A 118,582-nucleotide genomic window follows, 5' to 3' on the forward strand; every position below is an offset into this window, starting at 1 on the left:
GTGAACTGGGAGACACAGCCCTATCGACAGGGGGCAGCCACTTCTCTGTTCAAACGTCACTGAATGCAAGAATGTAGGCTGTTTCCAGCTCTGCTGATGTATCGAAAGCTGGAAATCTGTTTGTTCGTTTGTTTGTTAATGAACTCGCTCAATTTTATTTTATTTATTTATTTTTTGGGGGAGGAAGATCAGCCCTGAGCTAACATCCGAGCTAATCCTCCTCTTTTTTGCTGAGGAAGACCAGCTCTGAGCTAACATCTATTGCCAATCCTCCTCCTTTTTTTTTCCCCAAAGCCCCAGTAGATAGTTGTATGTCATAGCTGCACATCCTTCTAGTTGCTGTATGTGGGACGCCGCCTCAGCATGGCCAGAGAAGCGGTGTGTTGTTGCGCAACCGGGATCCGAACCCTGGGCGGCCAGCAGCGGAGCGCGCGCACTTAACCCCTAAGCCTGGGGCCGGCCCTCTCAATTTTAAAGAAAATATCAACTCGAATTTTAAAAAGAAACTCTACTGTCCAGTTGAAACACATTTTCCAATTGTAGCCACCAGTCTGTCACCTCTCCTTAGGAACTAAGAGAGGTCAGGTTAGAAAGATGTTCTGACATCTTTCTAGAAGGAGGCGGGGCAAGCGCCTTGAATGCTATGCTTGAGTTTTGCCTTGAGCTTATAGACAGGTTTAGTTTTATAGATTAAAAGGGTTCTTTGAACAGAGGGGTGGCTTAATGCAAGGACTTGGGGACTAGTGGAGCGGCACGGCAGGCATAAGAAATAACGGGAGAGGCCGTGAGGACTGCAGATTACTGCAGTAACACAGGTTTCTGACGATGAGGTTGCAAGATGGCGGCAGTGAGACTGGAAAGATAGGTTGGACCAAAAAAGAAAGACTAAAAAGATGGTAATGAGATGATGTGGGAAGGGGAGGGTGGAAGAAAAGATAACGGAGGTTCCCACTGGACTGAGAATGAAGCACCTCTGGTGCGGGAGAGAGAAAGGCCCGCCAGGCTGCTTTAGGCCTGCAGAGTTAGAGAAGTTAGCTTGAGGATCTAGTCATCGCCCCCACGGGGAAGAGGTAACGAGCCTAGGGGCCCAACCCGCGAGCGCAGTCCTGCTTCCCCTCCTCGCCGGCTGAGCGTCAGACAAGCCCGTTTATAAAACAGACTTTATAAGCAAAATGGAGACCATGCCGCCGAATTCTCAGGGCCGTTGGGAGGACTGAGGACGAGGCGGACGGGCCGGCTCTCGGAGGGGGAGGAATGAGCGAGGGCTCCCCCCCCGACCCGGGCTTTGGAAGGCTCGAGGTCTCAGCGAGGGGCGGCAGGGGGCCTCGGCCGGGAACCAGGCTGCCGGCCCCCTCGAGCCTCCCCGACCAGCCTGTGGGGTGAGGACCAGAACGCACCGGGCAGCCAAGTTCAGAGACAGCCCTCGCGGCACCCCGGGGGTGCCCCTGGGCGGCGCGGCCGGCCCTCCCCTCCTCAGCTCTCAGTCCACCCTTTCTGGAACTCTGGGGGCAGGGATGCTTCTCGGGGATCCTTCCCTCCTCCCGCCCCGGCACAGCCCTCTCCGCCAAGAAGCCGGGGCGCAGGGCCGGCCGAGCGCCCCGAGACTGGAGCGAGCCGGTCGGATTCCCGGAGTCCCGACCCGAGCCGGAAGTGCCTCTTCCTCCCGCCCACGACGGGGCCTCTCTAGGAGCCCGGGGTGCTGGCGTCTCAGTGGGAATAACCCCTTCGGCTCCAGGAGGCTAAATGTATACCTGGAGGGATTCGTTCCCTTTCTCCCTGAGAAGGGTTCAGTTGTCTGGCGCTTACCCTGGGGAACGTTTTAATGATTCTGGTGCCTAGATCAAGAGTGCAGAGCCCAACTGCCTGGGTTTATATCCCAGCTGGGCTAAGATGCTGAGCGACCTCGGGCAGGTTATTTAACCTCTCTGAGCCTCTGCTTTCTTATCTGTAAAAGACTCTATGTAACCTCAAAAGTTTGCTGTAAGGATTCAGTGAACTAACATGTAAAGCACTCAGAAGAGTGCTTGATGCAAAATAAGTGCTCAATAAGTGCTAGTTATCACGATTATTGTTTTTACTGCCACCTGTTAAAAAAGGATCTGTTGGTGGGGGGTCAGTTTTCTTTTCATCAGAATAAGAAACAGATAGAAATGACAGAGCTGCTGTTTATTGAGGGCCTTCTTTGTGCTAGGTTCCTTACATACCTAAGCTCTACGGCCTTAGGGCAATTCTGTGAAGGGAGTATTATTATTATTCCAATTTTATTATTCCCTTTTTATGGATGAAGAAACTGGGGTTAATAACTGAGTGTATGTTGGAGTCTGATGTGAACTCAAGGCCCTCTGATTCCAGGACGTGTGCCTTTTCCTCTCCTCCACACTGCATCTCTGATTTTGGAAACTTTTTCTGGGAATTCCAAACTAAAGCATCAAAACCCATGGCGCTGTCCCAGACGTGGATGTCTAGTCAGTCCAGAGCTGAGGAGGCTGCACAAAATCACCTAATCCCCACAACAGGAGAAAAATCAATAATGAACCATGCTGCCACAGAGTGGACACCATCCTTGCTTAAAGAAAAGGATCTCATGACCTTAAAAAGAAGCAAGTTGCAGACATCCGAAGAGAGAAAGGCACTGAGTATATGGTTTTTGCGTGTGTGTGAAGATCAGCCCAGAGCTAACATCCAATGCCAACCCTCCTCTTATTTATTTATTTATTTATTTATTTATTTATTTATTTATTTATTTATTTATGCTGAGGAAGACTGGCCCTGAGCTAACATCCGTGCCCATCTTCCTCTACTTTATTTGGGATGCGGCCATAGCATGGCTTGACAAGCGGTGCGTCGGTGCGCGCTTGGGGTCCAAACCCGCGAACCCCGGGCCGCCGAAGCGGAGCGCGCGCACTTAACGGCTTGCACCACCAGGCGGACCCTGAGTATATGTTTTATGGATAAAATAAAACCATGTTTTTGTGTGTAAAAACGACTACCATCCAGCTTGACCTTTCACACAACCTGTGGAGACCTCAGGGGCCAGTGCAACGGGCCATTTCTTCCTGCTTCCACTCCTCCCAGTCCCTCTGGGCAGTTTCCACTTGGCTCCAGCGTTTTGTACTAAAGGTCCTGATAGTTTGTGGAGGCCTGGAGAACGTGGTCAGGCTGTTGTTTCTTCCTTTCATTCATTCCCTAAGGAATTAGCAACTAGACGGAGCAGCCCAGAAGAGTGCGGGCGTGGAAGCCGTGAGTGAAAGGGGTGGGGGCGATGGGAGATGAGGAACCCGAGTTGGTGGGCCCAGACTTTCTCACCTCAGGCCCTTGGCCACGCTGCTCCTGCCTGGTTTAAACTGTGAGAGGGCAGGACGTTGTTTATCTTGTCATTTCTGTACCCTAACACCAAGAAAGTGTGGGGCTCTCCCAGCATCACTCCACAAGTTAGTGGTTTAGTGAAGACTGTTCAGTCAGAAGAGGGCACTGAGCGTCTCCCGGAATGTCCCCAGGGGCACGAAGAGAAGTGAGGCCGCCCTGGTTCCAAGACCATACACATTTTCTCCAGCAAGGAAAATCATGTCCGTCCAATAGAGGGTAGATGTTTTCTAATAAGATTTCTTTTACATTTTTTCTTTTTGACTTCTTTTTGTATTTTGGGAAAAAATGCAAATAGTATAAAAAGATAAAAATGAAAAGCGAGCTGCTCTCCTGCCTCTGCCGCATCCCCTATCATCATCTCCTGAGGCGAGCCCTGTCACCACTTTCTTGTGTATCTTTCTCAAGATAGTCTACGCATACGCAAGTATCTCCTTTTAGAAAAACACAAAAATGCTAGCACACTGTAGATATTTGCTTTTTTCTCATAACAACATATTTTGGAGAATGTTTCATGTCACTTTGTACATATCTGCTTCATTTATTTTCACGGCTGCTGAATATTCCATTATGTGGATATGCCATAATGTATTTAATCAACTCCCCTACTAGTGGAGATGTAGGTTATTGTCAGTCTTTTGCTAGAGAAACATTTCCATACATAGCACTGTGCATACACCTTTGTATGCATGTGCCACCGTGCCTGGAGGAGCTAGAAATGGACTCGTTGGGTCAAAGAGTGTGGGCATGTTGAATTTTGATCAGTGTAGCCAAATTTTCCTTCCTCCAAAGAGGCAGTGCAGATACATACTCTTACTAATAACGTTTGAGTGCCTGTTTCTCCACAAAGTATATAACCAAACTATTTATGTTTGATAACCTCTTAGGTTAAATATAGTATTTCATGGTTGTTTTTATTTGCATTATGAGATTCGTTTTATAACAAACGCTGGTAAGAGGAAATTGAAACCTTAACATTGGAGGTGTGAAATTCTAAGAAAACATCGTGCCGCTTTGAATTAATCCCCCTTTTCTGATCTGATTTGGACAAGTAAAATGAGAAAATGTGCCAATGAGCGCTCCAAGCCACCTGACTCCTTGGAGAAGAGATACAAAAGACTGGAGATGGACAAATGATGTCCCAATTTTCAAAAAAGGGGAAAGATATTAATAATACAAACCAAAGGCCAGGAAACTTGATGTTTAACTCAATGAGAATTCTAAATTAGATCATCAAAAGGATGATTTGTGAGTAAGACGGCATGGTGGAGAGAGGACGAAGGGCCTCGAGCCCTACAGGACTACATTAAATCACAGTTCTTACTTGCAGGGTGACCTTGGGCGAGGTACTTCATGTTATCTCTGAACTTCTACTTTTTCAGCATAAAACAGGGGCCACAATAAACACCTGCCAGAGTTATGGCAAAAACTAAAATAACTCGTAAAATCCTTGGCACAAAAGAGGTTAGTTAAAATGGAAGGAAGAAGGTCAAATCCAAGCCCTTGGGGGTTAGAGGCGCTAGACCTCTGAGAAACAGCGCAGAAGGCTGGACAGCTGACCTGGAGGTAGAACCGCGGAGCGCCAGCACAGCTCGATTGCGCCTATACACCGCAGGCTTACTCCAAACCTAGTGGTCAGATCTCAAGGGGGAAGAACCAGGCAAACAACAAAACCTCCAAATACTGTCCCCCTTACAGAGTGAAACAGAACCATATTCTTACCAGTTGGGTATTTCTGGGGCCGCCATGTTTCATTCTTTGTTAATGGTCTGTGGAGCTGGCAAGGAGGAGCCGTAGTGATGTGTCTATCTACCAACCCCATAGAGCAGAAAGATACATGTGGTAGCTAATCCCCTTATTGGGACTGTTGATGGCTGGGATGTGTGATTTGTGATAGTGGCTTTAAAAGCATGACTGGCTGAATTTATGGCAGCCGTGCTCCAGGTCATACCCCACTGGGGCTTTGCCCATCGGTCTCTGTGTTGGGCCGGATCCAGAATTAGGGGATGGGGTTGAAGAAGTGGCCCTCTGCATCACAAAATGTCATCTTGATGAGGACTCACAGGAGAACCGTCTCCCAAGCCTCATATGAATTATGTAACCAATATTAGCTTTGGCCTCTAGAAAGCTCAGCAAATCTGTAAGGTACTTTTAGCAATTGTATAAACAGAGCTTTATACCATATGTTTTGTGTACCAACCCTGGATTCATGGTATCATTTTCCCCTTGCCATTTTATGTTTTATCTTGTTAATGATACTCTACTACTACGGCTACTATCAGTGATAATGGCCAGCATTTCGCAGCCATGAGTCTTACTAGATGCCAGGCACCTGTTGTATAGTATGTGGTTCTATAAATGCCTCAAGTCCTTTTTGAAACCAAGCGATGTATAAATAAAGAAGCAAACAAACACAACTGCCAGATTCCCTCGTCTCCCTCTGGTACCTACTTAAAGGTGTCTTTTTCACATCTGAGGCCTCTGTGTTAGAGAAAGTCTGTACATCTTTGACCTCAGAGTTGTTATGAACCTGTATTTGGAAATAAACAAACCTATAAAGCAAAACAAGAACCTCTTAGGGGCCGGCCCGGTGGAGCAGTGGTTAAGTGCGTGCGCTCTGCTGCAGTGGCCAAGTTTTCGCAGGTTCGGATCCCGGGCACACACCGATGCACCGCTTGTCAAGCCATGCTGTGGTGGCGTCCCATATAAAGTAGAGGAAGATGGGCACGGATGTTAACCCAGGGCCAATTTTCCTCAGCAAATGGGAGGAGGAAAGAACCTCTTAGCAGTCAGAAGCCATTAGTCAATGATAATAACCTTACAGAACTCCACCTCTAAGACCCCAATAAGGAAAGTAGTGGTCACTGAGAGCCTACAAAGAACTGCAGCACCAGATGACTCTTGTGTGATTTATATGTGAAAACAAGAATAGGGAGTGACAGTGACCGAATGATGGCTCACACGGGGCCCTGGTCTAAGAGCTGTCATGTATTAACACAATTAATCCTCACATCCACCCTAAGAAGTAGGAACTATTTTCCACAGTTATAAGGTTACTAGGTTCATAGACCAAGGAAATTATCTAGATCTAGTTTATACGTATTTCAGCAAGGCGTGTAATAAAATCTCTCCTCGCATCCTTTAGACAAGATGGACAAATATAGGCTGAATATCCGGCATTTAGAGTCACAACTAATTACAAGATTACACACAGCCAAAGCCAGAGATATGCTCAAAGATTTGACCCAATATTTCTATTTCTAGGACTGTAATTTAAGAAAACAGTCAAAATTTGGGAGACATATATTCTCAGAGATGTTCATTCAAGTTTTATTTATAAGAGCAAAAAATAGAGAGTGTGAATATTCAACAACAGGGAAATGACTCAGCAAAATATGATATATGTGGAAGGAAATATATATACAGCCATTGAAATTTTGGCTGTGAAGACAATGAAGCAACAAAAATTTACAACTCGGAAAAAAAAAGCTGAGAAGAAATACAGGAAGGAAACACAACAAAATGCAAAAATGGTTGAACTAGGAGCACATGAAAAATGGGTGATTTAATTTTTTAGTATTTTCTTTAATATGGTTATATTACCTTTCTAGTGCAAAAAACAAGTGTATTTAAGCTAAAGATGAAAGATGATGCTAATTAATGGGAGAAACAGGGGAGGAAGGGAAGAAAATTAATGGTTGGCGTGTGCACACACCTCACTTAATCTTCACACTCTCTGAGTAGATGTTTTCCCCATTTTACAGATGAGGAAATGGAGATTTAGAGAAGGTCCAGTAGTTAGAACAAGGTCTCACAGCTGGAATGTGGTGGAAACAAGAATTGTGACAAAGTCTGATTGGTTTCTAAGTTCATACACTTTTGCTACCAGGTTTCCCCAAATACAGAAGAGGGTTGCCAATCGATGGTGCCTTTGGGCAATTTACAGAAAGGTGCCCCTCAGGGCAGATAAATTGCAGATCCCTCGTCTGGGCAGAAGTGGCCCCTGCACCACAGCCTTTGGCTTTTGGATTAAGACTGGGTTGAAATGCAACCATATCTGTCCCCATAGCCAGCACCTTTGTGCAGGACAGAAACGGCACCAGTACCCACACAGCAGGCCCACGTGGCGCCCTGGTGATCTTGGGCCGTCTCTCCAGTGCATCGCGATAGCACTGCAAGATAGGTGGTCCTTCTCGTTTTCCTCAGGCCATTTGATTCCACCCAGGAGAGTCTGAGCTTGGTGCTAGGCCTTTAACACCTCTCTGTTCTCTCTGTGTCTCTGTCACTCTCTTTCTCACACATACACACAAAACAAGCCCCTTAGACCTAGAGCCTTCACCTTAAAAATATATAGTGGCATTTATTTATTTATTTGGTGAGGAAGATCAGCCCTGAGCTAACATCCGTCGCCAATCCTCCTCTTTTTTCCGAGGAAGATTGGCCCTGAGCTAACATCCATGCCCATCTTCCTCTACTTTATATGGGTCACCGCCACAGCAAGGGTTGACAAGCAGTGTGTTGGTGCGCGCCCGGGGTCCAAACCAGTGAACCCCAGGCTGCTGCAGCGGAGCGCGCACACTTAACTGTTACACCACCAGGCCGGCCCCGATACAGTGGCATTTATTAGCATAATATTGATTGTATTTTTTTATTGTGGTAAAAGTCACATATTCATAATTTCAACAATTTTAAAGTATACAATTCAATGACATCTAGTACATTTACGATGTTGTGCAAATATCACCACTATCTAGTTCCAAAACATTCTCATCACCCCAAAGGAAATCTTGCATCCATTAAGCACTCATTCCCCATTCCTCCTTCCCTCTGGCCCCTGGCAACCATTAATCTGCTTTCTGACTATGGATTCGCCTATTCTGGATACGTCATATAAACGGAATTATAAAATACGCAGCCTTTTGTGTCTAGTTTCTTTCACTTAGCGTAGTTTCAAGGTTCATCCATGTTTTAGCATGTATCAGTACTGTATTCCTTTTTGTGGCTTAATAATATTCCATTGTATGGATACACTCCACATTTTGTTTATCCATTTATAAGTTGATAGACATTTGGGTTGTTTCCACTTTTTGGCTATTATGAACAGTGCTGCTACGAACACTTGTGTACAAGTTTTTGTGTGGACATACGTTTTCATTTCTCTTGGGTATATACCTGGAATTGCTGGGTCATAGGGTAATTCTGTTTAATTTTTTGAGGAACTGCTAAATTGTTTTCCACAGTGGCTACATCATTTTACATTCCCACCAGCAAGGGACAAGGGTTCCAGTTACTCCACCAACATTGGTTATTTTCAGGTTTTAAAAAATTATTATTACTGGGAGCCGGCCCCGTCGTGTAGCGGTTAAATGCGTGCACTCCACTGCTGGTGGCCCCGATTCGGATCCCTGGCGAGCACCGATGTACCGCTTGTCAAGCCATGCTGTGGTGGTGGCCCATATAAAGTGGAGGAAGATGGGCACAGATGTTAGCTCAGGGCTGATCTTCCTCATAAAAAAAAAAGGGGGGGGGCCGGCCCCATGGCTTAGCGGTTAAGTGCGCGCGCTCGGCCGCTGGTGGCCTGGGTTCGGATCCCGGGTGCGCACCGTCGCACCACTTCTCCGGCCATGCTGAGGCCGCGACCCACATACAGCAACTAGAAGGATGTGCAGCTATGACATACAACTATCTACTGGGGCTTAGGGGGAAAAATAAATTAATTAATTTAAAAAATTATTATTACTATAACCATCCTAGTGGGTGTGAAGTGGTATCTCATTGTGGTTTTGATTTGCATTTCCCTAATGACTAATAACGCTGAGCATCTTTTCATGTGCTTGTTGGCTATTTGTATATCTTCTTTGGAGAAATGTCCATTCAAGTTCTTTGCCCATTTTTCGATTGGATTTTATGTCTTCCTTGTTGAATTGTAACAGTTCTTTATATACTCTGGATACAAGTCTCTTATCAGATACATGGTTTGTTAATGTTTCCTCCCATTCTGTGGGTTGTCTTCACTTCCTTGATAGTTTCCTTTCATTTACAAAATTTTAAAATTTTGATGAAGTCCAATTTACCTTTTTTTTTTTGGTGAGGGACATTGGCTCTGAGGTAACATCTGTTGCCAGTCTTCCTCTTTTTGCTTGAGGAATACTTGCTCTGAGCTAACATCTGTGCCAATCTTTCCTCTATTTTGTATGTGGGTCGCCGCCACAGCATGGCTTGATGAGTGGTGTAGGTCGGCACCTGGGAACTGAACCTGCAGACCTTGGCTGCCAAAGCAGAGTGCGCTGAACTTGACCACTATGCCACCGGGCCGGCCCCACCTATTTTTTTCTTTTGTTGCTTGTACTTTTAGTATCATATCTAAGAAACCATTGCCAAATCCAAGGCGTTGAAGATTTACTCCTATATTTTCTTCTAAAAGTTTTACAGTTTTATGTCTTAAATTTAGGTCTTTGAACAATTTTCAGTTAATTTTGCATTGTATTTATTTTTATACTTATAATTTATAACAAGAAATTTTCTATTTATCATACTGACATTGAGTTTCCTTCTTAGATATGTTTCTTTCAGTTAAGAAAAATGAGTCAAATTGAAGAAAAATATCAAATAAATAACAGTCCAGAGGGCACCCAGATGTGGCAAAGATGGTGAGTAAAACAGGAATCCCTGCAGTCAGCCCAGGACACAGGTGAGGGCAGTGACCCAGGAGACGTTGTAGTCAGGGAAAAAAGAGGTAGGATTTAGCTGAATTTTGAAGGGGGGAAGCCCCAGACCTGGAGTCAGAAAATCCAAGACCCCCAGATCCCAAGTTCTCACAGTTGTTCTGTGACATGGAATATGTTACCTGACCTGTCTGAACTCCTGTTTCCTCATGAGTAACAAGAGAGCAATAATACCTGCCTCTCAGAGGTATCAAGAGAAACAAACTCCTTAATGTGAATGAAAGTATAAGCTGTAAAACATTAATCGATGGGAGTTAATATCAGGGCCTAGACTTAAGCTAGTTGGCATTTGGTGAGGACCCTGAAGACAGACAAGACTTGCCTAAATGGAGAGACGGGGAAGCGTTCTAGAGCAGGCAGAGGGAGCCATGGCTTGGTGAAAGGCCCAGAAGCAGGGCAGTCCTTACTGTGTCGTGGAAGGGTTGGGGTGGAGCACGTGATGCTGTGTGAGAGGGGGGATTACCTAGGAGAGCACTGTGCAGGGAGGCAGAAAGGCTGGTTTCAGATGGGCCAGGCCCTCTGGGAGTTTGGACTTCACTGCTCGACAGGCACAGGTCTAGGTTCCTTGCTAACAGTGGAATCAGGCTTCAAGGGGTTTGAGAGCTTACTGATTTTTTAGGTATTTTAATATGTGTGACAATACAATACTCTCCTCCATCTGTCTCCAACCTCCTTTCTCATTCTTAGGCATTTGTTCCCCGGGGTAATGGGGACCTCTCCAGAAGGTTTGTCTATGTGTCATATATGGGAAGGAAATAGGTTGAATTTGACTTAGTGTGACTTGGATCAGTACCAACCTGAAAAAAGAAAATCAACATGTTGTTTTAATCCCACAATCTCCATTCCCAACATTATACTCTAAATATTTACTATTTAAAAGTGCTATTTTGGGGCCAGCCTGATGGTGCATGGGTTAAGTTCACACGTTCCACTTTGGCGGCCTGGGGTTTGCAGTTCAGATCCTGGGCATGGACCTGCTCACCACTCATCAAGCCATACCAAGGCGGCGTCCCACATAGAAGAACTAGAAGGACCTACAACTAGGATATACAGCTATGTACTGAGGCTTTGGGGAGAAAAAAGAAAAAGTGGAAGATTGGCAACAGATGTCAGCTCAGGGCCAATCTTACTCAAAAAAAAAAAAAGTGCTCTTTTTTTAATTGGAAATCATCAAACAGAACAAAAGGTTACAAAGTTAAGTCTCCCCCTTACCCCAGATCCTCAGTCCTCCTCCCTAGAAGCAACTGTTGTCTCTAGGCACTTATGTATCTTCCTCAAAACACTCAAGATATACACAAAAGTTATTCATAGAGTCAGACTCCTGTGGTTGGAGAACATCTGGTCTGATCTTGTCATTTTGCAGATGAGGAAACTGAGGCCCAGAAAGGTTAGTCACTAGAGTTATTTCAGATCACACCTTAATGCAAATATTTGGTTACAAAACAGTATACATATATTTTATTTATTTTTATTTAATATATATATTTACTTAATATATAAATTTATTTTATTTACCCAATTATATATGGTTTTCTATAGCTTAATCAAAGTTATTTTGACTTTTTAAGAACATAAAAGTTCTGTAATTTCCAAAAATTAAAAAAACTCTCTATTGATAATGAGGGCCATGGCAGTGTTCTGAGGGTGGGCATAGCGGGACTTGCACCAGATGGGTGGGCAGAAGTGGCAGAGGCCAGAGGCAGGCCAAGCTGTTAGAAAGTCCTGCGGTGATTCAGAAACGAGAACCAGGAGGCTACAGCAGCCTGGCGCAGCGGGCAGACTCAGCAGAAGCGCTGGCGGCCTGAGGACCTACTGCTTAAGGGGGTGCAGAGGAGGGCATCCCCCACGCCTTGGGGAGCAGGATGACTAGGTATCATGTAGGGAAATGGAGCTGGTGACTCTGGGGTGACTGCGAAAGGGAAAGATCTATTAGGCAAATAGAGAGACCAAGGCTTCAAGGACTGGGCAGGGCTGTGCAGCTAACATCTATGGATTCTGGAACTGATCACATAGAGCAGATTTTTCAGGAAGAGCACGTAAAGGAAGGATTTGGTTCTGAGCCTTAGGGAATGTTGTGGTTAGGAGGCACCAGGAGGGTAGGACTTTATGTGAGAAGCCTTAGGGAGCCACTGCAGGTTCTTGAGCAGAGGAGTGACTGATCCTGGAATCCCAGACTCTGAGAGGCAGAAGGGACCTCCCAGGTCCTTGGCCCCAGCTTTTGTCCCACATTTGAGGACCACATTCCTGAAAACAGCCCCCAATATACCCTGCAAGCATGCACATCTCCAGGGAAGAAGGCCCCATCCTTTCCTGGTGGCACTATCTGGCAGCCTCCCCTGCCTGTGGTTAAACAACTGTCCTGGTGAGAAGGCACCTTGGGTGGTGACATGAACGGGCTCCTCCAGCTCCAACGTCTTCACCTTTGCATCCTGCCCTGAGAGCATCCTTATCACAGAGCAGAGGGTTGGAGCATCTGGTCATGGCCCCAAGTCCTCCCAGGTTACATACTCCCAATGCGTCTCAGGACATGGTTTCCAGACTCCTGGCTCTTTTGCCTACCAGGCCAAGGGCTGTGCACTCTGACAAGGAAGAATGAGGCAGACCTGGCTAGAGTTGGTCAGTTCTGAATTCTTGCATCATCTCATTCAACACTCCCATCCCTTGGGAACCAAGGCTCATCCCTTTCCCAAAGAAGAGGAAGCCAAGTCTCCAAGAGGCAAAGTGAGTTGCCCAAGACCACACCGGCAGGGATGGAGCAGGGTTTGGACCAGGGTCCACCTCCAGGATTTCACTGCTCTCGCAGCAACCTGGGCTTTGGGGCACAAGGGCCTGTATGAAGGGCCCATGTGGGAGGCTGGTGAGCTGTGACCAAGAAAAGCATGGTGGTGGGTTGTCCATGAAAGGCACAGGGGGTCACCCTCATCCTTCCAGGAGTTCCCCTGCCAGGAGGGTCTCCTTTATGGCCACTGTGCCAGCTGACTGTAGGCAGCATGACAGCACACTGTCACCTACAGTCAGAGTACCCTTTGCTTCCTAACTGTTCCTGGAGAATGGCTTAGCCCCAACAGGAGTGCTTCACCCTTCCCAACTCCTCTCCTAGCTCCTGGAGCAAGACAAGGAACAGAAAGGTGGAGCTGAGGGGCTTACCCTGTGGTCCCAGACACACATGAGCCAATCTGAATGTCATGGTTAGGAGCCATGGTGGCTCTGAAGTTGGTGTGTCTGAGTTTGAATCAAGCTCGGTCACTACTAAGCTGTGTACAAATGACTTACTCTATCCTCGGGATAATAATAATATGAGTATTGTGAGTTGTCCTGAAGGTTCAAGGAGTTTCTATATACAGACCTTTGGAACAGTGCCTGGCACATGGTAAATACTCAATGTCTGTAACTATGTCAGAAGACATCATTCTCAGAGTTATTACTCTGACCCTGGGGGACATAGACCAAGGGGTGCAGAATCAGTACCTACAGTTCAACAGGTGTCGGAACATCAACCATGAAAGATCATTGATATACTGAAACCACCTCTCAGCCTCACAGTTGGGGACAAAATAGGAGTGATAGGGACTGTGACAAACTGGAGAGCCAGTGCCCCTCTCCAGAAGGAAGCTACTGCTCAACCAGTTGTTGCCTTGTGAAAATTTGGATCATGTTGCCACATCTGTGGATTTTCCAAAGAAGGTGGAAATTTGGATTTTTATGTGAAATGTACTGATTTTTAAATGTGGCAATTAATTCAGTATAAAATAACCCAATGGGGCCAGTCAGGTGGCGTAGTGGTTAAGTTCACACGCTCTGCTTCGGCGGCCTGGGGTTGCCGGGTTTGGATCCTGGGCACGGACCTACTCACCACTCATCCAGCCATGCTGTGGAGACGTCCCATGTACAAAGTAGAGAAAGACAGGCACAGATGTTAGCTCAGGGACAATCTTCCTCAAGCAAAAAGAGGAGGATTGGCAACAGATGTTAGCTCAGGGCCAATCTTCCTCACCAAACAAACAAAACCCCAAACTAAAAAACTGAATAGGCCAAATCAGACTCTTCTGTGACCCTCCAGGGCACAACTTTCCTGTAGACTGACAGCCCAGGGCAAGGTAAGGTTTTTGCAGCCCCTGGAGGGCAGGAGAGAATAGTGAGGGCTGACTCTGCCCCCAAGTCTCTCTAATCCTGAGTCAGCCTTCTTCTCACCTGACTCTCAGAGTGAGGGCAGGAGAGTGGGTGTCTGTGAACCAATGGGATTATGCCCAGTGGTGGAGGCTCTACCCAATTTTGAGCCATCTTTCCAGCCTGGGGACTGATCTGGAGACAGATGGAAGAGGCGGGAGGATGACTTCATTCCACGCATGAAGCAAATTAAGCACTGCTACATGCCAGTCACTATTCTGGGTGTTGGGGGACAGCAGAGAGTACCAGACGCCAAGCCCCTGCCCTGGCAGAGCTCACGTTAATGCAAGTGTGCGGAAGGGGCAGGTAGAGACAGGTGGTAAACACGCAAATATTCAGTCAGTGGTGATACCTGCTGTGAGAAACAGAGCAGGGTAAGGGGGACTAGGAGAGGGAAAGGCTCTGAGAGAGAGTGAGGTATCAAAGATAATAGAAGCCAGGGATAAGATGGAGATGTGCCCGGCTGGGAAGGTGGGTGAAGGAGGCGGTGTTGACAAGTGAGCAGAGGCAGGCCCAGCCAGGCCCTCTTCTCCTGGTGGCCACACTCTCTGAACCCCAGATGTAGGCCCAGAGGCACTGCATCCTTTTTAGCAATTTCTGACATATGGTTAGTACCTCCCCTTGCTCCCTCTCATCTCTGGACAGATAGCCCTTTTCATATTCTCCTGTAATTCCTTTGTGTTTATAACACACACAATGAAACTTCTTCAGGGTAGAAAGTCTGATTCTTGTTCAACTCTGAGGTCTCCCCACCTCTATGTTCCCCACAGTGCCCACGAATAATGGGCTTCAATATAAAAATGTGTTAAACTGAAATAATGACATGGCCTTCAGCACCTTACCTTACTTCTCACACCTTAGTTTGCTCTCCTGTAAAATGGGGGTAATATACAGTCCCACCTCAACAAATTGTGAGGAGGAAATGAGATAGAGGCTATAAAAATAGGAGGTCCAGATAACCCGGGCCTTGGGAGTGTTCCCAGGTTTTTACAAGTTTCTCTTGCTAGGAGCTGAGTACCCCTGAGCTACTGGGAAAGGTTCTTGCCCTCCTAGGTCAGCCAACCCCCACTGATTTCCCTCCTGCTGCCATGGGGCCTCCATTTTCTCCTCTGAGGTGAGCTAATGGGGGAAGAGGGGCTGGGGCACAGCTTCCCAGTGAGGCTGGAGCCAGGAGCATAGGCTGCCACAAATCCATTCTGGCTTTGCTTGAACGCTCAGCCCAAACTCTTGTTGCCCTGACTATTTCATTTAAGCCATTTTTGGTCTGTAGGATGTTCCCTCTCCCAGTCCGCTCTGCCAGTCCCTGCTCCCACCCCACAACCCATGCATTCGAGCCCCATCCCTGGGTGTGAGTCCCAACAAAGGCAGGCCCCGGGGGACCAGCAGCCACCAAATCCAAGAAAGGGCTTTCTGAGAGCGGCTGGCGGAGCCCCTGTGAGATGGAGAGGGTCCAGAAATCCAGAGACCCTCACTGGCATCTGGGGTCCCCCGAGAACCTGCTCCCACTGGAAGAAGAGAGAGGGGTGTCGTCTCAGCCACCTCCCTGCTCCCCCGTCCTCTTTTTTCCCCAGGCTGCGGGAGGCAAAGGGTTAAATCCCATAGAGCTGATGCTCTGACTCCAGGCTAGAGGGGCCCGGGAAGCTGGGGTCACTTCCTGCTCCGTCCCAGTCACCCTGAACTGGTCCCCGGGTCCTCAGCCTGGGATCACCCCTTGAGAAGGACCCCAGAGTCCTCGGCATCTAGCCCGCCCCCCAAGGCAGGGCATTCAAGGGGTTAAGTCCCCTGGGGCTGGATTCTGCCTTCCGGCCTTTCCCAGACCCTAGAGCCGTGAGTTGGGGACGCCTGGGTTCCTGGGGGGTGGCCCGGAGGGCCCGGGACGGCCGCCGGGGAACAATGGGGCGCGGGAGGCGGGGCCGGGCCCGGGCCTGAGCCCCCTTCCCCGCCCCGGGGCCGCAGGGGTAGGGATGGGGGCCGGGCAGGGGCCGCCGAGTGCCGCGAGGATTCTGGGAAGAGCGCGAGGGTCTGGCTGTGGGGGAGGGGAGGGCGTGAGCATTCTGGGAAGAGGGAATTCGGCCGGACGGGCCGGGGGCCGGGGCGCCGCGGGAGCCGGGAACGCTGGGTGCCCTGGGGGCGCGGGAGGGCGAGGAAGCCGGGCTCGGGATTGGGAGCCGGAAAGAGGGTCGCGGGGACCAGCTGGAGCAGAAATCCAGGGTTTAGGCTGGTGCAGGCATGGGGGGGGCCAGGGTGGCTGCATTCCCGCTGCTGTCTCCATGTCAGGGTCACCCTGGGCCGCTCTCCACACCTCTCTGTGAGGCAGCCGCCTCCTTCCCTCCCTCCGTCTGCAGTGGGGCTGGCCGAGGTCCGGTGCTCTCAGGCCTGGGCCTGGGTTGGCTGCAAGCACTTCTCGCCTCCCTGGCTCTCCCCGCTTTCATCTCCCTGTCCGCCTTGTCATTAACTCTTTTCCTTCTACTCTGGCCCGCTCAGTTGGAATTTCTCAGATAATGAAGGTACTAAGCTCTTACCTGTGCTCAGCAAACACAGGAGCCCTCTTCAAAATAGTCAGGAAGCCCCCAGCTTGGCAGAGGTCCCTGGTTCCACCTCCCCAAAGACACTTACAGATGGGGGAGGGGGGATTCTCATAGCCTAAGGAGCTGCAGAGATGAAGAAATTAATTTACTTCCTAAAATCTAACTCCTGTGTCTCCTACTGCGATTTGGCAGAGTTCAGCTAGCTTCAGCTTCACTTTGGTTACCTCCCAGCAGCCTCCTCATAAGTCTTTGCCATAGCTCCTTGCACTACTGCCACCATGCACACTGCCACCATGCACCGTGCCCATCCCACATGGCCACCCAAAACCCAGGCCCTCCCCAGGGACTCTCTTAAGGGCCTAAACATTGTGGGAAGTTCTCCTAGCATTTAGCCCCTGTGGTCCTGTTCCCTTATCCTGCAATCATATCACCCTTTTTGGAGTGACAGCTGGCTATGTTTTACCAGGAGGCCACTCTGAACTCCTGTTCCTTTGCTGCTGTCTCCTTGCAAACTGATTTTTAAAAGCATTGGACCAAACAGGTTTTCCAGGAGCAAGGGGCATCTCATTTATTCATCTTTCATTCATTTAACAAAATTTATTGTGCACCTGTTATGTGTTAGGCATGGGCTATAGCAGCAAAAGAGAACCAAGGGAATAGAAGAAGGGGGACCAGGATGGGAGTGAAAAGGAAGGCTTCCATGGGGAGTTTTGAATTCATAGACGCAGATTGTCAGACCCAGTCACTGGATCCAACCCCTCCTTTTACAGCCAAGGAAACCTCTCAGTCCCAGGAATTTCTCCATCCCATTCTCATGGCCAGCAGGCTCTGTCTGAGCTTACCTCACCACCGTCTCCTGCCCGCAGCCCACGTTTATGAGTTTCACATGACTCCCAAGGTCTTCTCCCTCTCTCAGAGGCCGAGAGAAGCCAGACAGAACCTTGCACTTCTGCTCTAGCTCTGCCACTTCCAGCCTATGACCTTGGAGAAATCTCCCTGGGCGTTGATTTCCTAATCTGTAAAATGGACAACTTAATTTCTGGGTCTCCTCAAAGGATTGTGGGGAGGACTGGGTGAGATAATGACACCACAGCTGGCACTGTGTCAGCTGCTGGGTGGTCCCCACACACTTGTCCCTTCTCTCTTTTCCATTTCCCTCTCAGGGTAGTTCCTGCAGAAGCCCCTGATGGCTTTAAACTGTGCCCCCCCCCCCGCCCCCCTCCCCCCCGCCACCTCTGACTTGACCTTCTTTCTATGCTTGGATAACAGGAAAGCTAAAGAGCCCCAGTCCTTTTGAAGGGCCCCTGTCCCCTCAGGGAAATCAGCGTGGTTTCTTTTTTTTAACTCTTTAAGTGTTCCAGGTAGGCTCAGTTCTCTGTGGGGCTCATAAGGAAAGTTTATTGGCCCCAATTAGCAGCCCCATTAAGGAGGAAAATTAGAGTCTTAATGAGCTTCCTCTGATTAGCAAAATAACAGGTTTCCCAGCCTCTGGGCATCAGAGGGGTAGGAAGAAAGCCTCCTTCTCCTGTGGGTGTCAGATACCTTTCCAGCCCCCAGTCTGGGTTCAAAGGGTTATGACTGATGAGCTTTTAATTACACTCTTAAATGTATCTACTTGCTTAGTTGTAATCTTAAGATCTGGAGCAGGTATCAGGCCTGCAGGGGTGGGTAGGGGGACCAAGTGAGAACTGATGCCCAGAAAAATGGGGAGGTAGGAAACTGAAGTTCACATAAGGAGGAATAAGGGCTGGGGGACGGGCAGGTGGGGGAGTGGGGCTCCAGGAGTAAAGAAATGTGGGAGATCAGCTCCCATTGTGTGCTCATCTCTCTCCTCCCCCAGGGTCCCTGGATCACCAGGCAGTCCTGAGCTCTGGGATGGAGCCTGAAGCAGCATTGTGGGGCCCAGATCTGCAGGGTCCTGAACAGAGCCCCAACGATGCTGACAGAGGTGAGGGGCACAAGAAGGGACTGCAGTCCTGACAAGACAGTGGCCCCAGTTCAGGGAGGGGCCCAGACTCTGGGGGAAACCCAGGGGAGGGAAGAGAGGCCCGACCCTCTGTTCTGAAAGGAGATGGGGGCTGGAGACTCCCTTTCTCTCTATAGGTGCCGAGAGTGGGAACGAAGAGGAGAGCCCTCAGCAGGAAAGTTCTGGGGAGGAGATCATCTTGGGAGATCCAGCTCAGAGTCCAGAATTCAAGGACCCACCAGAGATGCCCCTTGAGAGACCCTCCCAGGATCCCTCAGTCCCCCAGGACCCCCCAACCCCACTGGGTCACCCCAACCCCTTGGACCACCAGACCCCTCTGGACACCCCCACCCCCGAGGTAGTGCCAGCCCCGTCTGACTGGACCAAGGCCTGTGAGGCCAGTTGGCAGTGGGGGACTCTGACCACGTGGAACAGCCCTCCGGTGGTCCCGGCCAATGAGCCTAGCCTGCGGGAGCTGGTGCAAGGCCGCCCATCCGGGGCTGAGAAGCCCTATATCTGCAACGAGTGCGGCAAGAGCTTCAGCCAGTGGTCCAAGCTGCTGCGGCACCAGCGCATCCACACAGGCGAGCGGCCCAACACCTGCTCCGAGTGCGGCAAGAGCTTCACGCAGAGCTCGCACCTGGTGCAGCACCAGCGCACGCACACCGGCGAGAAGCCCTACAAGTGCCCCGACTGCGGGAAGTGCTTCAGCTGGAGCTCCAACCTGGTGCAGCACCAGCGCACGCACACGGGCGAGAAGCCCTACAAGTGCACGGAGTGCGAGAAGGCCTTCACCCAGAGCACCAACCTCATCAAGCACCAGCGCTCCCACACGGGCGAGAAGCCCTACAAGTGCGGCGAGTGCCGGCGGGCTTTCTACCGCAGCTCGGACCTCATCCAGCACCAGGCCACCCACACAGGCGAGAAGCCCTACAAGTGCCCCGAGTGCGGCAAGCGCTTCGGCCAGAACCACAACCTCCTCAAGCACCAGAAGATCCACGCCGGTGAGAAGCCCTACCGCTGCACCGAGTGTGGCAAGAGCTTCATCCAGAGCTCCGAGCTGACCCAGCACCAGCGCACGCACACGGGTGAGAAGCCCTACGAGTGCCTCGAGTGCGGCAAGAGCTTTGGCCACAGCTCCACCCTCATCAAGCACCAGCGGACTCACCTGCGCGAGGACCCCTTCAAGTGTCCGGTGTGCGGCAAGACCTTCACGCTGAGCGCCACGCTGCTGCGGCACCAGCGCACGCACACGGGAGAGCGGCCCTACAAGTGCCCGGAGTGCGGCAAGAGCTTCAGCGTCAGCTCCAACCTCATCAACCACCAGCGCATCCACCGCGGCGAGCGGCCCTACATCTGTGCGGACTGCGGCAAGAGCTTCATCATGAGCTCCACTCTCATCCGCCATCAGCGCATCCACACCGGCGAGAAGCCCTACAAGTGCTCCGACTGTGGCAAGAGCTTCATCCGCAGCTCCCACCTCATCCAGCACCGACGCACCCACACAGGCGAGAAGCCCTACAAGTGCCCCGAGTGTGGCAAGAGCTTCAGCCAGAGCTCGAACCTCATCACCCATGTGCGCACCCACATGGATGAGAACCTCTTCGTGTGCTCCGACTGCGGGAAGGCCTTCCTGGAGGCGCACGAGCTGGAGCAGCATCGGGTGATCCACGAAAGGGGGAAGACTCCAGCTCGAAGAGCTCAGGGCGACAGCCTGCTGGGGCTTGGGGACCCCGCCCTGCTGACCCCACCCCCAGGAGCCAAACCACACAAGTGTCTCGTCTGCGGAAAAGGATTCAATGATGAGGGCATTTTCATGCAGCATCAGAGGATCCATATTGGAGAAAACCCCTATAAAAATTCAGATGGCCTCATCGCACACCCAGCCCCTAAACCTCCTCAGTTGCGACCCCCCAGGCTCCCTTTTGGAGGGAATTCCTATCCAGGTGCTGCAGAGGGCAGAGCTGACCCCCCAGGCCAGCCTTTTAAAATGCCTGAGGGGCAGGAGAGCTTCAGCCAAAGGCTGGGGCTGCTCTCCTCCAAGTCCTACATTTGTTCCCACTGTGGAGAAAGCTTTCTGGATCGTGCTGTGCTCCTTCAACATCAGCTCACACACGGCAACGAAAAGCCCTTTCTCTTTCCTGATTATAGGATTGGCCTAGGGGAAGGGGCAGGGCCCAGTCCCTTCCTAAGTGGAAAGCCCTTTAAATGCCCTGAATGCAAAAAAAGCTTTGGCCTCAGCTCTGAGCTGCTGCTGCACCAGAAAGTCCATGCAGGTGGGAAACCCCAGAAGAGTCCAGAGCTGGGGAAGAGCTCTTCTGTCCTCCTGGAGCATCTCAGGAGCCCCCTGGGGGCCAGACCCTACAGCTGCTCAGATTGTGGGGCCTCCTTCCTGGATCGCCTGGCCCTCATCCGGCACCAGGAGACCCACACCCAAGAAAAGTCCCCCAGACCCAAGGACCCCCTTCCAGAGCCAGCCACCCTGTCCACAAGCCAGGAAGGTGAGGGAGAGGCCCCCACTCCCACAGGGAGCAGCAGCCATGGGGATGGGGAAAATCCCAAAACCCTCTTGGAGGAAAAGCCCTATTTATGCCCCGAGTGTGGAGACAGCTTCACAGAAGTCGCAGCCCTCCTCCTCCATAGGAGCTGCCACCCAGGGGTCTCCCTGTGAAATGGGTCTGGAGACCAGGGGCCTCTCTCTCTTGAGAGGAACACTGGATCGCCCCAAAAATTATGTGGGGAAAGGAGGAAAACCCTATCAGATTGTAGAGAAGCAGAGGATAAAGAACCCTGGGTAAAAATAGTGCTTTTACATCAGTGATGAGAAACCCTATAAAATTGTTGGTGGGAACCACTTATAAGGCAGTAGAGAAAAACTCTTGGGTTAGAAACCCTATAAATATGTAGGAAAAAAAAAGCCCTTTAAGTCTGTAGCAGAAAAACCCTATAAATTATAGTGGATAAAAGCCCTGTTAATTGTAGAAAGAGGTCCCAATATGTGTCTAGACACCCCTATAAAACTGTATTGAAATCCTTATGACACTCTAGGGTCGGGGAAGTGCAGGGAATACAATAATGGCATTGACTTGGGAGGCGTGACCCTCAGAAGGTATAGAAGAACCTCCCGTGAACTTGTTCCACATGTTCTCCCACTGGAGTACGGGAGGGAACCTTTCTCCCAGAAGCCTTGGACAATTACACTGAGGAAAATGCTCAGCTGGGGAATAGTGTGGGGTTTGGGTGGAACTGGAAGAGGAGGAAAACAAGCGATGAGGAGCCCACAGACCCACGGAGGAGAAACAACCCAGGAACTAGGGAGAGAAAGCTCCTTGCACTGGGGCTTCCTCGGGGTATGGGCCCAATCGTAGATGAATTGCATGTGTTAGAGGCCCATGGAATTCCTTATCGGAAAGAACCCAAAAATGGGGAAGAAGAAAAATGATGTCAGGCCTTTTTAAAGGCTAAAGTTTAGGGTGCATAAAAACTTTCAGTGTAAGAGTACTGGGAAACCACCACAAAAATTAGGGGGACGAGGGGGGGGATTTCTGTTAGAGTGCTTTGAGGGAAGCAAACCAAGGTGGAGAAACTGTTCATAAAGAACCTAGCACCTCCAGGCTGCCCTGTTTCCGGGAGCTTGTTAAACTGCAAGTGCAAGCAGATCCCAGCTCAGGCCTTCAGGGTTCTCCCCCGCCAGGCAGGACGACCCTACCCCAGCCCAGCTGGGGGCTTCTATGCTGACAGGCCTCCCAGGGATGGAGGGTCCCTCCTGCCACATTCTCAGGTCTCACTGTCAGGAGGGTTCTCCTGACCTCAAACTGCCACCAGTCTTGCTGCAGTGGCTGCCAATTTCCTTGAATTCTGTCCTCGGTTGGAGAGGGAGAACCGCTGCTAGTGACCTCCAAAGAGTAAAGCCCTTCAGAGACTCAAGGGCTGTGTGTGGTTAAATCCTCCCTAGACTTCTCTTCTCCAAGTCAATGAAAGCCATGTGTGGGTTCTCTGTGGCAATGAGGAACAGCAAGTTGACAGACTAGAGAGCTTTGATTAGCCAGCAACCTGCTTTTAGACCTCACTTTCATCTGAGCTGTTAGCAAGGCTGCTGGCAGGATGAGCCAGCCTGCACATAGTGGGTGGTGTCCAAACACCCCAGACTGGACCGTATACTGAAGAGTAAATTGAGGCCTAACCACCTTCCTCACTCTGTCTTACCTGGAGCCCTCTGAGGTGGTGATGACCCAGCCTGATCGTGGTCTTGGAAAGGGACAGATTCCACCCACTTGGCTCCTCTCCTCCTTTGCCAGAAACCTTCAGAGGGAAACGGAAGGATGAGAAACTCACTCCCTGGCCAGGCTCATATGTCCTCACACACCACACAGTTACACACTTCCATTAACCCAGCCAAACCTACAAACATGACCAGGTGTGTGTGGCAGGGGAAAGAGACTGTTGCTCTCTAAAATGGTTGAAGAGAGAAAATGGAAACATCTGTAACAAGAATCCCACCCCTTAACCCTGAAGACTCTTAAAGAAGGAGAGGACTCCATCCAGTGCTGGGTCTGAAGGAAATGCCCACTGACCCCACACTGGCCCCAGTAATGCACTGTGGTCCTGGAGTGAGAGAACTGAGATGCTAGATGAGGTGGCTCTTCAGGAATCGCATCCCTGGAGATGGTGACTCAGATTCCTATAAAGCTATGGAAGAGACCTCTAATTCCATTACCTAAAAGTTCAGAAGGTGCAAGTTCTTCAGCCTTCATCTACCCTGCCCCTAAAGGGATGACCCTCAAATTCAAAGCATCAAAAATCTAGAATATTATAGGAGAAACCCAGGCCTGCTAGGGAGAAGGAAAAGGCAGGCCTCATATGATTGTGGGGGGATGCTGTTAACATCTGCATAAAGCCCCACCCTACCCAAGTGCCAGGTCGGAAAGCACTGAGAGGGGAGAAGGAGCCTGCCTGCTGATTCTCTACTGACAGAAGCGTCAACAAAGGGGGTGTCCCTATGAGACTGAGGAAGAAGAGACAATCCTCCAAGTCAAAGCAGATTTTTCCCCTCTAAGATGGTAGCAGAAAGAAACTTCAGTTGTAGAGACAAACCCCTTGTAAAGCTAGAAGCAGATCCCCTCAGAAACAGGTCTGAGGAATCTGTCTCTAGAAAAGAGTCCTAGGGAGCAGCCTCTGGGGCTCGGCGGCCATTCCAGGGGGAGGTGGTCACTGTGGTCAAAGGCCGACTGTAGGCCTATTGAGGACTAGGGTGTAGCGTACGTAGTAGGATGCTCGCATGTTGTAGGGATGGGTGAGGGCCAGGGGTCTCAGCTCTGGTACTGAATGGATCGATGTGGACACGATTAATTGGGGTCTGGGGTTTCATAGCAGGAAAGGAGCAGAGTTGGAGACTGGGGTGTGACCCATTCTCTGTGCCCACCTCCCCAGACTCCTTTAACCAAGTGCTTCCCTCCCAGAGTGGGCTACTTGGGAAGAACTAAGCAGGAAGCTGGCTGGGGGGAGGTGGCAGTGTCGAGTCCCTCTGACCAGCTCAGGCAAAGGCCCTTGCCCTTGTGGCACTTGCCCACCAAAACTGAGTCTAGAAGGTATGGTGTAGCCAAACTCTCGTCCAACTCCGTGCAGGCCTGACTTTTCAGAATTCCCAACAGACAGGGTCACAGAGTCATGGTGAAAGCAGAGGAAAGAGTAGAAACTGATCTGAGCTTACGGTGAAACTTGAAACTGCAGTGAATATGGAGGTCAGATGGGAACTCGAAAGAACTGGGCATGAATCCTGAATGGTGGGGAAACTTGAAACCATCACAACCAAGAGGTGGGGTTCCATGACACCCGCCCCTGAGGTGAGCAGCCCCCAGACTCCTTTGCCCCCGATTAGGGAAGCCCCACTCACCTGACTTGTCCCCCCTGGAGTGAGGAGAGGCCCCACTTTTGAGTGTTGTGTGTCAATAACAGTGTTGTGTCACTGGTGGTCATGTTGATTAGTTGAAGAGAATAAAGGGAATAAGATTTCCCCGGTGTCTTCTGTCTTCTCTTTCAAGCCTAGAGCAAGCTGAAAGAGCTTGTCCTCTCCCAAAGCCAGGGTCCAAAAAAGCTGAGCCCAGCCCCAGGCTGCCCTGGCACCCTTCCCCCAGAGGCCCTAGAATCTCCATCCAGTGCTTGCTGGTGGGAGCCTGAAGGTTCATGGAGTTTTAAAATCCAAACCCTGGGGAGAAAGGGGGAAAATGTGCTAGGATGGTGGCAGAGCCAAGTAGCTTTTGTTGGTGCCTGACTTCAGCACCAGCATGATGTGCTGACTGCTGGGTGGCTGGCTGCCTGGTGACTGTGGCACTGGCTGGCTCAGGCCCAGCTGTGCAGCCCCAGGGAGGCCTCTCTGGCCACAACACCTGCACCCTCCCCAGGCTGCCACAGGGAAAGCTCCTAAGATCTAGTTCCAGAAGCTGGCGGCCACCTCCCCTGGTTCACCTGGGTCCTGGGCATGGCGCAGCCCTTCGTCTGGACTGGAGCCTCCTAGACCCTTGAGGAGAGGTGGATGGAGACCTGGCTTGTCATCACACTGTCAGGATGTATCCCATAAACCCTCACTGGGTGGAGAGGCTGAGGCTCAGAGAAGGGCAGCCACTTGCCCAAAATCCACAGCAAGGCAGTGAGGGAAACCAGAATGGCCAGGAGCAGGCTCTGCACCCAACCAAGCCTCTCCTCTCCCGTTGCTGGGCCTGCCTGGGCCTGGCCAGGGCTCCACACTGTCTGGGCCAGACGGGGCTGCTCTGATGAATCCTCAGACAGGCTTGCCTCACTGCTATCTCTTGGGCCTAGGCCTGGCCACGGTCCCTGAGTGGCTGCCTGAGGTCAACACTTGCTCTAACCTGTCACCTGCCTCTGCCCCAGTCTGCTGGGGGCCTCCTGCCCCAGCCAGGAAGCTGTCTCCCCACCTTCCCTGTGTCTCTGACCCAGACCCCCAGGGGGGCTGTCTCTCCTTCCCCTTCTCCATCTGGAAAGCAAGGGGTGGGGCAGTGAGGAGGGACTTGCCTTTCACATAAAGGTGAATAATGAAAGCTATTCTATATTCCCTGTGTTCCCAGCTCTGGGAATACTGAGGTACATCAGAACTGGTCCTAGCACATGGGGAGTCCTCAGTAAAGCGAGGAGACCACAGGGAAAGAACAGACACTGGAGCCAGTGATTGGTTTAGAGACTTTGCAGAAGGAGCTGTGGACCCAGACAGGGTGGCTGCCACAACAGAGGGTCAGAAAACTGGCTGGAGGAAGTGACCTGAGATGAGGGTTGCAGGAACAGGAAACAGTATGTGTAGGGGCCAGGTGGGAGGGGATAGAGGGTGCTTAACAGTTAGGTGTGGGCTTAGAGCATAGAGGGGTGGGGATTGAGGGAAGGTAGAGAGCAGAGGCCAGAGTGTGGAGCATCTTGTTTGAGGAACTTGGGGATAGGGCACCACTGGGGGATTTTTAAGGAGAGTGACATGATCATACTCCCTCCCCCACAAATGGTGGTGACTTTCCAGGTTTGGAACTCAGGAAAGAGAACTGGGCTGGACAAGGAGTTGAGTCTTAGCAGCTTAGCTGTAGCCACAGCCATGGATAAACAACACTCAGGGAGAGTGGCAGAGTAGAAAGGAGAGGTGTGGAGGTGTGGAGGAAGACAGTGAGTATGAGGAAGACCCAGGAGAGGGCAGCACCACAGGGCCCAAGGGAAGTTTTAGTGAGTGGTCAATGTCAAATGCTCTACTGGACCCTGTGGCAAATCACAGACAGCAGCCCTAGTTCTGGCTAAAACAGGCAATTTCACCACTGAGGCCAACATCTGCTCACCCCCAAGAGGCCAGCCAAGGTCAGGGTGGGTCCGGGAGGAGCTTTGGTTTGCCTATCCCAGAGGCCCAGGGTATCACAGCCACTGAGACCACTGGGCTACTGGGGGTTGTAAGGAGTCAAAGCCCTGGGGGGAGGGGCCTGACCAGGCCCTAAGGCAGATCCTCCCAGCACTGGACATGCTCATTGCAAACCAATGTTTATGCAGAGTTGACTCTGTGCTTCCTGCGGCATCAGTGCTTGCTCCTCCCACTGAAATTCTGGGATCTTTATCTCACTCTCTTGGGCCTGAGCTTGACAAAGTGGTTTGATGCCTACTTTATTAGGTACGAGGACACACAAGGATTTTTTAGCCCCTCTGGATATGGAGACTAGCCTAGGGGACATATTTGAGGAGGTGATGTGTAGTTACCTGCATCTACTTAAGGAGCCCACGTGGAGGTGACTCCTGGGAAAGAGGATAGTACTCACAGAAGGTTGGCTGACCGCGACCCCCCCAGCCGGAAAGCTCCTCTCAGAGCCCGGCCGCATCTCTATGATGCAATATGCTGCGTTTTTCCCCACCCTGGCCACCGCTGCCCCCGGACCGCGCACACTTCCTCGGCGGCCCGATGCCATCCCCGGCCACGGCCCGTGCCTCGGCGAGCGTGCCCACAGCCGCCAGCCTTGCGCCGGAAGTCACTGTTGCCCGCGTCTCCGTCTCCAGTCCGACCTGGTCCAGCCGCTGCGGCCCCGCCGAAACTCTGGGCGCCAGGTGGAGCCCGAGGGCGGACAAGGCCGCGAGCCCCCGCGAAGGCGCCACCGCTGACAAGCCCGCTGCCGCTGCCGTGGCCATGGCACCAACTCCAGTCAGCACCGGCCCCAGTGCAAGTCCCAGTACAGCCTCAATGAAGGCTCCTTCGGAGGACCCGACGGCGCGCTGAACCTGCAGGCGCCACCTGACACACGGCGCACAGCTCCCGAGAACACGGCCAACGGCCGGCGCAAGTTGCAATGAAGAAAGTCACCGGCTGAGGTGTCCCAATCTGTCCGCCCAAGGGAAGGGGCGGGTGAAGCCGTTGGGGAGGGACGACCCTCAGATGGGGTCCAGGCCCGGCTTTGGCCAGCACAACCGGGGGACCGCCTCCCCACTCCAAGGACCTTGTCGCCAGGCGCCAATATGGGACTACATTTCCCCAAATGCAGCTCTGAGGCCTCCCAGGAGCCCAGCGGCCAATAAGTGCGGGGGGCGTGGCGAGCCCGGGGGGGAGGGGCCTGCCGGCTGCGGCTGTCGGGGAGCGTCAGCCCTTTTCGGTGGGAGCAGGAGGAGCCAGCTGGCGGCAGAGGACTGACCACGACGCCTTTCTCCCTGCAGACACACTCCTCGCGCGGGCTCAGTCCAGGATCCCAGATGGCAGTTGGGTCTAAGCGTAACCAGGGGTTGGGTTGGGCAGGAGCGGGGTCTCTCATCTGCGCAGGCCCTCCAGGTTCACTCGCCAGCCAGGGCAGCAACAGGACAGCTGTAGCAGTTAAAATCCGGGACCACGTGTAGGGCAGGAACCCTGGCTACTCGGACCATACATAGGCTGAGGAGTTGGACGTTTATTCATAACAGCCTATACAAGTCATCTCTAGAGCAGGGGCTGTGGGTCAGAATGGACCCTTGGACCTGTCAGCAGCTCCACCTTCCAGGCCCCTGTGTGCTGTCTTCACAGCCCATGGAGTTTGCTTGGGCAGGCAGCGCAGGAAGCATCGTGGGTACAGGCTCAGTCACAGGGTGTTAGATGAAGCTCTACCTGGAATGATCGGAAGTTGGCCCAGCGGCTAGTCTGTTCCTTCCCTCCTGGGAAGTTCCACCTCCACTGCACTTAAGGCCACCACAATGAAAGCAGGGTGAGGGCTGGGGAGCCAGTGGAGCCTTGAGAAGCATGAGGTGGGGGTAAGTGGGCTTGGGAAAGAAGTAGAGATTGGGAGGGGCCTGATTAGAATAGAAACTGATGATCTTGGTTCAGCACTCCCAAGATGAAGGCAAAGTGACTGCAGCAACCAGAGAGCTTCTCAGAGGAAGAGGATGGTGCCACACACCACTCCCCCCCAGCAAGGGGGTACCTCCTTCAGGCCTCAGCACAAGAGCCAGACTAAAGAGCCCAGGGAACTCCACAGGAGGGAAGCCCTTCCCAGGCCTGGGAGGCAAGGGGGTAAAGAAAGTCTCCCTGGGCCCCAGGGGCCAGTCCCAGAGCAAGGGGCTGGGGACCTGGCCCACCCCTGATCCTCACTTGTGGGTGTGTAAGCAGGTAGTGAGCCTCCTCTTGCATGGAAGGTCACAGCCTGGGGAATTTCCCCCTTAGGGCTGGGATGAGCCCATGGAGACAGTTGGAGAAGGGTTGGGGCCAGCTTCCAGGAAGCTCAGCTGAGTGCTCTGGGCCCCTGAGGCCTCTCACAACAGACCTTTCCTGCAGGGCGGGTGCCCCCTAGGCTACAGCTCTGACCTTGGGGAAAAGGTGGAACTGAGCTTAGCTGATCCCACTCCCACTAGCATGCACTGGGGCCCCCAAGCCAACTAGGTGGGAAGGGGCTAGGCCCACAGGGACTGGAATGGAGGGTGGGGGCCACTGGATGTGGGGTGGGGACCAGGGGCACAGCCCCCAGGGTCCATGGGTGTTCCAAAGTCCCCTGAGTTACAGGTTCAGCTGATGTAGACACGGTGGAAGTCGTGGGCACCAAAGGCTGCGTTGCACTTGGGGCACTTCCTCTGGCGGGCCTCATAGCGGCCCCGCACGCACTCGAAGCAGAAAACGTGGAAGCACTTGGTAAGGACTGCATCCTTCTTGCGGGTGTTACAGCAGGGGCAGGTCAACCGCGCCTGGGCCGGGCAAAGGCATCAGCTCGGGAACAATCATGATGGTGCCCAGACCACAAGCTGACAGCAGGAGGTGGTCCAGGCTAAGTGCACCACACAGCAGACTGCATCTAACTCTCACCATAACCCTGGCAGGTGGGGATGAACACTCTCCAGATGAGGAAACTGAGGCTCAGAATCTAAGGTCTCAAAACTAGAAAGCAGCAGAGTCTGGACTCTAACCTGGGCAGTGTTGGCCAGTGGTCACATGTCCCCTCTCAAGGCCAATGACCCACAGGCTCAGCCTGCGCTCCTCCACCTTGGAGCTTCATCTCTTGCCTCTCTGGCCTTCTTGGCCAAACCCCAATCCTGGCTTAAGCCAACTGTCTACCTTCTCTCCACCTGTACCTGCTAAGTCACAGCTGGGCATGGCAGTGCCACTAGAAATCTGCTGTCTCCACCCTCAACTGGGCCGACCCCTGGTGCTGCCCAAAGACCCTGCTGTGGGTCCCTGGATTCACTCCTCTCTACGGAGGTTTTACAAATCTCCTCACCTATCCTGAAACCTCCCGTCTGCCACCAGGTCTAACCTCCAACTCCAGATAGGAATTCCCTCAACTCAGCATTCCCCAACATTCCTCCTCTGCCCTGCTTGAAATCTCAGCCCAGCTGGCCACCTCAGGAATGCCCCCACCGGCATCAACTGTTCCCTAGCTCTCAGAACTCGACCCATCAGCATCTGACAGGCTCCAAAATCTCTCTCTTCTCAAGAAACCCTTCCCTTCTCCGTCATGGCTGCTTCTGCTGCTTCAAGGCCAAACTGCTTCAAAAGGTTTCTATTCATGGACACACCCTCCTCCTTCCCTCTCCTCACTCCAGTGCAGGTGTCTGACCTCCACCTCCACCCCTGCCCAAGAACCATTCCCACCCAGACTGCCAAATCCAAGGGGCATCTCTCATCGCTTGCTTCCTTTGCCTTCTTGGCAGCTCTGACTCAGCTCATTCCCCCATCAACTCCCTCTATATCACTCTCCTTCCTCCCAAATCACAGGCTTCTCATTCCATCATTTAAGCTTTGAGATTCCTAAGGGAGAAAAATGACTCCTGTCCCTCCTCAAGCCACAGACCCACCCTAGGGGACCACAGCTATATATGGCTTCCACCTCTGCCGACAATCCTCCAAACCCCTGTTCTGCAGACCAACCCTTTTGCTTTGAGGGCCTTCCCAGACAGCCCCCCAAGAGGTCCTACAGGCACCTTGTTCTCAACATCCTTGAACACTGTCCACTGAAACCTGCTCCTCTGCAGTCCTCCTAATCCTGCAAAGTGCTACTTGTCATCCACCCAGTTTCTCAAATCAGGAGCTCAGGGGTTCTCCTCAGTATCTCCCTCTCCTTCACTCCATGCATTCAATCCATCCGTGAGGCCAAGCACTTCTGCCTCCTATCTATCTCTTGAACTCATCAACTTGTCTTTGATACCTTAGGCTAGCTCAATATCAGTTTTTGCCTCAATGACTATAATAGTATAACACATTTCCCTCCCTCTAGTCTTTCCCTCCTCCAGCCCAAATCCAACAGCAAATCAGACCATGTCATTCTCTGGTTTAAAATGCTTTGATGTCTCCACGCTGCCTACAGGATAAGCCAAGCATCTCAAACTGGTTTACCACACCCTTCAAGATAGACACTGCCCAACGCCCCTAGGCTTGCCACTTAGCACAAAACCCACGTTCTGTCCTCCAACTATGATGTCCAGCTCTCTGTCCTCCAGCACACCTCTCTCAGCTAGAGACCTCCACCTCTGCCTTTCCCCTTGCCGGAACCCTCTCGTCTCCATTCCTCATGGCCAACCCTGACTCATTCTTCAGGTTTCCCTCGAATGACATTGTTTCCAGGAAGCCTGCTGACTCCCAGGGTTGGTTTAAGAGCCTCCCCTGAATTCTCACAGCCCTTCTGGCCTCTGCCATCACATTGTCATCACTCAGATGGGAAAATTACTTGGCTGCCTCTTCCAACATACTGTCAGTTTCAAGAGATCTGAGACCAGGTCTAGTTCCTAGCCTTCCCATACCTAGCCAGGCACTCTGCCTGACATGCAGTATGTGTATAATACTCAGTCAATTGTCTGATTCTCCACCATGGATTCTGCCCACTTTTTGCTATTCTAACTTATTTCTGGGGCCCCCAAACTACCCACTACAGCTCTCATCAACCCCCCATCTAAGATTCCTAGGTTGATGGAGCACAACTCAGCCCCAGAGCCCCACCTTGTACTCCTTGATCTCCTCCTGGAGGATTTCGTCGGCATCTGCGTAAACCTCCACCTTCCTCTGCTTCTCCAGTTTGCGACGCAGCCGTGAGATGTCCTCCTGGGGCAGGAGAGGGGCTAGGCTAAGTGCAAGGGTCCTCAACCTGAACCACCCACCCCTAGGCCACATCAGTGACCCTGGACCACCCTGCCCACCCTCCCACCCCCACCCCTCTCTGACACACCTGAGCCCTCTTGAGGTTGAAGCTCTCTTTCTCACGAGCAGCCCGGCTCTCTGCCAGGCAAGGCTGGATCTCTCGCAGCCGCGTCTGCACATGCTCCAGCTGCACCTTCAGGTCTTCGGCCAGCTGGGCGGCTTCCACAGCCTGAGGTGGGTGGGACAGGGAGGAGGGGCATGATTCACCTGAGCCTCAGGAGTCAGGTATGTGGAGACATGGTCTACAGATGGTTCCAGTGATTCCTGCTCTTGAGATCAAGTCCAATATCTTCACTGGAGCTGATCCTGCCTCTTGCCCTCTCAACCCTCACCATCTCCTACTCTCCCTTGTTCCCAACACTTTCAGTTCCTCACCTGCATAGGCTCTCTCCTGTCTGAGCCTTCACAGCGCTCTTCTCTCTGCTCCCATCAACTCCCCAAAACATATATACATTTTCCCTACAACTCCCTCAGGCCTCAGCTCAAATGTCACCTCCTGAGGGAGGTTCTCCTATTTTTCTTGCACAGGACCTTGGTTTCCTTCGTAAGACTTACTGTGATCTGTAATAACGTTATTCTATCTGTCGGATTACTGGATTGCTATCTGCTCCTCAAGACTGGAAGTTCCTACTTCTAGTAGAACCCTCCTTTTCCCATGTTCCACCCAGCCCTCAGCCCAGGGCCTGGTACCTATCAAGAGGATGAATAATATTAGTTAAATGAATGAATGAACTGGATAAGAAAAAAACTCAGTAGCAGAAAGAAGATAAAAATCCAAATCAATGTTAATCTTAAGCCTTTACCACGAGCTAAACATTTCTTAGGTTAAATACACCTACATAACAGGGGCCACCATCCCCATTTTATAGCTAACCAATGCAGTGGTCCTGGAGCCAAGGAGACCCAGGCCCAAATCCCAGTTCCACTCTTTCTTAGGCAAGTCAACTGACCTCCTTGAGCCTCATTTTACTCACTTACGAAAGGAAGATAATAATAAAAACCATAGTAAGATTACTGTGAGACCAAAATGAGATAAGAAAAGGAAGTCCTCAGTACAGAGTCTGGAATATAGTATGTGTGTGAGACATGAGCTGGGCTCTGAGAGGAGGCGGAACCGGCTTCAGCTGTGAGCCGGCATCCTAGGTTGCTTTACCTCAGGCCTAGCCTCACCTTCCTCTTGTTGAGCTCTAAGGCCTGGCTGCGCAGCGTCAGCTCCTTCTCCACACCGCCGAGGCTGCCCTGCAAGGCCCGCTCTTTTTCCTCCAGCTTCTGCACAGTCAGCAGCTGGGCATCCACCTGAGGAGTGGGGTGGGGTACTCAGTGCTGGGGAGCCCTTGCTTCGCCAGCCCCACCCTACAGGCCCAGGGCGGCCATACCTGGGACTTCAGGCCAAGAACCTGCTCGCCCAGCTCATCCTTCTCCTCCCGCAGTAGCTTGTGAATCTGGTTGGCCTTGATCCGCTCTGACATCAGCTTAAAGTTGGCATCATCCTTTTCCCGCAACTGCTGTAGCAGCCGCCCATTCTGCTCCTGCATGTCCTCAAAAGCCTGACCTGTCACATCCATCTCTGACAGCAGAGCCTCCTCCTCCTGCAGCAGAGACAAGATGGAAAGTGGTAGATGGCCAGGATGCCCGTGGGGAAACCACAGGAAAACATGGCTGAGTAAAGAATGACAGAGTGGACCTGGACTATTTGCTAAAATCACCCAAGGGGGTAGGGTGTTAACAGAATCTCAACATGCAAGGGGACCACGAGGAGGTTGCACCTGCTTGGTGGCACCCAACTTGCGCTGCAGGTGTTCTATCTGCTCCTCTGCCTGCCGAATGCGCCGCAGGGCATCCTCATCCGCAATCTTCTTGCTCTCCCTTCGATCCCTCTCCTCCAATTCCCGGATTCGGCTCCGTAGTTCATCAACCTACAGCCAGCAGAGGGAGGGAGCCCTCGTCACTTCTTCCCGCTGACCTAGGGTTCTGGTCTGGTCAAAACCCCCTGGGGCAGCCTCTCTGCATGCCCCACAGGCCCTACCTGCCCTCACCTCAGCCTTGGCCTTGCGTTCGGCTGCCATGAGCTGCACCTTATCCCGCTGCTCCTTGGGCGCTGACTTGTACATGTCCAGCAGCAGCTTCATCTCCTTCTGGCTTTCCTGGGCCTTCCTGGGGGAGGCACAGGAGGAAGGCTTGGTGAGTAGGGCTGGAGGCCACTTGGCAGAGGTGGGAAGGAGACAGGAATAGCGCCTCACTTGAGCTCTGCTCGGAGACCTTTGAGGAGTTCTGACTCCTTCCTCTTGGCCTCCTCCACCTTGGCCTTCTCCCGATCAGCCCTTGAGAGAGCTGAGGCTACAGATGGGGGTCCCAGGCCAGGCCCTTCCCGCTCCCGAAGCTCCCGCTTGGGCCTGGCTTCAGGTTCTCGGCCCCGGGAGGAGGGGCCTTGGGACCCAAGGATTAGGGCCTGGGCATCTTCCTCAGAGGGGACCAGCTCCTCCTTCTTTGCTGAGGAGGTAGTAGTGATGGCGCCAGGCACTGAAGCCATCTCTTTTCTGCCATCGGGGGCACTGACAGGGCCTGACCCACTCTCTTCTTTCCCTGGGGCTGCAGCACTGAGGCCAGAGTCGTCTGAGTGGCCCAGGTTGGGGATGGAGTGTGTAGAGCCACTGGCCTGTGCCCGGAGCTGCAAAGACGGAGAGAGAACAGGGCTGAGATGAGACAGTGCTCAATGGGGTCTAGCCAAGGCTTTTCCCAGGCAGCTCCCCCCTCACCTTGCCAATCTCAGCCTGCACTTCCCGCAGCTTCCGCTTGTATCGCTGGGCATCCCCCTTTAGCTGGTGGTTGTGGTTCTGGAGGCTGCTGATCAGGTGGCGCATCTCACGGTTGATGGGCCCTGGGGGTGGGTCAGGAACTAACGTTGAACTGGCCCCTGAGTTAGGGGCCCAACTCCTCAGTGGGGGAGGAGATGGAGCTAGAGCCATCACGCCCATTATGAAGGAGAGGAAAACCAAGGCCTTATATACAGTGTGATCTCATCAAAGCAAATAAAGGAAGGAATTGAACTGAAAGAAGTTCATCCAAAAGTAACATGACACTGCCCATGTGTGTTATCTCTGCTAATGTCCAAATTTCCTTCAAAGGAACACATAACTAACATTCACAAAAGTAAGTTAGTCCACTTCTTTTAGGTTTTTAAATAATTGTCACCTTCTCATACATTTCCCTGGCTTCCTCACCCAAAATTGCAACACCCTTTCTCCTAATACTTCTTATCTTCCCTCCCTGCTTTATTTTTCTTGGTGTATTTGTCACTATCTAACACACATGTTCTATTTTTTTCTTCTTTGTTGTCTGTCTCCCCCTACCACAACACTACTCTACAACAACAGGGATTCTTTGAGTTTTGTTCAGTGGTATAATTCTAAATCCTAGAACAGAGCCTGGCTGATACGTGGTGTTCGATAAATCTCTGTATTACAAAAGAATATCTCAAGGAGACACCGGTAGGGTCTGAGAACTAGAAATGGGGCCAATAGCTCAAGCTCTGGCTGAGCCTGCTCCATCAGCCACCTCAGCTGGCTGTGATCCTCACTGTGCCTTTGAGCCAAGTGCTGTGGTCCCTGTTTTCCACAGGGAGATGAGGCTCTGTGAAAGGAAGGGACTTAACCTCTTGCATCTGGATAAGCAGCAGCCCCACACCAGGGCCCAGCAATCCCAGATAAGGCCCCACCTCCACCCTGTCCTCACCACATACCCGCCTGCTCGTTGGCCGCCAGGTTCTGTTCAAACTCGATGCGCAGCATCTCGTATTCCTTGCGTACCTGGGCCAGCGTGTCCTCCAGCTGGATAACCTCTGTGCGCAGCTTCTTTTGCAGCCCGAGTTCATCACTCTGTGGGTTGAGGTGTTAAGAAACCACACAACCCCTCAGCCTCCTGGCAAGCCTTCCACTTCAGGCCTCAGTGGCTTAGGAAGAATTTATTTCCAAGAGACCCCTGGCAGGCACACAGGGCCTCTAACACCCTTGCCCCAGAAATGCCTTGACCCTAAGGGTCTGGCCCTTACACCTGGCACCACTCCATTCCAGGGCCATACCTCCATGTGCTCAATGTGTCTCAGGTGGGAGTTCTTGGTGGCCAGCAGCAGCCCCCGGGCCTCGTCCAGCTGGGTCTTCACTTGCAGAGACTCATTGTAGAGCAGTGAGAATTGGGCCTGCAGCATTCGGTACTCCCCTGTCTCCCGTACCACCTCCTCAGGAAGGCTCCGCAGGGCCACCTAGGGGCAGGGATGCCCAAAAGTGATCAGCAAGAGGATTCAGGGCTCAGACCCTATCTTGCAGGCTCAGGCTCTCCCAGCCCCAAACACAGCCCACCTTGAGGCGTTCATTGGTCCGCACAGCCCCCTGAAGTTCAGCCTGTAGCTTCTCCAGCTCTGCCATGCGGCTGTTGGCCAATTCCTGGTTTTCCTCCAACTCTGCATTCAGCATCTCAAACTGTGAAGTGAGAATGGCTGTGGGAGGCAGGACCAGGCCAGGAGGCATGCTTCCCTCACATCCCCACCATATGCCCCACCCAAGCTCCCCTATATAGAGCGATGATGGGTTCTGAAGCCCCAGGGACAAGCCAGACCCAAGCACTCTCCTAGGAGCTCCCAGGGAAGTGGGAGAAAATTCAATATCGTGTGGTCAGTGCTGGGAATCAAGGCCTGTAACTGACAGGGAGCCAGGGAAGCCTTCCTGGAAGCCCTGAAGAGCAAGCTGAAGTAAAGGGAAACAGGGCACAGTGGCCCCCCCCACAGCACCAAGAAAATGTGCAATGATCAACAGGTGAGAGGGCAAAGGCACGACACGAGATGAGAGTGATTAAACGTACCTTTTCAGCAGGGCCCTTCCTCAGCCACCCAACTGAGAATGCCAAACAACACCAATATACTTCCATTTCTCTCTTTTCTAAGCTTTCTCTTTGTAGTACTTATAACCAACTGATATACTATTTTACTTACTTCTCGTCAGTTCCCCCAACTAGAACCTAAGCTCCATGAAAGCTTTGATTTTTGTCTATATTGTTCTCTAATGTGCCTGCTTCTTGGCACAGTGCCTAGCACTTAGTGTTCAGCAATTACTTACTGAGTAACACGAACAAATAAAGAGCAGCGTGAGAGACAGGGAAGGGCCTGAAACCATAGTTGGATATCTGTCCTTAATTCTGAGGGAAATTTCACAGGTGGGGTAGGGAAAAGGTTATGGGTGGGACTGGGAAGAAAGAAGCCTGCTCACCTTCTGCATGCTGAGTGTGATCTGGCCGCCCTGGAAGCCAGAGGAGCTCCCAGACACATAGTAGCCAGAGTTGAGCTGTGGAGAGAAGAGAGTCAGACAGGCAGGAGCAGAGGGGAAAAGAGAGAATGCTAAGTACCCAGCCCTGGCTCCAGCTGACCTAGCACCTGCGCCCCACCTGCTCCAAAGCCTCTGCCAGGTGCTTATTGAGCTTTTGCTCACGCTTGCGCAGCTTCTCAATGTCCCACTGCAGGTCCTCTACCGTTGTCTCCATCTCCAACACCTTAGTCTCTGCTGATGTTACTTTATCCTGGAGCTCAGAGTACTGCGGACAATGAAGGAAACAGATGCTTAAATGAGGGGACTTGGCTCCTTGAGATCCCATCTAACCCAAATCCTGCCCTGGTTCTAATCCCATGCCCAAAAGCCCAACTCCCACCTCCAACGAGATGCGATGGTGCTTCTCCTGTAGCTGGGTGGCCAAGTCCTGTAGCCGCCGGTTCTCACGGCCCAGCTCCCGTGTGCGTGCCCGAGCCGCCTCACTGGGGGGCTCACTGTCCCCTGAGAAGTCAGGGCTCGGTTAAGAGCCAAGTCCAGGGCAATGGGGCAAAGTACTAACTCATTCTGGAGTCTGCTATGTGCCCAGTGTGATCCACCAGCTGTCTTGCCAATTTCTCATGACAAAGCCAGGAGTCTTTATCCCCACTGTACAAAGGAGGAAACCAGCTCAGAGAGGAGAGCCATTTGCCCAGATTGCCCAGGCTAGAGTGACAAAACTAAGGCTGGGAGAAGATATCTGACTGCAAAGCCTGGGCACTTGCTGCTATGCCTTGTGGATCAGCAACTGCCACCAAGATCTGTGTACAGTGCTCCAAAGAGGTCTCCAGCCAGAAGGGGGTGGCCCCACCAGCATCAGCTCCTCCCACCCATATCTCTAGAGCTCAACTCCAGGATTCACAGCTGGAGCCCCCATCTACAACCTAACTCTTCCGCTGAGAACATGGCTGATCTAATCCTTGGGGAATTCTGGCTGCCTTTGGGCTAGAGGCATTGAGGAGGGGATACTGTGAAGATGCAAATTGCGATGGACATCTCTAGGGTGAGGGCACAAAGAACTAACCTCGGCTGTATACTCGTTGACACAGTTCCTCCACTCGGCGCTGTAAGCGGTCTGAGGCCTCTACAACACGGGACACGGCTGCTTTGGAGAACTCCATACGGCCCTGCAGCTGCAGCTCCACCTCCTCACTACTGCTGGCACCCAGCGCCACCACAAAAGCCAAGGCTGGCTCGCTGAGTGGGGGCCGCAGCTGCATTGGCAGGGTCTCTGGGAAGGAAGGACACACTCTCATGAGGATAAAGGCAGCAGTTACCACCACTCTGCACCAAGTTCCAGACCAAGCCCTTCAACACTCTATGGCTCACTGAATCAACACAACCAATGCCTGTAGTACACCGTTATCCCCATCTTGAAAGTGAAACAACTGAGGTTCAGGGAGGTAAAGTAATCTCCTCAAGCCCACAGAGCTCCCAAATCACTTCCTCAGGGAAGTCTTCTCTGCCTCTCCAATCTAAATGAGAACCACACACGTGTACACACACCCTAATTCCCATTCAAGGAGCCCTATACTTTTAACATATGGTTCAAAATCACTTCCTCCCTGGTGGCAAAAACAGTATTTCTTTTTGCTTATTTCTGTCTCCTCCATCTAGAACGGGGCCAGGGAATTCAGGAGCCTAATATCAAAGTCCCCTCCTCTCCAGGACCTTTCCCAGAATTTAATTAAGCTCCCCAGATCCTACGGCTCTGGCCCTACCCGACGTCCCTGGCTCTGTAAGAGGGGTCTCATCACGTGTTGGCCCTTCCTGGGTCCCAGGCGCCTCTGTCCCTGAAGACAGCTCCCCCTGGCTCTCATGGTGTCTGAGAAGAGCTTCCACAGTTTCATCCAGCTGAAGGGAGAAAGCACCAAAAATGTTATGAATCCCTCAGGTGCTTCCCCAGCATGATACTCCTTTCCCAGCAGAGGAGTCTGAGGATTGGCAGCTGGATTAAGGCCAGGTCGTGGCAAGCAGAGGGGCATCCACCTGGGCCCAGTAGCGGTTGACAATGAGGAGTGTGGCATCATCTGTGGCCTGCCGCTTCTCCAGCTTCTCAATTCGTTCTCGGAGTTCATCTTCACAAGCCTGTCGCTGTTCCAACCGCTCTGCTAGTTTCTTGTTCTTGAACTGCAGCACCTTCAGGTCCATCTCCTCCTACCAAGGAAACAAAGAAGCCAAGGACAGGATCAAGCAGGGCCCAAGAAACCAACCAGAGAGAGACAGAGGAAAACAAATGGAATGGATGGGAAAGGGAGACTGCTCCCCAGACTGCTAGCAGGATTTAAAGAGGCTCAGGTACCCACAGAGAAAGCGTCTTGGTTGTGAGGCGGGTCATGTTCTCCTGCCTCTTTCTAACTCTGAAGTCTCTGACAAGTCACACGCGCACTGGGCACCTGTTTTCCTATCTGTAAAGGGAAGGCAGACGTCATGTCCTCGGTTTCCCTCAACAGAGTGTTCTGTAAAGGGGCTCTTGCTAAGCTTGGGGGACTGGGAGTAAGGTTCCGGAAGATTTGGGAGAAGAACAGAGATTGGAGTCTGGCAAGTTGTGAGGGCTGGGGCAGGAGCCCACGAACCGTGGAAGAGATGCCCCCAAGACGAATGGGCTCTATAAGTGTGGTTGTGGTCTTCTCCTCACGGCTGAGCTTCTTCTCTGGGGGCCCCGAGCCCCCGTCGCCGGCGGCGCGTTTGTTGCCGGGCCCAGACATGGCCGCGGCGGCGAGGAGCGGCGCAGCGTCTCCCGAGGGACGTCAGGCAGGCGGAGGCGGCACGTCTGTCACCTGCAGAAGACAGAGCGCACAGATGTGGAAGCAGCCGGTGCTCCGCAACCCCGAGCCTCCCCCGCACACAAACGCTGGGTCCCGCCCCGCCGGCCCCGGGCCCCTCACCGGCAACAAGATCAACCGAGCCCCGCCATCTTGGACTTCACCGGACGTCACCGGCCTCCCCAGCAGAGAGCGCAGGCGCCAGAGGCAGTGCCGGATGTGGCGAACCTCCTTCATTTCCTGTTTCTATTGGTCGCGCTTTGTCCCGCCTCTCGGGTCCGGTCTGGTGTCTTCCTGAACACTTCCTCTTTCGCTCGGTGATTGGCCAGTAAAGGGTTCCCATGGTAACTGATACTACACTTTCACTCCCTAGCCCTGATGACATCGCCTGCCTCCTGTTAGCCACTTTGAAGAAAGGGCAGCGGGACGGGGCTTGCAACTTACTACGCATGCGCACTCTCTTTTCACTGATTGGCAAGCGCTTTACACTTTCACCCTTCCTCCACGAGACTCCTTAGCAACGGTCACCGTTGAGACCGAGGGAGACGCCCCTCGCGCATTGGCTGCCCCTGGCGTCTCTGCAGCATAGATTGGCTGAAGCGTCGTTAAAGGGCCAGGCCTTGGCAGTCGCTGCCCGAGAACCGGCTGTCCCGGAACGGAGGCGGGACCGCGGGAGGAGCGACGAGATGATCCGCCAGAAGTCCAGCCAATTCCTAGGACTCAGAATGCAGTCGGAGCTTGAAGAGCCCTCCGAACAGCGGCGGGAACCCGACAAAAACCTCAGCTCAGTGGATGAATCGGCTACGCGGATGGGAACAGATGTGCGGATCGAGTCGGGGACCGCGGCCTCGGTGGAAGCAGATGATGATCCTGCAGCCAACTTGTTCCCGGTGAGGGCGGGACAGACTGGTCCTCTCATGAATGTTTATAAAAAGGCTCCCCAACAGGGCGTCACCCGTCGTTATGTTTACTAACGTTCGAGACATTTTCCGGGCTGCCTTAGTGAAGAGTCAGGGGTGTGTGAGCCCGATTGTTAATACGCTCATGAATAATATGTAGGTCCTGCTGAAGCCCAGCCCGCCAGCGTTGCTTGTACATAGTCCTTAAATGAGAAGTTAGCTCGTTCTCAGGCCCGCTGGATATTCGCGATGGGCCAGGAACTAGGGGCCAGGGACAACATAGCTCTGCCTTCCCCAATCCGCTTTCTTTCCGCAGCCGCCGCTGCCCCAGCCCCGGATCTGCATGTGGTGAGTGTGAAGAACCTCGGGAGAAAGTTACACTTCACACTTGCATTATTCCTTTAGTGCTTCCCCAACAGTCCTATCAAACAGCCAGGACATCCCCATTTTACAGATAAGGAGACCAAGGCCCAGAGATGCAATTAGCCAAGGGACTAGAAGCCAGCTCTCCTGCCTTCCCACTCCAAAGAGAGTGTGGGAAGAAGGGAGCCAAAGACTGAGGATGTAAGTGGAATATCATAGCCACTATGGAGCATTGTACAAATGGGGACACTGAGGCCCACAGGGGGGTACTTGCCCAAAGTCATACAGCAAGGGAATGGCAGAGCAGAGATAAGAATTCAAGTTTCCTAACCCTAGGCTTTATAAACGAAGAGAATCATAAGAGTTCATTTAGGCCATACCCGTTATTTAGAGATGGAGAAAGTGAGGCCTAGAGAGGGAAGTGACACAATTGCCTAAGGTTACACAGCAAGTTAGTGGAAGGGCCAAACCTCAACTCAGGTTTCCTGGTTCCCAGCCCAAGGCTCTGTCATGAGACTAATGCATAATGGCCACCAACACCTTTTCTCCTCTTTTCCTGTGACAGGAAGTACTTGGACATCCATTCCATGCAGAGGCTGGAGAAGACAGCCAACGTTCAGGAGATGAGGGAGTATGGGGGGAGGGGGGAGAAGGAAGGGGAAGAAGAGCTCTTGGGAAGGCGGAGCAGGGTGGACTGGGAAGGCATGAGGAATGTTTGGCTCCAAAGCATGTGGTGCACTGGGGGGAGGGGGGTGCTGAAGGGAGGCTCCCGTTGTCACTCACTCCCTCTCTCTCTCTCAAGGGTGCTGGCCAAGCTGTTGGGGCTAGGCGGTCCTGAGCAGAGCCTGCGGGATGCCATCACCCTGGACCTCTTCTCTCATGCACTCATTTTCTGCCGCCAGCAGGGCTTCTCACTGGAGCAGACATCAACCGTTTGTGCCCTGCTCCAAGATCTTCACAAGGCCTGTGTTGGTGAGAGGAGGCGGCTACTGGAGGATTTGAGCTCAGGGAGAGGAGGCTGGGATGGCACAAGTGACCATGGGAAGTAGAAGTAGGGGGAATGCCACTGGGAATCTTTGTTCTGTCATTTCTAGCACTATTATCACACACAAGTTATTTCTCCTTTGAAATCCTCCATTTCCTTATCTATAAAACAAGGATATAGCACTAAATTTATGAGACTGTTCTGAGAAATATGTAATATATGTAAACATATTCACAATGCTCAATAAAATAGCTCCCCCCTTTATTTTCAGAACTGATTTTCTTCAGAATGTTTAACAAGAGCTGAAATTATGTGCTGTTGGTTTATTATATGTCGCTTCCACTACAATATAAGCTTCATAAGGGCAGGATCTTGTCTGTCTTGTTCAGTGCCTAGAACAGTACATAGTGGGTACTCAATATTTGTTGCGTGAATTAACAAAACAAGCCAGGACTTAAACCTAGGTCTGTCCACTTCTAAGGCTCATGCTCAATAAGTAGCTGTTGAGTGAAATGAATGACTGATTATGACGGAGGGGACTCATTTGTCACATCTTGCTTCCCCTCCCAGCAACCCCCCTGGGCAACGTGGAGGAATGTTACCGCTACTTCACCAGTGTTCTTTTCTGCCATGGAGTCAGGGTCAGTTCCCCTGGAACTGGAACTTCACTCTCCCCCAGACAAGGTCTAGTCCAATCTCCTGCCCTCTCTCACACTCATCACCCTCATCTTCCTCTGAAGGCCACAGTGGGCTCTCCCCGCTCCTGTATTGCGGGGCCCTTGGAGAAAAGGCCAGGGCTTCAGGAGCTGGTCAGTCGTCTAACTCCTAATCATCCCCACAGCGGCCCCCCTTCAGTATCAACCTCTTTAAGGAGGAACAGCTGCTGGCCCTGGCAGATTATGTGGTCAACACCTACTTTCGCCACTTCAAGCTCTACAAATATGTCTTCACACCCCAGGTACTGGGCCATGGGCTACAAGAGGCCACCCCTTATCTCCCCCTTTCCCTCAGTGCAGATGCCCTCCTCTCAGCCACCCTCCTCCTCTTCTCAGGTGCGGTTGGATCTATCTTTGACTTACATGGGGCTACAGCCACCCAAGCTCGAGCCAGAGGATGAGATGGGTAAGGGAGAATGCTGGGACCCGGGCTGGGGCTGGGGCCAGGGCCAAAGCCTCTTCCTGCTTCTGGCTTGCAGAGAAAGAAGGTGGCGAGGAAGTGGAGGAGCAGGCAGTCACCCCACAGGATGAGGAACCGGAAACAGTGGTCCAGGAAGAGCCAAGTGAGGACCTGAAGGGGTTAGGGTCCTCTGTGACTTTGGGCAGGTGTAAAATGAAGGGTTTAGACCACATTGAGACTTCAGACTTTTTGTTTTAGTCATGGTGTCCTTTCTCTAAATGATTTCTTATGCAGAAGTCCAAGATGACAAACAGATAAAAGCACAGTCGCTGGGGTGAGGCAGGAGTTCCAGAAAAAGATGATTATAAAACTGATGACAATAATAGCCAGCACATACTTAGCAATGCTGTTGCCAGGCCCTGCTTTAAGCATTTTACATATACTAACTCATTTAATCTTCCTTCAATCCTAGGTGCTAGGTGCTATCATTATCCACATTTTACACAAGAGGAAACTGAGGCATGGAAAGGTTAAATCTGCCTAAAGTCCTGCCTAAGGTCCCACAGCTACTAAGTAGCAATCCAGAAATTCTGGCACAGCCACTCTGCCCACCCCTCTCTCACAGAAGGGCTGGCGGACATTTCCTGAATTGAAGCAACATCGCCACCTGTGTAGCCCCCAGGGGACTCTGGAGGTTGTGTTGCCCAGCTAGGGGCAATCCCTTAGCCCCAGCACCTCTCCTGACCTGCCCCTTCTTCCCTGTCCCTGCAGGCCAGGTCTCCATCCTCCAAGCCTATATCAAGACCCAGCTGAACAAGGAGCTGGGGCAGCTGCAACAGCTGGTGGAGGAGCGGCTCAAGGCCAGTGAGGACAGGCTCAGCAGCAAGTTGACTGCACTAGAGCAGCCTTCCCAGCTACCTGCAGGCAAAGGCAAGAGCAAGACCAAGTGACCCTCAGTGTTTCCCCAATAAAGGCCTGGGCCAGAGCAGCTCCATCCCCGTCCCACTCCTCCTGAGCACCTTCTGGGCTTCCCTGCTGAAGCCAGACACCAGACATAGGGCACTGGCTCTACCTGGCAGGTAGCAGATTTTATTGCATACGTGGCACAGGCAGCACTGACAAGGCCAGGCGTGGCCTTCTGAATGGCTCCTTTCCACTTTAGCTTTGACCACAAAGCCCTGGCCAACGGGGGCAGGGTACAGGGCTGGTCCATATGGTAGTATGATCAGTGGTGGGCCTGGCCAGGGAGAGGGACCTGAGGCCAGAGCCCAGAGGGGCTGGAATGATAAAAATCCTCCTCTTGGAGAGTCCTGCTTTCTGGGATCTCCCAGGGCTGACGTGCTAGCCCAGCACCAGCATGGCCTCGTCCTCGGTGATAGTAGCTGGAACCCCCTCCTCTTCAGGGCCCACGACGGGAAAAGACCCAGGGGGCTGGTGCTGGAAGAGGGCTGCTCGGTTCTGCTGCTCACCCTTCTTCACCCAGTGCCCATACAGCCGGAAGGCACAGCTGTCGATGAGGCGCCGCACTGGCCGCAGTGCATAAGGGTCCCTCAACAGTGCACTCTTGGTCAGTGGCCGGACACGGTGGATGCTTAAGGCCACTCGTCCAGCAGCCAGCACTGTCCACACTGCCACCTGGGAAGGGGGAAAGTGTGAGCTCCAGTGGAGCATCCACCACAGGAAAAAGATCATGAGACAGAGGGGCAGGCCCAGACCCTGATGCTGTGGGGCTTACCCGGAACCGCTGGCGGGGGGTGAGGATCCAGGCTTGGCTGCCTTCACAGCGCTCAAAGAAGGGGTGCTGGAGGGCTTGCTCAGCTGTCAGGCGCTCCTCAGGATCCACTTGCAGCAGCTTCGAGATCTAGGGCAAACCCCAGAGCATGAAAGACAGCTCTTGGGCCTCCCTCCTTGCCCTCTCATGGCCCCAGCTCACCAGGTCTTTGACGGTGTCTGAACGGTCATCCCACTCGGGTGAACTAAACTGGTACTGGCCCTCCATGATCATGCGTAACATCAGGATCTGGCGCCGGTGCCAGAATGGTGGCGAGCCCGCCAGGAGTGTGAACAAGATCACCCCGCAGGCCCACCTGGGAAAGAGACCAGAGTCAGGCATGCCTAGGCGATGGGCAAATGCAGTGAAGTCACAACACCCAAAGGAGGAGGGAATGGGGAGACCAGAAACTCACAGGTCAACCTCCTTGCCGTAGCCTGGGTGGGTTTCGTCCATGGAGCATTTAAGGATCTCTGGTGCTAGATACCCTGGGGTCCCACACAACTCTGGGGAAAGAGGGCTGAGATTGATGGCATGCCACCAGCCCCCTTAACACCAGACTCCTGCTAGAGCCTCAACACTGCCAGGGCCACAAGGGTTCCTGTTCTGCTCCTTCCTGCCCTCTGCCAAGTCTCAGTATCAGCCCCTATCCCTGCTGAACAACTCAAATACCCAACAAGGCTCTTGGTGGCCCTCCTGGGAAAACCTGATTTTTGGATTGACTCCAAGGGCCTACCCAACTGTATCATTTGCCTCCTCCAACCCTCCAGCAGAGCCAACCTACCCCCCCACCCGTCACACAACTTGTTACCATGTTTTCACATCCATAACACACATGGAAGACAAAACTTAAATCTTTTCTGCATTCCTTTCTGCCCAAATCTATTCGTCCTCCTATAATCTCTATTCTGGTTAGTGGAACGACCACTCAAACCAAGAACGAGTGGGAATATGGGATTTCTTAAAGTACATACTGGGTAAGTCCCTTGTGTAAAACCCTTCCCTGGCTCCCCATCAGGACCTCAGGATCAAGTCTAGACTCCTACAGCACAGAGCCCTCCATGACTTGATCTAAGCCTGTATTTTTAGTTTCTTCTACCACTTCAGGCACCAATTCTTCCAATCCAGCAGTTTCCAAACAACTGTGTCCCATGGCACACTTCCAGGAAATCTTAATAGGACTGAATTGAAAATGACTCTTGGGAAATTCATTCCTAGAGCAAGTATTTATTAAATGCCTACCGTGTACCAAGCACCACACTAGACATAGTGGTGAATTAGATGTCCCCTTACCAAGCTCACTGTCTACCAGAAAGCAAACGAGAAATTGAATAGAGTAAGACATGTGTCATGAAGGGAATAAATAACAAAAAGCAGGGGATCTAACCTGACCTGGAGCTTTAAAGTGAAACCTGAATATCCAAAGCCATGAGAGAGGGTGGAGTGAGCAGAGGCAAAGAAGATTCCAGAATGGGGAAAAGTATAATGTGGAAGCCCAAAGGGAAACAAAGCACAGCATCCACAAGACGTGTAAATCCACAGGTTGAAAGCATGAGTTCTGGAGTCAGACTGCCCAGCTACATGACCTTCAGCAAGTCACCCCACCTCTTTAAAGCCCATGTATAAAATGGACACAGAAACATTATCTAGCTCAAAGAGCTGTTGAAAGGATCTAGAGAAATAAGCGATGCAAAGACTCAGTGTGATGCCTAGCTCACAGTAAGTGCCTAGTAAATTTTGGCTAGTAATAAGTCCAAAGTAGCATATTAAATGCTCTGAGTAGTCCCATAGTTGAACTTTGTTTAGTTTTCCATTTGCACTAGAAATATTTCTGTCACGACAAATGTATTAACATCGGGTGAGCATGAGTCCCAGGGCACCAGGTGAGAAATGCTGTCTAGCAGCATCGGGCTCTTCATAGCACCTAAGCTGCACACTGTGGTCTTGTCTCTGCCAGACCCCAAACATGCAGCTGAGCCCTGCTATCCCCCTGCTCCCTCTTTCCTCCTGGGACAAGCCTGACCTTCCAAGGCCCAACTCCGGAGCCCCCTCCTCTGTGGATTCCTCTGGCTGAATCAAGTGCTCCTTTCTCCTTGCTTCCCCTGCATGGCTCTTTGCCTGCTGTGTGCCACTATCTGCTCACCTGTCTGTCTCCATCCTCTCCAGTCAGGAAGCCTACTCTGAGTTGCACACAAGGCTTTGCACCCAGAGGGTACTTGGCAAGTACTCACTGACTTCTCCCCTTTCCATGGTACCTAGGACTCAGTTCTCAGACACAGCCAACCAGCCTCAGGCCTGGGTCTCCTTCCCTCCCAAGCCTCTTAGGGCACCAGGTCCCCTCACCTCGAAGCTTCTTGCCAGGTTCCAAGTGGCAGGAGAACCCAAAATCTGAAAGTCGGATCTGCATATTGTCATCTAGGAGAATATTCTCAGGCTTCAGGTCTCGGTGCACAATGTTGTTGGCATGGAGAAAGCTCACTGCTTCCAGCAGAGACCTCATGATGGACCTAGGGGAGGCGCAGTCTCCTCTGCTTCTCCCTGCCCCGCCCCACTCCCTGCTCACCCCAGGGGCTGCAGGCTCAGCCATTACCTGGTTTCCTTTTCTGAGAGGGCCACCTTCTCTGTGAGATAGTCAAACAGCTCTCCCTTCCGCATCCTAAGGGATAGTAGGGTTTGGGAGGTAGGTGCACCTCACAGTGCGGGCTGAGAAAATAAGCCAGCGCTCACAGAAAATACCGTGGAAGAGGCTGGTAAAGAGAGATTCCTCTGTGGACAAACTAACAGGTCTCAAGACAGCACTCCAAGAGTAAACTGGATGCCAGATGCAGTTTGGCCCAGTGGATTGGCCCAGTTGAAATATTTGCATTGTATCATGAGGGGGCTAGTTTAGCAAGAATAAATGCCTTCTTACAGGAGGTCTTTGTTTTCTGAGAATAACTACTCAAGAAAGCCCTTTTTAAGTGAATCTATTTAGACCATGAACCAAAATTTCAGTCAATAGTGGCAAAAAAGTTGAGTAGGACGTATTTTGAATTTTGCTTATTTTATCTTGTCTTTAAAAATTGAGGTTATCATTGCAACTCTGCATCAATCCTTGAAATAAAGAACACAAAAGGTGTTGTTTTGGGGAGTATCATTGTTCTGTAAAGCTGCATGATGGTATAACAGACACTTCCTACCTTCCCTCTGACTTTTGCAGAGGGTCATTTCTGTATTAAGACTTTGTGAATTTTTTCCAAGGGCCTCTCTTAAATATTTAGTATTCAAACCATTCTCCTTTGAAGTACCTTTTCAACTAGTTTGTATTCTATTGTATAATATCTGACATTCAGCTTCAGAATGACCAGAAAAAGAATTGATGGGCAGAGACAGACACCAGTGTGTAGGATGTTCAACAACAGGAGACTGGTGGGAGAGAATTTGTTATAAGTGGGCAGCTCGTGGATGAACACTCCCTCTTAAAACAGCCTTTTCTTCCCTGTTAACCTTATAACCATGGGTGACTGGGATAGTGACCCCTTGGATCATGAAAATCCTTTGTATTTGGCTGGTCACTATTACTCTTGAAGAACTTGCCTCAATCAGGGCACCTAGGGAGAGGGGCCACAGCCATGGGCTAGCAGGCAGGCCCTAGCTGGAGCAGAGGAAGGTGTGAGCAGGGTGGTCTTCAGCCCACTGTGCTGTAAGGCTGGAGCCATGCATGGAGGTGAGGAGGAGGCTTCTCAGCTCAGGGCAGGGAGATACTCACAAGTCAAACACCAGGAACATGAAGCTAGAAGACTCGTAGGAATCGATGAGAGTGACTAGGGAAAGAGGCAGAAAGGCAGAGAGACAGAGATGGAAAGGAGCAGATGCATATTAAAGGGGCTTTTCCCCCTGAGACAGCAGTGGGCTATTACTGGGAAGGAAGGAGAACCAAAGGAGGTGGTAGGGACCCAAAGGCTGGCCACACTTTGAGGTGGAGCAGAGCCAGGAGGAAGGGAGCAGAGTCGTGGAGGCAGTGTTGGGGGAAGTGGGCTGTGGGCAGGGCCAGCAGGAGGTGGTTGTCAGCCAACAAGTGCAGGGAATGCAGCCTCACTGATGTGGGGGTGGCCGGCGACCTGGCGAAGGATGTGTGTCTCTCGCCGCGTGGCTTCTCGCACCTCCTCCAGCTGCTCAGGACTCAGTCGCTCAGCTGTCACCTCCATGATCTTCACCGCAAACTCATGGCCAGTAGCTCGATGAACACAACGGCGGACCACAGAGCTCACTCCTCTGCCAGAGTCAGAAAACGCACAAGTCAGGGCCTCCTGCTCTCTCGTTTCCATGCAGAGTGGATCCTCAGCATCCTTTTAGCCACTGCCCCAGACTCTGAAGACCCATCCGGACAATGAGGCAACCTCCCGAGGAGCTCACCCTGGCCTACAGTAGCTTCACAGTAAGCTCAGCAAGCAACCTGGGTATCCAGCAAGGTGCAACACAAAGCTCAAAGGAAAGGCAGGCAGGGGTCAAGATTCGAATCCAGTTTCTGCCACCTCCTCCATGGCTAAGCCTAGCCAAGTCCTTTCCACATTGAGCCTCAGAACCTGCCCCTTGCCCTGGAACCCCACAAGGCGAATGTGGGAAGAAGTGCTCTAAGTCTCCCTGCAAATTTTACTCACACTTCCCTGATTACCCCCATCCAAATGCCAAAGTTCCCCTACAATACCTCAAGTGTAGGAGGCTCCAAATAAATACTAGGCCATTGGGTGGAAGACCAAAGTTGAGAATTAGGAGACCTTGATTCAGGCCCCAAATTCACCACTAATTAACCTCCAAATGACCCACTGACATAAGGTTTCTGGACTTCCACTTTGCCAGCTCTGAAATGTGGCCAACAAAACCTTGAAGGGACGCTGAAAGACAATAATGAAGTAGAGACAGGAAATCCCATTTGGCATCATAAAGAGAAAGTCCTAGACAAGGATTTCCTTGCTTGGGCTCTGTCACCAACTCTATATGACCCTACAAGTAGGGTCAGGCTAAGATGCAAATCTCTCCAGGATCTGGCTTCACACCACATTTCGTATGCTAGTTCCCTGGCTGCCCTTCATATAACCTTACTGCTGTGCTCTTGTGGCCTCTTTGCCATTTGGAATGCCTGTCACCCACATCTCTGGTTCAATCAAGGGATGCAAACTATTGACCCTCTGGCCAAACACAGCCCACAGATGTGTTACGTTTTGGTCAATGCATTGTTCTTTACAAATCTGCATTCACATTATCTTAGGTGGGACAGGAACCCTCCAGCTGCCACAATACTCACCACTTCCTACTGTCTTACTTTTGGACACTTCTCAGTTTTAATTTCCTGCACAACCACTAAGGGCATCTGAGTTTGAGGCCCCTGGTCTAATTATTATTCATCTTTTAACAAACCTGAGAATCTGATGCAAGCAGGACACCTCTACCACATATATACAACATTTTTACAATTTCAGGGGATTCAAAGACCCTTTGAAGCCATCCAGCAAAGAACCCTTTCTTTAAGGCCGAACAGCTCTTTGTTTATTCTCCAGTAGGAAGGGGCCACTTCCTTCTCTGGCATCCCACAGCATTTCACCTGTAAGAGCATTCACTCGTTTTTTTTTGTTTTTTTTTTTTTAAATAATGTCATTTATTTATTTTTTTCCCCCAAAGCCCCAGTAGATAGTTGTATGTCACAGTTGCACATCCTTCTAGTTGCTGTATGTGGGACTCGGCCTCAGCATGGCCGGAGAAGCGGTGCGTTGGTGCGCGCCTGGGTTCCGATCCCTCAGCGGAGCGCGTGCACTTAACTGCTAAGCCACGGGGCCGACCCTAGAGCATTCACTCTTAGTTAAGCCTTCCCACTATGTATCACGACTGTCTATGTGGGAAACCCAGGTTTTGGACTCGGAGTCCAAATTCTTTCTACTGATACACATTGTTCTCTGCCCATCCCTTAAACGTTTCTTTTTTTTTTAAACGTTTTTATTTTTTATTTATTTATTTTTATTTATTTTTTGTGTGCGTGAGGAAGATCAGCCCTGAGCTAACATCCATGCTAATCCTCCTCTTTTTGCTGAGGAAGACCGGCTCTGAGCTAACATCTATTGCCAATCCTCCTCCTTTTTTTTCCCCCAAAGCCCCAGTAGATAGTTGTATGTCATAGTTGCACATCCTTCTAGTTGCTGTATGCGGGACGTGGCCTCAGCATGGCTGGAGAAGCGGTGCGTCGGTGCACGCCCGGGATCCGAACCCGGGCCGCCAGTAGCGGAGCGTGCACACTTAACCGCTAAGCCACGGGGCCGGCCCCCATCCCTTAAATGTTAAGACTTCCCCAGGATCTCTTCCTTGGCCTTGTTCTCAGGCTATATACACTCTCCCTTAGTAATCTTATCCACCTCCATGACTTCCAACTTCATGCCCAGATGTCTCTCTTAAGTATCAGGCCAACAAGTCTTACTGAAGATCACTTCCTGAGGGTCCTAGAGACATCTCACATTCATCATGACCACTGAACATCTCTTCTTCCCCTGAAACTAGCTCCTCAATCCATATTCTCAATCTCAATTAATGGCAATGCCATTCAATCAGACTCCCAAACTAGAAACCTTGGTACCATTTTTGGCTTTCCTCTCCTTCACAATCCACCACATCCAACCAGTCCAGTCCATTCTGCGTACCTCTCAAAAGTGTTTCCTACTACTCCACTCCCACAACCACAACAGCCTCCTCACTGATCTCCCTGCTGCCAATCTCAGTCACTGCAACTCACACTGCTTCTAGAATTAGCTTCTTAAAACAGTCCCAATCATGTCATTCGCTGCTTAAAAACTTCCAGATTAAATTCTCTACTAAGTTGTATGTGTTCCCTCATTCCTTAGTAGGTACCCTAGAGCAAATGTCCACTTTTAAATGACACCTAATACTTGTAATCTTATAGTTAACTGGAATGCACTAAAAATTTTCGTTTTCTTTCCATACTGCACGCCTATTACCTACAAGATAAAAATCAAATTTCCAGAATGTGCCAAACTCTTTTAAAACTTCAGGCCTTTATACAAGAAGAAATAATAATTACTTTCGGGGGAAAGTAATTTAGTGAGAGCGTGCAGGTAATTTACTGTACAGGAAAAAGAGAGAAAAGAGAGGAGCGAGACAAGGGATGATGCTACCACAGTAATCTCGAAATGAGATAAGCATCCCACCCTCTGATCTGCCTTCTCCAAAACGGGTATTTCTGCGGCCCTTGGCAGTGGAACCACTGCTCTTCCCTAAGGGTTCTTCCTAGCCTTGGTGAATCCTCCCTTATCTGGTCCGGAAACCCCACAGCAACTCAGGACTTGGATCTCAGCTCTCTTCATTTCCCAATACTCTCTCTCCTTGGGACCTCCATCCAGTCCCAGGGGATTTAAATGCCAACTATGTACAAATGACTCCTGTTACACTGTCTCAAGCCTTGATTTCTCTCCAGAATTCCTGATTCCAACGGCCTTTCTGACATTTCCATGTGATATCTAAAAGGAGTCTTAACAAATCTAATGGTCACACCCCTGTCTGCTTTCCTGGCCTTAGCACATTTGTCACAGCAGACCATGCCAACCTTCTAGAAGCACATTCTTCTTGTGTTTTTCTTTCTAACTCACAGATGGCAGCTCCTTAGTCTCTGTGGCTGGCTCCTCTTTCTCTAACCCCTTAATAGTGACACAACCCAGGGCCTGACTCTAGGTCCCTTTCACTTCTCTGTCTATATTCTCTCCCCAACTACTATCCATATGCCACTGCCTCCCAAATTTATAGCTCTAGCCCAGCTCTCTCCCTTGAGTTCCAGACTCTTATACCCACTTGACAGCTCCAGTTGGGTATCTCAAACTTAACATCTCCAAAATGGAACTCTTGACTTGCTCGCCCCTCCCCATAACCTGATCCTCCCTCAATCTTCTTCATTTCAGTAACCGGTACTCAAACACTCAAATCCAAACTTCAGAAGTTATTCTTGTTTTCTGCCCTTTCCCTCATGGTCCATATCCAAACTTTCAGGAAACTGTATCAAGTCTCCCTTCAAACTATCACCTCAATCTATCCACTTCTCTCTATCTCTACCACCACCACTCTAGTCTAAACCATCAACATCTCTAGCCTGAATGAATTAGGCCTCTGTGCTTCCATTCTTGCCCCTCTCCCATCCATTCTTTACACAAGAGCCACAATAATCTTTTTTTGGTGACAAAGACTGGCCTTGAGCTAACATGTGTTGCCAATCTTCCTCTTTTTGCTTGAGGAAGATGAGCCCTGAGCTAACAGCTGTGCCAATCTTCCTCTATTTTGTATGTGGGACGCCTCCACAGCATAGCTTGATGAGTGGTGCTTAGGTCCGCGCCCAAGATCCAAACCTGGGAACTCCAGCCGCCAAAGTGGAGCACGTGAACTTAACCACTACACCACTGGGCCGGCCCCCAAAATGATCTTTTTTCAAATGTAATAACACACCTGTTTTGAGCACTTACCATGTGCCAGGAAGTGTTCTAAGAGAATCATATTAACTCTTTCCATTTCTCACAGCAACCTACAAGGTAGGATCTATTTTTATTCCCAATTTACAATGGAGAAACTGATGCATAGAAAGGTTAAGTTCCTAGCCCCCAAATCACGGAAATGTAAATCAGATCATGTTACTACCCTGTTTGAGACCACCAGTTTCACTAGAATACAGTTGAAATTCCTTATCATGGCCTAAGACCCTATATAATCTAACCTCTATTTACATCTCCGATTTCATTTCCTACACTTCTTCCCACCCTTACACATTCGAGCTGCTATGATCTTCTTGCTATTGCTGGAATAGGTCCTTTCCCGCCTTGAGCCTTTGCCCTCTGCCCAGAATAAATCCTTCCTCAGCTCATGACTTGTTCATTTTCATCCTTCAAGTCTCAGTTCCATTAATTACTCTTGTTCCATCACCCCATTTATTTTCACCCTAGCACTTGTGTTGATCTTTATCTTGTTTTCATGTTTATTGTCTGTCTCTACCACTAGAATATAAACTCCAGGAAAACAGAAACCTTGTAGGTCTTGTATCCCCAGTGACTAGCACAGTGCACCCAACACACTGCACCTTTGATGAGTAAATGTAACTGCCACTGCCTCGACAAGTGAGGCCTTCCTTCTATTCTCCACATGCAGAACTTCCTACCCATCCTTGAGGACCCAAATATCACCTCTTCTGGGAAGCTGTGATTTTCTGAGCCCCCACAGCACTTTTTACACAGCCTGATACTTTTTGAATGTTCATGTGTCTCTTTTAGTCACTTCACTTGGAGTACCTCCAGGGCATGAACATTTCTTCTACCCTCCATGTGTTTAGCTTTTCGTCTAGCACACAGTAGGTGCTTCAACTATGTTTGCTGAACACATAAGTGAATGAATTTGTGAAAAAATGAGGGTTGGCCCAGAATAAGAGTCTAGTCACCAAATGTTCCTCCACTACCACTGACCCTTCCCATTTGGAACTATACAGCTCTCAGATGGAACTGTCTATCCCGGCTAGGACCTGATCTCTCTGGACCTCCGTTTCCTTGGCTGTGGCCTCACCTGCCAATGACGTCCTTAGGGTCATACTTCTGATAAAACTCCTTGGCGGCGGCCCAGTCGGGCAACTCATCCTCCGGCCCCACGTCCAGCGTCATCCTGAAGGAGGTGGAGGCCTGTGTGGAGGAAACAGAGGGCACGGAGGCCCACGGGCTCTGAAAGGACACACATCGCGGCTCGCGCAGGCGCAGCCCTTGCGGCTGGGGCGCCAGGATCCTGGGGGATGGGGATGGGGTGGGGGAAGGATTGGGACTAGGGAGACCCCGCGAAAGGGCCTAGGAGGCAGGAAGGGCGGCAGGACAAGGAGGGGGGCGGGGAAGGGGAAGGGAAAAGGCGTGGAGGACGAAGGGAAGGGGCACACCGGCTGGCGGCTGTTGCTGCGCAGGCGCACCTGGGCGGGCGCTGGGAGGGAACGCGGGCTCTAGCGCAGGCTCACCCGTCCGGGCAGGGAAAGAAGCCAGGGTCCACGCGATGCCGCTCTGTCTGGGGGTTCGCCTCTAGTCCCTTACCTTACCCCCGGGCGGCACCGGCAACGACCTCGGGCCCCGCCCCCATCCTGTCCGCCAATGGCCGGCACCGCCTGAAAACTGAGGTTCAAAAACTCTTCCGATTGGAAATTGGTAGTCCAATAAGAAGCCGAGAGCCTCGAAGCTGGACCCGGCGTTGGAGCTCCGAGTTACCTGAGTGTGCGACGCTAGGGCGGGGCTTCAGATACGGCCAATTAGCGCACGGCATCTGCTGGAGCCAGCAGAGGGCGGAGCTTCTTGACTATTGGGGTTGGGGGCCTGGAACAGGACCCGGAAGTTAGGTTTACCGGGAAGCGTGACCTCTGGATAGCCGGGAGGCAGCACTCTCTGCTCCTCTGATTCCCTGGTTTGGGCAAGGCCCCTCAGTCTCCTCCCAACATCCCTATCTGAATTCGGCTCTTTTTTATATTAGCAATCTGGTCCAAAGCACCTGCCTTGAGGGGCAGACTCCAGCCCTTAAAACGCTCGGAGCACGCACCTTGGACCCCAGGTTGGCCACTTGGTGCGGACTTGGACGAGCCATGGCCCGTCAGCTAGAAGAGGCTTCCTTGTCCTGTGGCTGCCCCGACTCCTCTTGAATACCTCCAAAGCCCTAATGCTCACCATCTGGGGTTATACCTTTTCCCAGTCTTCCACTAGCCACTCCCAAAGGACTTGGGGAGTATCACGCTCTGTTCTAAGCCTAAGCCTACCGGTTGTAAGATTCTGCCAGGAGCAACTTACTTCATAAGCATTTTCAGTTCACAGTTCAACCCTGGCATTCACTTACTCATTCAACAAATATTTGTTGAGCGTCTAAGCGCTAGACTAACAGCAGTGGGGAAGAAAAAAGTCCCTACCCTTGTGGGGATTATGTTCCAGTGAAAGAGGCACAGAATGAATTCATTAATCTTCTAACTACTATCTTAGAAATGTCACTTTGAGATGGCAACCATATAAGGAGAGACAAACAAATACAAGTAACTCTTTTTTTTGTTTGTTTTTTTGGTGAGGAAGATCAGCCCTGAACTAACATCTGTGCCCATCTTCCTCTATTTTGTATCTGAGATGGCGCCACAGCATGGCTTGATGAGTGGTGTGTTATGTCCTCACCCGGGATGCGAACCTGCGGACCCCCAAAGCTGAGGGCGTGAACTTAACCACACCACCACCAGCCGGTGCCCCAAAAGTAACTTTTTAACTGAGTACTTTGGCTTTATACCAACAACCTAAAAACAAAATAATTGCAAAGAAATCTTGAACTTTACTTAGCAGGCTTGTTGTTTGGTAGGATAATGGGATAATTATTCTGAAATTGGGCAAGTGAATAAACATATTGATGTAGTTGGCAGCCAAGGTTCTTATTGTGGGAAAAGAGAGAAAAAACCTTATGACTGATTGAAATTGGAGGTATGATTTTAGAAACTGATTTAAAATAGATGAAATTAGGTATTTTCTAGCTCTAACCGCTGAAAGGGCTGAGAAACAACAACATCCCAGTAGAATGAGCACAGCTAGCGTCTAGATACTGATTTCAAAGTAACAGTCCTCAATAAAAGGAACCAGGGCTCCTCGGGAGAAGTGGCCAATTCTCAGGTGGAACAGAGAAAGGACAAGATGAGCCTGGAATAATTTGTGCCAGAAAGTAAGTGAAGAAAAATGAGGACTTATCAGAAGGACACAAAAACCAGGTTGAAGGGGTTTCCACTGGTCAAAATCAGGGACAAAAAGAATAAGACTGAGAGGGCCATGAGGGAGCCTCTTGATGTGCTAGAAATGTTCTCTTCACTTAGGTGGTGATTATATAGGTGTGTTTATTCACCAAGCTACACACTTAAGATCTGTGCACTTTACTGTATGTAAATTATACCTCAAAACATTTTAAGAAGGATAATGACAGTAATGGATATAACAAATTGAACTAAAAAACAATCTGAGACCATAGTGACACTAAAAATTGTAAACAAATAAATGAAGGAGAGGGGCTGGCCCCGTGGCTTAGCGGTTAAGTGCACGTGCTCCACTGCTGGCGGCCCGGGTTCGGATCCCGGGCGCGCACCGATGCACTGCTTCTCCCGCCATGCTGAGGCCACGTCCCACATACAGCAACTAGACGGATGTGCTGCTATGACATACAACTATCTACTGGGGCTTTGGGGGAAACATAAATAAATAAATAAAATTAATTGAAAAAAAAATAAATGAAAGAGAAAAAGACCTTCTTTAGAGTAGAATGCCAGCTAATAAACATAGAAAGAACGATAAAGTTAAAACATCAACTTTGACTCAACTCAACACTGACTTGAGCAAAACAGGTTTAAAATTATTGGTGGAAAATCTGCTGGGGAACAGCGTATTTATACAGATTATTTTTTAATTACAAAGGAAAAAGCTATCTTTACTTTGCAGAAATCTGACAGACACTACCTTAACCAAGTTGTCAATGTTACCACCACCAATAAGACGGCAGATCGACATCATATGCTTCTTGATGTGACACACTGAGGACACACAACTTATGTAGTATTTCTGCCAAAAATGCATAACCTGAATCCAATCATAAGAACTCAAATTGATGGGCCGGCCCCGTGGCTTAGCGGTTAAATGTGCACGCTCCGCTACTGGAGGCCCGGGTTCGGATCCCGGGCGCGCACCGACGCACCGCTTCTCTGGCCATGGTGAGGCCGCGTCCCACATACAGCAACTAGAAGGATGTGCAACTACGACATACAACTATCTACTGGGGCTTGGGGGGGAAAAAAAAGAGGAGGATTGGCAATAGATGTTAGCTCAGAGCCGGTCTTCCTCAGCAAAAAGAGGAGGATTAGCATGGATGTTAGCTCAGGGCTGATCTTCCTCACAAAAAAAAAAAAAAAAAGAACCCAAATTGAGGGACATTCTACAAACTGGCCTCGCCTCAAAAAGTCATGAAAGGCAAAAAAGAAAGGAGGAGAACAAACTAAAAATTTAAGGAGACTAAACATAAAACAACTAAATGCGGCAGGTCTTCCTCAGCAAAAAGAGGAGGATTGGCATGGATGTTAGCTCAGGGCTGATCTTCCTCACAAAAAAAAATAAATAAATAACAACTAAATGCAATGAGTGTTCTCACAGTGGACCCTAAAGTGGAAAAGAAATTGCTATAAAGCACGTTATTAGGACAACTGGCAAATTTGAATACGGCCTATATATTAGAGGATCATATTGTATTGATGTTAACTTCTCTAAATCATATAATTGTAGTGTGGTTATATGAGAGAATATCCTTGTTCTTAGGAGATAGATCATGAAGTATTTAGCGATAAAGGGCCTTCAACTTACCCTCAACTAGTTCAGCAATAATAATATGTATATTTAGAAAGATATAAAGCAAATGTGGTGAAATGTTAAAAATTATAAATCTAGGTGAAGAGTACACATGAGTTCATTGTACTATTCTTTCATTGTTCTGTAGGTTTGAAATTTTTTCAAAATAGTTAAAAAATAGCAAGACCTCATTTAATCAGTTTGGGGGAATGGGATATTCTCTTCTAGTAAACTGAAGCTGATTAATCAAATATCAGCTTTTAAAAAGTTTCTGTAAAACTATCTCTGAGTTATCCTGATGCTCAGGCAGCACCTCACACCAATTAAATCAAAATCTCTAGTGGTAACGTCCAGGCATAAGTACTTTTTAAGGCTCCCCAGGTGGTACCATTGTGAAGCCAAGGTTGAGAACCAGTATGGCTTCTATGTATGGCTTCTACCCATTGTTGTAATTCCAACCTCTGGGACCAAGAATGGATTCTCTTCACTTTTTCTTCCTGGAGCACTTTGGAATACTGAAGAAAACCATCATGTGCCTCTCCTTCCCCTTTAAGTGTGCAACAACTCTAATTCCTTTAGGTGTTCTGCTGGGCTCTGAATTACGGTGAAATAACCCAAAAATTCCATTCCCAGGGCACATGTACTCCAAGAGACATGTACAATAATGTCCACAGCAGCATGATTCATAATATCTCAAAACTGGAAACATTCCAAAAGTTCACCAACAGAAAATGAATAAATTGTAATGTTTTCATATAATGGAATACTATACAGTAACGAAAACTACAGCTACACCAAATATCAGTGACTCTCACAATGTTAAGCAAAAGAAACCAGACATAAAAAGAATACATATGATTCCATTTATATAATGTTCAAATGCAGGTAAAACTAAACTACATTGTTAGGAGTCAGAATGGTAGTTACCTGTGGGAAGAAAGGAAGGAACAGTGATTGGGAGGAGTATAAAGGAGGCTTTGGGGTGCTGGCAATGTTCAATTTCTTGACTGAATGATGGTTTTTCAGATGTTTATTTTGTGTTAACTTATTAAACTGTGTACTTGTTTTAGATATTTTCCTCTATGTGAAATACCTCACAATTTAAAAAATGTTTAAAATAGTATCATGAGGCCCAAGATAAAGGACATGAAAATTCATTATAATCTTCATATATAGGGTGGTGGTTGCTGTTATCCAAACCTTTCACTCTTCTCTCATCTCTGGAACCAAACTGTCTGGGTTCGATCCCAGCTCTGCCACTTACTAACTGTGTAACCTTGGGTAATCTGTGCCTGTTTCCTCAACTATAACATGAGAACAACAGTATCTACTATTGATTGATTGTGAGGACTGAGGAGTTAATAAATATAAAGTGGTTAGAACAGAGCCTGGAATATAGCAAGCACTCAATGAGTAGTAGCTACTGGACCACTCTTCCTCCCTGGCCTCAAGGGTCTCTGTTGATGTGTAAGGGAGAAGCTGGGATCTTTCCAAGAAGGAAAACTTTCAGAAGAAGGAAAAAAGAAAAAAAGAAGTCCTTTCCTTCTCTTGGAGCTCCTAGGTAAGGGGAGATACAGACTTCTGCCATCATCAGATGCCCAGTCTGGCTCTCATCAAGGGCCCAGGGAATAGCAGGGGAAGAACAATTAGACAGGAGAATTTCACCACTAAAAAAGCTTTTTATTACAAAACAAATTCTAATAAAACCAGGCCTGGTTTTCAACCCTACCTCTGCGTAGAGGCCCCTTGGACAGGGTGGGTTGAGGGGAATAGAGAATGGTGGGCACTGAAAGAACAGAGCAGGCTGATGTCCCCTCATCAGTTTCAGCTGCTGCCTCCTTTTATATAAAGGGCTAGAAGAGCTCTTCCAAAGCCCTTTGAGAGAGGCACCATCCTTCCAGGCAGGAAGGACCATTGCTGGCACCGGACCCTAGCAATGCCGCATTGCAGGATCCAGGAGGTCTTGGCTGACTCTCAGCAGAGGCCACCCAGGGTCACTCAGCCTGGGCGATGGCATAGGACACCAGCCACAGAAGGAGGGGGCCCAGAACGAGGACAGCAAGCCAGACCGCAAAGCTGACCAGGATGAACCTCCGGGCCCGGGCCCCCCAGTACACTGCCTCCTCGGACCGGCCTGCCTTATGCCGCTCTTCCGCCTGTGGGGGCAGGTTTTTGGTTAGGTTCTCCCCCTGCTTCTGCCCCAAAGTGCCCACTGCCCAACTCCAATCCTCCACGCTTGTCATGGCTTAAAACCTCACACCCAAACCCTATACCTCCCCTTCCAGTTTCTATCTCTCATGCCTCATCTGCACAGTGAGGTACCCACTTGGCTCTGCCTACTTTTCAGGGTGGCCATTGTTAGCTCACAAGATCACATACGGGAAAGTACTTTTCAATCTTCTTATTCCCCATCCTCTTCTACTCATCCCAGATTCATTCAGAATTTGGAATTCTTGGCAAGAAACAGTGAGCTATCGTGGAGTATTTCACTCGTGCCCCATCAAACACCACCCCATTCTCACTTAGCCCAATGGGCCTCATCTTTTTCATTATTAAGGATTTTTATGATTTTGCCCTAATGAAACTCAGAAATTCTTATGATGATACGAATACAGTTTCTGATTGTTAAAATAAAACTAGGGTTGAGAAAATTCCAGCATGAGGTTTAAGTTAGCCTGTGTGGCGTTTCAAAAGGTACATGTTGAGTTTCTGTTAGCTGTATTGAAATGGTGAAGCCCTCTCAAAAACCTTATAGCTTCTTCCAGACTCCTACAGATTGCTCTAATCACTGCTCAGCTGCCTCGAGTCATGCCCCTCGCAATTCATCCTCCACGTAGGCCTTGAGAGCAAATCTTACTGAAACACAAATCTGACCATGTCACTCTCCTCTGCAAAAACCCTTGAATGGCTCCCCAGTACTTTCAAGATCAACTTGAAACTCCTAAGCACAGTACTGGAGGCCCTTGGGAATCTAGGCCCTCTGGCGTCATCTCTCACTATTCCTCACTGGTCCAGTCATGCTGAACTAGCAGTCCAGGCCTTTGTACACACTGCTCCCTTTACCTGGAATGCCCTTTCACCTTTATTCAATCATCCTTTAAGGTTACTTTCTTATCACCTCCCCTAGGATGCCTTTCCTGTCACCTTCTTTACTATACACACATATGTAATTACACACATATGTTCTTCCCAGCTCCCAGAATACCCTGTGCTTCCTCTATCATAGTATTGATGAGCTACATTCCATTAATAATTATCCATTTTCACAACCATCTCTTTCATTAGATTGTGGGCCCTTAGATGGGCAGGTACCATGTCTTATTCTTATTTCTGGCACCAGGCCCATAGCCAAGCTATGACAGGTGCTTAGTAACTGTTTCATCAACGTAGATAGCTCAAATATACGAAACCATTGCCTTACTACACCCACCCACCCCCGGTTCCCATAGGAATTGCATTCCTCACCTTGATGGCAAACACAAGGGCCACGACTCCCAGGCAAGAGCAGCCACAGATAATGCTAGTAGCTGCCAAGTAGCGGAGGCGGAGCCAGCAGCAGCGGATGGGGGATGGAGAATGAGCAGCTTCCGTGTTGCTCACCAAGATCTCCACTGCCTTCTCCTCGTCCTCCATCACCTGTGGGCGATACAGTCAAGGTACTTGTAAGCCCAACAACTGAGCCCTTGGCCCGGCTTGCTCAGACTCTACCCCTCTCCTTGATCATGTCCTCTGTGGCCTAGCCCAACTCTCATGAATGCTACCTTACTGGGGAATTCCTCTAGTGACTCATAGACCAAGAGAGGAAATGTGTGGCTGGAATCCTTTTTCCTCAGCCTAAGATTCTGAGTCTTTAAAAACAAGCTGGTGTGAACATAGCATTATCTGTATTACTTACTGTTTTGACAAGTGGGGAAAATCAAATTGACAGATGCACGCTGAGCAGGAGAGAAACACAGAATCTCAAAAGCTGCTAGAAATCTGAGATTATCCAAGTCAGTGATTTTAAACTGTATTTCAAACGGCTCTAAAATTCTCTGGAGTTCCTCAGAGGCTGCCCCTGAATATTAAGGAGGGGTCAGAGAATGGCCCTGTACCCCACTTCAAGCAAAGCAGCCATTTCATGTGAAAACATGGTTCTGGATATGGGGGAAAGGAGAGAAAAATTACCCGTCCAAGCTCTCTTGATAGTTGAGGAAAACTGAACATCAGAAAAACCAGGTTTACCTCCCCAAATAGGGGCCTCCTTTGTTATGCTGACTCCCTGCCACCTCCTTTCTTCATTTTAACCCAGGCCACACAACGAAATCAGATTAACACCCCGAGTTCAAATGACCTCATAACCCACACAGAAACCTGCATAATGATGTCCTACTTAATCATTTCTCATCTATTTCTCAAGTCCTCTGAGCTCGGGCATCAAACCACCTTTCCACCCTCATCTCCAACCATTTCCCTACATCCTAGACAAAATGGAACCATTTGCAGTTCTCTGAACACAAGTAACAAAGGATAGAAACGGTGAAAGAGGCGAGGCAAGATAAGCAAAGAGCAAAGGATATGTGCCACAAAGCTGCAGGAGAGTGGGTATAAGGAAAGAACTCAGATGCTAGGTGAACACAAATACAGTTATCAGGGGAACACGAGAGGGTCTAAGGAGTTGAGACCAGAGAAAATGTAAAAATGAACAGGGGCTCTTACCTGGCTATAGGCTTTGAGGGACTGAGTTTCGGCTCCTGCCTCAGGTTTGATTTGGCTTGGGTGGAGATGGAGCTGAGTCAGGGCTCCAAGCCAAGCCCAAAGGTGGGGTTGGGTGGCCGGCCACTACCTGAAGAGCCCCAGGACCTCAGAAGGGGGTGTGGCTGACTCAAACCAGTTTGGCTAGATGGAGGAAAGCAAGGAAGGGCAAAGCATGGAGCAACTGGAGGTAGGATGTCTGCCTTCTGGAAAAGGAATGAAAGCACCTGAGCAAGTGGGCTAAAAGCGGGGATAAGTCTGAAGCATCAGAGCACTCTGAGACCAAGTCAGGGAACTAGTGGAAAAGAAGGGAGAAGAGAAAAAGTATGAGTCTGAGTGACTTGAAACTGAAACTTCAGGGAAAGGCACCCTACGAGGATTTAACAATCTTTCCTCTTCTTGGGTGGAGATTTCTGCCTCAAAGATACATAATTCTGGGTTAGAGATCAGGTACTAGAGTCTTGGCAAGAGCAAAAGAGAAGAGAAAAATGATGCCCAACTTCCCACCCAACCCTCCACCAGACCAGAAAATCAGAAGCCTCCTTACGCGGATGCTCATACAGAAACTAAGTTTATTATTTTTTCTTCTTAAAAAAAAAAAGAAAAAAAAAAAACTCATTTAGAGAAGCCCCTCTCCCTTCCCCTAAGGGTGGGGGGCTGTGAAAGATAGCTGGGGAATCAAGTACAAGGGGGTGGGGACAGAGACTATCTTGCCACCCTTAACACTGCCCAGCCATGTAGGGTGGAAGGGAAGGGGATATGTGAAGAGCCCCATTTTCATGACAACCAGTTGCCTACCCCCTACTTTGGTGGAAAGAAGGGAGAAGGCCCCTCTGTCTCCCTGGAGGCTTTCCCCCTCAAAAGACTTCAAGTAGTGGTTAACAGAGTCAGGCCTGGTCATGGAGGGAGAGGGGCCATGGCGGAAAGCCTAGGTGCAGGGGCTTCCCACTCACGTCTTGGCCTTGCGGCCTCTGTGACTAATGGTAGGGCCAGCCAGGTGGGGAGGGGCACTGCTACGCAGGATGCGCTGGTCTCCTTGGTTGGTAGCCCCACCAAGCCGGCGGGGGCCAGATCGGCGACGTGGTGTCCCATCCCCTTCCTCCTCCTCACCTGAGGCTGAAGCCTCAGACTCCTCTATTGAACCCTCAGGCCCCAAGGGACTTGGAGGCTGTAGGCGGCCACGCTTTGCCAACGCAGGACCCCCACCAACTGGGGCCCCTGCCCGTTTGCGAGGCACCTTCTCAGTCTCTAGTGGGGGGACTAGAGACCCTGGACGCAGCCGGGTCGAGCGCAGTTTTGGAGCCAATGAGACAACAGGAGATGTCAATTCTAACCCGCCAGGCCCACTATCTGCTAAATCCAGGTCATCCTGAATTACAGCCACCACCATGGACCCTTCACTCTTTCGTCCCCGCATTCCCTCTGCTTCAAGCCGTAAGCGGGCCAGGCGGGTGAGGGGGCGGCTTCCATCCTCATCAGAGGAACTACCCTCACTCTCCCCCTGGCCCTGGGGTTGCCGCCGCCTCCCCAATCCACAGCTCTCGACGACAGAAGAGCTATCACGGTCCAAGACAGGGAGTTGGCTGGGCCGAGGTGATGGTGGATTCTTGGGAGGTCGGCCCCGCTTCCGCTTGGGTGGGGATGTTGAAATGGTGAGAGTGGAGACAGTGTTGGCGACAGTAGCTGTGGGACAGGCTAGGAGCGGTGGGAGTGGTGGCAGGGGTGGTGGTAGCGGGAGTGGCTGTGTCCGGCTCTCTAAGTTGCCATCCCCTGGAGAGGAAATGGTCCCAGGAATGGGCAAATCTCGTGCCTTAGGGGGCCGCCCACGCCTTCTTTTCTCCACAGGTGATAGGACGATGGGTTCGGGTCTATGAATTGGCTGGGGTCCAACAGGCTGGGGCCCAGGAATAAGCTGGGGTCCCAGAACAGGCTCCGCAACAATAAGGGTCTCAGCCCCAGGGCCTGGGTCAGCCCCATTGGTTTTTCCCTTAGAGATGGATGAAGGTGCCTCATCCACCCCTCGCCCAGCATCTGCTGGAGACCTGTTCTTCTTGGGGGGCCTTCCCCTCCGACGTTTCACAGCAGGAGGGGTGATGGCAAGCAGTGCCCCTTCTCCATTCTCTGGGCTACCCTCACCAGTCACCCCCAGCTCAACGTGACGACGAGCTATGAAGGGCTGCTGGGTTGGGGTGGACAGTGTGGATGGGGGAGCAGCTTCACAGGGCCCACTGGTGGGAGGTGAGGATTCTGGCCCCGACATGCTGCGGGTAGATGGGCTTCCCGGGCTGGCACCAGTCTCAGAGACCCCAGGCACTAGGGTGCTGGCAGTTCCCCGTTGCTGTCGCCGTCGCCTCACTAGTTCCTTTTCCTCTACCACAGTCACTAGCCGTCCTGGCAGCTTGCGAAGCACTTTGGGGCCTGGAGATTGCCCTGGCCGACCAGCCCCCTGACCCCTAATTTCTACATCTGCACTGGTGCGACGCCGAGGGGGCCGGGCAGGCGAAGGACCCTCAGGTGAGGAGGTGGCTGAGGATGACGTTGATGGGGCTGCGACCTCAGCTGAAACAAGTTCTTGCGGCTTCTCAGGGCTAGAGGTTGGGGTTTGGGCCTCCACCAGTTCTTCTGAGTTCTTGTCAGCCTCCAATGGCTCCTGAAGTAGCTCATCAGATGTGGCTGAGGGTGGGAGCTCCAGTCCATTGCTCTCACTCAGACACGTGGGCACCTCCTCACCATCAGGCAGCACTGTGAGGATGGTCCCCTCGGCAGGCTCTGGCACCTCCTGCTCTTGACCGTTGGGGACGCTGCCAGCCTCCAGGGTTGGGCTAGGTGCAGAAGAGGTGAGAGAAAGGTTCTTCTCTGACATAGGCAGGATCTCAACAGCAACTGGTAACAGATCCTTACAGGGCACAAGAGTAAGTGGGGAAGTCTCAGAACTGGCCATATTGACCAGCTCCAGGGACTCGGTAGATGCCAATGCTTGTGCACAAAGCTCTGCCTCAGGCCCCAAGCCTACGGGGAGGTTGGTGACTGGTGGGGAGACGGGCACAGAAGGTAGACCAAGCAGGAGAGGGGAGGAAGGAGTTAAGAGAGACGTTTGGGCTGGAGGTGGGGTATGAGCTGGTGGAGGGGTACAGGCAGCAGCAGGGGTACAGGCAGAAGAACAAGAGGGAGGAATCTGTGAAGGAGGAAGTGGGGGAGAAGGCAAGATATGCACAGGAAGCATGGTTACTGGATTTGGGGCTGAAATGGGGATTGGGGCAGGGATCGGAACAGGGATTGGGGCAGGAATTGCAGCAAGAGCTGAGCCTGGAGTGGGTCGAGGCCTAGGCGCTGGTCGGGGAACTCGCTCCCTGGCAGGGCTGCAGCGGGGGGGTGTGGAGGTACTGCGGGTATGATGGGTGGACGTGACAGGAGTGTGATTTGCCCCTTGAGTCTCAGCCCGGGCTCCACGTAGACGCTCACTGACGCGAGTCCCTGGCCTTTCAGGGGCCTTGGCCTTCTTACTGCGCCGGTGGCTGCCTCCACTAGTCCCACAGGAAACCTCATCCCCAGCCCCTGGCCCCTCCTCCTCCTCTTGGGGTAGGCGGAACACCTCCTCCTTGGCTTGGTCCAGGTCCTTCCGAGCAGCTTCCACTTGCTCCTACCAACAACAGAGCCCAGAGAGTGGTCAGAGGGAGACAAGCAGGGTGGGGAGCAGGCAGAAAGCAGCAGCTTCCCACTTCCAACCTCACCCTAGAAATACTCACTTCTGCCTGCTTGAGTTCCTCTCGGCTCACCTCCTCCAGCGAGGCTTCCAGGAATTTCATGGCATAGCGCTCAATGGGGGTCAGCTGTGGGGAGGAGCAGTGGTGATGAACATAGGGACCTGGTGCCCAAGTCCCAACATCCTTGATTATTTTCACCAGGGAAAATAAAAGAAGGGTCACAGAGTCTACAGGAAGAAGTTGTGGAGGGTGAGGTTGAGAACTAGGGGATCCAACACTGACCTGTTCTACAAGGGCAGCAATTTCCTGCTCAGCCCGAGACATCTCCTCATCCTCAGGCCCAGGCCGACCAGCCTCTTCTCCCTCAACAGCAGGAAACCCATCATTCTCATTGAATTCTGCAAGCTCAGCCACCTGTTCAGCCTTGGCCTGGGTGGCTGCACGGATATCCTCTTCATCCTCCGCCCGACACAATGCCTGCAGAGGTGTGGGGAAGAAAAACCATGAGAATTAAAGAACTTTACATCTTGTGATTTGATTCTGGCAAAAATTTGAGACCAAGTTTATACCAAACCAGGTTTACAACAGAACTCAATTCTCTTCTGTCCCCCAGAGTTACCAAAGCAACTCACTGGTCCACAAAGGATGGAATGGATTTGACCAGGACTCTCACCAGGGACAAAGTAATTGTTTTAGGAGACCTCTAGCTCATACTGTCTTTCCGTTTAAGTTAGCCTTTAGATCTCTTTAGAAAAGCAGTCCCATAAAGTCAACATCACTAATCATCAGGGAAATGCAAATCAAAACTACACTAAGAGGGCCGGCCCCATGGCTTAGCGGTAGAGTGCCCGCGCTCCGCTACTGGCGGCCCGGGTTAGGATCCCAGGAGCACACCGACGCACTGCTTCTCCTGCCATGCTGAGGCCGTGTCCCACATACAGCAACTAGAAGGATGTGCAACTATGACAAACAACTATCTACTGGGGCTTTGGGGGCAAAAAAAAAAAGGAGGAGGATTGGCAATAGATGATAGCTCAGGGCTGGTCTTCCTCAGCAAAAAGAGGAGGATTAACGGATGTTAGCTCAGGGCTGATCTTCCTCACAAAAATAAATAAATAAATAAATATTTAAAAAAAAAAAAAAAAGGGCCAGCCCTGTGGCTTAGCGGTTAAGTGCGCGCACTCCGCTGCTGGCGGCCCGAGTTCGGATCCCAGGCGTGCACCAACGCACCGCTTCTCCGGCCATGCTCAGGCCGCGTCCCACATACAGCAACTAGAAGGATGTGCAGCTATGACATACAATAACCTACTGGGGCTTTGGGGGGAAAAAATAAATAAATAAAATCTTAAAAGAAAAAAAAAAACTACACTAAGATATCATCTTACACCCGTCAGAGTGGCTATAATCACCAAGACAAAAAATAACAAATGTTGGAGACATTATGGAGAAAAGGGAACCCTCATACACTGCTGGTAGGAATGCAAACTGGTGCAGCCTCTATGGAAAACAGTAGCGCAATTCCTCAAAAAATTAACAACAGAAATACCATATGACCCAGCTATCTCACTAATGGGTATTTATCCAAAGAACTTGAAAGCAACAATCCAAAGAGACTTATGCACCCCTATGTTCATTGCAGCATTATTCACTATAGCCAAGAAGTGGAAGCAACCCAAGTGTCCATCGCCTGATGATTGGATAAAGAAGATGTGGTATATATATACAGAACAGAATACCACTCAGCCATAAAAAAAGACAAAATTGTCCCAGTCACAACAACATGGATGGACCTTGAGGGTATTATGTTAAGTGAAATAAGCCAGACACAGAAAGACAAACACCATATGATTTCACTCATATGTGGAAGATAAACTAACACACAGAGAGAAGTCTGGTGGTTACCAGGGGGAAGGGGGTTGGAGAGTGGGCACAAGGGGTGAAGGGGCGCATTTATATGGTGACTAACAAATAATAATGTACAACTGAAACTTCACGTTATACAATATTACGATCTCAATAAAAAAAAAAAAAACCCATAATTCTTTTTTTGCACTGAGATACCTCATGACAGACTAACCACAGCAGATCTTTCCTGTGAGATGAATCTCCAGGTAGCTCACACCAAAGTCACTGTGGGAAGCAGCTGAGAACATGCTCAGCAAAGAGGAGAAGGCACTTGGTAGGGAAAAACATTTTCACAATACTCTACACCTGTAGTTCCTAAACATCTGTTGAAAAAATATAATGCCCAGACTTCACCCTCTAAAATCATGATTTAGTAGATTTTAAGAGGAGGCTCAGGGCCGGCTGTGGCTTAGCGGTTAAGTGCGCGTGCTCTGCTACTGGCGGCCCGGGTTCGGATCCCGGGCGCGCACCGACGCACCGCTTCTCAGGCCATGCTGAGGCCGCATCCCACATACAGCAACTAGAAGGATGTGCAACTATGACGTACAAGTATCTACTGGGGCTTTGGGGGGAAAAAAAAAAGGAGGAAGATTGGCAATAGATGTTAGTGCAGAGCAAGTCTTCCTCGGCAAAAAGAGGAGGATTAGCATGGATGTTAGCTCAGGGCTCATCTTCAATAAAATAAAATAAAACATTTAAAAAATATATTTATTAAGAGGCGGCTCAGGAATGAATCCTTTTAAAAGCTTTCCAAGTGATTCTATTATGCATCAATGTTTGGAAAATAAGAGTTTTATACCATGTACAAAGCACGTCTTACATCCACCATATTTAATCCTCAGTTACATCCTTCTCATTAGCATTTCAGAAAAGTGGAGGAGCCGGCCCCATGGCCTAGTGGTTAAGTTCAGGGCGCTCCACTTTTCGGCCCAGGTTCGGTTCCCGGGCGCAGACCTATACCACTTGTCGGCGACCACATGGCGGCAACCCACATACAAAATAGAGGAAAACCGGCACAGATGTTAGCTCTGGGAATCTTCCTCAAGCAAAAAGTGGAAGATTGGCAACAGATGTTAGCTCAGGGCGAATCTTCCTCAGCAAAGAAAAAAAATAAAAGCGGAAAGTGAGACTCAGAAGATTAAATAGACTTGGGTTAACAAACAATTATTAAGAAGTATTGTTGGAATTTAAACCTAGAACTGAGGACTCCAAATCCTGTCTTTTTTCTATGAAATCATGTGAACAAATAAGCAATCTACTCACAATCATCAAAGGCCAACTGTAATCTGGGAAACACTTCTTTTCCCCTGGACAAGCTCAACAGACTGAGACAACACATACTGTAACCATCAGCTCAACTCTACGGATTGCCCACTCTTTTTTCACCTGCTCCAGGATATGGGTCTGCTTGCTGGCCACAGTCTCTTCCTCGTCTTCAGGGACAGAGGGTACTGATGAGCCAGACGGCTCCTCCAGGGGCATATCAAACAGCTCTCGGATGGTCTGCTTTGGAGAGAACAGAGAGAAAAGTGTCAGAGTCAATGGAATGCTGGTGCCAGGTCTACAGCTATGAGGCTGATAGCTCTTAGAAGTATCAGAAGCGCCACCGGTTGAAAAGGCAGGTCTGTGGAGGCCAAAGCATCCTCTTTAATAAGCATGAGTAACTCCTACAGGCATAATAGTTCTCTCATGCACAAGCTGAAAGATCTTAGTACCTGTTTAAAATAGGCTGTGGTGAAGTTGCCTCCCTCAATGGCCATGTCTCCCAACATTCTTTTCTGATTTGCCTTTTTTAGAATGTTCTCCTCCACTGTCCGTTCACTGATAAGCCTACGGGGTGATGAAGGCCATGCGTAAACAGCCAAATACATCAATAAAACCCTATCAGCAAAGGGGAAGCAAGCTGAGGGGAAACTAGGCAATACCTATAGATGTGGACATCTCGAGTCTGGCCAATTCGATGACAGCGATCCTGGGCCTGAGCGTCCATGGTGGGATTCCAGTCGCTGTCATAAAAAACAACAGTGTCTGCTCCTGTCAGATTCACACCCACACCCCCACTCCGAGTCGAAAGGATGAAGCAGAATATGCGTTTGTCTGCATTGAATCGTTCCATCAAGGCCTAGAGAAAAAGTAAAAAAAGATAATATTGGGAGACATATCCTCAAAAACAGACCCAAGGCTTAGTGGGGCCCCTCCTGGGACCCCCAATGACTGGAAAAAGGAAACAGAAGCTGAGGTGAGCCTCTAAGGGCTGCAGATGCCTGGGTTACCTGTCTCTGTTCAACTCTAGTAGACCCATCCAGACGCAAGTAGAGGTGGCCGTGATAGGTGAGAAACTGCTCCAATACATCCAGCATTCGGGTCATCTGGGTGAATATGAGCACCCGGTGGCCCTCCGCCTTCAGCTGTCGCAAGAGCACTGCCAACGTTTGCAGCTTTCCTGAAGAAATATGAAGGGGTACAGGGAGCTGGCTATAAGCCAGAATGGGGAGAACACAGCACTGGAAGGCTGTAGTTGAAAGATAATCAAAGCTTTCGGCTAGGGTTGCAATTAGCCTCAGCAATTAGCCCAGCCTTTAAATATCAAAAATATTTAACTTCATATATTTTCTTCCCTTAAGAGTTCCCTCTTCAGTCTGCTCTTGACTTGGATCTAAGTTCTCTGAGTAGAACTAGGAATAGAGTAATATAGACCCTGAATGCGAAAAAAGGAATCCTCAGTGGTGTATGAGGAAGAGATCTTTAAGTAACACACTGAGTTAAACTAGCTGAAACACAGAACAGATTCACAGGATAGACATCAATAAATCTGATGATGGCATGGCTTATAGATAGGGATTGAAGGTCACTGAGCTCAGAACCATATAGGCAGGATCTTATGAGGTTATCTAGTTCAACTTTCCATCAAACAGAGAAATAACTTTTTTTGTGTGTGTGTAGTTAGCAAGATTAGCCCTGAGCTAACATCTGTTGCCAATCCTCTTTTTGCTGAGGAAGATTGGCCCTGGGCCAACATCGGTGCCCATCTTCCTCTACTTTTATATGGGACACCACCATAGCATGGCTTGACAAGCGGTGCGTCGGTCCGTACCCGGGATCTGAACCTGTGAACCCTGGGCCGGCGAAGCGGAGAACGCGAACTTAACGCAGCCACCAGGCTGCCCCACCCCCACTCCCTTTTTTTTTTCTTGCGAGGGAGACTAGGACTGAGCTAACATCTGTGCCAATCTTCCTCTATTTTGTATGTGAGATGCCTCCACAGCATAGCTTGATGAGTGGTGTGTAGGTCCGCACTCAGGATCCAAAGCCGGGAACCCCGGGCCGCTCAAGTGCAGTCTGCAAACTTAACCATTATGCCACCGGGCTGGCCCAAGAAAAATAACTTCTATAACATTTCTGGTAAGTCAGTTCAAACACTTTTAACAGACTTTCAATTCATCTACTCTGAACGATTTCAAATGTTATAAAATTACATTTTTACTAAAATATTTATTGAGCACATACTAGTAAAAATTCCGCTGGCTTTCTTATAGTCTAAGACATTTAGGAAATCTCCAAACATGTTACTATAGAAATATCTGTGTGCAAGGTTGTGGCAGAAACTATTCACTACTGTCCAACAGCCATTCTTGGTTAACAGAACCTGATGAACACTGTGGACACCTGACAGAGAGCCCTTGATCCCAGGGAAGGCAAGCCCCAACCAAACCCCAGAAGATGAATCATGACTGATCTAAATAGACCATAGTTCCTCTTTGCCATTTCCCTTTGTTAGTGACTGCTCTAGGGATGGGTATATGGCTCAATTTGAGCCAATGGACTGTGAAGCAAAGTCAACTGTCAGGATTTCTTTCCCAGAAAAAAAGAAAAACCTGCTAGGAGTGTTCTGTCTCAACCCCTTGCTTCCTGCTTCGAAGACAGATGTGCTCCCTGGAGTTATGGCAGTCATGTTAAGACCATGGAGAAATAAGCATAAGAGTAAAAAGATAAAGGCTAAGGACGGTAGGCAAGGTAGAAAGAGCAAAAGGTCCTGGGTCCATGAAGATACCACTAAGCTGCTGAACCAGCCACACTCCACTATTCTCAGAATTTCTCATTAAGTAAACAATAAATGCTCCTGTAGCTTAAGCCACTGTTGGTTGGTTTTCTGTTACTTGCTGCCAAATGCATTCTAATTAATAGGATTCTAACCAAAAGACAACGATCTTAGTCTTTTCCCAAAACAAAATTTACTGTTTACAGTTCAGTCTTATACTACACACACTTTTTTCTATAAATCTGAAAACTCTATGCTGTGCTATCCCATGCACTGTTGTATCCCAAATGATTAGTAAAATGTAATAGATGTTCAAAAAATAATCACTGAATGAATAAATGAGTTAGCACATTTTTTCAACTTGCATCAAATTCATGAATGCCAAGAATCCATCATAAGGCCTACATTTCTCCATCTTGCCCATAAGCATAACCTAAAAAACTCTCTAATGTTTAATGAAATCCACAGAGATCTTATGTACAGCATCCTTCTGATACAACAGTTTTGCTACTAAGACAGGAAAAGAGGTCAAGGGAGCATCACTGGCCAATGAACTCACCGCAATCATACTGGATGAGCCTCAAGTCAGGGAACTGCGTGCGCATGTTACACACAATACGGTGCAAAGGACGAGCCCGGGGCCAGAGCTCACAGGCCAATTGCTCCCGGAAGGCTGCCTGACGTGGGGCCAGCCAAGGAGGTGGGTGGCAGGCATGCAGGGAAGGGGGAGGTGCCTCCACAGGAGGCATGACAAAGATGAACCTGCAAAAGGAAGAAGGCAAGCAGTATAAAAGATGGAACTCTAAGAAGCCCCAGAAGTTAGCACCTTCACCAGCCCTAACCACTACATCCACTCAGAGGCCCCAAGACCCTCTTCCCATTAGCACTTAGCCCTGCCAACCTCTCAATGATTTCTGACAGCTGGTCTAGTCGTTGCTGGGGAAACAGTACAGCCTGGCGGGCAGCCTCGGTATAAGTCCAAAAGGTGGGATGGCTGGGGCCAGGAGAACGAGGGCCGATGGGGCTGGCAACAGGTTGGGGCAGGGTACAGAAATCCAGGACTTCAGTCCCATACACGGGTGCCAGGGCCCCATGAGCCTCACTAAGTTGGAAAATCCGTTCCAGGCGTTCAGACCGCTGCCGCTTCCGCTTTTCCTCCAGAGAGTCCTGGGAATGAGAGGAAAAAACACAGAAAAAGTAATCAGTGTCCTCATAGAAAACCTGACGGTTCCTCCCAGAATTAAACATAATCTATGGAAATCTTTTAAGACTAAAAAATACACTATGCTTTTAGTAGTTTTCCAAGTTGTCAATAATGGGAGTTATTCCCTTCACGATGTTAAATGAAATAACTTCTCTGCAAGAGAAAACTAATCTTTCTACACCACCAAAGCAGAACGCCTAAATATTCAAAATTAAGATTCACATATCCAACAAGCTTAGAGAATGGATGATCTCTGGGAATTTTCTTACATAATTCCAGAACATCCAAGTTAATTTATCTTCTTGCAGTGAATCCAAAACAATTATTAAAAGCCTTCCTCAGGGCCAGCCCCGTGGCTTAGCAGTTGAGTGGGCGCGCTCCGCTGTTGGCGGCCTGGGTTCGGATCCTGGGCGCGCACCGACGCACTGCTTCTCCAGCCATGCTGAGGCCAAGTCCCACATACAGCAACTAGAAGGACGTGCAGCTATGACATACAACTATCTACTGGGGCTTTGGGGAAAAAAAATAAATAAATAAAATTTAAAAAAAAAGCCTTCCTCAAATCACTGACCAGGATACAAAGGGGCTAACCAAATCCACAGCAGGCAGACTTCTGCCAAGGGCCATACTGGAATGGGGTGGGATGAGAACAGCTAACTAGATATCTAGGTATCATCACCCTGAGAGAGAAAATGGGAGTGCCTTAGCAGACAGGAAATCTGCATGACTTTGACCCGCTCCTTTCCCATCTCTGTGTTTCCGGTTTCACAGGCTATAAAACCACCAAACTTTTTTCTTTTGTAGCACTTATCACACTTGTTGTTTTACATTTGTATGATTCTTTGATTAATGTCTTCTAGCTACTAAACTATAAGCCCCATGTAACATGAGCCATGTCTGATCTTGCTTACTATAATCACCCAGTATCTAGCTCAGTATTTGACACAAAGTAGGCTCTCAATAAATATGTGTCATTAGGCGCCAGCCCGGTAGCGTAGTGGTTAAGTTCATGAGCTCCACTTCGGCAGCCTGGGGTTTGCAGGTTCGGATCCCAGGCGCGGACCTATGCACTGCTCATCAAGTCATGTTGTGGCAGAATCCCACATATAAAGTGGAAAAGGATGGGCACGGGTGTTAGCTCACGGCCAATCTTCCTCAGCAAAAAGAGGGAAGACTGGGGCAGGCCCGGTGGCACAGCGGTTAAGTGTGCGCACTCTGCTTTTGTGGCCCAGGGTTCCCAGGTTCGGATCCCGGAAGTGCAAAGACACACCGCTTGTTAAGCCATGCCGTGGTGGCATCCCATATAAAGTAGAGGGAGATAGGCACAGATGTTAGCCCAGGGCCAATCTTCCTCAAGAAAAAAGGGAACGATTGGCATCGGATGTTAGCTCAGGGCTAGTCCTCCTCCCAAAAAAAAAAAAAGAGGGAAGACTGGCAACAGATGTTAGCTCAGGGCCAATCTTCCTCACCAAAATAAATATCTCTTATTCGAATAAACAAATAATGAAGGAGACTGGACCCCAGTAGATGGTCCTGAAAAAAAGCAGTGTCCCAAATCTCCCCTCTTGACTGCTACCTTAAGCTTGACCTCTTGGCTCCTGTTGATCTAAGTGAGGAAGGAAAGCATCCCCGCAGAGGGAAAGATCAATAGAGGCCAGCTCTAAAAAGTAGTAGCAAGGGAGAAAATATTTGCAAATCATGTATTTGAAAAGGGACTTGTAACCAGAATAAAGAACTCTTACAATTCAATAATAAAAAAATTAACCCAATTAAAAAGAGGAAAGGATCTGAACAGACATTTCTTGAAGGAAGATACACAAATGGCCGACAACCAGTGAAAAGATGCTCAACATCATTAGCCATCAGGAAAATTCAAATCAAAACCATAAGATTCAAACTCACTAGGATGGCTACAATCAGTAAAGGACAATAACAAGTGTTAGCAAAGATGTGGAGAACCTAGACCCCGTACAGGCTGTTGGTGGAAATGTAAAATGATATTGCCACTTTGGAAAAATAGTTTGGCAGTTCTTCAAATAGTTCAACATAGTTACCATATGACCCAGCAATCCCATGTCTAGGTATACATCCACTATGACTGAAAACATATGAAAACACACAAAATCTTATACATGAATGTTCACAGCAACATTATTCTTAACAGCCAAAAAGAAATAATCCAAATGTCCCCATCAACTGAGGAACAGATATATAAAATGTGGTAGATCCATACAATGGAATATTATTCAACAATAAAAAGAAATGAAGTATTGATATATGCTGTAACATGGATGAACCTCAAAAACATTAAGTGAAAAAAGCCAGTCACAAAAGACCATATATTATATGACTCCACAGGCAAATCTATAGACAGAACATAGACTAGAGGTTACCTAGAGCTAGGAGGGACAGAGAGGTTAGGGGATGACGGCTAAGGGTGTGAGGTTTCTTTTTAGGGCTATGAAAATGTTCTAAAGTTGATTGTGGTGATGGTTGCACAACTCTGCAAAAATACTAAAAGCCACTAAACTGTACACACTTTAAATGGTTGGACTGTATGGTATGTGATTTATATGTCAAACTGTTTAAAAAAAAAAACAGTGCCAAGGAGCCAGCCCAATGGCATAGCAGTTAAGTTAGCGTGCTCTGCTTCAGCGTCCCAGGGTTCACAGGTTCGGATCCCGGGGGCGGACCAACACACCGCTTGTCAAGCCACGCTGTGGCAGCGTCCCACATAAAGTAGAGAAAGATGGGCATGATGTCAGCCCAGGGCCAATCTTCCTTAGCAAAAAGAGGAGGGTTGGCATCGGATGTTAGCTCAGGGTTAATCTTCCCCACAAAAAAAACAAAAAAACAAAAACAGTGTCAAGAAGCTGCTACCTACTTGCAGAGCAACAAAATTTAGCACAGACCGTGGAGTTACCACCCTTGGACTAGGATCTAGGGCCTCTTGTCTCTACTTCCAACAAGCCAGACCAACCTGGCAGCATTAGAAAAAGAGCAAAGGCGGAGTCAGTGGCACTGATGGAGGGTGAGGAACTGAGGAAAAGAACAAGCAACAGCTCTGACAGCAGAGTGAGAAAAAGACAAGACGGCCTGGAGGAACTCCCTAGATCTTTCTTCCTATTTGTTCCTGGATTATTTACTCTGGGTTTTAAGTTTAACTTAGCCAAACATATACAGAACTACATATATGATAGAAAAAAAATGGCCAACAGTTCATGAAAGGCCAGGGAACAGAGTTTCTCTTATTGCCCACTTAATCACCTCGGAGATAAAAAACTACAAGAGATGACTGTCAAAGTCAGAGGCTCATCATGATCTTGAGGGAACTGTATTCCATGGTGTCACCCCTCCCTTCAAATATTTGATGATGGTGGTGGTTTTAACAACTGAGAAAAGTCTTCCTATCTCTGAGGACTCCCCCTTGTGGGGAAGAGAAGGCAATGGACTCAGGCCATCTTTGTTCTCAAAAGTTGCGTAATCTTTGTAACATCATTTAGTGGCCTAGTTTCTTCATCTGTAAAATGAGGCAATTAGATGCTAACGCTAACTCAAAAAAGTAAGCAAGAACCAAAGAGACCAACAGCAACAAGGATTTGAACGCATCAGTGATAAATAGTTTTAAAAGCACATTAGATCCTCAATTACCCCTCTGAGAAAGGCAGAACATGATTATTCCCATTTTACAGATAAAAGTACAGACTCAGGGAAGAGAAGGGACTTGTCCAATAGCACTCAGGTATACAAAACCAGGCTTTGTAATTTACCAACATAAAAGTGACATTCTTCTATCCCATCCACTCTACCAACATTCCAAAGAAAACTCAACTTCCTGTTTCCTCTCCTTTGAGGCAATAAAACTTACCAGATAGAAAGGGGAACGAGGTGGTGGTGGGGGCTGGCGACGAGGCCGGGGACCACTGAACGAGGTAGCAGTGGAGGGAGGGCTGGGGGGACCAGAGCGCAATGTCAGTGTCTCAGGCTCATCCTTGGAAACAGGCAGCCGGGATACCATGGTGACAGGCAAAGGAGTAGCGCCAGATGCCGAAACCACAAGGGAGGATGCCTGGGAAGCTGTGGCCTGTGTCGAGGCTGGGGCCAGAGCCAGAGTCTGAGCTGCAGTTGGGCCCAAGGTGGGCAATGGAACTGGGGCTGGGCTCAAGGTCAGTGCTTGCACTGAAGCTGGGGCCAGGAGTGAAGCAGATGACGATACCGGAGCTAAAGTCAGCGTGTGAGCTGGGGCCGGGCCCATCGGAGAAGCTGGAGCCAGAGACAGCGTCTGAGATGGACCCAGTGGTGGTCCTGGTGCCAAAGACAGTGTCTGGGCTGGAGCTGGTACGAGGGATGATGCTGGAGTCAATGACAATGTCTGAGCTGGAAAGGGCCCCTGGGGGTTCCCCGTTCCCAAAGAGAGTGTCTGAGAAGGAGACGAGCCACCAAGAGTGGATGCTAAAGTTGGAGCTAAGGCCAGTGTCTGCGTAGAAGCTGGGCTCGAAAGAGGTAACGGAACCGGGGCTGGTACCATAGTTTGAGTTGATGATGGAGCCAACACAGTAGCTGGGCCTGGCACCAGTGAAGAAGCTGAGGCTAAAGGAGTTCCTGGAGTAGGTGATGAAGCCAGAACTGGAACTGGAGTCTGCGATGGAGCCAGTACAGGAGGACCTGGCGATGGAGCCAGGACTGGAAGAGGAGCCAGAGAAGGAGCTGGAGAAGGAGCCAGGATTGCTGTCTGTGGAGCCACCATGGGAGCCAGAGAGGTGGCTAGAGCCTGAGATGCAGAAGGTGGTGGAGCCAGAAGGGAAGCCTGAGCTGGAGCTGGATTTGGTGCTGCCGAAAAAGGACTGGCCAGAGCAGAAGCTGGCACCAGGACAGGTGAACATGCTGGGGCTACGGCTGAGTTCAACCCTGGAACATGTGAAGAGGCTGGAGCCAACAACAGCGGGTGACCAGGTGCCTGAGATGGGGACAGGGATGGAGTTGTGGCCAAACCCAGAGTCAAGGCTGACGCGGATGGGGAAGCCCCAGCTGGTGCCAAAGAGGGAGGTCCAGGAGCCGCTGAGACAACAGGTGCCAGTGCTGGAGTCACATTGGTCAAGAGAGCTGGGCCCGAAGCCGAAACAGGCAAGGGGGTTGAGATGGGGATGGTGACTGGAGCGGAGGCTGGGGCAGGAAGCGTCGAGGAGACAGAGATGGGGAGTGAAGATGACACTGGAACTGAGACTGTAGAAGACACAGGACTAGCGAGGGGAGAGGAGTTGGGAACTGGCATTGGAGAGGAGACTGGTCCAGGGAGTGAGGATGGCACAGGGAGAGGAGAAGAGATGGTCAAGGGAGCAGCTCCGGGTGTTGAAACTGTGGAGACAGAGAATGAGTTAGCCCCAGAATTCTTTCTTGCTCCTTCTATTACCCTGTCCCGCCCTTTCCCTTACCCCCCAGCTTCACCTGTTTCCCAAAAAACCTTCACTCCCACACCAGGAGGTCAAAGATTCAAGGAATCTGACATTTCCTTTCCCTCCAAGGTTCCAACAAATATATCTTGGAATTAGGCCAGGGCTCAGTAGCCCAGTTCTGCAGCCCACTGCAAAAGCAATCAGTACACTGATAATAAAGAGATCTGTTGTGACTAAGAAACCCTCAGGGCCACCTTAGCTCCCTTCCTGGAAAAAATGCCTGGCCTCAGCCACCTGGACTCACCATTGACTTCGGGTGAAGGACTGTGGACCAGCTTGAGAAGGGGCCTGACCAGAGTGGACGTGGGTATGGGGGTCCGGGCAGTACCCAGAGTAGTTGTCGGTAGTCGGCCAGGGGTTAATGTGGGACGTGGAGTCAACACAGCTGGAAGCCCAGAGCTCGGAGGCCGGGGTGCTGGGGCCAATGGAGGAACAGGAGTCAGTCCATCCCGAGGGGCCTGTCTCACTACAATCTTCACCACGCCTGTATTATTCACCATGGTTGGTGGCACTGCAAGAGGAAGCTACATTGAGGGGAAGGTAGAAAAGAAACAAGAGACCCAAAGGATGGAAGAAGTCCAGGGGCAGGAAAGGGTAGCAGAAAGATATCAGAGATACTGGCAAGGGAAAACAACACTGAGGGAAGGTTGGACAGACAGCAGCCCAGGGTATGCCTGAAGGACCAAGGCCAGTAAGGGCTAAGTAAGTAGGAAGGCCAAGAGCCTCACCCTGGTTAGCAGCAAGCGGAAGGCTGAGGCCAGTGGGGGCAGGGGTGGTGCTGGGGGTCGAAGAAGGCAGCACAGAGACAGGGGTAGGGCCAGGGGTCGGGGCCACGGCCTGGATGAGGGCCACATGGGCAGGCTGGCTGATGAGGTGGTGCTGCCCCCCTGCTGACACCAGGTGCACCACATTCCCTGGGTTAAGGGAAGAGAGAAAGAGAGAGAGAAGCAGCCATCAGCTGGAGGACGGCAGAGGCAAGGGCGAGAGGAGAGAGAAAGAACAGAGAGAAGATAACTTTTCTAGAATGACCTCATCCCTATCTTTATCAAAAGACCCCCTCCAACCATTCCCCTATGGCCCCACCCACCCAAAGCTAGGGAAAGAAACATAAAGGCTGACATCTGAAAAGAGCCACAAAAACAAGGGAACAAGGAAGAGGAAAAAGGCAGGACAGGGGATGGGTTTTACCTACTTTGCAGCGGGCGGGGCTGCCCCACAGCAAGCTGGCGCACCTGGGCACCAGTCAAAGTCAGCTTGTTGCCCTGGATTTGGAAGGTGAGAGGTTTGCTTCCCCCTGCACTAGTCACTGGACGTTGTGCCAGTGAGGCCAACTGCCCGATGCTGACCACTTCGCCTGCTATGAACAAAGAAGGGACTTCATGTACACAGAGCTCACTCTGCTCAACGCCATATCGCAGACCCTCATGAGGCACAAGTCTCCAGTTCCTCCAACCCATCCCCTCAATTTACCATGTTCCAACAAACTCGGCCTTGTTCTACAGCATTTGAACTTTTGACATGCTACTCCTTCCAATCCCACTTGTTTGCTTAGCCATCTCCTTCACATCCTCTAATGACCTGCCACCACACTGAGCTAATCACCACCTCCTCCTCCTACATTGCCCTTTTACCCCAAGTAATTTTCTCTTGCTAGACTTACCACTGTTTACTTATCCATGTGTCATCTCCCCCACTAGACTGTGAACTCCTTGAGGGCTCTTACCTGATTATGAATTACCAACGTTTGGCAACATACCTAATACATATGTTAGCTACCTAGAATTTGATACTCTCGTATCCCCAAGTCTTTCTTCTCCGGCTCCACGGCATATAAGCCCTCCTCCCATCTCAAGTCTCTCACCCTCACAGAGCCCTGGGAACTTACAGGGCAGGCGAGCCTGCATATCAGGAGATAGGATGAGGCGCTGTGGTGCAGGAGTAGGACCTGGCACCGCCGTGGTGGCGGTGGCTGTGGTTGTAGAGGTGGTGGTGGCAGCAGCAGAAGGGAAGGTGTAGCCTGGTGGCACTGTCAGGGGCTTCAAAAGGCTGGAGGAGCCTGGGGGTGGGGCAGGGCTCAGGCGAACAGGGGCAGGTGGGGCCGGCTTCAGAGACAGGGTTGGCGTGAGAGGCCGTGAGGTCCCACTCAGGACCCCCAGAGGGGATGGCAACACTGTAGACACAAAGCAAACACCTGTCAGATATACCCTGACTAGAACCTTGCCCTGCTCCCAGAAGCCTCCATACATACTCTTTTCCGGCCCATCAAAACACCACATCCGTCTCCAACACAGCTTCTCAAACACTCTAATTCCACTACTTCTTCCCTAATCTGAACAATCTGCCTGAAGTACCCCCCAGCATCCTGGCTCCCTTGCAACTTACCCTGGGGGAGAGAACCACTGTTTGGCTGCAGTGGGGGCAACAGAACAGGGCCAGGAGGCCGGGATGCTGGAATAAGTGGGGCTCCGGCAGGCGAGGCCGACACCATCAGTGGTGCTGGCAGCACTGGGGGGGTTGGACCAGGGGTGGGCTGGGCTGAGAGCTCAGGGCCTGGAGGGGGTCGGACTGGGACATGGCCCAGGGGGGTCCGTGGGCTGTTCACCACCACCACTGTCCGGCCTTCTTGCTTGGGCACTGGCTGCAGCATCCTATGAGGGAAAAAAGTGGTGGGTAGGCAGGAAGGGAGAATAAGGAGTAAGAAAAGAAAGGAATAAGGAAAATGATGCAGAAATACAGACAGAGATTATAAAAGCAAAGCGGGGAGAGGGAAAAGACCCAAAGGAGAAAGACAGAAAGAAATTCAAGATAATCAAAAAGTACCAAACAGAGAGAGGGGAAAAAAAATCTGTGAAAACACAAAAGCCTAGGACCCTCTGCTAGTTATTCTCTCCCCCAATCCATTCATAGTATTTTGCATCCAACCAATGCAAAAGTTGGCCTAGTCTCCAACTCTTTCTTTTCCATGCCAATTTCCCCTGGCCAGCTAGAGCCACTTCTTCTAGGCACCCATACCCCCTTATTCCTCAGCCCTAGAGTACCTGTTGACCTTCATCTTGACTGGCTTGGGCCGAGGTGGGGGGTCAGGAGCAGTAGCCACCTCTAGCAGTACCCGGCGGGAGAGGCGGTGCCGGGGTAGAAATGTGTCAGCCTCGTATCTTGAGATGCGACCCTCCAGGCCAATAAGATCAAACCGACCCATGTCTATCCGCTGGCACAAAAATGAACACAAAAGCATAATGTCAAAGGAACCAGTGTGGCAATGATTTCTGGGATATGACACTAAAAGCAAAGGCAACAAAAGAAAAAATTGATAGATCAGACTGCATCAAAGGACACTATCTACAGAGTGAAAAGGCAACCCACAGAATGGGACAAAATATTTGCAAATCATCTATCTGGTAAGGGATTAACATCCAGAACATATAAAGAACTCCTACAAGTCAATGACAAAAATACAAACAACTCAATAAAAAAATCTGCAAAGGTCTTGAACAGACATTTCTCCAAATAAAATACACGATAAGTACACGAAAAGATGCTCCCTATCACTAATCATCAGGGAAATGAAAATAAAAATCAGTGAGATACCATCATACCCATTAAGATAGCTATTATCAAAAAACCAAAACAACAGGTGTTGACAATGATCTACAGAAATTTGAACCCTTGTGAACTGCTGGTAGCAATGTAAAATGGTGTAGCCAATATGGAAAACAGTGTGGCGGTTACTCAAAAAATTAAAAATAGAATTACCCTACGATCCAGCAATTCTACTTCTGGGTATAGACCCAAAAGAATTTAAAGCAGGGACTTGAACAGATATTTATACATCTATGTTCATAGCAGCATTATTCACAATAGCTAAAAGGTAGAAGCAACCCAAGTGCCCACTGACAGATGAATGGATAAACAAAACACGATATATATGTATGTGTGTGTGTGTGTGTACGTATGTACACACACACACACACAGAAAACGGAATACTACTCCATATTAAAAAGGAAATCCTGGGGCCGGCCCAGTGGCGCAAGACATTAAGTGCATGCGCTCCGTTGCAGCAGCCCGGGGTTCGCCAGTTTGGATCCCGGGCGTGCACCGACACACCGCTTATTAAGCCACGCTGTGGCAGCGTCCCATATAAAGTAGAGGAAGATGGGCACAGATGTTAGCCCAGGGCGTCTTCCTCAGCAAAAAAAGGAGGAGGATTGGCATTGGATGTTAGCTTATCCAATGCCAAAAAAAAAGAAAATCCAATGCACAAAAAAAAAAAAAAGGAAATCTGATACATGCTACAACATGGATGAACCTCGAAGACATTCAGCAAAGCAAAATAAGCCAGTCACAAAAGGACAAGTACTACATGATCCATTTATATGAAGTACCTAGAGTAGTCAAATTTATAGAGACAGAAAGTAGAGTGGTAGCTGCCAACGGATGGGGGAAGGGCAAAAATGGAGAATTATCATTTAATGGGTATGGAGTTTCAGTTTGGAAAGATGAAAAAAGTTCTCAAGATGGATGATGCTGATGGTTGCACAACAATGTGAATGTAGTTAATGCCAATGAACCATACGCTTAAAAATGATTAAAAGGGTAAAATTTGTTATGTGAATTTTAACACAATAAAAACAAAAGTTGCAGGGGAGGTGGGAAGTGGCCAAAAAGAGGGAAGAAACAGGAAAACAAAATAGTATTTAGGTATTTTTAATATGCCAGGCACTTCCAAAAATATTAACACAACTCTCACAAACATACACAGAATAAAGCCTTATAATCCCTATTTTGAAAGCCAAGCAAATTTAGGGTTAGAAGTTAATAATTAGTTTGCCTGAAGGCACATGGCTAGAAAACAATGAAACTAAGGCAATAGTTCCAACATGATGAGAGAAGTAAAGATGCAAAAGGTCAGACTCTAGCCTAAAGAAAAGAGGTGCAGGGGCTGGCCCCGTGGCTTGGCGGTTAAGTGCTCATGCTCCGCTACTGGCGGCCCGGGTTCGGATCCCAGGCGCGCACTGGCGCACTGCTTCTCCGGCCATGCTGAGGCCGTGTCCCACATACAGCAACTAGAAGGATGTGCAACTATGACATACAACTATCTACTGGGGCTTTGGGGAAAAGAAAAAAAAAAAAGGAGGAGGATTGGCAATAGATGTTAGCTCAGAGCCGGTCTTCCTCAGCAAAAAGAGGAGGATTAGCACGGGTGTTAGCTCAGGGCTGATCTTCCTCACAAAAAACAAAAAGAAAAGAGGTGCAGGGTTGAGGTAGGACCCATAATCTTGGGGGCAACTACTTACCTGGAGAGGGTGGACATCAGTGGCCCTTAGCACGAGAGAGGCGGTGCTGAAACAGATGCCTGGGGTGATGAAGGAGGAGGTAACAGGTCGAGGGTCAAACAGGTTTGGATGATTGCAGACTTTTCGCAGCTGCATCAAAATGTTGATGACACTCATGAAATGGCCCGTGGCTAGTGTCTCTTTCGTTCTGGGAGAAAGGAAAAACAAATAGGGCATCCTGACAGTCACTTCTGCTCCAATCTAGGGTCCCAGGGCCCGCCCTCAGTCCTCCCTTACGTAGTCTGTGCCATGAAGTCATCATAGAGACAGCGTTGGCGCTTGGAGAGCCGGCAGCGGATAACATGCTCATACTTTTTAGGCATCTGCTTCTCAACATCCACCTTAACTCGGCGCAGCAAAAAAGGCCGCAAAACCTAAAAGCAAATAAGCAGGAGGCTGACAGGAGAAAAGTGGGCACTGAGCCCCAGCCTAGCCCCTCTAGCTGGTCTTGGCCTGATGATCGGCTGAGCACTGGCTTAGCCCATCAGTAAACACTCATGAAGCCATGCGGCATGCCAGGAACCAACCACACAAAGATGAGTCAGATGCCAGCCCTCCTCTCAAAGAATCTACTGTCTGCTGAAGGAGATATGACATAAAGATGATGATACCACAACATAAGAAATGACAGGGCCGGCCCCGTGGCTTAGCAGTGAAGTGTGCGCACTCCGTTACTAGCGGCCCAGGTTCGGATCCCGGGCGCGTACTGACGCGCCACTTTTCCAGCCATGCTGAGACCGTATCCCGCATACAGCAACTAGAAGGATGTGCAATTATGACATACAATATGCAATGGGGCTTTGAGGGGTAAAAAAAAAAAAAAAAAAGGAGGAGGATTGGCAATAGACATTAGCTCAGAGGCGGTCTTCCTCAGCGAAAAAAAAAAAAAGAAATGATAAAAACGGGGCCAGCCCATGGCTTAGCGGTTAAGTGTGTGCGCTTGGCTACTAACGGCCCGGGTTCGGATCCCGGGCGCGCACCGACGCACCGCTTCTCCAGCAATGCTGAGACCGCGTCCCACATACAGCAACTAGAAGGATGTGCAACTATGACATACAACTATCTACTGGGGCTTTGGGCGGGGGGGGAAGGAGGAGGATTGGCAATAGACATTAGCTCAGAGCCGGTCTTCCTCAGCAAGAAAAAAAAAAAAAAAAAAAAAGAAATGATAAAAAGAGGGCCAGCTCCATGGCTTAGCAGTTAAGTGCGTGCGCTCGGCTATTAGCGGCCCGGGTTTGGATCCCGGGCACTCACCGACGCACTGCTTGTCCGGCCATGCTGAGGCGATATCCCACATACAGCAACTAGAAGGATACGCAACTATGACATACAACTATCTACTGGGGCCTTGGGGAGAAAAAGGGGAAAAAAGGAGGAGGATTGGCAATAGATGTTAGCTCAGGACCGGTCTTCCTCAGCAAAAAGAGGAGGATTGGCATGGATGTTAGCACAGGGCTGATCTTCCTCACAAAAAAAAAAAGAAATGATAAAAGGAAGCACTAGGGGCAGAGCAACTAACTATGCAGGAGAGATGACTCAAATCACATTTCAAGGAGTAACTGTAAATTTACAAGATTACGAAAGGAAATTCAGGAGAGAGGCTAAGAACAAAAATTGTGGCAGTCAGAGCAGCATAGAAAACAAAAGGCAAATCTGAGATCTCAGGAGATAAAATCTGATAAGACACAGTCATCAAGTTGACAAGGAAGAAATGAAAGAAGCCAGATAACAATGAAGGAAGAGGTATGGTTAAGGAAGACTTCTTGGTTTCTAGTTTAATTTATGATGATGTGGTGATTGACCAAAATGGAGTAGAAATAATAGGCTATAAAGGCTTGAGATGTTTGACTTAGAACACAGTGAGTTCAAGAGGAACTTTCAATTAAAGACATCAAGTCAGAAACTTAAACATAGGTCGAGTGGTCTAGAGAGTCAAGGGATTAAAAATACAAATTGGAGTGTCTTTAAAGCCTTATAAATGAGTATGCCTATAAGATATGCAAATTGGGAAACAAATAAGTAAAAATCAGCATGCTGAGAAATGTTATTTAAAAGCTGGACAAAAGAACAGGAGCCAAAGAAGACCAAAAAAAAAAAACAGAAAAAACAAAAATCTGAAGTTGAGGAAAGCCAGGTAAAGAGAAATCCAAGCAGAGACTGATAAACAGTATTATTCTACTCAAAAAATAAAGACAGAAACGTCACCATTAAACAAGTAGAATGATGACTAAGAGGTCACTCAATTTGGCAATGGGTTAGTTACTAGAACGCTGCAGCTTGACAACTGGGGAATTCAGCCTAGCACTGACTTCCCTCTCCCTAACGGTTTTCTGGTATTGTCCTTAATTCCTCACCATTCCCAATACCCTTGACAAACTGTTACAGGCCCTACCTTGTGTAGGCGTTTGACTAGACCTTCATTGTACTCTTGGCTGCCCTCGATCATGCCAGTCAGGGGGTTAGAGAACCATTCTTTGAACTCGCGATGAGACTGGAAGACATGAGGCATCAAAAAGTGCATCAAGGACCACAGCTCCATGAGACTGTTCTGCAAGGGAGTTCCTGTCAGGAGCAGGCGTCTCTGGCTGCAAAGAGACAGAGGGAATTAGAGGGAGGATGGTCAGCAAGGCCCAAACCTTCCAAGCATCCCACCCTTCAGGCCAAGTCCACCCTCCCACAAATCCCCAACTCTGTCTCCACCTGTTGAAGTTGAGCAGTGACTGCCAGCGCTGTGACTTGAAGTTCTTGATGTTCTGAGCCTCATCCAGAATGAGATAGCGCCAATTCTTGCGGCGGAAGGCCTGGTGGTCCTGCAGCACCAGCTTGTAAGATGTGATACACACATGGAAGGCATTGGGCTTGGTCCAGCCCTGAGGTATCAGGAGAAAGCAGCAGATAGTGGGGTGAAAAGAAAAGAAAGGGCAAAGGAAGATATGCTAAGGTTCTCAAGGGACAGAAATCAGAAAAGTCCTAAGAACAGAATGGAGCAACAGAAAGGGGAGGGAAATGAACTCATCTGAGGAAAGGGCCTAAAAGTAAGAGAGGCAATGATGGGGTTGGGGGCAGATCACATGGAGGAACAAACCTGCCGCTTGAGCTTCCTCTCTTTCTGGGCTCCATAGTAAGTGAGGATTTTAAAGCTGGGGCACCAACGTTTCAGCTCCATCTCCCAGTTCAACATCACACTGGTGGGAACAATGATCAAATGGGGACCCCAGTTACCTGTTTAGCAAAAGAATGAGAGATGTACAGCATGGTGACAATAGTTAATAATACTGTATTGCATTCAAAAGTTGTTAAGAGAGTAGATCTTATGGGCCGGCCCCGTGGCTTAGCGGTTAAGTGCGCACGCTCCGCTACTGGTGGCCCGGGTTCGAATCCCGGGCACGCACCGACACACCGCTTCTCTGGCCATGCTGAGGCTGCGTCCCACATACAGCAACTAGAAGGATGTGCAACTATGACATACTACTATCTACTGGGGCTTTGGGGAAAAAAAGGAGGAAGATTGGCAATAGATGTTAGCTCAGAGCCGGTCTTAGCAAAAAGAGGAGGATTAGCACGGATGTTAGCTCAGGGCTGATCTTCCTCACAAAAAAAAAAAAAAGAGAGAGAGAGTAGATCTTAAAAGTTCTCATCACAAGAAAAAAATTTTTTTGTAACTATGTATGGTGATGGATGTTAATCAGACTTACTGTGGTGCAAGGTATACAAATTTCGAATCATTATGTTGTACACCTGAAACTAATATAATGCCAATTATACCTCAGTTAAAAAAAAAATAAGATTCTGAAAGATTTTAAACAGAGGAATTTTGAGGCCAGCCTGGTGGTGTAAGCGCTTAAGCGCACGTGCTCTGCTGCCACGGCCCAGGGTTTGCCGGTTCGGATCCCGGGCGCGCACCAACGCACTGCTTGTCACGCCATGCCGTGGTGGCGTCCCATACAAAGTGGAGGAAAATGGGCATGGATGTTAGCCCAGGGCCAGTCTTCCTCAGCAAAAAGAGGATTGGCAGATGTCAGCTCAGGGCTGATCTTCCTCTCACACACACAAAAAAAACAGGAATTTGAAAAAAAAAAAAAAAAAAAAGAATGAGATGATAAGGAAATATAAATCTTGGAGTGCTGGTTCCTCAGGTATAACCCTGACCACTCTATCCTAACAGCCCTTGCTAAGAATCCTAGCACCTATGCTGGCCTCTCTATACAGTTACTAACCAAAATCAATGAAGCTAAGATAGCAGCAAAAGAGTGTTGCACCATCCTGCAACTGGAGTCACATTAAACAAGCTTCCCAGGGAGCTGGCCAAGGAGACCCAAGAGGAAGGACCCTGCCTAGTTACCTTTCTCACAAGCCAAGTGGGCAAGCAGGGAAATGGTCTGGATTGTCTTGCCTAGCCCCATCTCGTCAGCAAGAATGCCATTAAGCTTCTTCTCATACATAGTAACCAGCCAGTCCAGCCCAATGTGTTGGTATTCCCGGAGCTGGCCCCGCAGGAGCAGGGGGATGGGTGTCTTCACCTGGTAGGGAGGAAAAGAGGTATCGTGGTGAAACTGAGGCATCTGTTACTGAGAAATAGGAAAGTCAGGATATGAGAAAGCAGAAGCTGGGGCCTGGGGATACCTGGGTAGTGGCCAGGGTGTAGCCCTTGGGCTGGAGACTTTCAGCTGCTGCAGCGATGTCAGTAATTTCTTTCTTAGGGCCTAAAGTGGCGGTGGGCCCTGGGGTGGGAGGTCCACTGCCCCCGTCTGCCTCACTCTGCTCTTCGTCCCGGGCAAGCAAGTACTCCACCCCAAAGTCATCATCTTCCTCCTCTTCCTCATCTGCTTGGCTCTGTGACTGGGACTCCTCTGACTCATCAGATTCAGAGTCCTCTGATTCTGAACTCCCGCTTGTTTCTTCCTCCTCTGAATGCTCATCTTCATCATCCTCACTCTGCTCCTCAGCAGAGTCTAAAGCACAAGACCAACACTTAGTGCTCACCATACATGCTGCTCCAGTGCCTGCCCTCCCCAGCTCCTGCCTTATGACCACACAGTCACCTGACTGACTGCTACTATCCTCTTGAGGAGCCTCCTCAGCTTCTGCGGCCCCCTCTGGTTCATAGTCAGAGCTGTTGGCCTCAAGTTCATCTTCATCTTCCTCTTCACTACTCCCAGAACCTGGGGCAGAGGCATCAGAGGCATAGGCTCCTGCATACTGCTGCAGTAACTCCTCCATAGATAGCTCACCTGGAGGAGAAATGAAGGGTAAGCTTTTGGGTACTTCAAGGGGAAGGGAGAAGAGAAGGTCTAAGTGGTGCCAGTTCATTTTACCTAGGCTTCTGTAGTCACTGCTAGGCCCAGATCTGAGGGGAGGCAAGAGTTTACTTTTAGCACCAGCTACTAAAGCCAAGCCCCACAACCTGGGCTAGAACCATGGATAGTGCTGCCTTGCTTTGGGAAGAACAATATCAATGTGATGAACCCCCCCCTCTAAGGTCCAGGTCAAACATGGCCAATATCCTCTTACAACTGCCCTCCCCTCCAGTGAGCTCTCACATCACTTTGTTCAAACTTCTATCATAACCAGTCATCACGTTGTATTTACAATTATTCATTTTTAAATTTTTGTCTTCAAACCTGGAGGTTCCTCCAAGGGGAATAAAAAGTATCTTATTCATCTCTTTATCCCTGACATTCTCCACAGAGGAGACACCAAGCAGACGCTCAGGCTCAGTAAAATGTCAGGTGAGTGTCACCTTCTCGAGCCAACTCGCTCAGCTCCATGGTATGATCCACCTCCCCTTCCAACTGCTCCTCAGCTGCGATGGTATCCTCTTCATCCTCCGCTAGGAAAGAGAATGAAGCAAGATCAATGGGGACAGAGGCATAAGACACAGTCCAAGTGGAAGAGGTGAGAAAGCCTAAAACATTAGGTCCACACAATTCAAGGGTAAGGGGCAACAGGACAAAGAGAACAGGCCTGACCTTCATCCTCATTGGCGGTGAACTCTTCGTCATCCTCATCTGGACGCCAAGGTTTTTTGTTGCACTGTGTGACAGAGGAGGGTGTGGGCTTTACCTGTAAGGCAAAGGATGAAGAGGGAGAGGGCCTAGGGTTAGAGCAGCAAAAGAAAGCACAATGTTCAGTAAGATGTCACAAAACAGTCTCTCTGTCCCACTGAGTGACAGCTGCCACTGGCACAGTCCCAGGGCAAGAATGCAATCAGAGGTTTTCTTTCAGCACCAGCTACCAAATCCTGGCCCCACTGCCTGGGGGAGGACCTGTGAAAGTGCTAGATAAGCAACTCAGGCCCCCAACACCATCCCCATGCACTCAGACATATAGAGAAACAGAGAGCTTAGGTCTAAGAGAGACTTCAAGGTTACCATCCCAGCTCCAAACCTACAAACCAATAACGGAATATTAGTATTAGTATTCTATTTCACAGAAGTAGCAAAGACCAGAATAAGTTAATTTTTCAAGGTCACAAAGCAATTCTAAGAGTAGAACACAGTACATTCTTCCACTACAGCATCAGAAACTCTATCCATCTCAGACTGCAACTTGCCCCAAACCGAGATTCGTCCCTATCCATCCCCAAATAAGAGTCAATTGCCCTTAACCAGGGAGGGCTTCTGAAAACCAGGACCAACCTTACAGACCAGAACTCAGTCCTGAACCTCTCCCTCTGCTCCCACTCTGAGCCCTGCCTCCACCCTTTCTGCTCATACCTTCAACACCCGAGAAGGTTCTTCTTCACCACCTTCTTCAGGCCCATCTTGGGTGTCACTATCATGCGATGAGGGGGTTCTCGAGGGGCTGGAAGGCCCTCCTAGCAGCTGAGGGGGGAGGGAACGGAGCAGCTCTTCCAGTGGCAGTTCTCCCTCACGTCGAAGCAGCTCAATCTCACGTCTCTGGGTCTCTGCATCATTGCCTTCCTGTTGTTCTTCAACCTCAATTGTCTCCTCATCATCCTCTTCCTCCTCCTCTTGGGGTTGGAAGTCCCCATCTATAGCAGGAGAACAAGGTCACAAAGTCCACGGGGCCCTGCAAGCCACAGGGTGGGTTTTCAGCTCTGGAAAGGGTACATGAGGAAGAGTAAGAGAGCCAAAGAGGACACACACCTTCATCATCCAGTCGGGAAACCGGGGGTGGAGGGCTAGATGCAGCTGAGGAAGAGCCAAGGCAAGGAGAAGAGCCAGCTTTGCTGGAGGCTAGCGGCTGGTTGAGGCTCTGAGACAGGAGATCTGAGTACTTTTCAGTTTGCCCCACAATGAAGTCCAGATGCAGGTCCAGAGCTTTTTTGCGCTTTTCCTCGAGTCGGGACTGTTGCTTGAATTGCACCACCTGCCACAAGCATGAAATGGACGGGTCACCACGATAATCTTTTATTCACGTACTCTTTTACCCAACATTTAGGAAAGCCTCCCCTATGCTAGGCTCTGGGCTGGTTTTTCAGGAAGAGCTAAATGACCTTAAAGGTGCTTCTGAGGAAAGCACAAAGGGAACACAGGGAGAGAAGAGCCAGCTTAACCTTAAGCAGTGGGAAAAGATTTGCAAATGTATCTGGAACTGAATCTTAAAGACTAAGTAGGAGCTCTCTAACTGGAAATGAGGAGAAAGGCATTCTCGGCAGCAGAAAGAGCATGTGTAAATAGCCAGGGATGTGCCAAAGAAAGAACGTTTGAAGTGGAAAGAAGGAAGGGAACTGGCAGAGACAACACTAAAAATGTAGACAGAAGCCAGTTACTACTTGAGAAACAATTACAATTTAATATATGGAAACAATTTAATTAATGAGAACTCTGACAGTATTTAAGCAGGTAAATGGCACCAACAGGTTTTAGAAAAAGCACGGTGAATGCCCTGCAAAGGAAAGATAGCATAGTGGGGTCAAGAAGTTCTATTAACGATCCCCAAAGGCAGGGCCCATATTTTTCCACTGGACTTCTTTCTTCTTCATAGCACTCAATGCTAGAAAGATCCAACGCACCACAGAAATGTCATTCGAGTTGCTTGAAACTATAATATTCACACTCTCAAAAAGAAGTTTTCATCCTTCCTGCTACCATACTATCCAACAAACCCAATGCATTTCCCTTTCCCAATCCTTGCTGCCTACCTTCTCCACGTTGCTCCAGAACTGCCTGACATCCTTGGCCATGGCGGAGGCGATTCGGCGCAGCTTGGCCTGCTCCTCCCTCCGGGCCCGCTCCTCTTTCTGCCGCTGCTCCTCATGGTGCCGGATCACCATGCGCACTACCTGTAGGAATGAGGAACCAGTGTGAAAACACTCCAAGGCCAGACGCCTGACCCCTCCCCAAGTCAAGAGCAAAGCGAATAATCCAGGCCAAAAAATCTGGGAAGTCTGCGCTTGCCTCTTGAGATTATGGGCATTAATAAGCACCCTACCACTGATCTATCTGGTTCCCTTCCAACCAACTGACCCCTTAAAGAAAAGCAAATCTGAAAAAGAAATGGAAGATAGGCTCAGTTGAGAATATACCTTGCGGGCCACACCCCGTTTCCAACGACGCTCTTGAGCAAAGTCAGCAGAGAGCCACTGCATCTCCTCGCACAGATAGTCCCAGTGGCCTTTGGGGCGGGGAGGCTCAGGTACTTTAGGCAGCCTCTTCAGTGACCAGAAACCCTCCTTCCGCAGCTCAGCAATCCGAGTTTCAATCTCAGCCTCCTAATGAGGGAGGGCTAGGTCAATCAAGTTACTAGACATACACTCCACCTCATGATCACAGCTGAATTCCTGAGCACTGACTATGTATAGGCATTTACTGGACTGTTTTATGCTCAAGTCCACATACCAATCCTACAAGTAGATATTATACTCTCTTCAGGTGAGTAAAAAAAAAACAACAGGGAGATTAAGTGATTTACTTGAGATCACACAGCCAGCAAGTGTAAGAGCTGGGAATTAAAAATAGGTCTAATAACTCCAGACATCAGATTTCATGCTCTTTCCATTATTTCACACAATCTCCATGCCCCATGAATACAGACGAGGACTTGGGAAAACATCCCAAAGGAAGCTTCCCAGAGAGACAAGGAGTGCATGCTTCCTTACTGATTCTTGATATAAGGGATCTTCATCACTGGATAATTCTATTTACACAAGAGTATGTTCATGTTTAGAAACTGCGATAAAACCCAATTTACACAATCCTATTTTACATTTTTTTAAATTTTACATAATCAAATTTTATTGTATCTAGTTTTTTTTTTTTTTGGTGAGGAAGATCGACCCTGAGCTAACATCTGTTGCCCATCTTCCTCTTTTTGCTGAGGAGAGTAGCCCTGGGCTAACATCTGTATCCATCTTCCTCCATTTTTTAGGTGGGACGCCACCACAGCCTGGCTTGATGAGCGGCACATACATCTGTGCCCGAGATCCAAACCTGCGAACCCCGGGCCCCGGGCCACTGAAGCGGAGCATGCAAACTTAACCACTATGCCACCACGTGGCCCCAGAATCCTATCGGTTTTTAAAAACTACTATTTTTATAAAAATGTACTTTCCTATGGAAAATACTGAAAAATTACATACAAAAAGATTAACAATGGTTAGTATACTAAAACGATAACATTGTTTCTACACTGAATATATTTCATAAAGAAAAAAACGAAAGCATTTGAAATTTATTTAACACAGGTGACTTAAAAACTCAGGACAACCGCCCTCATTATGCTTGTCCTCTCCTGACAAAAACTAAATCAGAGGAAATAACAGCCAGAGGTGAGACAGGGAACTAAATGGCCTAATGGTGAAGGAAACATGAAGAAAGACACGGGTATTAGACCAATGGCTCTCAAATTTGAGTATGCATCAGAATCATCTGGAGGGCTTTTTCAGACAGATTGCTGGGCCCTACCCCTACAGTTTTAAACTGGTAGCTGGAAGAAGTATACCAAGAATTCGCGTTTCTAACAAATTGCCAGGTGATGCTGATGCTGCTGGCCCAGGGCCCACACTTACCACTGGAAAAGTGTAACAGAGGCTATAGGACAGAAATGAGAAATAGAAACCAGTACATCTTAAGAACCTTACACTTTACAAAGCATTTTCATGTCTATTTTCTCCTTTAATTTAAACCTTTTAACAGCCTATAGACTATTAAACCATCCCTATTTTATAGAAAACAAAGTGAGGCTCAGAGTTCAAACGACTTGCTCAAGGTCATATAAGTTAAGGCAGAGCCTATACTCGAAATCCATGACAAGGAAAGAAACGTAAAATACCCACGGGACATAGGAGTTCAGGGAAGATTCCCAAGAATCTTCATGGGTCTTCCTAATACGTACATGCTTGGCCTGCTCTGCAATCTCAGCATGGCTCTTCTCCCACTTTGGGCCCTTGTTAGCCAGGTCAGCAGCCTGGGGTAAGGGAAGCCCCTCCAGGGGCACTGTGGCACCATCTGGGGGCCCTGGAGGTCCATCCAGAGAGGAATCTTGAGCTATATGCTGGGGGGAGATGCCGCCTGCCCCACTAGAGGCTGGGGAACTGGATGAGGCAGGGGACACAGGATTGCTGCCTGTCATGCCGTCCGACACCATCTAGAAAAGGGGAAAATGACAGATAAAATGAATGCTTAGCACTGTACCAGGAGTTTTAAGTACATTATTTTGTTCTATCTTCACAAGAAAAAACTCTGGAGTCAGGTATCAATCTTATTATTATAAACACAAACATTTGGGATAACGTTTTAATAAGGTGCTCAAGATGGCAGAGCCAAGTTTATAGTAGATGCTTGGCATACAAAAGAAGTTATAGCCCGACATTTATGCAGTTCCCAAATTCAAGACTACTACTATAGCATATGATTTCAAATTTTAGTGATCCTTTCAGAACCTCAATGATTTCACTCACATAAACAACTCCCTATTTTTCCTTTCTTTTCATAACAAGTATGGCAGATTCACCTATGCAAACAAAAGTGAACTACCACTAAATTCAAAGGGCATCAAAAAAAACCAAGATCTTCTAAACCTCTTTATAATCATCACCAGTCTTGGTAGTTTCCTTTACTAGGCAGGTAGGCTGGGGGGGGTGGTGGTTACTGTTCTCAAACACCCGTCTATTACTTTACAAGGCACTGCACAAGCAATAAGAAGTAGAGAACAAAATCCTACTTAAATGTGGATAGTGAGGGAACTCATGAAATTCACTCCAGCACACAAGCCTCAAAGTGTGCCATTCAAATTCCTACCTCAGTTAAATGACAAAAGACTTTATGTCACAAAATTTCTCAGCTGCTCAGGAAAATTATAAATATCTAATCCATAACCACCAAAAGCCTACCACATGCAAAAGGAAGTCTGTTTGGTTTCAAAAGCCATGATTTTTTTTCCTACCCCCTGCATTTCCTTATGAGAGAAAAAAATGAACACTACACACCATCCATAATGCTTACCTTGTTCCACTTCTGAAAGAAACTGAGCTATTCTCAAAGCGCACAGTCTTAGAAGCATGTTGTCCCAAACTCCATTTCCAATCTGATCTAATTCAACCTTTCACAAGCAATGAGGAGTTTCCATACTCCTACAGATCAACGTTACACTAATGTCAAGTAGAATGCAAGTATCCAACACGCTTGACAGCCCACCTCAACACCAAAGACTGTCCAAACTCAGCTACCCAGGTAGCCAGGATCATGCAAATACTGCTAAGATCTGCCACATTTCTTCTGCCTCAGAGCCAGTAGCCCACAAAGCAGAAGCGGAAAAGGAACCATCTAAACTTTCAAACCTGTGTCTGCAGGATTGGGAGCTGAGGGTGAGCAGGGGAGGGGCTGCTCTGCATGGTCCCACTCCCAGGCTCCTCTTTGGATGCCTGAAGAATGACTGGGTCGTTGTCACCACTGCTGCTGGCCGAGGGGCTGGCGTCCGGCTGCAGGGCATGCTGGGAGCTGGCCTCATTCTGGGCCACCGGCCACCGGGACCCGCCTTCCAGGGCCCGGGGCCCACTAGGGCGTCCCAGCCTCCGCTCAGGTCCACCGGCCTCTGGAGCACCTAAAGTGGGGGAAAAAGAGTAGAAATCAGATTTAAAAAGATTCAATAATCTTTTAACAAACGACGAATAACATAAAGAATAAAGATAAATGAACACTGATTATAGCCTACATTTCTTGAGCATCTACTATGTGTCAAATAGCTAAGTACTTACTTGATGTGTTCTGTAATCCTCACATCTACCTCATGAACCCAGTACTTTTCATGCTATAATAAATGTTTACTTAGTTGCTTCTACATACTGAGGGTAGAATCATGCAGAAAAGATCCCTGATCTAAATGGAGCTTACATTCTAATATTTTCTCTATTTTATAAGGGAGGAAATCAGGACATAAAGAGGCCAAATGATTTGCATAAGGTCACACAGTAAGGAAGTGGTAGAAGGAGGACTTAAACCTAGGTGGTCTGATGCCAAAACCATGGCAAGCGCACTAGTCTTCTTTGTAGAGTCAGGATGATCAGATCTTTCTCTATCCATAGGCCCAATTCTGTTGTTGCACCATTTTCAAACCAGAAGTATTGACCTATAATTTCTATCACTAATTATCTCAAACACCTCTCCCATTAGCACCAGTACACAAAATGGTATCTGAACTCTCACCTGTGTGAGCTGAGACCACACTCCCTGTGAAAGTCTGTACTTCCACGGTGCCGCCGTACTGAGGAGAATCACGCCTGAAACAAACAGAGGGGAATCACACCTGAAACAAACAGAAGGGGAAAAAGCAGCAGTGATGGATCAATCCATATTTACCAACATCCATCAAAGCCTTCTTTACACCAGATGTTGAAGCTTTTAAATATACCCAAATCGGTTCAAAGACTGAAGAGAGTTACAGTAGTAGAAAAAGCTTACATTTCAGAAAAACGAAAGCAAAGCATGTTTTGTGAAAATACAATTCCCTAGGGACATAAGATTCTGGCTCAGGGAAGGAGCAGGGAAATGAAGAAAAAAAAAAAAAGTTTAAAAAACTTAAGTGTAAAAAGCTCCAACCACTGAGCGTAGGGCAAATAACAATGCAAAAAAAGCTGTCACATCCAGAAGCTCAAACGGTGCTGGCTGCCTGGCAGCCTGCTCCCCTTTCCAGGGAGGGCTGAACATAGCCACAGGAGAATCCAACCTTCCTCAGGGCAGGGTCCTGTGATTCCTACACCTGCACCATAAGACACTTCCCCAAACACAAGAACTACAGCAGGAGACTAGAGGTGTAGTCAGATGTAAGGAAGGCCACACGGCCAAGAACCATGCCCGGAAACAGGTAGGGTAAATCCACACAAGGCCCGGAAGTGTTTCCCCAGTTTAAGGAAATTCCTTAGCCACGGTGCTGCCTTTGATTCACTCCCTCCTCCACAACAGCTAACCAGAATCCAAGAAGCTTGAACTCTTGACCTCAGGCTTCATTACTGTCTCCCAACCCCTCCCAACAGACTGACCCAGCGTGACCCCTGACCTCTGCCCCTAGTCGCCACTAGCCCTAAGATAGGCCCGCCCCCTCCTAGACTCCCACCCCACCCAACGTGTGCGACACATTGGGGGAGGGGCCCGCGCGTGCGCGGCTGGAGGCGGAGTGAGCCGGCTGCGCGCACCGCCCGGGGGCTCCCGCCAGAACCCAAACCCACGCACACAAGGGTCGCAGGGCTGGGAAGCCTCTCATCCCTGCTTGTCAGGGAGCCCCCCACCACCAGACCGAGAAACGCTGAGATAAGGGAGGGTTCGTGGCGCCAAGTCCTGGCCCCTGACTGCATACGGTGGGCGCGCGCCCCGACTACTTGTCCCACGCCCCCCTTCCTCTTCCCGCGCGCCCCTCAGCGGGGGGGCTGGGGTTGGTGGGCGGGCAGGAGTGCACCTGGGTCTGTCCTCTCAGGGCTCGCTCGCTCGCTCAGGCACGCGTGCGCAGACGGGCGGGAAGGGAGAGGAGACGCGCCCGGGCCCAGTGCTGGCCGGCCTGGCCCCCCTCAGCCTGTCTCTATGGGCGCGCGCCGACAGCCTCGCGCACCGGCCCCGGGGCCCCGGCCGAAGGTGCGCGCGCAGCACCCCGGGAAAGTGGGAGGGGAGGCGGTGGCGGAAAGATGCGCGCGCAGTCACCCGTCAGGGGAGGGGGAACTGTGGAGCGTCCGCCATCTTGTCTCCGTCTCCTTACCTGCGTCCTCGGGGGCGTGCGCACCACCCCCCCTCCCGCCGAGGAGGGGGGAGGGCCCCCTCTTGGCCGCCGCCTTCGCGGCCTTTAAATTCCCCTGGGGCCCGCGGGTACTGCCACGGCCTTGCTTCCACTGCCTCCTCTCACGGCACAGATATCCAGGCGGTGGGTGGGAAAAATGGGAGACGCTACTCCCAGCGAACCGCCGCCGCCGCTTCCGAGGCCTCACCAAAATGGCCGCCGCCGTCTCGGCCGCCACCACCAGCACCAGCACCACCACAGCCCACTATCGCTACCGCCGGCGCGGCCCGTCCTCTCGCGAGAGACAGTAACTGCAGGTTGGGGGAGCGGGGAAGCTCGCGTGCTAGCGTAGGGCGCTGCTCAAAGTGCAAGGCAGGCTGGGAGATGTAGTCCGCCTGGAGGTTCCGTGGCTGCCCCGCGGCAGAGCATCTTTACCCTCCGGCACGGAAGCTGCTGCTGAGGCTGCGTTGCGGCTGCCGACTCGGACCAGCCACTCCTTTTCAGCAGATCACCCAGAGAGCTGAAGCAATTTGTCAGGTACTTTCAGCAAGTTAGCATTGGAGCCTGGGCCCCTGGGTTCTCACAGCAGTCCACTTATATAGAGCTGCTTCGTTTTACACAAGGTTGGTATTCCCAACAGTTCCCAAGCACCTATGCCATCTGTTGGCCAACCTTCCAGGTTAGGAATCGCCTTTGAGAATCTGATACCCTCACCCCGGAATAGCATAATAATAACACCTTCTACTGAGGCCACTTTGTGCACTGGTTATTTCTTTTAAGCCACAAGAATACACACACTCTCACAAAATTTACCACCACAGCCCACCCCAAGAGCCAAGTTAGAAAGCCCTGGTAAAGCTCTCATCAGCTCCTCTTCATTCACTCAGTTTGTCTCTTCCCTGTTCTGCTCCAAGAGTTGATGATTCTCTCTGTGTGTCATTGATTTGAAGTCTTGTTTTTCTTACAGCAAAGACAAGGTGTTGAAAACTCAAAAACCTAAGTGGGCCAGGAAGGTAATGTAAATAAAGCAAAAAGGGGCAGGTGAGGAGTGTGAGGAATAGGAGAGCATATGCTCTGTCCAAAAGGAACAGCCACTGTTCAAACCACTATTTCAGTGGTCACCCTATAGGAATGTGGGCCAAAATACATCTAAGGGTCAGATTCAGCCCATAGGCTGCCAGTTTGCTACCTCTGGCCTCTGCTAGAGCCTCAAGGCACATAGAAGGTCCCAGGACACATTGACTGAATGTGGGTGGATGCCCATCCATTTAGGCCCAGTTCAGTTTTCTTTTTTTCAGGCCAAGCTTACGTATTTCTGAGACCCCCATTATAGAACCACACTGACCTCCCAAGAGATCTTACATCTCTTGGCCTTCCCATATACCTTTTCATCCTTTCTCAACTATTTTTCCTTCAAAATTCAGCTCATGGGCCACCAAAAAAAAAAAAATAAAAGAAGAAGAGTATTTTGTGATACATGAAAATTACATGTAATTCAAATATCAGTGTCCCTAACTAAATGTTTATTGGGACCCAACCATGTCCATTCATTTACATGGCATCTGTGGCTGCTTTCCTGCTACAATAGCAGAGCTGAGTAGTTGCAACAGAGGCCCACAAAGTCTGAACTATTTTCTTTTTTTTTTTTTTTTTTTGTGAGGAAGATCAGCCCTGAGCTACCATCCATGCTAATCCTCCTCGTTTTGCTGAGGAAGACTGGCTCTGAGCCAACATCTATTGCCAATCCTCCTCCTTTTTTTTTTCCCCAAAGCCCCAGTAGATAGTTGTATGTCATAGCTGCACATCCTTCTAGTTGCTGTATGTGGGACGCGGCCTCAGCATGGCCGGAGAAGCGGTGCGTCCGTGCACGCCCGAGATCCGAACCCGGGCTGCCGGTAGCAGAGCGCTCGCACTTAACCGCTAAGCCACAGGGCTGGCCCGTGAACTATTTTTTTTTTTTTTTCAAAGAGGATTTTATTTTATTTTATTATTTTTTATTTTTTTAAATTTATTTTTCCCCCCAAAGCCCCAGTAGATAGTTGTATGTCATAGCTGCACATCCTTCTAGTTGCTGTATGTGGGACGCGGCCTCAGCATGGCCGGAGAAGCGGTGCGTCGGTGTGTGCCTGGGATCTGAACCCGGGCCGCCAGTAGCGGAGCGCGCGCACTTAACCGCTAAGCCACGGGGCCGGCCCCTCGTGAACTATTTTCTAACTGACACTTTACAAAAAAGTTTGCTGACCCCTGTTCTATATCTTGATCTGGATGAGGTCACCACCATGGGTATAAACAGATGTAAACATTCACTGAGCTGTGCACTGAGTTTGTACACTTTACATACCTCACAGCATGTATTTTTTTGTGTGTGAGGAAGATTGGCCGTGAGCTAACATCTGTTGCTTATCTTTCTCTTTTTGCCTGAGGAAGATTGTCGCTGAGCTAATATCTGTGCCAGTCTTCCTCTATTTTGCATGTGGGACACCGCCGCTGCGTAGCTTGATGAGCGGTGTGTAGGTCCACGCCTGGGATTGAACCTGCGAACCCCCAGTCACCGAAGCAGAGCACGTGAACTTAACCACTACACCACCAGGCTGGCCCTCACAGCATGTATTTTATACTTAAATTTTAAAAATAAAATAACCCTACAGGATATGACCCCATCTACTTTTTTTTTTTTTTACCTCATTTACACGTTGCTCACTATACTATAGCCATCATGCCCTTCTCCAAACCATCCATCAAGTTCCTTTCTGCTTCCAGAGTCTTCATCTTTATTGTTCCCTCTGTCTGAAATTTTTTCTCATGGCTGACTCTCCCTTTTCATGAAAGTCTTATTTCAGACATTGCCTCCTCAGAGAAGTTCCCTGACATTAAAGAGCCCTTTCACTGCCGGTCACTCTCCAACACTTACCTGAAATTATTAATTTATTTGTATGGTTGTGTATTGTCTGCCCCCTTCCCTACTAAAAGATAAGCTCCCTGAGAGCAGGGACGTTGTCACAGGGTTCACAATGCTCTCTAGATAATTACAGAATGAATGAAAAACATTTCAAACAATGCTGTGAAGAAGAGATTGTTGGTTCCATTTTATGAATGAAATTTTGGTTCAATAAAAAGTGAATGATGAAAACTTAAGATTTTCAAGATGCCAGTTCTTCCCAACTTGACCTGTAGATTCAATGCAATCCCAATCAAAATCCCAGCAAGTTATTTTGTGGATATCAACAAACTTGACTCTAAAGTTTATATGCAGAAGTGAAAGACCCAGAATAGCCAACACAATATTGAACGAGAAGAACAAAGTTGGAAGATTGACACTACTTGACTTCAAGACTTAACTGTAGGGGACCAGCCCCATGGCCTAGTGGCTAAAATTCAGTGTGTTCCACATTGGCAGCCCAGGTTCACGGGTTTGGATCCCAGGCGTGGACCTATACCACTTGTCAGCCATGCTGTGGTGGTGACCCACATATAAAATAGAGGAAAATTGGCACAGATGTTAGCTCAGGGATAATCTTCCTCAAGCAAAAAAAAAAAAAAAGAGGAAGATTGGCAGCAGATGCTCAGGGCAAATCTTCCTCAGCAAAAAAAAAAAAAAAGACTTACTATAAAGCCACAGTAATTGAGACAGTGTGATATTGGTGAAATAGACAAATAGATCAATGGAGCAGAACAGAGAGCCCAGAAATAGACCGACATAAATGTAGTCAACTGATCTTTGACACAGGAGCAAAAACACTACAATGGAACAAAGATAGTCTTTTCAACAAATGGTGCTGGAACAACTGGACAACCACATGCAAAAAAATTAATCTAGACACAGCCCTTACACCCTTCACAAAAATTAATTCAAAGTGGATCACAGACCTCAACATAAAGCTCAAAACTATAAAACTCCTAGAAAATAACATAGAAGAAAACCTAGATGACCTTGGATATGATGATGATGACTTTTTAGGTACAACACCAAAGACACCATCCATGAAAGAAATAATTTACAAGCTGGATTTCTTTAAAATTAAAAACTTCTGCTCTGTGAAATAGTGTCAAGAGACTGAGAAGACAAACCAGACTGGGAGAAAATATTTGCAAGAGAGACATCTGATAAGGATTGTTACCTAAAATATACAAAGAACTCTACTCAACAGTAAGAAAACAACCCAAGGGGCCGGCCCCATGGCCTAGTGGCTAAGTTCAGCACGCTCTGCTTCGGCGGCCCAGGTTTGGTTCCTGGGTGCAGACCTACACCACTCTTCGGCAGCCATGCTGTGGTGGTGATCCACATACAAAAAAGAGGAAGATTGGCAACAGATGTTAGCTCAGGGCGACTCTTCCTTAGCAAAAAAAAAGAAAAGAAAAGAAAACAACTCAATTAGAAAATGGGCTGAAGACCTCAACAGACACCTCACCAAAGACACCAAAGAAGATATACAGATAGCAAATAAGCATATGAAAAGATGCTTCACATCATTTGCCTTCAGGGAAAGGCAAATTAAAACAACAAACAGACACAATTATACATCTATTAGAATGACCAGAATCCAGAATATTGATGACACCAAATGCTGATGAGGTTGTGGAGCAACGGGAACTCTCATTCATTGCTGGGGGGAATGGAAGACGGTACAGCCACTTTGGAAGACAGTTTGGTGGTTTCTTACGAAAGTAAACATACTCTTACTTTACTCCCAAAGGAGTTGAAAACTTATGTTCACACCAAAACCTGCACATGGATGTTTATAGCAGTTTTATTCATAATTGCTGGAACTTGGAAGCAACCATGATGTCCTTCACCAGTAGGTGAATGGATAAATGAGCTGTGGTACATCCAGACAATGGAATATTATTCAGCACTAAAAAGAAGTGAGCTATCAAGCCATAAAAGACATAGAGGAACCTTAAATGTATATTACTAAGTGAAAGAAGCCAATCTGAAAAGGCTACATGCATACCATGTGATTCCAACTCTATGACATTCTGGAAAAGGCAACACTATGGAGACAGTAAAAAGATCATTGGTTGCCCAGGGTTTGGCAGGGGAGGGAGATAAAATAGAAGGAGCACAGAGGATTTTTAGGGCAGAAAATACGCTGTATGATACTATAATGGTGGATACATGTCGTTATACATTTGTGCAAATCCATAAAAGGTACAACACCAAGAGTGAACTATAATGTAGACTATGGATTTTGGGTGATTATAGTGTGTCATTGTAGGTTCAACAATTGTAACAAATGTACTGCTCTCGTGGGGGATGTTGATAATGGGGGAGATTGCATGTATAGGGGCAAGGACTATATAGGAAATCTCTGTACCTTCTCCCCTCAATGCTGTGAACCTAAAACTGCTCTGCAAAAGTAAAGTCTTAATAGGGCCTGCCCGGTGCAGTAGTGGTTAAGTTCGCACATTCCACTTCGGCGGCCTGGGGTTCACCAGTTCGGATCCTGGGCACGGACCTGGTCACCGCTCATCAAGGCATGCTGAGGCGGCATCCCACATAGAAGAGCTATCACTCTACAACTATGATACACAACTGTGTACGGGGGCTTTGGGGATGAAAAAAGAAAAAGAGCAAGATTGACAACAGATGTTGGGGCAGAGCCAATCTTCCTGAAAACAAAAAAACAAAAACCATAGTCTCTTTGAAAAAAAATAAATATAAAGTCTTAATTAAAAAAAAGGGAATGATGCCTATCTTTTTAGGCCCTCCTCCCATCACCCTCAGAAGATTGGAGGCCAGACCAGAACCTGAATGGGTTGGACCTAGCCTGTGCTAGTAATTCTTTGCTATGTGACCTTGAGCAATTCACCTCACTTCTCTGAGCCTCACTTTCCTTATCCATAAAGTGGGGCTAGAGTTGCTGATGTAAAATTGCTTTGAAAGTTCTCAAGAGCCACCCAAATGCAGGGGTGTATTTTGGACCTGTATTTCAGAGTCCTAAACTGTTGATATTCAGGTCAAATTTAGCCTTCAGATGTGCTTTACATAGTGTTTTAATGTTCTGAGTATTATTAATACTTTAGGCAGGAGGACGAAGGCTCCTACTTGCCATAGGCCCCTCCCTTCCTAATTCTTTTGCACTGGGCAGCTTCACACATTTGTCATATCAGTCTGGCTCCTGAAAGCAGTTGAATTTGTCACATCTTGTTCCTACACGAGTGGTAGTGGGTGCACTCTCCTGACCAGCATTGCCTCTGCCCTCTGAGTGTCAGGCCCTGTGCTGGGTTAAGTGGGAGAGACAAGACGAAGGATGATAAATCTCTGACCTCAAGAATCTAATCTCAGGGCTGGCCCCGTGGCTTAGCGGTTGAGTGCGTGTGCTCCGCTGCTGGCGGCCTGGGTTCGGATCCCGGGCGCGCACTGACGCACTGCTCCGGCCATGCTGAGGCCAAGTCCCATATACAGCAACTAGAAGGATGTGCAACTGTGATATACAACTATCTACTGGGGTTTTGGGGGGAAAAATAAATAAAGTTAAAAAAAAAAAAAGAATCTAATCTCACTGCTGAATGAGCTGTGAGTTTGGTAAAAGTCAGGGCAGACTATTTTGATGCCATGGGAGAAAGTGGTCAAGGGTCAGGTCAGATCCAGTGGGGTATCGGGGAGGGCTTCCTATAAAGGTGTAGTTTGAGCCTGGCCTTGGGTAATTTAGGCATGAGGGGTAGGCACTTCCGGAAGATGACACAGCCTCAACAACACTGAGGGTTGGGGGACAGTGAATGGATCAGCTTATCTTCTTTATGACAGAGAAGATTGAGACAGTTAGATAGGTCACCTGGAGCCAGGTGACCAAAAGCCCAGCATGCCAGGCTAGGTAGTGGGGCATAGTTCGGAGGTGACAGGGAGCTATTGAAAAGTTGTTGAGCAGGGATTGGCATGGTCCAGGCTCCACTTTCCAAAGGATGATCTAACAGGATGTATCCGATGGCTGTAAAGACAGCTGTAAGGTGGAGATAGGCCAGAGCAATTACCCAGTTGTAATGTGGGCTACTGGCCAAGAGGTGGCAGTGGAGATAGAGGGAGAGACACTGTAGAGGAAGAATTAGCAGAACTTGGCAGACAGTTGACTGCTAGTGATACTGATCCTCCAAACATCCATTCTTGCCTTCTGTGAGGCCGGCCTTTCCCAGTCTCCTCTTCCCTCCTACCTCCCTGGCTGCTCCTTCTCAGTCTCCCCTACAGGCCACTTCTGCTGGACCTCTCCATCAATTGTAGGGGTTCCTCAGGATTCTTCCCTCAATTGTCTTCTCTTATCCAACACCTTCTCAAGGGCAGAGGCAGATACCCTGAGGCTTATGAAGCTTAAGCTTCATAACCTTCCCTTACGGGGACTTTTCATTGCTAGAAGTATCTGGGGGGGTAATGGAACAGTCTAGATGAGGTGGAAAAGCCAGGTTGCAACCAGAAAGTATTTGCATGTGAGCATTTCTGGTAATTTGCCTAAAGAGATCTCAGAAGAAAAAGGCATTAATTGCTAAGCCTCCAGTAATTTGTCATGGCTTCATTGTGCATTCCAGTTACCATCTCTTAAGCCAAGGACTCCCAAGGACTGTCCCTAGCTCGGAATGTGGCTTCCCATCTGTCTCACTCCTGGATTCTTCCTGCAGACATCCCAGGCACGTCGGACTCATATATCTAAAGCTGAGCTCATGATCTGAACAACAGAACCTGCTCTGAGGCGATGGCACCACCATCCACCCAGTTGCTCAAACTAGAAACATAAGCATCACCTTCCCTTTCCCTCACGCCCCACATCCAGCCACCAAGTCTTGTCCATTACATCTGAAATATTTCTCCATTCTCTCTATTTCTCTCCAGACCCACACCCAATCCTTAGCCCTTGATGACTTATAATTAGTGACAGTACCAAGAACTGGCTTGTTGGGAGTGCTGGGACTTTAGTTCCCCCTCCCCACCACCATTATCTCCAACTGCCTCCCCACCCCACTCCTTGATATGGACAATTGCTGTTTTCTCAGTCTTATGTGAAGTGATATGCAAATGAAGCTTCAAGCTGAGTCAAGTCCTCTAGCCTCCTGCTCTCTAACAGCTGGACAGCTGCTCCTAACCCTCCTAGCAAGTAAAAATTCCAGAGCTTGGGCCATCTGCACCAGGCTCTCAATGGTCTCCCTGCTGCCAGTCTCTTCTGCTCCCTAAAGTCCCAGCTCTTGCAGGGGTTCCATTCCAATGGGGGTAAACAAAGAACAAGCATGAGAGAGTGTAATATAATGTCAGGGACTGATGAGGGCTCAGTGCTCTCATCAGAGATGGAGAGGGGCAGAGGAGATGCCATTTTAGACAAGGTGGTCTCTGGTGAGGTGGCAGTTGAGCAGACCTCAGAAGGTTTCTCCACACAGCAGCCAGGGAAAACTTTTCTAACTGCAAAGCTGCTGGAGTCACTCTACTTCAAGTCCTTTCATGGCTCCCATGAAACTCCTTTCTGAGGCCCCCAAAGCCTGGCATGGTGGGCCCCTGCCAAATTCTCCGGCTTCATCTCTCCCAACCCTCCTCACTCCAGCCACACGGGTCTTCCCACTGGTGTCTCTTTACAGGCTCTTTCTCCACTCTGGGCTTTCTCACACGTGGTTCTCTCTCTTCTTTCCACCCAGTCAAAACCTACAAGGTAGCATCACTGCCTCCAGAATTCTTCCCTGGCCCTCAGACTATGTTATATCTCCTGTAACGTTCTGTGCTTTTTTGCCTCTCAGCACTTTTACACTAGGAATAATTACTTGAGTTTCTGAAGGCTCATGGTAAGAGAGGGGTCACATCTGTCTTGTCCACTTCTGTGCATGTGTCTAGACCCATTGTCTGGGGGAGTGCCAGGCACATACTAAGTATCAATAGATAGGGGTTGATTGATGTCTGCCTGCTTGCATGATAGCAATAACCTATATGTGTTAAATTCACTACAAAATTATAATAATGACAAACACTGAGCACCAACCTGTGTTTTTACTTAATTCTTTTAAATTAATTCACTTAATTCTTACAATAACCCTATTAAGTAGATTGTCACCCCCTTTTAACATATGGTAAAAACATGATTAAGGAACTTTGTCACAAGTGACACAGCTGGAAAGCAGCAGAGCAGGGACTTGAACCCAGAGAGACTGACTCATGTGTGTGCCCTTAACTGCTGGTCAGGACACCCTATCAAATCCAGGTCTACGAAGTGCCAGGCATTATTCTTGGCACCAGGGAGATAATATTGGAAAAACAAACAAGTAAAAACTCACAAAGTTCCAGCTTTTATCAAGCTTACATTCCTCGTGGGGGAAGACAAAGAACAAACATATAGAAAGTGAAAATATAAAATAATGATGGGTCATAGGTGTTATGAAAAAGTAAAGTGGGGTTGGGGAAAGGGAGTGAGGGGCCTGGGAGGTGCTATTTTAGACAAGGTGGTCTGGTAAGGCCTCTCTGGTGTGGTGACATTTGAGCAGAGAATGCTTTGGGGGAGAATGCTCTTCCCGAGCATTCTAAGCAAAGGTAAATAAGTACAAAGACTCTGAGGCTAGCTCAGCTTATCCTGACAGGAAACAACCAGGAGGCCCAGGAGGCGGCAGGGGACAGGGGAACAGTAGGAGATGAGGTCTGAGAGGAGCGTCAGGGCTGGATCCAGCAGGGCTATGAAGGCCAAGATAAGGAGTTTAGATGGAATTCTAAGTGTGGCAGGAGGACGTTGAGCAGAGGACAGTGTTGAGAATGGACTGTAAGGGTGAGATTAGAAAGCGATTGCTATAGTCTAGGTGAGAGGTGACAGAGACTGAAATTTTTAACTAGAACGGGAACCTGGGTATAGGGTTGCCGGATTTAGCAAGTAACTCTTCCGGGGACCTCTGGGAGGGGCCTCGGGAAGGCAGGTGTAGAGTGACTGAGGTCCCAGGAGGCTAGGAGAGGGTGGGCAGCTGCTACAATCCCTCTCTCCTCTCTGGGAGGCCTGGGAACTTCTGAGGACACAGCCAAGTGCAGAGCCTTCATAGGTGGAATCCAGTACCTCTCAAGCAAACACACCAATCAAAAACATCCTCAAGCCTAAAAGGAGGAAACTAAAATCATGACACCCAGTTCTAGGAAGGGTGTGGGGAGACGGGCACTCACATGCTGCTGCGTGGAGTGTAAATGTGCACGATCTTTGTGATTTGGATTTTTAAAAGACTGTTTCTTTAAAAAAAAAGTTTTAAATTAGAAAAATATGCTTTGCCCCAGGAATTCCACTTTTGGAAATTTATTCTAGGGAATGAATCAGAAAAATGAGCAAATATGCATGTACAAAGATATTCATCACAGCATTTTAAAACATGTATTTATGTTTATAAAAGCAAAAAGATTTGGACATGACATAAAGGTTCAACAAAAGAAAAATAGATAATGATATGAAGAAGTAGTTGGGAGACAAGGAAACTCAAATGGCCAATAAACATATTGAAAAGATGGTCACCCTCATGAATAATTGGGGAAATATACAAGCGATGAGACAACCATTTCACAGAGCAAAGAGGACGTTGCCTGTATGTGTAAAGTTGTGTTTTATTTAACAATTCTGCACCCCTATGATGCACCTTAGTGCCCAGATTATGGTCTCTAAAAGGAACTAGGGCTGGTTTTGGAAAAGGCCAAGTGTGTGGGTGGGGGATAGAAGGTACAAGGTGAGCCTGGAACATCTTGTTGAGCCAGGAAGCAAGGAATTTTCAAAGATTAATGAAGTCTTGTTGGAAAGACACAGGAACCTTTGCAAAGGGGCTCCCGCTGGCCAACACTAAGACCACTGAAACCTCAAAAAGAGAGTATTGGGCTGAGGTCAATACTGGGTTTGGCCCATTAAAGTATTCACAAAAGAGTGAACATAAAGTACTGTATTCTAAGAAAGGTGAATAGAATAAAATACATCCTATTTTTTGCCTTGTTAGTAAAAGAAAAAAGCAAAAAAAAAAAAAAAAACAGAATGTGTGTTGGTTAATTCTAGGAGAGTGGTACACAGGTGTTTATTATACTTTTCTATTTTTTTCAACTTGAAAACAATTTAGAAATGTTTGTAGGGTAGAGGTAATGCAAATGTTTCCTTTATAATTACTCTTTTAAAAGTACATATATTTTATACATTCTTCTATGTGTGTTATATTTTACAATTAAAAAGGTTTTTTTTTTAATTGCAACAGCAAGAGATTGCTTGATTAAATTACAATATAGCTGTTATAATGGCATAATGTGCAATCATTAGAATGATGTACTGACATGGAACATATTGGAAACAGCAGGGTACAGAGTAGTATATATACATATATATTTTTGGTGAGGAAGATCAGCCCTGAGCTAACATCCATGCCAATCCTCCTCTTTTTTTTGCTGAGGAAGACTGGCCCTGGGCTAACATCTGTGCCCATCTTCCTCCACTTTATATGGGACGCCGCCCCAGCATGGCTTGACAAGCGCGTCCGTACACACCCGGGATCCGAACCTGGGCCGCCAGCAGCAGAGTGCGCGCACTTAACCACTATGCCATGGGGCCGGCCCCCAGAATAGTATATTTTGTATGACTCCAATTTATAAATTGAGGGGATGAATATGTTTGTATAGGCACAGATGGAAATATGAAAGAGTGTTCACCAGTATGTTCGCTGGGGTATCTCTGTGTGAGTGGTAGGATTTGGGATAATTTTAACTTTTTGTATGCTTGTCTGAATTTTTAAAAATTTTAATCACATGTCTGTATCATTATTATAAAAGCAACATACTACAAAAATCCAAACCACCTCAGTCCAATCTCCCGTAACTAACTACTCAGTATAGAGTTTAGTGACTATCCTCATATAGTGTCTTTTCAGACGTTTACACACACGCACATTTTCTTGTTTTAACAAAAATGAGATGATACTGCACATATTGTTCTACAAGTTGCATATCTCATTTAGCAACACAGTTATAGAGATATTTTCTTTGTAAATCACACTTGTATAATCGGAAAAAAGTACAATTTTTTCTGGTTTTGGAAACAAATGATGTTATAGATGTATATTACTGACATGATAAAATGTGAAAAAAAAACTACCGTGTATAATAAGATTCCATTTTGTAACAATAAATATATCTAAAGAAGCAGACAAAAAGTTTAGAATATACCCCAAACTGTTAAATGTGACCATCTTGTTGAGGATGAGAAGGCAAAAACTGTGATATTTTCTTCATGTTCTTCTATATTTTCTTTAAAGACTTTATTTTGCAGAGAGCATATATTGCTTCTTTTTAATTTATGAACTTTTCTCCCCAGCTTTATTGAGATACAATTGACATATAACATTGTGTTTTGAACTTTTAAAATAGACGTTTTTATTATAGAAGTAATGTTTATTCTTTGTAAAAAATAAAATCCAGTATTACGAAGTATAAACCAAAAAGTATGTTGTTCCCTGCACCTTCCCAATCCACTCCCGAGAAGTACCTAGTGTTAACAGCTGCTTGCATTTGCTCAGAAATTTTCCATGAATATGTGTGTCTTATATGCCTATGAATGATATCACACTGTATATATGTTGTTCTCCATCTTGCCTTTTCACACTTAATATATGTGTAACATCTTTCCAGGTCCACTCCTATAGATTTATCTCCTACTTTTAAGCAGCTGCAGAATAGGCAATTGTGTGGATATACCATGATGTACAGCTAACTGTTTTTCATTTTGGGGGTTTTTTTTTGGTGAGGAAGATTAGCCCTGAGCTAACATCTGTTGCCAATCCTCCTCTTTTTGCTGAGGAAGATTGGCCCTGGGCTAACAACCGTGCCCGTCTTCCTCTACTTTATATGCGACGCCGCCACAGCATGGCTTGATAAGCGATGTGTAAGTCCACGCCCGGGATCCGAAACTGTGAATCCCGGGCTGCCGAAGCGGAGCGCACGAACTCAACCCCTGTGCCACCAGGCCAGCCCCTATAGCTAACTTTGTGTACCAAGCTGTGATGAACAATCTTGTACATTTACATCTCGAGTTGTACAAGTAAATCTATAAGGTAAATTCTTAAAGTGGAAGAGAATTGTAGCGTCAAAGAGTATGTGCATTTAAGATTTTCATAGACACTACTAAATATTGTCCCCAAAGGGGCTGCTCCAATTTTTAGTGCCACCAACAGGGTACAAAGGGTGCCCATTTGTCCCCCATTATCAATATCTTAAAACATCTGCTGTAAAACATCAACTGCACAGTATAAAAAGCTTTGTTTTTATTTTAATTTTTTATCTTGACACAAACTCTTGTTGAGAAGATATTCTATGCACAAGGTCAAACGAAATAAAAATTCCAGACAGTACACAAAGGTATACAGTAAAAAGAAAGTCTCCCTATCCATGACCTCCCACCCCATGTAGCCCCCAGTTACCCTATGAAAGGCTGTTCTATGAATATAGAATTTTATATGTGTGGATCATGGATATTTCTTTTCTTTTTTTTTGTGAGGAAGATCAGCCCTGAGCCAGCATCCATGCCAATCCTCCTCTTTTTGCTGAGGAAGACCGGCTCTGAGCTAATATCTATTGCCAATCCTCCTCTTTTTTTTCCCCCCCCAAAGCCCCAGTAGATAGTTGTATGTCATAGTTGCACATCCTTCCAGTTGCTTTATGTGGGACGCGGCCTCAGCATGGTCAGAGAAGCGGTGCGTAGGTGCGCGCCCGGGATCAGAACCTGGGCCGCCAGTAGCGGAGCGCATGCACTTAACCGCCAAGCCACGGGCCGGCCCCATGGATATTTCTCTCACTAATGTTTTTTACACAAATAGTAGCACATGGTACATGTTCATGTTTTTTTTTTTTAGAAAAGACCTCAGGTACAAAGAATCGGATTAATTAAAATCCTTAATCTGTGACACGTTGTTTTCTGATCATGGCCCTCTTTTATTTATTGACTTGTTTTATGTTTTTATTTGCTTATTGATTTATTTATATATTTACTTATTAATATTACAATAATACTGACAATAATTCACATCTTCTGGTGGGCTCTACCTCTATCCCAGGCAAGCTGCGTCCCGTCTCCCTAAACCAGGAAAGCACTATCTTGAACTTCACGTTGATTGTTTTCTTGCCTTCAGTTTTGTAGCTTTGTCCTCTACATGATGATTAAACAATATATTGTTTAGTTTTAGTTGTTTCTGAATTTTAGAAAAAGGGTGTCACGGTGCAGGTGGTCCTTGGGTTCTTGCTTTCTTTCTTTACACTCAATATTAAATTAATAAAAATCATCCATACTGTTATGTGTGGCTGTGGTTCATTCAGATTTCACTCTTGTGTAATATTTCATTTTGTGAAGGTACCCCAATGTATTTATCCATTCTCCTGTAGAAGGGCATTTCGGGTTCATTCTGGTTTTTAGCCATTTGTTCACTGCTGCTATGAATATTCATGTTCATGTCTCCTGGAGCACTTGTGCAAGACTTGCTTCTGGATATCTGCTCACGAGCAGAACTGCTGGGTTTTAAGGTATGTAAATGTTCAGTTTTACAAGAAAATGTAAATTCTTTTCCAAAATGGCTGTATGGATATATATATTCCAACCAGGAATGTATAGAAGACCTACCGTTCTTCTCAATACTTGGTATTATCTGATTTCTTAATTTGGATTAAGATATAAACTGGTATCTCATTATGATCCTGGTTTGTATTTCCTTGAATGATGTTGAGCATCTCTTCAGGAGCTTTTTAGCCATGTTTCCTCTTCTTTGAAATGCATGTTCAAGTCTTTTGACCATTTTTCTACTGGTTTATTGTCCTTTATTGATTTGTAGAAGGTCTTTAGATTATCTCAATATATATCCTTGATTGGTTATATGTGTTTGCACATATCTTCTTCAAATTTGTAGTAATTTTATTTTCTTTAATTTTAATATAACTTCATTTATTAATATTTTATTTTAGGGGCTGGCCCCGTGGCGTAGCAGTTAAGTGCGCGTGCTCCGCTGCTGGCGGCCCGGTTCGGATCCCGGGCACGCACCGACGCACAGCTTGTCAGGCCATGCTGTGGCGGCATCGCATATAAAGTAGAGGAAGATGGGCACGGATGTTAGCCCAGGGCCAGTCTTCCTCAGCAAAAAGAGGAGGATTGGCATGGATGTTAGCTCAGGGCTGATCTTCCTCACCAAAAAATATATATATTTTTTATTTTATAATTAACCTTTCGTGTTGTGTTTAAGAGATTCTTTGTTACCCCAAGGTCAGAAAGAAATTCCCTTATATTTTTTCCTAAAAGTTTTAAAGTTTTGCTTTTGATAATTAAGTCCTTATATCTGGAGTTGATTTTTGTGTATAGTGTGAGGCAATGATCTAATTTCACTTTTTCCCATATGGATGACCATTTCTTTTTCCAGCTTATTGAGTAGTCCCTCCTTTGATGTGCCATGCCACCCGTGTCATTTATCAAAGTTTCTTATATTCATGAGTTGATTTTGTGAATTCCTATCACTACCAACACCACCTTGTCTTGGTTACTATAGCTTTCTAACAGTTCTGGTAGAGCAAGTCTCCCCTCTCTTTATTCTTCTTCAGTAGTATCTTCCTGTTCTTAGCCCTTTGCTCCTCCCTATATATATTTTTTAATTGGCTTGTTGAGTTTCATGAAAAACTCTGTTGTAAATTTTATTAGCATTGCATTGACTCTTACAGATCAATTTGGAGAGAATTGTTTCTTTACAATATTGAATCTTCCTATCCATGAACACAAGATATTTCCCCTTACTTATTAATAATAAATCTTGAAGATTATTCCAGATCTGCACGTTGGACTCTACCTTATATTTTAAAAGGCCGTACTAGTCTATTGTGTGAATGTCAGATGATTTATTTCATCAATCCCCTATTTTGGACACTTGAGTTGTTTCCATTCTCTAGCTCTAGAAACAATATTTTAGTGGGTACGTTTGTAGTGAATATCTTCGAGTATATGAAAAAGTGTTGTTTTTTTCAAGTCTCTCTCTATTGCTTACTTAACCAGCCTGTTCTGCACCCAGCACAGTGGCTCTAGGTGTCCTCAGTCCTTATTCCTCACCGTATTCCTCCCCCATGTCTTCCCCAGGTGACTGGTAGTGACTCTGTGATCCCCAGTGTTGGGGTCAGGGTCCCCTAGGGAGTCTATAATCGCTTCTCCTGAAGTAGGGGTGGGGTGAAGAGGTTTGGGGTAAAATAAATTGATTTTCTTAGATAAGAAAAAATGCTTCACTCCTAAGGGGTGCCAAGCTCTTGTTACACATTTCACTAAAGCTGCCCGCCAGCCCTGAGAGGTTGACACCATTACCTGGTTGTTAATCCTACCTTAGCCTGAAACGTTGTGAGACCCCAGTCCACACAGCATTTTAGAGGCTGTAACTGGATTCCAACCTAGGGGTGTCCCAGCAGGCCTTGGGAAATGTTTATTGACAAGTAGAGCTGGGTGGGAGTATATCAACAAACACTTGTTCACCAATTTCTCTCCTTTCAAAGTTCTAAACGGGCTCATTGTTTTGTTAATGAAAAAAGTCAACATTCATTTGCATCACTGAGAGCCTTTCTTCATTCACAGCAGGGCTGGGGAGGGCAGAAGCTAGTATTAGGGAAAGAATTAGAGACCACAAGACCTGGTCTCCTCTTCAGCTGATCTTGGCACCTAACATAGGGTCTGACACCTAGTTCCATAAATGTTGTTATTCAGAACATTTACAGAATAATTACCCTAATAGCTATTTCCTGGACATCTACCGTGCTCCAAGCACCGTGGGAGGCCTTTTTCTTTTGCTGCAGCTTTTAATTCTCCACATCCTGTGAGGTCCAAGGCCTTATCCCTTTTTGATAGGTGTAGTTAACTCTCAGGCTCAGAGGTAACTAGGCTAAAAATCACAAAGCGGAGAGCTGGCAAAGCAGGGATTCAAATCCATATTTTGTCTGACCCTAAACTCTGCCCATCTTGAATTTCTCACTAAGTTTGGATGAACCCTTTTCATCTTTGTGCCTCAGTGTCCTGAGGCATAAAATGGGGATAGTCATACTAGTCTTGTCTGCCTCACTGTATAATTGTGTGCATTATATTCTTATTATTAAATAGCCAACCCAAGCAAGTCAGTGCTGGAGGCAGAGTAATATTAGTAATGATTCCAACCATTTTTAAAACACCAATAATTCTCACAATAACTCCATTGAGATAGGCTTTATTATTATTCTCAATTTGCAGATGATGGAACTAGCGTTCAGAAAGGTGAAGTCATTTGTTCAAGGTCACTCAGCTCAAGGTTCATGGTCTATTCTGGATTTGTTGGGTCCTGGAGAAAAGGCAGGAGAGGAGTGAAGAAAGGCAAGAGAGGAGGGAGGAGGGGACTCCCTCCAAGACCCAGGGCAAGGCCTCCCACCAACTCTGGGCGGAGTTGGGAGGAACTGGGAGCTTGGTGAAGGCATTTGTCAGTCTTACCCACCACTGCCCACAACCCTACAGTGAAATGCCTGGCACATAGAAAACATTCCACAAACACTCCTCACAGTCTCTTCTTCACTTTGTAGCCAGCAGCAGCCACACTGGCCTCCTGGCTGGTCCTCCTGCTCACCCGGCACATTCCCACCTCAGGGACTGTGCACCGCTGCTCCCTCTGCCTAAAGCATCCCTCTCCCAAATTTTATATTTTTGCATTTTTAAATTTGTTTAATTAATTTAATTTGTTGTGGTAGTTAAAATTTATGTTTTTATACACGTTATACATATAAATATTTGTTTTTTAAAAGTAGAGAGGGTAGAACATTATCAGTACAAAAGTGAAACCCTATCTCCAATCCCTAGAAGTTCTTGTTAAGAAATTCTCTTTGTATAGTGTTATAAACCAATGTTACCTCAATAAAAAAGAGAGAGATTAAAAAAAGAGATATTCTCAAATATCTTTCTAGAAATATTCTGTGTGCATGTATATATACTCTTCTAATACCAATGATAGCACACTATACACACCGTTCTGCACTTTAATTTTTTTTTTACTTAACACCACATCACAGAGAGCTTTCCCTATCCTCCACATCTGCAAACACAGACACACCTCATTCTTTTTAACTGCTCCGTGTTTATCTATTGATGATCATACCAGTTTACTTAAGAGATCTCTGTGGATAGACATTCGGATTGTTTCCAGTCTTTGTGCTACGACAAACAGGGTTTCTGGGAACATTCTTTATTATTATTATTGTTATTATTATTATTACTGACATAATTCATGTACCATCAATTTACTCTTTTAAAATATACAATTCATGGATTTTTAGTATATTCACAAAGTTGCACAACTATTACCACTACCTAACTTTGGGAACATTCTTTTTTTGTGTGTGTGAAGAAGATCAGCCCTGAGCTAACATCCATGCCAATCTTCCTCTTTTTGCTGAGGAAGACTGGCCCTGGGCTAACATCCGTGCCCATCTTCCTCCACTTTATATGGGATGCCGCCACAGCATGGCTTGACAAGCGGTGCGTCAGTGTGCGCCCAGGATCTGAACCCGCGAACCCCGGGCCGCCGCAACAGAGCGCGCGCACTTAACCACTATGCCACCGGGCCGGCCTCTCTGGGAACATTCTTGAACACACATTTTTATGGCCTTGTTATGAATGTGTCAGCAGCAGGCCCTTCTAGAGATGCAGTTGATGAGCTTTCAGGAGATGACTCTTCCAATGGGAAAAAAAGTGGGGCTTATTCATCACCCACAAACAAAAGCCCTGGACCTAGAGGCTAGGGATCACCACATTACCCCTGCTACATTGAGCACATGGCTATGACAATGACTGCCCAGTCCCTTAGAGAAAATTAGGTCCACTTGGACTTTCACACATTGGATTTGCTTAAAGCAGGCCGGGCCTCTAAATATTCCAGTTAGAACAGGCTAATGATACAAAACGCCCCAATAACATGTGCAATGTAATGTCTCAATTCACAGACCATGCTGTTGTGTGGTTCTTTAGTAAACTAAATCAGTAATATCATTCCTCTGCTCCAAAACTCTCAGAAAAAAAAAAGTAGAGCCAAAATAAACAAATAAACTCTGCAATGGCTAGCATCTCACTCAGAGTACAAGCCAAAGTCCTTACAAAGGCCTGCAAGGGAAGGCCCTACGTGATCTGGTCCCTGCTCACCTCTTGGACCTCATCTCCCACCCCTCTCCAGCTCACCCGCACATTCTTACCTCAGGGACTTCACACCGCTGCTCCCTCTGCCTAAAGCATTCCTCTCTCAGATAATTGCATGGTTCCTTCCTTACTTCATTCCCATCCCTGCTCCCTTGGCATCCCTCAGAGAAACCTTCTTTAATCTCCTTGGATAAAATAGCACCCTAGAAATTTCTAGCCCATATCCTATTTTTTTCTCCATAACAGTTATCACCAACTGACATATATTTCTTTCTTTACTCTCCGTCTGCCCCCTCTAGAATTTTAACCTCCTGGAGAAAAACACCTTTGTCCTTTCTGTTCACTGCCATGCTGCTAAAACAGAGTCTGATACACAGTAGTTGATCAATAAATATTTGTTGATGGAATAAATGAACGAGTAGCTTTCACTGAGGTACAAAAC

General features: G+C 48.6%; 5 protein-coding genes and 1 non-coding gene across 20 annotated transcripts; 2 read left to right on the top strand and 4 right to left on the bottom strand.

Moving 5' to 3' along the window:
- Positions 1–15,920: 15,920 nt before the first annotated feature.
- Positions 15,921–22,008, top strand: ZNF629 (zinc finger protein 629). Its single transcript, XM_058569593.1, has 3 exons — positions 15,921–16,082; positions 18,624–18,731; positions 18,887–22,008. Exons 2-3 carry the CDS (start codon positions 18,659–18,661, stop codon positions 21,418–21,420), a joined length of 2,607 nt encoding a protein of 868 aa, XP_058425576.1. The 5' UTR covers positions 15,921–16,082; positions 18,624–18,658; the 3' UTR covers positions 21,421–22,008.
- Positions 22,009–28,131: 6,123 nt separating this feature from the next.
- RNF40 (ring finger protein 40) lies at positions 28,132–40,560 on the bottom strand. 2 transcript variants are annotated; one of them, XM_058569599.1, is made up of 20 exons: positions 40,097–40,560; positions 39,785–39,988; positions 39,198–39,365; positions 38,930–39,062; positions 38,233–38,439; positions 37,552–37,673; positions 37,291–37,437; positions 37,116–37,190; positions 36,213–36,332; positions 35,936–36,115; positions 35,597–35,732; positions 34,614–34,735; positions 34,098–34,525; positions 33,894–34,011; positions 33,624–33,773; positions 33,234–33,446; positions 33,028–33,153; positions 31,886–32,026; positions 31,660–31,761; positions 28,132–29,414 (listed from the first exon to the last, which is right to left on the bottom strand). In XM_058569599.1, the coding sequence occupies exons 2-20, from the start codon at positions 39,914–39,916 to the stop codon at positions 29,238–29,240; spliced, it is 2,997 nt and encodes a 998-aa protein (XP_058425582.1). In that variant the 5' UTR covers positions 39,917–39,988; positions 40,097–40,560; the 3' UTR covers positions 28,132–29,237. The 2 variants fall into 2 exon arrangements, with proteins under 2 accessions (XP_058425582.1, XP_058425583.1); XM_058569600.1 differs by lacking the exons at positions 39,785–39,988; positions 40,097–40,560 and adding an exon at positions 39,515–39,750.
- Positions 40,561–40,589: 29 nt separating this feature from the next.
- CFAP119 (cilia and flagella associated protein 119) lies at positions 40,590–44,330 on the top strand. 3 transcript variants are annotated; one of them, XM_058569612.1, is made up of 9 exons: positions 40,590–40,863; positions 41,189–41,220; positions 41,801–41,866; positions 42,038–42,207; positions 42,791–42,861; positions 43,062–43,178; positions 43,273–43,342; positions 43,416–43,499; positions 44,108–44,330. In XM_058569612.1, the coding sequence occupies exons 1-9, from the start codon at positions 40,660–40,662 to the stop codon at positions 44,284–44,286; spliced, it is 993 nt and encodes a 330-aa protein (XP_058425595.1). In that variant the 5' UTR covers positions 40,590–40,659; the 3' UTR covers positions 44,287–44,330. The 3 variants fall into 3 exon arrangements, with proteins under 3 accessions (XP_058425595.1, XP_058425593.1, XP_058425594.1); XM_058569610.1 differs by having other exon boundaries at positions 42,791–43,342; XM_058569611.1 differs by having other exon boundaries at positions 40,771–41,436; positions 42,791–43,342.
- Positions 44,331–44,405: 75 nt separating this feature from the next.
- LOC131422399 (phosphorylase b kinase gamma catalytic chain, liver/testis isoform) lies at positions 44,406–63,705 on the bottom strand. Of its 8 annotated transcripts, XM_058569607.1 has the most exons (12): positions 61,955–61,993; positions 55,358–55,462; positions 55,187–55,264; positions 54,681–54,793; positions 49,186–49,361; positions 48,856–48,910; positions 47,698–47,763; positions 47,451–47,614; positions 45,523–45,613; positions 45,270–45,423; positions 45,072–45,197; positions 44,406–44,971 (listed from the first exon to the last, which is right to left on the bottom strand). In XM_058569607.1, the coding sequence occupies exons 4-12, from the start codon at positions 54,773–54,775 to the stop codon at positions 44,678–44,680; spliced, it is 1,221 nt and encodes a 406-aa protein (XP_058425590.1). In that variant the 5' UTR covers positions 54,776–54,793; positions 55,187–55,264; positions 55,358–55,462; positions 61,955–61,993; the 3' UTR covers positions 44,406–44,677. The 8 variants fall into 8 exon arrangements, with proteins under 8 accessions (XP_058425590.1, XP_058425585.1, XP_058425591.1 ...); XM_058569602.1 differs by lacking the exons at positions 55,187–55,264; positions 55,358–55,462 and adding an exon at positions 63,188–63,701 and having other exon boundaries at positions 61,955–62,125; XM_058569608.1 differs by lacking the exon at positions 55,187–55,264.
- Positions 63,706–63,778: 73 nt separating this feature from the next.
- On the bottom strand, positions 63,779–99,298 carry SRCAP (Snf2 related CREBBP activator protein). 5 transcript variants are annotated; one of them, XM_058569597.1, is made up of 34 exons: positions 99,011–99,298; positions 97,471–97,544; positions 96,606–96,868; positions 95,162–95,413; positions 93,354–93,539; positions 92,970–93,110; positions 91,972–92,194; positions 91,579–91,856; positions 90,832–90,925; positions 90,603–90,692; positions 89,905–90,093; positions 89,486–89,814; positions 89,205–89,382; positions 87,948–88,084; positions 87,563–87,732; positions 87,255–87,447; positions 85,100–85,236; positions 84,824–85,010; positions 82,567–82,736; positions 81,911–82,176; positions 81,414–81,698; positions 80,721–80,885; positions 80,257–80,442; positions 79,773–80,039; positions 77,944–79,430; positions 73,773–74,038; positions 73,431–73,633; positions 71,106–71,275; positions 70,758–70,954; positions 70,548–70,662; positions 70,219–70,338; positions 67,210–67,404; positions 66,970–67,053; positions 63,779–66,863 (listed from the first exon to the last, which is right to left on the bottom strand). In XM_058569597.1, the coding sequence occupies exons 3-34, from the start codon at positions 96,657–96,659 to the stop codon at positions 64,173–64,175; spliced, it is 9,705 nt and encodes a 3,234-aa protein (XP_058425580.1). In that variant the 5' UTR covers positions 96,660–96,868; positions 97,471–97,544; positions 99,011–99,298; the 3' UTR covers positions 63,779–64,172. The 5 variants fall into 5 exon arrangements, with proteins under 5 accessions (XP_058425580.1, XP_058425577.1, XP_058425578.1 ...); XM_058569594.1 differs by having other exon boundaries at positions 97,471–97,570; XM_058569595.1 differs by lacking the exon at positions 99,011–99,298 and adding an exon at positions 98,717–98,967.
- Positions 91,015–91,143, bottom strand: LOC131423000 (small nucleolar RNA SNORA30/SNORA37 family). Its single transcript, XR_009224175.1, has one exon. It is a non-coding gene; the product is annotated as a small nucleolar RNA SNORA30/SNORA37 family (small nucleolar RNA).
- Positions 99,299–118,582: the final 19,284 nt, after the last annotated feature.

The sequence above is a fragment of the Diceros bicornis genome, chromosome 26 (genome assembly GCF_020826845.1).
Source record: "Diceros bicornis minor isolate mBicDic1 chromosome 26, mDicBic1.mat.cur, whole genome shotgun sequence".
NCBI classification, from domain to species: domain Eukaryota; kingdom Metazoa; phylum Chordata; class Mammalia; order Perissodactyla; family Rhinocerotidae; genus Diceros; species Diceros bicornis.

Coding starts and splice junctions, on each gene's coding strand:
- CFAP119 (XM_058569610.1), top strand. CDS start 40,660: ATGATCCGCCAGAAGTCCAGCCAATTCCTAGGACTCAGAATGCAGTCG. Junction 40,864..41,188: donor CTGCAGCCAACTTGTTCCCG/GTGAGGGCGGGA, acceptor TTCTTTCCGCAG/CCGCCGCTGCCCCAGCCCCG. Junction 41,221..41,800: donor CAGCCCCGGATCTGCATGTG/GTGAGTGTGAAG, acceptor TTCCTGTGACAG/GAAGTACTTGGACATCCATT.
- SRCAP (XM_058569597.1), bottom strand. CDS start 96,659: ATGCAGAGCAGCCCCTCCCCTGCTCACCCTCAGCTCCCAATCCTGCAG. Junction 80,886..81,413: donor TATGCAGGCTCGCCTGCCCT/GTAAGTTCCCAG, acceptor CTTTGTTCATAG/CAGGCGAAGTGGTCAGCATC. Junction 71,276..73,430: donor GCTCATCCAGTATGATTGCG/GTGAGTTCATTG, acceptor ATATTTCTTCAG/GAAAGCTGCAAACGTTGGCA.
- RNF40 (XM_058569599.1), bottom strand. CDS start 39,916: ATGTCTGGGCCCGGCAACAAACGCGCCGCCGGCGACGGGGGCTCGGGG. Junction 39,366..39,784: donor TTGGGGGCATCTCTTCCACG/GTTCGTGGGCTC, acceptor TTTCCTTGGTAG/GAGGAGATGGACCTGAAGGT. Junction 34,736..35,596: donor GGCGGCCAACGAGCAGGCGG/GTATGTGGTGAG, acceptor ACCCACCCCCAG/GGCCCATCAACCGTGAGATG.
- ZNF629 (XM_058569593.1), top strand. CDS start 18,659: ATGGAGCCTGAAGCAGCATTGTGGGGCCCAGATCTGCAGGGTCCTGAA. Junction 18,732..18,886: donor CCCCAACGATGCTGACAGAG/GTGAGGGGCACA, acceptor TTCTCTCTATAG/GTGCCGAGAGTGGGAACGAA.
- LOC131422399 (XM_058569602.1), bottom strand. CDS start 62,122: ATGGAGGACGAGGAGAAGGCAGTGGAGATCTTGGTGAGCAACACGGAA. Junction 47,764..48,855: donor ATGTTCCTGGTGTTTGACTT/GTGAGTATCTCC, acceptor ACTATCCCTTAG/GATGCGGAAGGGAGAGCTGT. Junction 47,615..47,697: donor CTCTCAGAAAAGGAAACCAG/GTAATGGCTGAG, acceptor CGCCTCCCCTAG/GTCCATCATGAGGTCTCTGC.